Raw genomic sequence first — 144,179 nt, 5'->3', positions numbered from 1 at the left:
GCTCTGAGTCTAATGATCAATACATCCTGATGTGAAAGAAAATATTTATAAAGAAGATGTATAGCCTATGGACAATCAAAATCAGTTGGAAATATAACATTTTGATGTGGTGTCATAATTAAACTTAATGTTGATATGGCACACTGACTATCAAGAAAATTAAAACATGGCACTTCTTGTCAAAAAGGTTGCAAGATATCTGTACAAGAAATAGCGAAAATAGCCGATCTGTGAGCTCACAACACATTGTGAGCTTGTAGATCTGCTTTAAATTATGCTTTGATGAATTTTGACACATTTCGAGAAAACGTCTGTATAGTGGACAGGTCTCAGTGTATTACTGGTATGTATTTTGTCATGTTACTTTGGGTGGCAGTGGCTCAGGAGGTAGGACTTTTTGCCGGTTCGATCCCTGGTTCCCCGGGTTAGTTTCAAGTGTCCTTGAGCCAGAACTTAACCCCCAAGAACCCCCAAAAAATCAAGTATGTCTGTATCTGTCTGCCCGCGGGTTTGTGGAGGACGTACCGAATAGATGTGTGATTAAGGGATGTGTTATTCAGGGAAGCCCTTTGAGAGCAAGCTCTCTTTTTCAAGGACGCCCTGATAACAGCATATAAAACACATACATAATGAAAAACAATAACAAACATTTGAATTACATTACAACGTCACAGATGGAAATAAATAGTGTTACATGAAACAGGTGCAGTCACTATAGTGTGTCCTCAAGAAGCACCCTAAATGTTTCTATCGAGACCAATCGCACTAGTTTCAGAGAGTCCTGAAGTTTGTTCCATTTGTGTGGAGCATAATAAATGAAAGCAGTCTTTCCTTGTTCACTATTCTTACATGGACTGGTATATCTAATGTGTTTGTGAACGTGTTGAATATCCAGTAACTTTGGTTCTAAAAGCGAGGATAGGTACAAAGGAAGCGTACCACACAAGGCCTTATAAATAAATAAAATACAATGTTGCTCTCTACGAACTGCGAGAGATGGCCAACCCACTTTATCATACTGCACTGATACAAGTTATTTTACCGAGCCCGTTTATAAATAACCCATTGACTATATAGTATCTATCATTATTAGTACTGTCATAAGGTAATGGGTACCGACCGCACTGGGTACTCTAACAACTGATACAGCGAGTACGCTGACAACAGGTACAATGGGTATTGCATAACCGTGTTGAGCATAAATGCATTCGCAACTTGCATCGTTCCTGACACATCGTTCCCAACCTGCGTGAACATTAGATCAGAGAGTCTTCCACAGCAGCTTAGCTTACACTGAAGTAGAAATATCAGCAAAGCTTCAATCAACTAATGAATCATTTTAGAACCAGGCCACATGGTACGATTACATCAATCCAGTGGTCAGCATATCGATATAGTCGCATCCCTATGGTTAAAACAGTTTTTCGATTAATCTTGAGTTTATCTTTACACCCCTAATATCAACTGTGATCCAACTTTCACCCTCGACGTGACTTTCAGTTTGACTTTCACTTCACCAGGCATTTCCTGGTTGTGCAGCCAGACTGTTTCTGCAGCATTGTGGTTCTGTTTTATGATGTCATGCACATACTGTAGCAGTGCGAGTTCTGATTGGTCTACTTTTCAGGGCCCATACTGTACTGTATGTACATACTGTACGTACAAACTGTACACGCACACACACACACACACACACACACACACACACACACACACACACACACACACACACACACACACACACACACACACACACACACACACACACACACACACACACACACACACACACACACACACACACACACACACACACACACACACACACACACAGGCTGAGAAGTGCTACATCACTGATGCAGCTATCAAAAAACTGGTGCTCTTTGAATCTAACGATACATCATAAGATCAACAAAAGAGGGGGAGCTTAGACTTGTACCTTGCTTGTACAGTCTTCTGTGAGTTGAAACGTGTGGGCACTAAGCATGCATTTATTAAAGGTGCTGCAAGAGATATAATTGTGCCAATAGCTCTATATACTATATTCCGATAGGGAGACACACCTGTTAGTGAACAGTGAACACTTTATAGCAATGATTACTGTCTCTCCAGTTCTTTAGTGAACAGAAAATACATTTTCAGGTCTGGATACAAATGTCCTCCAATCAGGAAAGAGAACTCATACAGAATACTGGATAATCAAGTGAAAATAGAAGTGATGAGGAAAAGAATAATTAAAAAAGAGCAATTTTTTTTTACTGGAACACTATAAAATGTAAGCTGATAAATGGGTTCTCTTTCATGTTAGGATTAAATTGGTGTCCCACCTGAAATTTTATTTTCTGTGGAGACCCCTGTTATTGAACAAACACTATATAGCAGCGATTATTATCAGAATATAGAGCTTTTTAACAAACAAACAAAAATAATTCAACCAAATAACACACCACCTTTAAAGCCTCTTTATTCTTTGCAAAACCTTGGTAATTTTGGGGGTTATGACTTACTGATCACAAAGCAAAGTACAAGTCTATCCTCTCTTCTCTTTTAACTATTCCAACTAAAATTACACATACATCTATTTTATAAAGATACGTGTAATATGGGACCATACTGCACTTGAATGCATATTAAATTGTTTTTTTTCTTGTTGTGGCCAGAACCTGTTGATTAGTTTTGCTGACTAGCAAAGTTTTAATCATACAGTGACAAGACAAATGAGCACTGGAATAGGTTTCACAATGGATATAATTCAATACTTTTGGAGTAAAACAAAGGTACCAGGCTTGTCAAGGCAATAACCTCACCCTTAAGGTCATGACACACCGTGAGCGTGATGGATAAACAATACCAAAATGCGTCAAACATTCAATACTTGGCGAAAACGGACCTGGGTTGGCTCTGAACTTGGTAAAACTAGTCAATCTACAAGCTCACAATGCTTGTATATCTGCTATTTTTGGCAAATTTTGCCCCCAAAATAGGGATGCTAGGGTTCAAGTATCAATGCTGAAATGAATGCTGGGATGTTTCCATCTGAGCATATGAAGTTTTTTGGCTAATTTGGCTAAAAGATAACTTGCTTTGAAGTCAGTACATGGGCCACAAAATATGATGTTTCACATGTTCATTAGCACGCAAGTTGTTGGAGGTGATGACTAATTATGTTAATAATGAAGACACTTATCCCACATAGTATTTGTGACATTGTATTGAAAGTTTGTATACATGTATCTATATCTGTGTGGTGCCAAATTGACTGACGTCTTAATGACATCTGATTGATTTACAACGCTTTCTACAAAGTACACAGACGAGTGCAGTTATTGAGAAACGTCCTACATGAATGTCTTCTGGGGAGAAAATGTGGATGTTAACAAAAGCGTGTCGTTCACAAAAGCCAACTCTCCACCGGGCCGATATCGGCCGCGGAAGGCATTGGAAAGCGTCTCCTGCCGACAATCTGCCGACAACCAGTTGCAGACAGAGGCGTGCCGTCGGGTCGGGACTTCTAGAATACCGTCGATCAACGACCAAGCACGTTCGGTCGTGTCCCGACCGGTAGAGCCATCGATAGCCGTGGGGTAGTGAAGAGGGGGGAGAGAGAATTGAATTTAAAATTGAATTGATGGAGGGGAAGGGAACTGGTTGGAATAACGTGTTCCTTCCACGCGCTACGTCCTACCAGGGAAACTCCCCCCTGTCAGGTGACAAGAAGGTCAGTTGGCTCTCATGCATTGAAGGAAGCATGAGCTCGGCCCTGGCCTCCCTAGGCTGAAGGGGACTGGTGTAGCGCTGGTGTAGGGCAGGTGTAGCGCCCAGGATCACTTAGGAAATTGGCACCGGGTGAAAAAAATGGGTTACAAAAATCGCGGGATAAAAAAAAAATTGAGAGCGGGGGTAAAGAATCCGGAAACATTGCCTGTCGCACATTTGAACTACTGTAGATACCATATTCTAAATCTCAACTCTCAATTCCTATAGGCCTACCAATCGATCGACTTAAAGCAAAGCTGTTTTTCTATGAAAACAAGCCCAAAAGAAGCTACCAGTTTCACCACTTGAGCCCTTTTACATCAGCTATTTAAAAAAATAATCTTGAAAGCAAGCCCAAATAACTACACTTCAGCTAGCCCAAACAAAAGCAACCCCAAACTATGAATATTTACAAGCAACTTCACAGGAAAAAATGCCCAAAGTCGCTTATAATAAGCAGACCTGGCAACACTGGCAACACTTTTGCCAACAGAGTCTGTTGTAGTCTGTTGTAGACTGAAGTAGTCGGAAGTAGTCTGTTTGGTGGAGAGTCACCTGAAGAAACCTCCATACTTTGAAGCGGCATGAAACCCTAGATTGATTTTGCAATGCAGCTAATAAAATTAATGATGGGTGTATTGGATTTAGTTGTGCCGATGTGCAAGCTTTGACAATACTGTCGAGTACCGTCTATGCATGCACATTGGCACGCCTATGGCTCTGGGCACACCTAAATCTAACACAGCCGTCGTTAATTTTATTAGCTGCAGTTGTGTTGCTTGCTTCACAGTGTACTATAAGGTCAGTGTACTATAAGGTCAACCTGCCATGTTTTTATCCTTCTGTAGTTTTTAACCACTTTCCTATTTTGGGAATTTTTTCAAAATAACGACATGTAGACCTTCTATTTCCTTCTATAGAGAAGGAGACGACCTTTCGAGATGGTGCCCCGTCCATCGAGTTCAATGGACAGGTGGCGCCATCTTGTGAGGTCCGCCACTATTACAACGATACCGTGTGACGTCACATTCTCTTTCTTGATTTGTCATACAACTATTTATAGGGGCTTAAAATTGGCCTGGGTTTTCATGATGTCCCTTAAGATAAAACAAAATCTTCCACCTCTGTTCCGACAATACGCTTGGAAGAGAGACGAGAGACACTTACTGTAAGTTTGTTTGTTACAGTTTCACTTCTGGCTAATGCCTGCTCTTTGTCTCCATAGGGCAGCACTCATTAGGCATAAGCAACTTGCATAATCACTGCTGACTTGTATTGACTGTCCTGTCACACGGCCCATCCCTGTGACTGGCAACGCAGAGAAAAACAACACCGTCACCACAGAGAAAAACTCACACGTACTGCTCACCGGCTGTTCTACGAATCATGTACTTTCTTTTTCTTTCTTTTTTGGCTTTTGTGCCTTCATTGATAGGATAGTATAGTCTGACAGGAAATGGGGAGAGTGATGGGGAGTGACATGCAGCAAAGGCCATCGAGTTCGGGACTCGAACCCGCGACGTGTGGTCAGGCTACTTTGGAGACTAGGTGCCTGGACCGCTACACCAGCGGTCCAGGCCCGAATCATGTACTTTCAATCGTTTTGTACGTTCTTACATTTAAAAATGGATACATTAATACTGAGAATTTGACTAGTTTGAGTAAATTATACATCATTTTGGTATACTAGACCACTCTGGAACAATGTAAATCGGGAATGATGCATGTTGGGAATGCAAGTTTGGGAACCACTGATCTATGACATAAGTATGACGTATGACTCCACTGACACAACCATTTGAACCCTATAGCATCCACATTCTGGGGCAAACATTTGCAGAAGATATGTTCGGCTTAGATATTTGGTGGAGGGACAACATTTTGGGGGCCTTGTATAGACCCCTTGAGGACTCGATGAATGAAGTATAGGGTTTAAGGTGGTTGTTTTTTTGTCTGCTTTCGCTCTGTGTCCCGAATAGGTGTTTCCTATTAAGGAGACAGGTGTTTAACTTTTTTTTTTGTGCCTTCATGCCTGACTTCAAATGTCCATACTAATTAGTTTCCTATGCTTAATGTAAAGCACATTTAATTGCCTTGTTTTTGCAATTTGCTAAACAAATAAATGTGCCTTCCCTAAGAGTCTAAGTTAGCCCACTGGCAGAGTGCATGAGAAATTTGGATCAGTCCAGCGGTTTGGGAGATTAGCTCCAGATCCGCACACGTACACGCGCACACACACGCACACACACAGACTGACCCTCTTATAGGTGGCTAGCCTCCTACAAACCTTAAGGCAGGACAGCTGCTTTGAACGCCTTTTTATGGACATCTGATTGGTCAGAATTAATAATTGACAGGTGTGTGTGGGAATGCTGCGTGTGTGCGTGAGTGCGTGCGTGCGTAGACTGCAGAAGGAGAAGAGGATGGATGGGGATTGGGAAAAGGTACGAAACAGGGGTTGCGTAGTTTATCCCATTAAAACCGGGAAAGCATCTGTGTCATTTTAGATTTTAGCTATACAGGTATACTGTAGCACATTGGTTGGCTATTCAAAAATAGCAGATACACAAGCTCATAGCGCGTCACTTTGTGAGCTTGTAGATATTTGTGAAAATCTTTGAATATATATATATTTGAAAGCACATTTTTTTTACTCAAATCTTTGCTTCTGGGGGCCAAATAATTTTGGGTGTCCTTGACATGAAAAAGTTTGAGCACCACTGATATAGCAACATACGTTTTTCAGAAAACTGTTTTAGAAGACATTAGAATCGGCCTCAGGTCTTAATGGGTTATGATGGGGGGGGGAGGTGTACCCCATTCAAATTCAGTGCACAAAGCATGCAGCGTCACCCAGCAGACAGTAGCGTAGGTTCCATCATGCACCTCATTTGATTGATTGATTGATTGAATATTTTATTAGGCAAAAAATGTAAAACAGCACAGTTACATTTAAAATACTTTGTCTAACAGGTCCGTTCATAAAAGTCCTTGCGGACTTGTTTCCAATGAGGGCCTTGGTATTTAATTCATAGGCATATATAGTGGCACCACAGTTCAAATATCATTACAAAATAAACAGCCAAAAACAATATATAACACTATGTACAACAAAAAAAATAAAAAAGAGGGGAAAAAAATATGTACAAGAACAGGGGGGGGGGGGTCTGCTGTCTAACGGGAAAATGGTACTACCAACACAATTTACCAACACCAAACGTCTCGCTCGGCTCGGCTCTCGGTTCATCTCTCTCTCTCTCTCTCTCTCTCTCTGTCTCTCTGTCTCCTGTCTCTCTCTCTCTCTGTCTCTTTCTCTCATCCTGCCTGTTTTTTTTTTAACTGTACTCTGCTGCTGTTCCAGCTCACGCTTTTCCCTTTTTCCTCTCTCTCTCTCTCTCTCTCTCTCTTACTGTCTCTCTCTGTCATGCCGTTCTTTGAGGAAGGAAGACAAATTCTTCCTCTCTCTCTTTCTCTCTATCTATCTCTCTCTCTCTCTCTCTGTCTCTCTCTTTCATGCCGTTCTCAGAGGAACGAAGACATAATTCTTCCTCTCTCGCTTTCTCTCTCTCTCTCCCTCTCTATAGCAAGCTTATTTCTTTCAGTGCCTCTGTGCTGAACTTCCCCCATAAAACGTTTCCCCCCTCCTTGTTTTTTTTTAACGTTATTGTAGTATCCTGGTTTCCATTTTGCCATCATCCAGCCTGTCTGTCTCATGCGTACGTGCATGATGAACGCACCGTGTCTATGCTCCGCAATGTGCTGCATGCTGGACTCTCCCAAGTCCTCACTCCTGTATTGGTCCACACATACAGGACGACACAGTGTGGAGCAGGGTTCCATTTTTTAAACAAACAAAAAAACTGAAACATTTTCTTCACCACTGGAACACTATATTCTTCATTGTGCAACTAATAGCGTGAATCTACAAGTTCACAACAAGTCACGATGCAATGCATTTTGAGCTTGTAGATCGGCTATTTCAGCTATATAAAAAAATACATCTCACCAATTAACACAGCATTTTCAGATCAGGAACTAAAATACGTAGTTTACTTTAAGTTCCTATTTATCGGTATCACAATGAAAACGATTTTTTTTTAACATTTTTTTTTATATTCACGTTACATAATCAATAAAATCTTATTGCTTTGCCATTTATTTTGGGGCCCACTTGCAATATCCTCAGGGCCCAACAGTGGGCCCCGGCCCCACAGGTTGGGACTCGCTGGTATATGTGAAGGGGGGGCGGGGCAGAAATGTCCCTCTCTATCGCTCCCCAGAGCGTGGGACAGCTGTGCAGGTATAAAAGGTGACCCCTCTCTGGCCCATGATCAATGCCTCAGTCTATTAGGCTAAGTTGCTTTAACGGGCTGGCTTTGATCAGTAATCCTGGGTGTCGCGGCGCACACGCAAAGATCATTGCATTTTAGTGATCCGCTAACGTTGCTGCCCGTGACAATGTGTGGCTGTGTGTGTTATCCCACACAAACAAGCAAACAAACAAACGCATGAACCGACAACGCGGCATTTGAATAATCTTCCATCCATTAGTATGGCAACATACTTAGAAATATACGGCCCCGATCGCTGGCGTAGCAGTCCGGGCAACTAGGCTCCAGAGTGGCCTGACAGCGCGTTGCGGGTTCGAGTCCCGTTCCCGATGACCTTTGCTTACTTTAAGTTTCTATTCATCGGTATCACAATGAAATTTTTTTTTTGGTACATACATTTTTTATATTCACGTTACATAATCAATAAAATCTCTCGCCGCTTCTATCTCCCTATTTTCTGTTCATCTTCACTTCAGATCTATCAATAAAGGCAGAAAAGACCCCCAAAAAATTAAAATGAATGAAGGTCTCAACCACTTAACCACTTAAAACCTGTATATGTTGATGGCTCCCAGAGGGGTCTACTCTTGGCCTTGGCCCCCTCCTTTTCCCCCTCTGCATCAATTCTTTTTTCTCTACACCAAATCTCTTCTCTCTCACCAAATATAAAATAGCCGGCTATTATGACATACCCAGAATAGGGACACTAGGGTTAAAGTGACACTCACAATGTTCAACATCATCTCTATGTATTTGTTGTAGTGTTAAAGTTGCAAACCAAAACGTATTTGACTGAATACAACTTTATTTTAACCAATCTGTATGGTCGAGTATTATAATACAATAAAACTAGTACATCTGCAGCGGGTGGAGGTGGTCTCCCGCCTCTTCCATTGAGAAATGCAGACCCTGTAGTTCTGCCTAAAGGATGTTTACATTTATAATTTGGTATTTTCTTCCTTGCTATGCAGTACTGTAAAAATGTGTGCATCGCAATGACATGGCCTGTCAACAAATCCTGTGCAGACTCTTGCAATCAATCGTCTACAGTACATACAGTAATGTGTAACTTTATACAGTTGAAATTGATATATTATGTAAGTAAAAGTGCAGCCTTATGCAATAAATTTGAATTAAAACCTTACAGTTGGACAATATGACTAAGCATTTTGACTGTCTTGTTGACACAAAACAATGACACAGGGACCATTGCCATTAGGATGGCACTGCCATTTTTCTCATTGACATAAATATTTAGTTTTGAGAGATAAAGTAAGGATTTTTAGCAAGTATTTACAGCCAGCCATAGTGTGGGGCTGCTTGTGCAAATTAGGTAGATTACAATAGATATACAGTATTGTAGATACAGACGATAGATGAATAGAAAGAAGACAGACACACATACAGCACACAGAAATTCAGGTGTCATAGCAGCACCGCAGTAGGCATGAAATATATAGACACAGGTACGAGTAGAGATACCGTAGATATTTTTTTTAAGTAGTACGGTAACAATAATTAACAATAATATATGAATTAATATATTAATAAAATATAAATTAGAAAAAGTTTGGCCTGGCTGTCTGCACTTGGACTGACCGGGTTAGAATAAAGTATGAACCATTAACGGCTGATACCGACAATATGCCCTTCCGACCTACCTATTAACAGATATAAATATATAGGCATAAGTATCATGTAATAGATATCAGCATAGGCATAGGGCGAGTGCACTTACTGTTTTGCAAATAACGGTATTTCGAGAAGTGCACCCAAGCGACCGACAACAACGGTAAACCAGAGGACATATTCCATCATATCCCGTCTCCTCCATCCCTTCATGTGGCACGGATGCCATCACAGCTCTGTCAGGTTCCCTCTTGTGACAGGTGCCTCTTTTAGAGGGGACAGATTATGGGTGAGGACAGGAAGGCGACCGACTGCGTGCACTTAGAGACGAGAGTCCTACGAGTTGTGACACCTCGGAGGCCTCCTGCCAGCAGACGCTTGAGTTTATCCAGCCACGTCACCGTCCGTCCCCACGGGGAGGAGGAGTGGGGACCATGGGTTTGATCTGCTGGCAGGATGGGAGGGGGAAATACGTGCCTCTGCTTTTGATATCACCCCCTCGGGTCATTAAAGGGATAGTTCACCCCCAAAATGACTTTTTTCTATTGAAAAGTCTCCCCATGGAGACTTAAATTCATGGATATTTTTTTTGTTTTTGTCGCATTCCTAAACCAATAATTTTATGTCCGGCAGCGGTTCCTGTAGGAACCGCTGCCTACCGGTCCGCTGGTCATCAAATTATTGGAATGCGACCAAAACAAATAAATATCCATGAATTTAAGTCTCCATGGGGTGACTAATCGATAGAAAAAAGGAACCTTTAATCTTTCTATGGCTGGTGGGGATATATTTTATCTCTGTTTCTGGTCGGACCGAATTAAATATAGGGCAGCAACTATCGATTATTTTGTTTGCAATTATGTTTTTTCTTTCTTTTTTTTATTGAAGGTTTTAGTATTTTCCATTTTTAACAATAAGTATTGTTGTCAGACATTACATGTAGGTAATTGTTTATGTACATCCGTCCCTCCCCAACTTGCCATACCCCCCGTCCAGGGACATCGATCACATGACATTGTAGAATCATATACAAAAATAAACAGATAAATACATAGAAAAATTGAAAAAAGGCAGAAAGAATGGGGGGGGGGGGGTCGAATATAAATATAGTGTAGTTATGGTTATGCACCAAGAGTGCCTCCAAGGTAAAACATATACAAATAAAAAACAGACCACAACTATCACAAATAACCTGACACTTTTTGTCAGTGGGTGGGGTCTCGAATTGGCCCGCAGCCCCTCCCCCTATCTTTCGGCCAGAGCCGTAAGAAGGCGGGGACAGAAGCGCTGCAGGACGATACCAGCCCCCTGCGCCAGCGGTGGGCGAGACAGACCCCCAAATCCGACCCAACCAACCCCAATTTTATATATATATATATATATATATATATATATGTATATATATATATATATATATATATATATATATGACATGCCCAAAATAGGGATCGATTATTAATTGATTATTTATTAAATGACTGATTTGTTTGAGGTTAATGCACAGTTACTTGCTAAAGGATGGTCAGGGCCATATACAGTAATTGCTACTCTGCTACTGCGACACACACTCACACTCACACTCACACACACACAGGCACGCACACACACGGGTGCGCACACCACACACACACACACACACACACACACACACACAGACAAAGGTATTCATAAGTATATTTGTTGTAGCGCTATCAAAGTACAGTGCGACTAAATGGGTTTAGTACATTCTTGTGATTGTGGTGACTGACAGTTGGGACGCTGATCCGTAGTCAGCTGTGGAAGGCAGGCCGTAATCTTAACATCTAAATGATTCTTATAGTCTTTAATCAGGTAACGGGCGAGACGACGACTGTCCCCGTTACCGACTCAACAGCAGTCGCTATCGCCATCATCAAGCACGGTCCTGAGGCGAATTACAATCGACCCCTGGCTCTTTCCATTACGCAGAGAAAGAAACTGTGTACTTTGTGGATTCTTGCATCACAAGCAAGGTTATTATAGCTTAGAATTTTCTTTCATTGTTATTTTGATTTAATTTTGACTTATTTGACTAATTTCAATTAGTTTTAATTAGTTTAAAGTGGGTTTGGTAAGTATAGATTTTATTTTGTGAAAAGGTTTAGTTTTAGTTAGTTTTGACTTTTCATTAGTTTTAGTGTTAGTTTGAGTTAATATGGGGAAATCAGAGGTGAGAGTCAAAACACACAGATGTGTTGTGAGCTTGTACATTGTGCATTTTTTTATGAGAAATATTGGACAAAGACTAAAATTAGGAACATTTTATCTATGATTTTTGTATCATTAGTTTGTTTTGTAAACATACAATACATTTTCGGTTAGTTGGAAAAGCCATTTTTATTTCAGTTGACTATAATGTTATTTCAATTCTAGTTTTAGTGATTTGTTAGTTTTAGTTAGCTATTATAAACCTGGGGATGCGCACTTGTATTTCACATTTCCCAACGCGTCGCATCCATGATGGGTTGTGAGCTTGTAGATCGGCTATTTTCAGCATGCGACACAATCATGTGACGAAATATGAATCGGGTTAACCACTTATACCCTCTGTACTTAGGAAAACAGACCTGAGTTGGGCTCTGCACTTATTGGTCTGCTCTTGTTTCCTTCTTCACCAAATCTCTTCACCAGAAATCTTGTAGAACGGCTATGTCTGGCTAATGTACCACCCAGACTATGGGGTGCTAGGGTTCAAGTGGTTAAGTCGACCCCTCAAATGAGGGCAAAGACGATGATAATAATGCCATAAATGAAGACTTCCTTTTTAATATGAGAGATATTATTTCAATCAAAGCTTGGGGAGTCTGTAATTTCATAATTAAGCACATAATGTGTAGAAGTGTTTTTAATATTCCTATGTAGATTCATACATGCATATCTGAGAGAGCTTTTGCAGATCTAGTCCTATGACATCAAGCATCTGTCTGAAGTTATTGCATTAAGGGGAAAGGTAGGGACAAGAAACCCGTTTTTTTGTGTGTTTCTAAACTTGAAATGCAATCGGCTCCTCTGAGGCGTTGTTAGGGGACTATCCTAAAGTCAGGGGGCCACTACAGCACAAAGGCACAATTAGCTTTTATCTCTGGACCTGACCTGAGGACCCGCGGGACCTCAAGGTTTTTAAGAAAGGATATCACAATCCTGTGTCAGTTATTGAGCTCGTTAAGGAGGTGAAGAGGCGAGCCAGCTTGTTAGCAACATCTGTTAGCCGCATATGAGCACAGATTGCCAATGGTGTTGGATCCATTTAAGCAAGAAATTAAATACTGTAGATCCAAGTTCTACATTAAAAACTTTAAAGGCTGTCCTTTAGGCCTGTCATCACAATTATTACAAAATGGCCTGATCACAATTATCTGAGCTAACTGCAATCATTTCGCATCGTTTCCATCCAGCTGTGTAAAAGAGCTGGACGAGAACATAAATGTCATATTTCGTTCAGTATTTCCACGTCGTTGTCCACGCTCTTTTGATGCCGTCATATTGTTGTGTCCCAGATAAGGTCATGTTATATTCCTCGCCGGAATCTACCCGGCAGCTACAGCAGTGAGGAGCACGATTTCTGTGGCCGTGGATGACAAGGATATGGCCAGTTGTGGTCAGTCGTTTCTTTTACGCAGCCTAATTCATTCTCATTCATTCAGTATCACATTCACCAAACCACCTAATTAATCGAACAATCAACTGTGGGGGCGGGAGGCCTAGAGAATTAACTGTAATACTGCCCTATATTTAAGAAAATAGTGAAAATAGCAGATCAACAAGCCCACAATTGTTTTAATTTGGGGATTTATTGTTTTAATAACTTTTGCCTATAATGACATGGCCAAAATAGGGACACCAGGTTGACAGTGGTTCATCTACCACAGATCCAACACACAAAGACAAACGTCGGTTCACAACATTAATAAACAGACTAATTGATGTGGAACCACTGGCGTACCGATTGTATGTACAGTACATGGCTTCAAACCATGTGGCACATTAGAGGAACTGCCTCCCTGCAATAATTGCTTTCCAACAAAGAGCTTCCTTGTTGCTAATGGTTACCCCACTGCCCTCCAGCAAAGCAAGCAGAGAGAGCCAATCAAAAAAAGAAAAAGGGGGGGGGGAAATAGAGCCAGAATCCAGCATCCATCAATGACATTTTTCACTTCACTTTAGGCAAATCGAAAGCTTTCTGATATTTCAAACGGACATTCCAGCACTGCTAGATGTAAAAAAATAAATAATAATACAATGATATTCATCTCTCAGGCTAAATGTGTGGCTGAGTGACACGGCCATGCGACAAATGTGTAAATTAGGCTTCAGGCCGTCGTTCCGTGATACGTTTGTGCCTCGAAAACTGCATTGGAGCAGAGGGGGGGGGGGACTTTATTAGAGAGAGAGAGAGAGAGAGAGAGAGAGAGAGAGAGAGAGAGAGAGAGAGAGAGAGAGAGAGAGTAACACAGATGCAGGGAAAAACCTCTATATTATCCACTGATTCTGTTTAAGAGGCTTTCTACGCGCTACGTCCAACCAGGGAAACTCCCCCCTGTCAGGTGACAAGAAGGTCAGTTGGCTCTCATGCATTGAAGGAGGCATGAGCTCGGCCCTGGCCTCCCTAGGTTGGCAGAGGGAAGGTAGTGCCCAGGATTACATAGACAATTGGCACTGGGTGTAAAAAATAGGGTTACAAAATCGCGGGATAAAAATTTAGAAAAAAAAAAAAAAAAAAAAAGGCTTTCTATTAAGAACGTAACCCCCCCCCGGAGCCCCTATTTTTTCCCTCTACACCAAATTTCTTCACCGTGAATAGCCGATGTATAAGCTCACAACGCATCGCAACTGAGCTTGTAGATGTGTTCGCCTATCATGACATGCCCAGAAAAGGGACGCTAGGAGTTCATGTGGTTACTGTAATACTGTAAGAGCAGTGGTTCTCAAAGTGCAGTCCCGGGACCCTCAGGGTTCCTTGAGGGGGTTCCAAATGGACCCTTATAGGTCCATTTGGTTCCATTTGTACACTCTAACAGTTATGGGCATCCTTGGAATTAAAAAGTGTGCAAACCGCTGCTGTGAAGAATGGTATTTTATACTGTATATCGTGCGACAAATGTGTCAACCATAGCCTTCAGGCCCGTCCACGATATTATGTTGTGCCTCTAAAACTGCATTGGAGCAGAGGGGAACTTCTTTAGAGAGAGAGAGGGAGAGAGAGAGAGGGGGAGGAAGGAAGAGAGAGGGAGAGAGAGAGAGAGAGAGAGAGAGAGAGAGAGAGAGAGAGAGAGAGAGAGAGAGAGAGAGAGAGAGAGAGAGAGAGAGAGGGAGGGAGGGAGAGTGGGAGAGGGAGAGAGTACAGTGAGAGCCTGCAGGGCTCTCTCTCTCCCTCTCTGTCCGGACGTCCAGCTCATACGGTAGCTCCACATCCCCACTGCTGACTTGGCTGTTCTCCAGGAGGGCTTGCAACGTGCGTTTAGCCCCGCTAATGTATCTACCTATGTAGGTTAAAGACCCCCTTGTGGTCAACAAAATACGCCACGGGACACATCTCAAGGTGAATACGGAGCACGGGCGGCACGTTCCCTCCCCTGTCAAGAGGAGGCAGCAGTGGTAATAAATGGGAGTCGAGCGGCAATGTCACAAATATCCAGCTGTGATTGATATGCTCCGAGAGCATGAGAGCCACGGACACAGAAAAACACGCCGAAAACGCTAATTTACAACCTGACAAATTACCCCGAGACGTGGATTTCTCTGGGGGTTGTTTTTGCATCGGCGGACGAAAGGTCAAAAATAAAATAGCTTGTAAATAGGATGTGAATTAAAAACAACATTGGTATTCAGCAATTAGCGTAGGTATCATTGCTAACCCTAACCCTGTGTAAAGTTGGTCTCTGAAATGGTACAGCGTAAATATACTTTTAATGCAATTATTAAAATTTTTAGATGACCGACGATCCAGGCTGTAACTGTGTTCATAAATGAGGAAAATACAACATTTATTTTGTACTATTCATAATTGTTGCAAGATTATTATTAACCGGCTCCCATGTTGCAAAGGAGTTCTTCATGAACCGTTTTAAGCCCCAATTTACACTTTGTCCATATGAATCTACAAGATCACAACCACGGTCTTGTAGATTGGCTATTTTCGCCGCGCGACACCGCCGCATGACAGAGCTCGAAATCAAACGCTAGAACATTGCGGAGAAAAATCGCAGCGGCCTGAATTACCCCTTGGAAAGCAATTATTGTGTTGTCTATCAACAATTCCGCATGGTGGGAAGCGAAGAAGGATTCTTTGCCGGCTGAAAAGATGGGACTTTGCTCCCCACTTAATCCCCCCAGGTCGTGTCTGCTGTGCTTAGGGCTTTTTGCAGACCCCTCAATTCCGTAAATGGGCTCGCGAATCAATAGCGAAAGGGGATGTGCCCCTTACTCGCACTGATTGTACACATTTATCACTGATCAGTGCCGCAAGATTTGAATTCTGCCCCGTTGAGGCGAACGCTGTACAGTACGGGGTGGGGGGGGGATACGGGGGGGGGGGGGTCAGAAATCCAGTCCAGCTCGATTGTTCATCCTCGGTTAGAGCAACGCTCAGCACTGTGACATCATCGCCATAACGAGCGGGGGCAAATTGCGGTGCGGCTGCTGCTGCTGCTGCTGGCGGATGGACTGAGGAGGCGATGGAACGTGGCGGATAACAGAGAAACGGAGAGAACAGGAAAGAGAGGCAGAGAGAGAGAGAGAGAGGGCTTGAGTTATGCATTATCGCTGAATATACACTTCAGATGGTTGAGTTTGGAAGGGGGCGGGAGGACAGGGGGTGGGGGGGTAGAAGAAGACTAGGTTGAAAACAGCGCAAAAGAACCTCTCACGAGAAAACGCCGTAATCCTACCAATTACTCTGCAGCGTCCACGGAGGCTGAGGGGGGGAGAGACCACCGTTACTAGGAAAGACTTTATGCGTCGCAGAGCCAAAAACCATCACTGTTTCCCGATCCATGCAACCCCCCCCCCCCTCCTCTCTCCCCCTTTCTGCAGCCGAGCGTTTTCCCCAAAAACCGAGTTCTTATGCCAACTGCAGGTATTGCATTATGCTGCGGGTTAATGATGCCGAACGGGGGACCGGTGCACAGCCGCTCTCACTGCACTCGCTCTCGCTCTCTCTCTCTCTCTCTCTCTCTCTCTCTCTCTGATCGCTTATCTGCAAGAGGCGAGGATGAGGGAAATACGTGTGGAGCGCACGAGCCCCGTGCACGAGGATGAATACGTTCATTGTCGTAGTGAGTGATATTCAATCTCAGCAGAGACACTGCAGTCAGCCTGCTTCTTAAAGCGAATAAGAACATCTATTTAAAAAAAAGAGGGGGGGGGGGTTTGAGCACCCGTTGGGGAATGGAGTACCCCCCCCCCCTCACCCATTCTAAATCTCCTTATCTCACTCAAGAGGCAGAGGAAAAGGGGAGACAGAGACAGAAGCAAGCAGAGAAGAGAGACAAAGACAGAGAGAGAGAGAGAGAGAGAGAGAGAGAGAGAGAGAGAGAGAGAGAGAGAGAGACAGACAGAGGCTAAGAGACAGAGATACAGAGAGAGACAGAGACACACAGAGACAGAATCAGCGAGACAGAGACACAGAGAGAGACAGAGAGACGGAGAGAGAGGCTTGACATTACTGTAATCTTTAAAGAACTGTATTTCATATTGAATGATTTCAACGGCATTCAGACAATGTACAGTCTGTACAGACTCTGTACAGACTCTGTACAGACTGCGCGTGTGTGTGTGTGTGTGTGTGTGTGTGTGTGTGTGTGTGTGTGTTTGTGTGTAGGCCAGTGGGGGTTTGATATGCACATCAGGTCCCAGCAACACTTGAACTCCCGACGACGTCGCAATTACTGTATGTGGCGTTAACCCTGACCACCCCATAGCAAACAGGCGATCCACAAGCTGATCTACAAGTTCTCAAAGCACCAAGTTGCCACGTGTTGTGAGCTTGTAGATCTGCAATTTTTTTGCAGAATGTTGAGGGAGTGTTTACTTTTTGGGCAAATGTTCCCCTATGATTTTATGTCCAGAGTAGGGGTGCTAGGACTAATCTAAAAATCAGCACCTAGACCAGTGATTCTAAACCGTTTTCATTACAAGGACCCCCAATGCATTTACACCACGGACCCCCTTTTCCCCCCTCTACCCTGTAAAAATGCTCTGAGTTACAGACCCATAAGGGTCCATTTGGTTCCTAGCTAACAATCATTTAGCTGGGAACCCTCTAGAACCCTGTCAAGGACCCCTGGGGGTCCCCAGAACCCATGATGTGAACCAGTGACCTAGACCGTGTTGCACAATGTTGTTGGCCTTGGAGCTATACCTGGAAGACTATCTTCATTTAAAGGACCATGGTCTGGTATGTTTGGCCCTTTCACTGACTCACTGTATACTCGACATTACTGACGACCATTTTCCATTTTATGTTATGAAAATCAACTTGTGGAGAATAGAAACTTGCTTGAGATAGGTAGTACAACACAGTAAACTTGATCGTGCTCCTATTTTATGCCAAACTGCAGCTGCATTGTAATTAGATGCATAATAAAGATTGGTTTACAAACGCAATTCAAATTTCCATGATTTATTAACCTCTCAGCGATGTTTAGCCAACACTGACTCAAGTATTCAGGTAAGTTCTGTAACCATAATGGCTACGGACAAAATGTAAACAAACGCAAAATCTAAATAGTCAAAATAGTACAAAGTACAAAATAGTACAAAATATGGTCAAAGCTGTGAATGTCACAGCTCCTATGCAAGAGACAAGGAACAATAAAACAAACATACAGACAGACATGAAACATAAGAGATGCAGTTATGTTTGTCGACTGAATGACAATGTATTTAATGATTACAGTTTATTGCTTTGTCTTTTATTCATCATCTGCTTTGATTCTATTCACTTAATAACAGTACCAGTGTCTTTGTCTTTGATGATTATGAGGTGATGAGCTGATTCAGGTTGCTGCCTACAATTATTCCTGCAGAATTATTATCTACCTTTTCTAGTCCTGAAGGCGAACTGCATAGTTGGCACGGGACTAGGGAGACAAGAGAGAGTGTGAGAGAGAGTGTATGTGTGTGTGAGAGAGAGAGAGAGAGAGAGAGAGAGAGAGAGAGAGAGAGAGAGAGCTCCACTCTCGTCTCCTTCAGAGCGTTGGCCATGAAAGACATTGAGCAATGTGGTCTCTCTCGGGGGTCTAGTGGGAAATGAAGCGTGCTAAAGGTCTAGTATATCCAATGGGACCGCACTTCAACCATCAATGCCAAACTGACACCGCAACGGCAGGCCACAAAACCTGCATACATACCGTACACACACACACACACACACACACACACACACACACACACACACACACACACACACACACACACACACACACTCACACTCACACTCACACTCACACACACACACACACAGTGCACACACGAGCACACACATTACACACACACACACACCGACAATGTAGGGCAACAACAGGACAGAGGGGCTTAAGTCACAACCGTTTTTGGCTGGAAAACCTATATTCAGGCTTTCAGAGCGTCAGCATTTATTTGTACTCTGTGAATGTCACTTTTCATTCAAGGAGACATTTTTAGGTTTACAGTAGATCAACTATGTTAGTGTTCTGCACGAAGACCATAAGATAGGGGCATAATATTTGTTTGCTCGTTAGATATGGATGTCATTAATCAACCTTGCACATTGTCAAAGGAATATTGCTGACACATCAGGAATGCCACATCCACAGTGCATGTACACCAGAAATGCTTATATTGCTTGTATGTTTATATATAGCTACTGTATGGGAAAAGATTAAGCTGTAGTGGAGACTACTGAGGTGTTGAAACTATTTTGGGGGCAAGCATTGAGCCTCATTAGAAGAAGCGAACTCAAATCTCTCAGGAGGCCAAAGTCTCTGAAAATAATCAAGTCAAGTGTGTCACTGACAAAATGGTCACTAGTCTAACAATCGCATTGGTCCCCACCCGCCTAGATTTGCTTCTCATTTGCATAAAGTTGAGACTATTTCAACTTTGCGACGCTCCGCCATCTCTGTGATTGGCACGGAGGGAGCGCTTGCTCCGGTTCACGTGATAACCTATTCCGGGTGGGTGCCGGTGCTCGCTCGCCTGGTGGCTTGCTCGGGCGCACCTGACGACCCTCAAGGCCTCACTGCCAACCCAACTGTCTGAAATGTTAAGAAAACTATATATTTTTGTACAGCACTGCACTTATGCAGGACATTGAGTGAAACAAAACTAGCGCCACCCAAGAAAATTGCCTTTGGAATGCAGGATTGACACCTGCTTCTATAGAAAATTAACAATAAGTATATAACAAACCGCTACACCGGACCGCTAACGGAAGAAGAAATATACATATACTGTAGGGGTGTCACGATACACCCAATCTGGGAACCCAAAGCCAAATGAGAATGAAAAACAGCGCCCTCTGCTGTTTGTACTATCTCATCTTGGCTCTGGGCTAATGACAACGTGGCACCCGTGCGCAAAGGAAACCGGGGTTTTGGTCTGCCTTCAGCTTTCACTTCTGGTGGTGCCACTATTTTTTCATTCCCACTAACAATATTTCTACACGGAACACTAACACCACTTCTCCCAGAGAACATGGATCGTTTTGGTTATAAGCCCACTTGTTTCTATGATGAAAGAGTAAGTTAAAATGTGAATATCTTTCCGTGGTTTTGTCTGCTCCGCGGTTTGTTTCGAGGGGGAAAGATCGACGGACACGTGAATCCCGCCCACTACATTTGATTGGGTAAAGCGCGGCCTGCTTCCTGATCTGAAGGCACGCCCACTTGTAGCCCAGTGTGTACACGTTATGACGAACCTTCACGACAGATTCCAACGCAGAGCAGAATCTGTTCTTGAGAGATTACGATACACCTAATCCACGATTCGATTCGACTTTCGATTTTAAGGTCACGATTCGATTCGATTTTCGATACGATATATATTTTCAAAACGTCCTTTTTTCCAGCTTTGAGGGCTATATGATTATTAATTTAGGCTATTGTCTTGATTTGTAAAGAAAAAAAGAAAAACATGTTTCTCAATAAGTCCCTTTTATTTGAATAATATCAAATGAGAATGAGAATAACAAAAAGGGTTTTATGCCCTTACAACAACTGTCATTTTCAGATTCTTCTTTAAGATGAGTTAACAACAACATTCTTGTGAAGCTCTATAACTAAATAAAATCTAAATACAAAGTTGAACATGTAAGAAACAAGACCAGGAGACCTGGTTCTGCCAGACCCAGAATGAAGCTGATGAGCTGATGAGCTTTACTTAATTACATACTTGTGACATAATAATGATGTCATGAATAGTTCGTGACGAAAGGGGACGAAAGGGGGACAGACTTTTTTTTGGCTGGGGCCGGAGGACAAAGTGACAGACTTTTTTTTGGCTGGGGCCGGAGGACAAAGTGACCATGCCCATGTATGGACGAAACAGGTACAAAGCCTCATGTAAGCCCGACCCCTTGGGTCTGGCAAACAGGTACAAAACATGCACTACGTCACGGCTAAGCCGGACTTCACATGACGTGTCAGCCTGTGTATGCCCATGTATGGACGAAAGGGGGACAGACTTTTTTGGCTGGGGCCGGAGGACAAATGGCCCCTGCCCATGTATGGACGAAACATGTATAAAGCCTTATGTAAGCCCGACCCCTTGGGTCTGGCAAAAAGGATCCAAAGACAACTGTTATTTGGCTACATGTTCTTAAACATCTTAAAGTATGTTCACATTGTTTGAACAGATAAGAGCTTTAACAAACAAGAAATGTGAATAATAAGCTAAGCCAGGGGTCTTCAACAGGGTTTTTTTTTTTTTTACCCCATCCCTTTTCTGAGGTGAACTTTAGCCAAAAATAGCAGATCTACAAGCTCACAGTGAGCTTGTAGATCGGCTATTTTTGGGCGAGAGGTATAGGTGTAGAGGGGAAAAGGAGAAGACGGAGCAACTATCAATGTGCGCTGCGAGGCGTTGTGAGCTTGTAGATCGGCTATTTTTGGCCGAGAGGTATAGGTGTAGAGGGGAAAAAGTGAAGACGGAGAAACTATCAATGTGGAGCATAATCGACAAACGGTAGCCGTTTTGTCAACAATGCGTCGGGTGCCCTCATAATTCACTGGGAAGCCAAAATATTGTCAGACTTTTGACTTAATGGAAGCGGGAGGGTTTTCCAATTCTTCCGTTTGTGTATCATCATTACCATCGCTGGCTTCAGCAGTGGCCATGGTGAAATGTAAAGTAGTAGTACAGACGCAACGCTACAGCGGTCTCTCTCTGTGTGTGGGTTTGTCCTGTCGTCTTTTTTTTCTCCCCCGTCGTAAGCACGCATGCGCGATGCACGGAAAAACATAACAGCGACTCGAGCATGGCTTCACCCGGACGTGCAATCGGATGTATCGGATATATATTTTTTATTAACCCTTGAATCGCGATACGGCTTTTGATTTCGATACACTGTATCGAACGTCATTTTCGGTTCGATTTCGATACGTATCGAGTATCGTGACACCCCTAATATACTGCACATCATGAGGAGCAAGATGAGTGTGAAAGGCCGTCCCAGCCTTTCACACACTGCTGCTGAAACACTCATACATGCCGTCATTACATCCCGCCTCAACTACTGCAACAGTCTACTCTATGAGTCTATGGCGTCACCACCAAGGTTCTCAATAAACTACAGTATGTACAAAATTCCACCGCCCGCCTGCTCACTAAAACCCAATCCAGGGACCACATCACTCCTGTCCTCCGTGACTTTCACTGGCTCCCAGTCAAGCACTGAATTGACTTTAAAATACTAATCACTACCTACAAAGCCCTCAACAACCAGGCCCCCCACTACATCTCTGGACTCATCAAACGCCACGCCCCCTCCCGCTCCCTCAGGACGGGTGATGCCAACCTCCTGGACAAATAAACGAACCTGGCGTGACAGGGCCTTCTCGGCGGCTGCCCCCACATTGTGGAACTCACTTCCAGCTCACATCAGAGCTGCCCCCACCCTCACCATGTTTAAAACCACACTCAAAACCCACCTTTTCAGACTCGCATTCCCTACATAAAACCCCAAGCCCTGCCCCTCCCTTTTGTTTTGTTTACCTTTATTTCTTTTATAGTTTTAATCCTTTTTAACTAGTCTGTTCTAATAAAGTTGTTTTTATCTGCTCTGTAAAGCGACTTTGAGTACCTAGAAAAGCGCTATATAAATGGTATGTATTATTATTAATATAATGAGCTATGTCACGGAGTAGACTTTCAAGCCAGACTCTTGCTACAGAGAGTCTGTAACTCCGCCTCACAAAAACGGGTGTCATTTTTGATGGTCTGTTTCTGCTAAACAGCAGGCTATATAGACTTCGACTAATTTGGTTTTCAGTAGAACTTATTCACGCTACTGCTAAGGCAAAACGGAAGTGTGTGTGTGTGTGTGTGTGTGTGTGTGTGGGGGGGGGCATCTGCTTTATTTTCAAAGCATTTTTAGCGCTTTAGACGTGCAGACTGTTAGGCAGAATTTGAGCCAACAGTCTGTCTCAAGAGCTGAGCTGATGCCACTGTTGGCACACAAGCAACATTGGCTGCTATGCCACATTTGTTTGTGTGATGGAGTATAAAATAACGCCTGAGTGGTTAATCGATTTGTTGATTGTTCGATTACTCTAAAAAGTAATCGATAGATGAATCACTAAGAGAATTATCGATATAGTTGCAGCCCTGGAGCCAGGTATGCTTATTGCGGTTCCAATACGCCACAGCCGTTGCATCAGAGCTGGCTGGCTGACATGTGGCTGACCCGACCCAGTGATGCTTCCTGTTGGTGGGTTCGCAGCTACCTCTCCTCCCTGCCGTTGCCTGGCGCCGGCGCTCTGTTGCCATGGGAGATGTTTATGTAAGCCGTGCCTAATCCTGTTAACTGCTACTGCGGGAGGGGTGCCTGAGCTGAGACAGCGTTCGGCATCGAAAGCAAAGAAAGAAGGGGGGAAAAATGGAGAAAAACAACAACAAAGAACCCACTCGGATATGTATCAATATTCTAACATGTTTGTTTTTCTACCTTGATTTGGTTCAGACATGATGAGCGCCGTTTATGCGCCTGCGCCTGGTGTCTCTCCTTTAAATGAGATCCAGGGCTGGTGGTGACCTACTAAGGATGCTCGAACGTGTCAACAACGCAGAGACGCGCGGCAAAATGGCACGCAAAGCGGCGCAACACCCTGCGGCGCTCGCCATTTTAGCTCCGTTGTTGCGCGTTCCTGTTGTTTGAGCACACATCTGCGAACGTTTTGCACGGAAAGTCAATTTTTTGGCTCGGAACAATACTGACGCATCGTAGACCGCGAAGCCGCGAGGCCTCGTTGTCTCGCCTAAGCTCCTCAAACATCATGCACCACCTCCTCATCATCATCATCAAAAAGTAGGTTTTGAATAAGATTTGTGGATGCTCGCCTCCCCTTCATAATAGCCATATTCTTTAGCGCACATACTTCCATTTTCCGTCGGTGAGGGACGGCAAGGGAGACGACTAAACCTAATTATCCTGATTAAAAAGCAGAGAGAGATTCAAAAGACTCATACAAGGGGAGGATTATATACACAGTAAAAATCCTCGGTGTTCTTTTGTCCATTCGTAACTGAGCGTGTACAAAGCGCGTGCATTCGTACACTCTCGGAGAGTTGAATGAACACTGAGGGTTTTACAGTGTAGAGCTATGGATGAAAGAGGGGAGGAGAGAGGGAGAGAATGAAAGAGAAAGAAAGAATATGAGAGAGAGAGAGAGCAAAATGGGAATGTTCAAGTCTGATCTCTTTTTAACCCATTCAGTCCGCTCAAACTTTTCCATGTCAAAGACCCCCCAAAATTATGTATTTGGCCACAGACCCCCATCTCAAAATATTTAGTTCCAGGGAGCCCCAGAAGCAAAGATTTGAGTTACAAATGTTCGCTTTAAAAAAATAGGCTATATATTCATAGATTTACACAAATGTTCACGATTTTTCAAAAAAAATGCAGATCTACAAGCTCATAGCATGGCATTCGGTGCCGCACTATGAGCTTGTATATCTGCTATTTTTTGAATAGTAAGTATAAAAAAGTATGAAATAACGGTACGAGCTCAAATCTAAAATGACACAGATGAGATGCGTTCCCGGATTGAATGGGTTAAAGAATGAGAGATGACGATACTTAAAATACATCAGCACTTAACCACTTAAACCCAATATACTTCGCACCTTCCGAACGTTCATCCATTCTTACCAAAATGCTCACCTATTCCGACGTGCCCAGAATAGAGATGCTATGGGGTTCATACATGTGGTTAATACACACACTAATCCGGGTAGTGTTAATTTAACTCTGTAGCCCCAGATGTGAATGTGTGCGTACTGTCGCTGTGCTGTGTATATGTAGATGGGATTGGACGGTCAACCTATGGCTGCTCGTTTGTCTTCATCTCCTCCCCCCACCGTGTCCTTTACCCCTCCATTCACCTCCATTAGCTTTATTACAGTGTCTTGGCTGAGGCATCGGTCTGTCCTGCACTCACTCGCCCGTGAAGGTCACCAGTGGCCCCCAGAACATGCTTGATACAGATCTACGGTCAGTGTAAAGGGTCTACCCCACACTGGTTGTGAAGGTAAGAATTGTGTGGGGGGGGGGGGCATAGCTAAAAAAGGCCAAGGCTTTGTTCAGACAGCAGGCAAATCCGATTTGTTTCTCAAATCCCATCTTTAGGACTGATTGTCCACATTGCTAGTGATCAGATTTGTGCATCCAGAAATCGTCGACCTATCTGCATTGGTTGCTATAGACTCTATAACAACCAATGCAGATAAGTCGACAATTTCTGAATGCACAAATATGATCAAATCCGGTTTTCAAATTGCGTTTTTCAAATATATTTTTTGACACAGAATCAAATGTTTTATGGTCATGATTCACCAGGAGCCTGGTTGGCTTGGTTACTACCAGGCTTAAATTAATATAAATACTTTCAGAAATCTCTGAAGGAATGGGCTTTCTATCTGTGGAGCGAGAGCCGGTAAACAAAATGGCCGCCACCGCGCCACGGCTATGCTCTATTGCTTTGACATAGGCGTGAGTAATGCTTAACTCATAGTCTGCTGTATGGTGGTGTCGCTCGCCGAAAATAGAAGATCTACAAGCTCACAATGCATCACGGTGCAATGCGCTGTGCGCTTGTAGATCAGCTATTTTCGGCAAGTAATACCATTGTACGACAAAGCATAAATTAGGCTTCAGTGTATATATAGACTGAGACACATCTCTAGAAATCAGATTTGAATTGTATTTCAAACCACCTAGGAATGTGGTTCAAATCTGCTTCCATGTGTTTTCTGCTGTTCAGAGTTCAGACTTGATCGGATCAAAAATCTGATTTGTACTGCCAGTAAATCAGATTTGCATTCGGTGCCACACCTTGGTCAAGTGTAAACGCATATGTCTACACAAGTCACATGCAGGATGTCACTACTTAACTGTCATTCCCAAATGTATGACAGACAGACATCACAATCAACACTTCTCCAGTGGTGGTAAAAGTAGTCATCGATTTCTTTCTAACAATATGGCAATGTGGACATATTCTGTTACATGTAAAAGTCCTGTATTCAATATTTTTTGTAAACGATCAAACATATTAGTACTTTCTTTTGTAAAATAATCTAAATCTGCAAAGTAACTAAAGCAGTCAAATAATTGTAGTGGAGCAAAAGTATAAAACATGTAATACTCAAGTAAAGTAAGAGTACCTCAAATTGTATAGCGCTTGAGTAAATGTACTTCGTTACTTCCCACCACTGCCTGTGTCATGGCTAGGGTGCAAGCTAGCAATGGGCTGGGTTTTAACATTCATTGCTCATACTGTTGCTAGGACCGCATAGGAACAAATGAGAAGCCTGCATGCTAAACCGGTGTGGTAATAATTCACTTTACCAAGACAACGTTTCGATCTGGTGGGATCTTCATCAGGTCAATACGATCGCCGACCGCGCTGCTGCAGCAGCCAGCCTGGAGGTGCATGTCTGTCAGACACACTGCGGTGGAACTGTTTCTTAGATTAGAACCCAGCGTTCAGTTCCAACATGGGAAGACGCTTCCAACACTGTCTGCTGCTCTCTGACATGCATCTCAAATCTGATCATCTGCATACAACCTCCGACCGCCCTCCGTCATAGAATCCGTAATTGTGTTTAGAGAGAGAAACAAGAATGGAGTCAATGGAGCGAGGAAATGGTAGCATCACGTGCGTGTGCGTGTGCGTGTGTGTGCGCATGTGTGTGTGTGTGTGTGTGTGTGTGTGTGCACGTGCGTGTGAGAGAGAAAGAGTATAGCAGGTAGACGTTGTAGTATTTTTCTTTATCTCCATATTCACAAAATGTGTACTTATGCATGCTGATTAAAAAAGGTTATCTATGTCATATTTGTATAAGAGACACATGAATGCCAAGTGTACATGGGCTCTCACACACCTCTGTCCATCCTTATGGAAGTACAGTATGTGCAAGTAGTGCAGAATCCATTCATTTCTCCCCTATTTCACACTCTCTCTGTCTCTCACACACACACACACACACACACACACACACACACACACACACACACACACACACACACACACACACACACACACACACACACACACACACACACACACACACACACACACACACACACACACACACACACACACACACACACACACACACACACACACACACACACACACACACACCTTGGCTCAGCCTGCGGGCTGCAGCCTCCAGCCCATTAAGCAGTGTTTTGTTCTGCTCAGCGTGTCATCATCACACTGATGTTTCTGCTGATCACAGTGCACAGAGCAGCCGTAAAGCACAAGCACTGTACTGATGCGCTGGGACCGTGTGATCACACTGCACTGAGCGACCCTAAACCACTGGTTCTCGCACATTTTTCATGCCAAGGACCCCCAGATGATTCATTACTCAATTGGCTGCAGACCCCCATCTGAAAATATTTTGCGCCAGGGACCCCCATAAGAGAAGACTTTTGTTAAACTTTTTTTTTTTAAATCCAACATTTTCAATTTTTTTTTTTCTTCCAAATAGTCGATCTACAAGCCGACCTACAAGATCTACAAGCTCACAACTTGTGCATGTAGATCAGCTATTTTTTCATAGTCGATTAGCCGGATAATAAAATTGTCTTAAAGTGGTTAAACTGATTTTGATACTATAACTCATTTTGCTGGGGACCCCCTGCAATGGGGTGCTAGGGTGCATGTGGTTAAACCATTTTAAAGCGCATTCTACAGAGCAGAGTTATTTCAAAAGCCGTTGCTGAATATAGTCGCTGGAGAAAACCTTGATTTAGGAACGAATTCATCCATGACTTTACTTATTAACTACGTAATGATGTTTGACCAACATTGACTCAATATTCAGATAACATCGACAACGTTTTAATAACTTTGGAGAAAACGAAATAAAAAAATAAAGCCATTTATGGCATCTGACTGAGGGGCGAAATATTTAGGATATATGGCCATGGTTGTGACTAGACAGTGACATGTACTGATGTCAGTGTGGTCCTATAAAGAATAAAGGCATATAGCACACTGGTAGCTGCTGATGCCAATAGTTTAGTATGGTCCTTTAACCACATAGACAAAACACTAGAATCCCTATTCTGGGGGCGAACATTTGGCAAAACAGTCGATCTACAAGCTCAAATGCATCGTGTTGTGACTCGATGTGAGAGTACAGATTGGCTATTTTCAGCGAAGAGATTCTCTCTAGAGTGAAAAACATTGAGGACCTTGTAGTAGCTCTGGGGGTCAACAAAGTATACACTGTAAGGTTATAAGTTATAAGGTTATAACCTCACAAATGTTACATACTACCAACCTACAAGACCACCAAACTGTTCACACTGACGTCGGGAGAGGGTATTTGACTGCTCAGTCGGGCTGCAACTAGCGATTAATTACTTTGCGATTATTATAGCAATAACTTTTTTGATTGATGGAAGAATCTATTATTTTGCCGCACAATGGTGTCGTGCAAAAATAGTGAAAATAGCAGATCTACAAACTCACAACACTTCGCATTGCGACACATTGTGAGCTTGTAGATCGGCTATTTTCACTATTAAAAATACTTTTTTTTTCACCTATAATGATAAGCCCTAATTATTTCATTAACTTATCGATTATATTTTTTATAATCAATTAAATTGATTAGTTCGATTAACCGTTGCAGCCCTAGCTCATAGTGTGCACAATTCACAGCCTGTGCTATGCCAACCATAAAAAGCAATTCTCAGTTCATATCACATCAAAACGCACCTTCAGCTCGCAGAAAGAAAAAGGAATGCACCCCGATTTGGCAGAGGCAGCATTTTCTTTCTGCGTTTGATGTGCGAATGAAAATAGAGGGGAACATATATAAGCATTTTTTTGTCTTTTTCGATGAAAGCGGTTGTGAAACGGACAGTGGGCTGATCTTACCAGACAAAACGGCAACGTAGCGCGTTGCGCTGACTCAGTTCTGTATAACGTTAGGATCCTGGAGCTGCATGCTGCATGCGCTTGACTCTGACGTGAGAGCTGCAGAGGGCAATAATAATCCACTGTTGTACAGTTGGAGTGTGCAGCAAGGAGAAGGAAGGTAAACAAATGCAAGGTTCTCTCGTTGAAGAAAGGGCTGGCCATAAAAAGAGTTATCAAGGCTTGTCTTATCAGCACAAGTGTACGTGTGCATGTGCGTGTGTGTGTGTGTGTGTGTGTGTGTGTGTGTGTGTGTGTGTGTGTGTGTGTTCATGCGTTTGTATACAAGTGTGCAAGAGACTGTTTTAGTGGGCCTGCATGCATGTCCGACGTGATAGCATTTTCCATTCGTTGCGTTCCCTGTCATCCTCACGAAAGGTCAAAGTACTGTATACTTGGCACGACTTGCTTGGAACATTTGCCCACCGGTCTGTGCCCGTGACTGTCTGAACATTGGCAGAGCATGTAAAGCCTGCCCTGGCACCTCTCTGCCAGGAACCAGGGGCGTTAGACAAGGTCTGGATCGCTCACCCGCACACTGAGAGAAAGAGAAAGTCAACCAGGCCAAGTTGGTGCCAGCTCATCAGTCTTAACGGTGGGGCGGCAAAGTTGAGTTGGACACCTTACCATGATGCGGCCGTAGGGGCTTGGATCACGTTCAACAAACAAAATGCATTCAAACGCACGGGCGAAGCTAAGCCACCAACTTAAACAGAAAACAACAAAGCAACAACGACTCTGTGGTAATGAACTCAGCATGTTGTGTGACATGTTTTGACACTGTATAACAGGGGTCTTCAACCGGGGGTCCGGGACCCCTAGGGGGTCCTCAGAGCTACTATAGGGGGTCCGCCAAATCTTTGTGTGAGAGGACGTTTTTTTTCACACAACCAATTGAACCCTAGCATTCCTATTCTGAGGGGAACATTAGCCGAAAATAGCAGGTCTACAAGCTGCGAGGCGTTGTGACGTCTATTTTTGGCAAAGAGGTATAGAGGTGTAGAGGGGAAAAAGAGAGAAAAAAGTGTAATCTGAAACACAAAAAAATATATAGTGGGGGTCCCTGCTTCATCTCTCTTTCAGCTACAGGGTCCTTCGGCTGAAAACGTTGAAGACCCCTGCTGTATAACTCAGTGATTATTTGAGGGTGTCAGCTGTCCTGCTGGCTCAACCAGGTAATGCATTTAACCACAACATCCTGGGTTTGAAGTTATGTGTTAAAATGGTAAATGGTGCATTTTTGGTGTAGTCTCTCTCTCTCTCTCTCTCTCTCTCTCTCAGACACACACACTTCACGGCATTCATTACCTGCTACAGAAGTTGGCAGCCTCGCAGCATTCTTCATCGTGGGCCCCCGGTGCAGCAGTTTGACATTGCACTTGTCTAGTTGTGGGCGGATGTGATGTTGAGGAGCGACCCGAGGTGTGCGGAGGGTAAATGGAGGGGCTCCCCAGGGGGGTCCTGCGTGTTCTCCCCGGTCCTCTTCAGGAGTTCAGGGGGAGTCCCATGGCACCGGAAGATTAATGAAGCTGCACTGACACCAAATGATCCCTACAGGATGGATGGCACACGCGCACGCACACACACACACACACACACACACACATATACACACACACACACACAGTGGTGTCAGTTTTCAGTACTTTTACTTCTACGCCACTACATCTCAGAGACAAATTGTACTTTTTACTCCACTACAATTATTTGAAAACTTTAGTTACTAGTTTGTAGATTTTGATTATCATTACAAAACAATAACATACATTAACCGCTTCAGCCCTTTATATACATTTTGGGCATTTGAAAATAGCCAATCTACAAGTTTGAGCTTGTGAGCTTGTAGATCTGCTATTTTCAAAATATTTGTATACATTTGAAAACTTGTGAAATGGGACATTCTGCATAATGAGTACTTTCTGCTTTTGGTACTTTAAGTACATTTTGATACTAATACTTTTGTACTTTTACTCAAGTACATTTTGAATACAAGACTTCTTCTTGTAACAGAGAATATCGACATTGCAGTATTGATACTTTTACTTAAGTAAAACATGTGAGTACTTTTTCCCCCACTGCACACACACACACACACACACACACACACTTCATGTTACAGTAGCAGTCATCTGCTGTGCAGATATACAATGCACAGTCAGGTACAGGTGCAAATGTAAACATGCCATGGCATGTTGTCATGTGTCCACACACACACACACACACACACACACACACACACACACACACACACACACACACACACACACACAGCAGTCATGTGCTGTGCAGACATACAATGCACAGGTCAGGTACAGGTGCAAATGTAAACATGCCATGGCATGTAAACTTGTCATGTGTCCTATAGCACATACTGTTCATAGCCTACTTTGTGCAGCAAAGACTAGAGTGGCTTTTAAATAGGGCTGTTCTGCCCAAATATCCTTGGAGATCCCGTCTTAAAAAATAAAAGGGAAGGAGAAAAAAAAACTCTAAAATTGGAGCTTTCAGTTTGAATATTCAGTTGGGGATGCTGTTTAACAAAAGAACCTTATGTAACGTGTTGGATCACAGACTGTGAGGCTCTGCACCAAGTCCAGACCATGCAGCAGCAGGACCAGCCTTCATTCAACACGACAGATGAAAAGAGAGGGGAGTTTTCAGTTTGTCCTTCTTCTTCCACACTGTCCGTCCTGGTAAATGATGCAGGCTCTCTCAGTCAGGCTGCATCGCATCGCAGCCACCAGCTCAGCCAGAGAGTGTGTTAGATGTCGCATTTGGTACACGTGCTGCTATCTCACACACACCTGCAGTCAAAAAGCTGGCTCTGTGACCATACGTGCGACCGCACCTCCACCTTGTGGTCGGAAATGGGTATTACATGCTGTGTGTCCTAGTGGGAAATGTTTTCCCATTTAACTATTAAAGCAGTGGTGTAAAGTACATTTACTCAAGTACCGTACTTAAGTAAAAAAAAAATATATATGTTTTACTTTACTGGAGGATTTCCAATTGTCAGTACTTTTACTTCTACTCCACTACCTATCTCAGAGGCAACTCCACTTTATTTGAAAACGTACTTACTTTGTAGATTTGAATTATTGTGACAAGACACACCAACCACTTCAGACATATATATTTCGGCCATTTGAAAATAGCAGATCTACAAGGTCACAAGATCTACAAGCTACAAACTCACAATGCGTCGCAAGCGATGCCAGGCGTGAGCTTGTAGATCTGCTATTTTCAGATTTTTTAATACATTTTGAACCGTGAAATGGGACATTCTGCACAATGAGTACTTTTACCTGAATTCCGGACTTCTACTTGTAACAGAGTATTTCTACAAGTAAAACACGAGTTCTTCTTCCATCACTGCCTGTGACACAAATGTTAACTCACCCTTCGAGATCTTTGTGCAATGTATTAGTCCGCATTTTTCAATAGATATATGTTTTAATCCCGTCTGTGGCCGAACGCCATCTTTTCCCCCTCGTTAACTTCCTGTTTACGTTTTAGTATAATACCGGTTTTCACCGGATGCGCCCATTACTACCGCCCATTGATGAATGCAGGGAACTTCCGACAGAATCCAACACAGATGGGATTAAAACACATATTTATTGAAAAATACGGACTAAAACATTGCGCAAAGACTCCGGAACGTGAGTTAATATTTGGGGAAACCGGGAAAGCACCGTATGTATATTTTTGTACATATACGGAGAAGTACGGGCTTTACTGGTGAAAGTGCAGGACGCACTGGGGGGTGCTAGCCAAGACTATCCTACATACGAAAGTAAAAGCCAGACTTGATAAAATACATCTACGATAGTCTGACTTGATCCAAGGCTAATACTGAGCTGGGGTGATACTGACAGCAGAGCGAGAGACTGAAGTTAACATGGATGAAGGTAACTTAACTTTAGTTTAGTTTTTAAAGCTATCTTTTTAACATTAACGACGTCAAAGATAATTTAAAAAATGACTATGACAATGTTAGGCTTACCTTGACAACAATTATGAGTTTGTCCGTCGTCTTCAAAACATTTGACGCTGATTGATTGATTGATTGATTGATGTACTTTATTTTTAGTAAGACATGAGAACATCAGTACATGGAACTGGAAGTACAAATTCACAATACAAGGTCTACAAAACTGGAAGACTCAGCTTGAGCACTGAGCTTGTTTAAGATGAGATCCCCATGCACACAAATCATGATGACATATAAGAGACAGACAGATATACACACTACAATACAGAACGTCATACAATCAGCTTACAGGTTACTGGTATGAAGAGTGAAAAAAATCACACCCAGTGTGAAGTGGGCAGTGTGGTCACAGTGGTCATCACAGTGATGGAAGTTCACTTAAAGAAAAGTAATATTGTGGACCAACCATTGTACACCCCTAACTTAAAAAAAACCATAAATGTGTTTTTTTTAAAGTGCATAGTCCTATTTATAGGGCTATGCACATGTGTCATGTTTCACTAGCCAATCACAGTCCTGAATAGACTGTGATTGGCCAATCACGGTGCAGGGTTAGGGGGGTACACTGGTGGCCAATCACAGCGCAGGGTTGGGGGGGTGCAATTTCCAAACCTCACATATAGGGGCGGTTTCACCGCCCAAAAATGTGGGTGATGGGGGGTAGGTTAAGACTTTGACAGGGGCCATTTTCGAATTGCAGCCTCCTGAAGGTGTATCTTTAGGGCAGTTTTGAAAGTGAGTAGGGTTTTACACTCCTTTACTCCTTTTGGTAGGGCATTCCACGTTTTTGATGAATAGCATGAGAACGAGTTCATTCCCTTTGTTGAGCCAAACGCTGAACAGATAACGTTGCGTGTTATTAGATAATGACGCAATTTAAGACATTTACATGAATAGGCCCACGCATTACATAATATTTTGTATCATATATGTGACATATTTGAAATTGGCCGCCATGTCTCTACATTTAGGGTTGCTACTTGCCACCTATCAGAAATGGAAAATTTCCCGGATTTTTTTGGTGGGAGCCAGGCCAGCCCCCCAACCCCTGAAATGCATAGAAATCTATTCAATCAAAACAAAAATAATAATAATCTATTAAATCTATAATACAAAAATGTTGGGAGCCAGCCTCCCAAACCCCTAAAATACATAGAAATCTATGCATTTTTGAACAGTTCTGCATGTACCGAAAATAGCAGCTCTAAGCTCAAAACACATTGCATCAGCAATGCGGTTGTGAGCTTGTAGCTCTACTATTTCTGGCATGCGACACCGTCATACGACTAAATCAGGCTTCAGTGGCCCGGGCCAAGTGAATGAAAGAAACAACTTGAGATTACCCACTGCGCATTTTTCGGGCTATTAGACGTCTAAAATACGTCTAAGGGCTAGGCTAAAAGCGGGTTATAATTGGTCTAACAATGAAAGTTTTTGATTAGCTGTTTTTTAAGTGTCTATTTATAGACCGTCTATATAGCCGTTGAAATGACGTCTAAAATATAGACGTCTATATAAAGACCCTTAAAAATCACACCCAGTGTGAAGTGGGCGGTGTGGTCACAGTGGTCATCACAGTGATGGAAGTTCACTTAAAGAAAAGTAATATTGTGGACCAACCATTGTACACCCCTAACTTAAAAAAAACCATTAATGTGTTTTTTTTAAGTGCATAGTCCTATTTATAGGGCTATGCACATGTGTCATGTTTCACTAGCCAATCACAGTCCTGAATAGACTGTGATTGGCCAATCACGGTGCAGGGTTAGGGGGGTACACTGTAGGGGTGTCGGAAAAAATCGATTCGAATACGAATCGCGATTCTACTGTTGGACGATTCAGAATCGATTCTCATTTTAATTTTTTTTTTTTTTTTTTGGATCTTGGATTTACCTTTGTGTGTTTACATTATTATCAGTTGATAAAACCTTTACAATTATAAAAGCTACATACATACTGTAGTCTCTGTTCTCATGCCAGCAGATTGGAGTAGATCCTGAAATCCTATGTTTTGAATCAAGAATCGTTTTGAATCGAGAATCGTTTTGAATCGAAAATCGTTTGAATCGGAAAAAATCGCTTTTGAATCGAAATTTTTTTGTTTTGAAAAAATCGATAAAAATCGGAATCGTGACCCCAAGAATCGGAATCAAATCGATTCGTGAGATAGCAGACGATTCACAGCCCTAGTACACTGGTGGCCAATCACAGCGCAGGGTTGGGGGGGTGCAATGGGTGGGGGGGGGTACAATGGTGGCCAATCACAGTGCAGCGAATGTCGATGTCCAAACCTCACATATATAGGGGCGGTTTCACCGCCCAAAAAACAACAAATCAACGTCTAGGCTAAGCCTATACGTGACGTTTAAAAAACGTTCACTGTTAGACCAATTATAACCCCGTTTTAGACGGAGGTCTAATAGCCGACTATGGCTCACTGGGTACTTTCTTTTCATAAAATTACAAAAAAAAAGATAAACATACAATAAAAACAAATAGAAAGAAAAGACATGAAAGGACTTAAGCAAGGATAAAAAGAAGTAATTAAAAAAACACTATGAAATGTGTACAGTTTCATAAGTGATTTGATGGAAGAAAGAAATCTGGTACAATAATTGATGATACAAATTAATATTTTAAATGAATTATAATAAAGGATCATGGATTTAATAATGAATGATAATTGGGTAGGTAACAACCTCTTTCACCTGAATGCAGATCACATGTACTCTCATGTAATCCCCCCCCCCCCCTCTCTCTCTCTCTCTCTCTCTCTCTCTCTCTCTCTCTCTCTCTCTCTCTCTCTCTCCCCTAATAATAAGTGGATAACAAGCAATACTGTAAGAAGGAAGACAAGTGAATAACAAACAATGAGAGACAATGATGATAACAGTGCATTTATTAGTTAGTGATTTTGTTTAGCCAGATGTGTTCGGCTATTATCTTTCTTTCTCTCACTCACACACACACACACACACACACACACACACACACACACACACACACACACACACACACACACACACACACACACAATATTGCCGCTGCTCCTAGCACTACAACTATAATGTATCTATCTCATCCATAGAGTTAAAAATAATCAGGTGATTTCCCTGAAATTGTCTCTAGATGAACATACACAATCTGTCCAGCAAAGGCCACTGTAACGCTGCTCACCCCTCAGTGCCAGTAGCAGCTGCTGTTAGGAGCTCAACTGAACCTAAACATCACTGACCACCATTAATATGCATCACTATATCTTAACCTGGTCACTGATCTGTCTCATATGTACTGTAGGTGAATACTGAGTATTATTATGTACTTGAATGACTTATTAAAGTATTAGCAAGACACTTTAGTCTACATCTAAAGTTTCACTTTCATTTAACAACCTGTAGTGACTCAAGTTCACCTAGTAACAGCATTTACTGAATTTCTATTGGTTGTAGCCTGAGTTGGGACCTGCGCACATTAACATTACACACTGTAAAGTGTTGAGCAGCCATTTGATCAGAGCTTTCATCTCAGAAGGTGGTAGATTTATTTTTCTTTAGAGTTTCAGTCAAATCATAAGCACAACTTTTCAACTTATTTTACATTTTCTAATATTTTAATATAAGGATGAAGGCTTTCACTGCGTTGTTGCTCTGTTTTTACACCACATCTGCAGGTAAGAGTTTAACTCAATAACTTATTGTAACAGGTTATTATTACAACAGCTCACATGTAAGCCTTGATATTTTTAGTTTGAGGCCATTGTTGGGACTTTTGTCTGACTGAGATTTGAACTGTGACTGTGTAGGTATGAACTGTGTAGGTATGAATACATGGTTATGTTAGTGTGATTTTGAGATATGCTATCCCCCCTATGCTATATGCACATAACATAAATATGACAGACGGTGACTAAACATATTGTTTCTCACGTGATCCTCGCATTCCTCTGTTTTTATTATCATTTAGGCTATTATTATTTTACTTTTCTAATAGTTGCAATAATACCTAATAATTTACCTCAGGCTAAACACTGTATATAAATTGCCTGGAAATGTACAGAGGTACCAGAGGTTTAAAAGTCTTACAATCATTTTGCCAAAAACTGACTATGCCAGTAGGCCTAAAGGGAAAATGCTGAGCTTTTGTGTTTTGTTTGTTTCTGTTTTTTAAATGGTGACAATTTATTGCATTTCTTGAAAATCACCTGCTGTATCAAGAGGGTTGTTGAGAACTTGAAATAAGAATGTTATTCAGCATAACAGTTACTACAAATTGCAGGGTTTTACCCCCCTTTGGGTGTGCATTTGTAGTCTTGTATAAGTGTAAAACCTAATAATAACCTAAATAATAATAATAATAATAATAATAATAGGACTAATGACTAGATATTTATTCTACCATAATGTTATTAAAAGTATGACTAGACTGCACTGATTTTAAAGATGTGATCATGGATGAATGCAAATAGGCTATTCTAATTAGCATTGAGTAATATGATAACTAAGACAATAGGAGACACAATGTACTGTCAAACAAATCATCATAGGCTAAGAAAATAAATTGTATTTTAAAAACAAATTAAAATAATTTTTGCTCTTTTTCAGCGATTCATTCCTATAAGTCCATTGATACTACCAGTACTGGTTTGAGTGAATTCCCTGAGTTTGTGCTTGTGGAACTCCTGGATGATGAGCTGATGGGATACTTTGACAGCAACATCAACATCTATGTGAACAAACAGAGCTGGATGGAGAAGCTGGGGCAACAGTGGGAGGAGCGACAGATAAATGTACTTAGAGGAAGTGTACAAACCAGCAAAGTCAATCTTGGCATTGCCATGAAGCGTTTCAACCAATCAGACGGTAACACTAACCTGAAGCTTTACTGTATTCATTGCTGCTCTCCCTCTACACACACTGCTCTATGACTAGTGTATGATAATATATTGTACTGTATATAGACTAGTGTATGTTAATATATTGTACTGTATATAGACTAGTGTATGTTAATATATTGTACTGTCTATAGACTAGTGTACAGTCTGTTAATATATTGTACTGTCTTTAGACTAGTCACTAGTGTATGTTAATATATTGTACTGTTTATAGATTAGTAGTGTATAATATACTGTACTGTCTATAGCAGTGGTTCTCAAAGTGGGGTCCGGGGACCCCCAGGGGTCCTTGAGTAGCATCAAAATCAGTTTAACAACTTTAACCCTATATAATTTGAAAATAGACGATCTACAAGCTAACAACGCGCAATGATGCGGCGTGTTGTGAGCTTGTAGCTTTGATATTTAAAAAAAATCGTGAATACATTTGGAAGATTTCTCATATTTTTAAAACATTTTAACAACACAAATCTTGTACATGATATTTTCACATGGGGGTCCGCAGCCAAATACATATTTATTTGAGGGTCCTTGACATCAAAAAGTTTGAGAACCACTGGTCTATTATGTTAATATATAAATATATTGTCTAGAGTAGACCAGTGGTTCTCAACCTGTGGGTCGGGACCCCTAGGACACCTAGGACCCCACATGATTTTGGGGGGGTCCCCAGATGACAGTAAAGTGAAAATGTACGTACTTTTAAGACCTTTATAATACCTTAAAACGGGGAGGGGGGGTAGTAAATAAATGAAATGAAAAAAGACCATTACTGCATCAAACATAATCAACAAACTGGTCAAACATTGGCCAAATTGTCAATAATATAAGAAAAGGGCAAAACGTTTTGAAAATAGCCGATCTACAAGCTCATAACGCCTCGCAATATTTATCTGTGGAACCGAGTCAAACTAAATGTAATGCCTCAACTAGGCAACTATAATTCCAAGTGCTTGTCAGGGTGGGGGGTCCCCAGTTCAAATATGATTATTTTGGGGGGTCCCGGCCTGAAGAGGTTCAGAACCACTGTTCTAGACTAGTGTATATTGTGTGTGTGCTGTGTGTGTGTGTGTGTGTGTGTGTGTGTGTGTGTGTGTGTGTGTGTGTGTGTGTGTGTGTGTGTGTGTGTGTGTGTGTGTGTGTGTGTGTGTGTGTGTGTGTGTGTGTGTGTGTGTGTGTGTGTGTGTGTGTGTGTGTGTGTGTGTTTGTTTGTGAACTGTAGCAGGATGTGGTTTAATTCACTGTCTGTCTGTCTGTCTGTCTGTCTGTCTGTCTGTCTGTTTCTCAGGTGTCCACATTGAGCAGTACATGTATGGTTGTGAGTGGGATGATGAGACTGGAGACATTGATGGTTTTCAACAGTTTGGTCATGATGGAGAAGACTTCCTCTCATATGACCTGAAGACAGAGTCATATGTCGCTGCAAAACCACAGGCCTTCATCACTAAACTGAAATGGGAACAAAACACAGCTTTGATGGCACAGAGGAAGTATGAGCTGACCAGTGACTGCATTGAATGGCTGAAGAAGTATGTGACCTATGGAAACAAGACTGTACAGAGAACAGGTACGACATGATGTGATGGAGTTGTACTTAGATAAATATGTTAAGATGTAGTAACATAACTATGAGAACAACAGTGAAGAGCTACAACAACATGATGTGATGGAGTTGTGAGTTATTATACAGTAGTTAACTGAAATAAATATAAAAATTAGGCTTTACAAGAAAAAAAACTGAAACTGTATTGCGTGTTTACAAAACTAACTAAAACAAACTAAAATCATAGACAAAATGTCCTTAATTTTAGTCTTTAACAATATTTCATACATACGTAAGACAATATTTTGGGTCAGGATACATGGATATGTGGATATGAAATTATATTTTTCAGTATATTTAGCTGTGCCAGTTTTAAGCCCTGTTGTGAAAGATTCTTCAAAACTAGTGAAAATCTGATCTACAACGTCACAACGCATCACGTTGTGAGCTTGTAGATCAGCTATTTTCTCTATTTTTCTGAGCTTGTTGAATCTCACCCATGATTACCCCAAATTAGAACTAAAATTCAAAACGAAAAAACGAAATAAAAACTAATACAAAATGCAAAACTAAAATAGTTGTACAAATATGTCACTATGTAGTATCATTACTACGAGAAGGTTCAAAGGTGTTTTATTTTCATGAAATACAACAGTTCTTAAATCAAATCAAAGTCGACAAATCCTTACCACTAACAAAATATATATTTCTCTCTCTCTCTCTCTCTCTCTCTCTCTCTCTCTCTCTCTCTCTCTCTCTCTCTCTCTCAGAGCTCCCCTCTGTATCTTTCCTCCAGAAGACTCCCTCTTCTCCAGTGAGGTGTCACGCTACAGGTTTCTACCCAGACAGAGTCATCATATTCTGGGCTAAAGATGGAGAGGAGCTCAGTGACAACGTGGACCATGGAGAGCTCCTCCCCAACCACGATGGAACCTTCCAGATCAGTGCTGACCTGAACGTGTCTTCAATCAAACATGAAGACTGGAAGCATTACAACTGCGTGGTTCAGCTCTATGGGGTCGAAGAGGACATCCAGACCAGACTGGACCCAAACCTGATCAGGACCAACCAGAAGAAACCAGCTGATGAAGGTAGAGATAAAACACATGTTGTCACAATTAGACGTTGCCTGTTTTGTCTATGTCTTGTATTTGTATGTCTATGTGTTATGGTTATGTCCTAGTTTTCATAGTTCTATGTTCTTGTCTTCCCCAGCTGTATCTCATTTGTAATCACCTCTCATGTGTACATTAGTCTTGTTCCCCAATCAGTCCTTGTTGGGTCATTGTTTGGTGTCACATCATGTTAGTTTGTTTGTGATGTCTTCTCTGTTAACCTGTATTAAAACTCCCAATCATGGGTTTTGATTGCTACCTGCCTGGCTGTCTTTGGGTTCTCACCACACCTGCATGTGACACATGTACTTGTTCTGTTGTTCTCCTTGTGGGGCTTTGTGGGACATACAGCTTCTGTCCAGTTAGGTTGTGATTTCATGTCATTTTGTGACTCTTCATGGTGAACATATAAACAATAATTATGGACATTATTTACACATGAGAAATGTTTTTTCTTCTTATCCAGTTCATGAAATGAGTCAGAGGTGATGTTAAGGTATGAAATGTTTTTCTGTCTTGATGCAGGAGGATCTTCTAGTGTCATCATCATTGCTGCTGTAGTTGTGGGTCTGATTGTTCTCATTGGTGGTGTTGGACTGCTGCTGAGGAAAAGGTCCAAATCTGGTAAGTTCGCATGATGACACATCAATACTGCAGTTTGAACAGCACAGCTTCAATAGGACACGTAGAGACCATACAGCTATTAGACTTTGCTTTTTGCTTTTATTATATAATAATAACAATAACAACAACAACTACAATAATATACACTGATATTTCCCTTGTATTATTTTACAGTGTTACCTCTAACTCACTCCTAATATCCTTTATCTTTTCTTCTGTTGTCAGGATTCACTCAGACTAACAGTAAGTGAACACAGAATCTAAGGTTGTTCATACTGAACATGAGTCTCTTCTATTGTTCATACATGTATTTGTTATTTGCTGTTGTCTCAGTTTAATGTAAAAATGTCTCTTAGCAGCTGATGAAGACTCTGGTGATGCTAGTGGCATCGCTATGAAGACCTGAAGCTCTGTTCAGCCTCACACAACCTGTAAGTATCAATGTGTACGTTATTGATGTGTCAGAGTGCCGTGTTGTTTTATTTCTTTGTAAACCTCATAATAACTTAGTCTGAGCTTTATTGCAGAGTTACAGAGAGTGACGTTTCGAGCCTGCATGCTTTTCTTCAGTCTGAAGAAGAGCATGCAGCCTCGAACCGTCACTCTCTGTATCTCTGCAATACAATGTTGAAAAAGTGAGCTAATGTGTGTGGCTCTACTTTCTACTTTTTGATCTCAGTTCACTTCGAGGCCAGCACCTGCCTCTAAGATGTTGGATGTGCGCTACTACCCTTTGATTTCAGTCTGATCAGATCGCCATTGATTATCCCCCCCCCCTCCCCCTGTGTGTGTGTGTGTGTGTGTGTGTGTGTGTGTGTGTGTGTGTGTGTGTGTGTGTGTGTGTGTGTGTGTGTGTGTGTGTGTGTGTGTGTGTGTGTGTGTGTGTGTGTGTGTGTGTGTGTGTGTGTGTGTGTGTGTGTGTGTGTGTGTGTGCGTGCGTGTGTGCGCGTGTGTGTGTGGTTTCCTATGTTTCCTTCCTCCATGTGTCAGGAGCAGGGCTTTGGAGAGACAGTGAACAACAACTCATCATCCAACCCCACCTGCAGTGAAACTATGTCTTTGTGTGTGTATGTGTGTGTATGTGTGTGTGTGTGTGTGTGTGTGTGTGTGTGTGTGTGTGTGTGTGTGTGTGTGTGTGTGTGTGTGTGTGTGTGTGTGTGTGTGTGTGTGTGTGTGTGTGTGTGTGTGTGTGTGTGTGTGTGTGTGTGTGATACGATTATATTAAATATCAATGGATAGCTGCGTTTTATACATTTTGCGCTACATTATTTTACTGTTGAACTTCTATGGTTGTACATTCAGTGTTACATCTCTAATACAGTTTGATAAAGAAGTGATCAGTTTCACATATTTGTTTAAGATGAGGCACTTAGAATTCTGTGTCCATGAGAAACACCGTGATACCAGTTGGTAATTTATTGAATACATAATCATTGTGTTTTGGGGGGACTTTGTAATTATTCTCTGTCAAGATTATTGTGTAGCTTGACTCTGTTGTTCTCAAGCCAAGTCCATCTTTTCTGTTTGAAGGAGTTTGAGAAGTTGTTTTCATGAATATTTTTTGTGTTGATTTCAATAAGACTTCATGAGCTAATTTATGCTTTAAGTGACGTTTTTTTTTCAACAGACTGGTGTGAGCTTGTCAGGTTATAATGTGGAATAGATACAGTACCTGCCCCGGTGAGCTTTACACCATAGTCACACTTTAACGCTTGTAAATATTCAGGTGATTTAATAATAAAATGTTTTTTTTTTCTTCCCAAAACCATTACTGCTTCATTATTACTAGCTACATTTGTGTAACAGTCAGTTTTTAAAGACCTATTAAGAAGTTTTAATTCATGATATATTTCTGTTTAGTTTAGTTTCATGTTACATTTCACTATGTCTAAGGGTAATACAATAAAAATAAAACTATTACTAAAAATAAAGCACAATTTGTGCTTTATTTGAAGTGATATGTGTTTTTTGTGCTGCACAAAAACATTTTTACACAATATTTATTCATAATATTTTTGAGGCAAAAACACAACTTTTATTACGGAAGCACCGCTCTGTACACTGTACAAGCACGACTTTCTGTGATCCATGATACCGGTCCGGTCCGTGTCAAATCTCACAAAACTGACAGCAGAGCAGTAGGCTACGAGGTGACGTTAATGTCAACCAACTTGGAAAACGGCCGACTGGAAATCAGTCCCAAGAATCTGATGGGACAAAACACAGGCTGCATGAGTCAAGGGTCAGGGATAAAAATCCAGGCCAAAAAACAAACAAAAATGCCTGGAGGATGGTGCTCCCCTGAGGTTGATGCCCTGTGCTGCAGCACCTAAAGCCCTTCCATTATGCGTTATCTGTTAACCGGTAGCTTTTCGCTGGAGTTCAAGCCGTCAGTCATTCCTATGAAAATGGTAAAAGTGTAGTAGGCTATATAGCAGTGGTGGAAAAAGCTCTCATATTTTTTACTTAAGTAAAAGTAGCACATTCTAGGGCTAAACCCGAGCTGATCTACAAGCCCAAAATCCAACTCTGGCCCAGCAAGAGTGTAATAACCCCTACACTGAATTATATGTTTAAAGAATTACCCCAAAATGTCCACTCCTTTTGACAAAATTATTAGAAAAATGTCAAATGACATGAATATAATGTCAGTATCTAATTACTGACATTATGAACCAATGTTTGTAATGGTTCATTTGTCTGAAGGAAGTCAAACAAAAATACATTTTACTCTTATACAGTAGGCTACCTGTACACAAGATGTAAAGTACAACCTTGAACCTTGAACCTTGTTCAATATTCTCGGTCAGATAAACACAATCACTTAGCATTTTGTAATGTCCATCATGATAGTAGCCTGCATGGTTTTCAGCATTTTCTGTAGGCTATTAAGCTTGTCTTTGTATTTGCACATCTATTTCCGCCATTTGTGAGATTGTGACCACTGACCAGCAGTTTATGTTCATGCCATGATAAATGAAAGCAATAAGAATAGTAAACTGTCAATTTTATGTAATAGGATCGGATGTGATATCAAGAACACCAACAATGTGAAACTTCGAAGGCAGGTTTAACTTTAAATGTAGTGTGTTCTAAATATCTTCATTGGTTGATGCCAATGTTAATATAAAGTAAAATATTGGTTTGGCTCTATTCAAAATATTTATCAGTAGCCTACACAAGTATATTGATCTGAATGTATCTGAATAGTGTATTCAACAAAGCAAAATAAGTACCATGATCATATGGTCTAAAAATGTGCTCAGTTTTTGAAAACGTATCCCCCATGTTTGTGAATTCATCCAAAGAGAAAGTTTCCAAAAGTTTTTATTTATTTTTTATTTTTTAACAAAACACATTTTAAGCACTAGAACATTTTTGAGGAGTGGGCAGTCCCCTTCCAAATGTGGGTTTTTCTTGGGGTTTTAAAGTGAAGCTCTGGTAAAACTCTATCCTGGGCAGACAGGAGTGCGCGTGGTTAACCCATCATACCATGGTCAGGCATCCTTTCTGAATACATTTAATAGTAAAAAGTCCCATGCTCTTGCCTCTTTGCAGGGGACAGCGGTGCTCCCAGAAAGAAAAAGGTTTCGCCCGGTAACAACAGCACGGCAGGAGATAAGAAAGTACCAGAGGAGCACTGAGCCACTGCTGAGGAAGACATCCTTCATACTTTCAAATGTTACACTCTTACTATTTTAAATGCATCACTGCAAACCAAATCCTATTCAGGACATAAACAATTTGAACTTGGTGCATATCTGACATTCCTAATTGTTTCAGGTCAGGGAGGTGTGCCAGCACTCGAACAGCCACCTGAAGAGATGGCATGCAGGTCTATGCTATTTTTTGGGCCTACAGAAAGCAAGACAAATTATACTTGATATGTTTAGCACCTTTCCAATAATTGGTATAACAATTTTACAGTGCCTCATCCGCAGTTCTCTCTCCTCCTCTCCCAGGCAGCTGAGGCCTACTTGGTAATTTTTTGTCTGATGCCAAGCTGTGTGGCATCCATGCCTGACCCTGGCCATGTAAATTGGTGAACAGACTCTAGTCAGACCAAGAGAACAGTGGATTCTGTTTATAAATTTACATTTTGAGGACATAAGGACCACAAAGCAAATGCTGTGATTATCTACTTCCTCCAGGGACAGTAGCCTAGCTCTGGCCTCAGATGATAATGAGTGTGGCTCATTCATCAAACCTCTGCTTTGCTGACTAATGTTCTGCATTTTTATTTGTTAATTGTTGTCCTTTGCAAAGCACAGTATACATTTATTATGGTTGTGTATGATTTGCTTAATAGGAAGACATTTTTTATTAATAAGTGACTGGTGAGAACAAATGTAAGAAACTGGCTCCTAAGTTAACTTAACTTTAGTGTTTTTAAATATATATTTTTAACATTACGTTAACGACGTTAAAGATAATTTAAAACATGACTATGACAACGTTAGGCCTACCTGGACAACAATTATGAGATTGTCCGTCGTTGACCATCGTCAAAACATTTGATGATGATTAATATATTAATAGATAACTTTGCGTTATTAGATAATGACACAATGTAAGGCTTTTACATGAATAGGCCCACGTATTACATATACATAATACACAATATTTTATTGTTTATCATATATGTAACAAATTCGAGCCAGACCCCCAAACCCCTGAAATTAATAGAAATGTATGAAATATAAAAAACAAAAAATGAATCTATGAAATCTATAATAAAATAATTTGGGGAGCCTGCCCCCCAAACCCCTAAAATACATAGAAATATATGCATTTTGGAACAGTTTACAATACAATACAAACACAACAGGTCTTACACTTAATGTACCATACAAGTCCTATTAATACCATAATCATAAGGAAATGCAATGCTTCAGCCATACACCACACATGTATTGTATAAACCTATGTATGTTTTGCAGTTTGAAATTGGTAATTGTTTCCAAAATACGAAAAAGTTTATAAAATAATAAAGCTTTGGAAAATGAATGTAATTTAAAGTATGCATGATTTGAACCTGCTAAATGTACCCTTCAACTTATTGTTCATGCCATAATGACATCCACAAGTTTTATAGTAATAGTTGAAATTTGGCCTTCAATGTCAAATGTTCAAGCATTTTCAAATCATGTATACTTTACCTTATTTCAGACCATTTCCTAAAGCATATAGGCCTACAGGCTTCTCAGGTGCCCACTCTTTTCAAAACAAAATGCTTTGATTTAATTGACATGATTTGTAGTTCAGCTCCTGACTCTAACTCATGCATTGTGCCGAAAATAGCAGCTCTACAAGATCAAAACGCATTGCATCAGCAATGCTGTTGTGAGCTTGTAGCTCTACTATTTTTGGCGCACGTCACCGTCATACAACTAAGTATAAGTCAGGCTTCAGTCAAGCCATGGCCAAGTGAATGAAATAACTGTAGGGGCAGCAACAGAAAACGCCCGGTCACCTTTTGTTTTGAGATGTGTTTGGGGAATTGAGAGGAGTTGACCTACAGACTAGAGGATGACCTAAGTGACCTGGGGCACATGCACACACGCACACGCACGCACGCACGCACGCACGCACGCACGCACGCACGCACGCACGCACGCACGCACGCACGCACGCACGCACGCACACACACACACACACACACACACACACACACACACACACACACACACACACACACACTACTATAATGTCCAGCAGAGGCCGCTGTGACGCTGCTCACCCCTCAGTACCAGTAGCAGCTGCTGTTAGGAGCTCAACTGAACCTAAACATCACACCACCATTAATATGCATCACTATATCTTAACCTGGTCACTGATCTGTCTCATATGTACTGTAGGTGAATACTGAATATAATGATGTACTTGAATGACTTATTAAAGTATTAGTGCCAACAATACACTTTAGTCTACAGCTAAAGTTTCACTTTCATTTAACAACCTGCAGTGACTCAAGTTCACCTAGTAACAGCATTTACTGAATTTCTATTGGTTGTAGCCCGAGTTGCGACCTGCGCACATTAACATTACACACTGTAGTGTTGAGCAGCCATTTGACCAGAGTTTCATCTCAGAAGGTGGTAGATGAAGTTTCAGTCAAATCATAAGAACAACTTTTCAACTTATTTGACATGTTCTAATATGTTAATCTAAAGATGAAGGCTTTCACTGTGTTGTTGCTCTGTTTTTACACCACATCTGCAGGTAAGAGTGTAACTCAATAACGTATTGTAACAGGTTATTATTACAACAGCTCACATGGAAGCCTTGATATTTTTGTTTGAGGCCATTTGATGTGACTTTTGTCTGATTGAGATATGAACTGTGTTTGTGACTGTGTAGGTATGAATACATAGGTATGTTAGTGTGATTTTGAGATATGCTATCCTCCCTAATACTGTATGTGTTATATGTGACATTCTCACACATAACACAAATAGGCCTATATGACAGACGGTGACAAATCATATTGTTTCTGACATGATCCTCACATTCCTCTGTTTTTATTATCATTTAGGCTATTATTATTTTACTTCTCTAATAGTTGCAATAATACCTAATAATTTACCTCAGGCTAAACGCTGTATAAATTGCCTGGAAAAGAACAGATGTACCAGAGGTTTAAAAGTCTTTACAATCATTTTGCCAAAAACTGACTTATGCCAGTAGGTCTAAAGGGAAAAGGCTGAGCTTTTGTGTTTTGTTTGTTTGTACGTTTTAGTTTTTTAAATGCTGATTTATTGCATTTCTTGAAAATCACCTGCTGTATCAAGAGGGTTGCTGAGAACTTGAAATAAGAATGTTATTGAGCATAACAGTTATTACAAATTGCAGGGTTTTTACCCCCCTGGGTGTGCATTTGTAGTCTTGTATAAGTGTAAAACCTAATGATAACCTAAATAATAATAATAATAATAAAAATAATAATAAGGGTAATAATAATAATAATAATAATAATAATAATAATAATAATAATAATAATAATAATAGTAATAATAATAGGACTAATGACTAGATATTTATTCTACCATTATGTTATTAAAAGTTATTAAATGCAAATAGGCTATTCTGATAAGCATTGAGTAATAAGATATATGACTATAGGGGACACAAATGTTCTGTAAAACAAATCATCATAGGCTAAGAAAATAAACTGTGTTTCAGAAATAAATTATAACGTTTTTTCTCTTTTTCAGCGATTCATTCCTATAAGTACATTCATACTAGCAGCACTGGTTTGAGTGAATTCCCTGAGTTTGTGGCTGTGAACCTCCTGGATGATGAGCTGATGGGATACTTTGACAGCAACATCAACGTCTATGTGAGCAAACAGAGCTGGATGGAGAAGCTGGGACAACAGTATGAGAAGGATTCGACAAATGAACTTATAGGAGCTGTACATTCCAACAAATTCAATCTTGGGGAGTTAATGAGGCGGTTCAACCAATCAGACGGTAACACTAACCTGAAGCTTTACTGTATTCATTACTGCTCTCCCTCTACACACACTGCTCTATGACTAGTGAATGTTACTGTACTGTCTATAGCAGTGGTTCTCAAAGTGGGGTCCGGGGACCCCCAGGGGTCCTCCTTGAGTAGCATCAAAATCAGTTTACCAACTTTAACCCTTTATACATTGGCTATTTGAAAATAGCCGATCTACAAGCTCACTACGCATAGTGATGCGGCGCGGCGCGATGAGGCGCGTTGTGAGCTTGTAGCTCTGCTATTTTCAAAACATCTTACATACATATACATATCATTTTTTTTTACTTGTACAAGATATTTTCATATGGGGATCCTCAGACAAAATATATACTTATTTGAGGGTTCCTGACATCAAAAAGTTTGAGAACCACTGATCTATATATCATCATTTTAATATACTGAACTGTCTAGACTAGTGTATGTTAATATGCTGTACTGTCTGTAGACTAGTTTATGTTAATATAGTCAGAGTAGAGAGTGAGTGAGTGAGTGAGTGAGTGCAGGGCCGCTTCTCCCTACACGCACACTACGCAGGCTGCGTAGGGCCCCGCCTTGCGTGGGGCCCCGCCTACCCGCAAAAAATTTTTAAATTTTTTTTTTTTTTTTTTTAAACCCAATCTGCCCAGAACTGCGAAAAAAACGCGCGTGCGCGCGGGGGAAACATGCACGCGCGCTGCGCACGCGTGCATGTGTCCCGTATCATGCTTAGGGCCCCCGTGGAGTCTAAAGCGGCACTGAGTGAGTGAGTGAGTGAGTGAGTGAGTGAGTGAGTGAGTGAGTGAGTGAGTGAGTGAGCGAGCGAGCGAGCGAGCGTGCGTGCGTGCGTGCGTGTGTGTGTGTGTGTGTGTGTGTGTGTGTGTGTGTGTGCGCACATGAACTGTAGCAGGATGTGGTTTAATTCACTGTCTGTCTGTCTGTCTGTCTGTCTGTCTCTCAGGTGTCCACATCTTACAGAAGATATATGGTTGTGAGTGGGATGATGAGACTGGAGACACTGATGGTTTTACACAGTTTGGTCATGATGGAGAAGACTTCCTCTCATATGACCTGAAGACAGAGTCATGGGTCGCTCCAAAACCACAGGCCTTCATCACTAAACTGAAATGGGAACAAAACACAGCTTATATGGCACAGTACAAGTACCTCCTGACCAGTGACTGCATTGAATGGCTGAAGAAATATGTGACCTATGGGAACAAGACTGTACAGAGAACAGGTACAACATGATGTGATGGAGTTGTACTTAGATAAATATATTAAGATGTAGTAACATCACTATGAGAACAACAGAGAAGAGTTACAACAACATGATGTGATGGAGTTGTGGGTTATTGTACAGTAGTTAACTGAAATAAGTATAAAAATTAGGTTTTACAAGAAAAAAGACAATAACTAACTGAAACTGTATTGTGTGTTTACAAAACTAACTAAAACAAACTAAAATCATAGAGAAAATGTCCTTCATTTTAGTCTTTAACAATATTTCGTACATACGTAAGACAATATTTTGGGTCAGGATACATGGATATGTGGATATGAAATCATATTTTTCAGTATATTTAGCTGTGCCAGTTTTAAGCCCTGTTTTCAAAATCTTCAAAACTAGTGAGAATCAGATCTACAAGCTCACAACGCATCACGTTGTGAGCTTCTAGATCTGCTATTTTCTCTATTTTTCTGAGCTTGTTGAATCTCACCCATGATTACCCCATATTAGAACAAAAATTCAAAACAAAAATTCATTAAAAACTAATACAAAATGCAAAACTAAAATAACCTATAGAAAGGTGTACAAATATGTTACTATGTAGTAGTACTATGAGAAGGTTCAAAGGTGTTTTATTCTTGAAACATGAAATACAACAGTTCTTAAATCAAATCACCACTAACAAAATATATATATATATATTTTTTTCTGTCTCTCTCTCTCTCTCTCTCTCTCTCTCTCTCTCTCTCTCTCAGAGCTCCCCTCTGTATCTTTCCTCCAGAAGACTCCCTCTTCTCCAGTGAGGTGTCACGCTACAGGTTTCTACCCAGACAGAGTCATCATATTCTGGGCCAAAGATGGAGAGGAGCTCAGTGACAACGTGGACCATGGAGAGCTCCTCCCCAACCAAGATGGAACCTTCCAGATCAGTGCTGACCTGAACGTGTCTTCAGTCAAACATGAAGACTGGAAGCATTACAACTGTGTGGTTCAGCTCTATGGTGTCAAAGAGGACATCCAGACCAGACTGGACCCAAACCTGATCAGGACCAACCGGAAGAAACCAGCTGATGAAGGTAGAGATAATTTTTAAAAAGTACATGTTTTCACAGTTAAACGTTGCCTGTCTTGTCTATGTCTTATGTGTTATGGTTTTGTCCTAGTTTTCATAGTTCTATGTTCTTGTCTTTCCCAGCTGTATCTCATTTGTAATCACCTCTCATGTGTATATTAGTCTTGTTCCCCAATCAGTCCTTGTTGGGTCATTGTTTGGTATCACATCATGTTAGTTTGTTTGTGATGTCTTCTCTGTTAACCTGTATTAAAACTCCCAATCATGGGTTTTGATCGCTACCTGCCTGGCTGTCCTGTATTTGGATTCTAACCACACCTGCATGTGACACATGCACTTGTTTTTCATGCATTTTGTTTCATTTTGATTCATTCTATCTGTTGTTCTGTGGGGCTTTGTGGGACATAACAGCTTCTGTTATCCAGTTAGGTTTGATTTCATGTCATTTTGTTACTCTTCATGGTGAACATATAAACATTTAATGATGGACATTATTTACACATGAGAAATGTTTTTTCTTCTTGGATTCAGTTCATGAAATGAGTCAGGTCTGATGTTAAGGTATGAAATGTTTTTCTGTCTTGATGCAGGAGGATCTTCTAGTGTCATCATCATTGCTGGTGTAGTTGTGGGTCTGATTGTTCTCATTGGTGTTGTTGGACTGCTGCTGAGGAAAAGGTCCAAACCTGGTAGGTTCGCATGACCACACATCAATACTGCTCTGTATGAACTACACAGCTTCTATAGGACACGTAGAGACCACACAGCTATTAGACTTGAATAATAATAATAACAACAACAACAACAACAACTACAATAATGTACACTGATATTTCCCTTGTATTATTTTACAGTGTTTCCTCTAACTCACTCCTAATATCCTTTATCTTTTCTTCTGTTGTCAGGATTTTCTCCGACTAACAGTAAGTGAACACAGAATCTAAGGTTGTTCATACTGAACATGAGTCTTTTCTATTGTTCATAAATGTATTTGTTATTTGCTTTTGTCTCAGTTTAATATAAAAATGTGTCTTTGCAGCTGATGAAGACTCTGGTGATGCTAGTGGCATCGCTCTGAAGACTGAAGCTCTGTTCAGCCTCACACAACCTGTAAGTATATATGTGTACGTTATTGATGTGTCAGAGTGCTGTGTTGTGTTATTTCTTTGTAAACCTCAGAATAACTTAGTCTGAGCTTTATTAGTGCAGAGTTACAGAGAGTAACGGTTCGAGCCCATGCTCTTCTTCAGATTGAAGAAGAGCATGCAGGCTCGAATCGTCACTCTCTGTAACTCTGCAATAAAATGTTGACAAAGCGAGCTATTGAGTGCGGCTCTACTTTCTACTTTTTGATCTCAGTTAACTTCGAGGCCAGCACCTGCCTCAAAGAGTTTGGATTTGCGCTACTACCCTTTGATTTCAGTCTGATCAGATCGCCATTGATTACCCCCCCCCCCCCTGTGTGTGTGTGTGTGTTTGTGTGTGTGTGTGTGTGTGTGTGTGTGTGTGTCTGTGTGTGTGTTTTCCTATGTTTCCTTCCTCCATGTGTCAGGAGCAGGGCTTTGGAGAGAGACAACTCATCATCCAACCCCACTTGCAGTGAAACCGTGTGTGTGTGTGTGTGTGTGTGTGTGTGTGTGTGTGTGTGTGTGTGTGTGTGTGTGTGTGTGTGTGTGTGTGTGTGTGTGTGTGTGTGTGTGTGTGTGTGTGTGTGTGTGTGTGTGTGTGTGTGTGTGTGCGTGCGTGCGTGCGTGCGTGCGTGCGTGCGTGCGTGCGTGCGTGCGTGCGTGCGTGCGTGCGTGCGTGCGTGCGTGCGTGCGTGCGTGCGTGCGTGCGTGCGTGCGTGCGTGCGTGCGTGCGTGCGTGCGTGCGTGCGTGCGTGCGTGCGTGCGTGCGTGTAATGTGATTATATTAAATATCATTGGATAGCTGCGTTTTATAAATGTTGCGCAACATTATGTTACTGTTGAACTTCTATGGTTGTGCATTCAGCGTGACATCTCTAATACAGTTTGATAAAGGAGTGATCCGTTTCACATATTTGTTTAAGATGAGGCTCTTAGAATTCTGTCTCCATGAGAAACACTGTGATATACCAGTTGGTCATTTATTGAAAACATAATCATTGTGTTTTGGGGGACTTTGTAATTATTCTCTGTCTAGATTATTGTGTAGCTTGACCCTGTTGTTCTCAAATACTTCTTTTCTGTTTGAAGGAGTTGGAGAAGTTGTTTTCATGAATATAATTTTTGTTGATTTCAATAAGACTTCATGAGCTAATTTATGCTTTAAGTGAAGTTTTTTTCAACAGACTGGTGTGAGCTTGTCCGGTTATAATGTGGAATAAATACCTGCCCCAGTTAGCTTCACAGAATAGTCACACTTTAATGATGACGCTTGTAAATATTCAGGTGATTTAATAATAAAATACTTTTTTCAAAACCATTACTGCTTCATTATTACTAGCTACATTTGTGTAAAAGTCCGTTTTTTAAGACCCATTAAGAAGTTTTCATTAATGATATATTTCTGTTTAGTTGTGTACTTACAGTAATTTATGTTAGTGAGCTAATTCTCATTACAATAAACAGCACTGTGATCCCTACGACGAAATATAGATCAAGTATTGGCGTAGTCTGGTATCCTGTTTCCGGGCCTAAGTGCCCTGGTCACATTTATATATGAATAGATAATGTTGTGTTAGTATTAGATAATGACACAATGTAAGACATTATATATGAATAGGCCCATGTATTACATGAATATTTGATCATATGTGACATATTCGAAATTGGCCGCCTGCATGTCTCTACATTAGGGTTGCCACCAAAATATGAAAAAGTTAATAAAATAATAATGCTTTGAATGTAGCCTATACCTGATTTGAACCTGCTAAATTTACCCTTCAACTTATTGTTTATGCCATAATGACATCCACAAGTTTTATAGTAATAGTTGAAATTAGGCCTTAAATGTCAAATGTTCAAGCATGTTCAAATCATACTTTACCTTATTTCAGATTATTTTCTAAAGCATAGGCCTTTTGGCTTCTCAGGTACCCACTCTTTTAAAAAACAAAATGCTTTGATTTAAAAGTAGGGTAAGTGATATTTTTTGGTTAAAACAAAACGTTTTTTGTTAAAAGGTTAAAGCACTATATTTTGATAGTAATCATTGCTATAGAGTGTTTGTTCAGTCACAGGGATCTCCCCATCTCTCCAGCTCTTTAATAAACAGAAAAATACTTTTTCAGGTAGGTGACAAAATCTCAGCCAATCAGGAGAGAGTATCCATTTATTAGCTTAATTTTTAGTGTTCCAGTTCAAATTTTGTCTTCTCATTTCTTAGTGTCATCACTTCCAATTTCACTTGTTTAATCTGTATCCTGACTAAGTTCTCTATCCTGATTGGATAAAATTGGTGTCCCGACCTGAAAATGCCTTTTCTATTTAATGAAGAGGTGGGGGGACATGGAGACTCCTGTTACTGAACAAGCCCTCTATAGCAATGAGTACTATCAGAATATAGAGCTATTTAACCCTTATTTTAACCAAAGAAAATCACTTACCCTACCTTTAATTGACATGATTTGTAGTTCAGCTCCTGACTCTGACTCATGCATGTGCGAAAATAGCATCTCTACAAGCTCAATCAGCAATGCTGTTGTGAGCTTGTAGCTCTACTATTTTTGGCACACGAGTCACGACACTGTCATACGACTAAGTATAAATCAGGCTTCAGTCAAGCCATGGCAAGTGAATGAAATAACTGAAAAAACAAAAAAATGCCCGGTCACCTTTTGTTTTGAGATGTGTTTGGGGAAGTGAGAGGAGTTGACCTATAGACTATATAATAGGGAAAGACAGGGCCACTCAGTCCGCTTCTCCGGAAGTACTGGGGAGGCTCTGGCACGTGGAGGGACTAGGCTCTGTGGGTTGTCTCCTGGCCGGGCTCTTCCTTTGTCTCACCAGGTCCAGGACCTGAGCGCTGCGCCAGATCCGGTGCACCGCCCCGATCCAAACATTTCCTTCTGGCGTGATGGTTCCTTGGGCTGTGGTGGTACTGCAGGCTCCACTTGCGGATTGCTTGAATGGCCCTCCTAAAGGCCTCACCGTGGGTTTGTTGGGCTTCTTCCTCACGGAAGACACAGCCTGGGGCGCTAACCCATACTGCTCCCAGGATGCCGTCTACATTCCGGCTGTCAACAGTCTCTCCTGTGGTCACCAAACTATTCCTGGTTGTCACATAGTCTATTCATATGAGCCACTATAAATAGAATAACTAATAAAGAAAAACATCACATGGATGCAACTGGGATGTATCATCAGTGTTGTAGCCTGGGGTCATCGGGTGTTTCGGGTCTCGCAACATACAACATACACCCTCGCCCAGGTGACCCAGCCAGGGTTGATCAAGCCCAGACTTACGTTCCAGTAGCTACCCACGGTCAGTCCTATAGGGAAAGACAGGGCCACTCAGTCCGCTTCTCCGGAAGTACTCTGCCGGGACTCGGGGAGGCTCTGGCACGTGGAGGGACTAGGCTCTGTGGGTTGTCTCCTGGCCGGGCTCCTCCTTCGTCTCACCAGGACCTGAGCGCTGCGCCAGATCCGGCACGCCACCCCGATCCAAACATTTCCTTCTGGCGTGATGGTTCCTTGGGCCGTGGTGGTACTGCAGGCTCCACTTGCGGATTGCTTGAATTACCCTCCTAAAGGCCTCACCGTGGGTTTGTTGGGCTTCTTCCTCACGGAAGACACAGCCTGGTGTGCTGGGTGCTAACCCATACTGCTCCCGGGATAGATTATAATAAATGATAATAGGTGATCTTGGGCAGGTTATAACAACCTCTTTCACCTGAATGCAGATCACATGCACTCTCATGGACTCTCTCTCTCTCTCTCTCTCTCTCTCTCTCTCTCTCTCTCTCTCTCTCTCTCTCTCTCTCTCTCTCTCTCTCTCTCTCTCTCTCTCCCCCCTCTCTCTCTCCCCCTCTCTCTTTCTCAATTAAAAATTATTTTATTGGCAAGATACAAATGTTTACATTGAAAAAACATATAAAACAACATGAAACAAGACAGAGCATGCATTACGTATACAGAGACAACAAGTGAATATCATACTTAAATAATCATAAATGAATAACATACGTCCTAATAATAACAAGTGAATAACAAGCAATACAGTAATAAGGAAAACAAGTGAATAACAAACAATGAGAGATAATGATAAAAGTGAATGCAGCAGTTGGTTTTGTTTAGCCAGATGAGCTTGGCTATTCTCTCTCTTTCACGCACACGCACGCACACACACACACACACACACGCACACGCACACGCGCACGCGCACACGCACACGCACACACACACACACACACACACACACACACACACACACACACACACACACACACACACACACACACACACACAAAATTACTGCTGCTGGCTCTACAACTAGAATGTGTCTCATCAGGTGATTTCCCTGAAACCGTCTCTAGATGAACATACACAATCTGTCCAGCAGAGGCCGCTGTATCACTGCTCACCCCTCAGTGCCAGTAGCAGCTGCTGTTAGGAGCTCAACTGAACCTAAACATCACTGACCACCATTAATATGCATCACTATATCTTAACCTGCTCACTGATCTGTCTCATTCATATGTACTGCAGGTGAATACTGAATATAATTATGTAGTTGAATGACTTATTAAAGTATTAGCAAGACACTTTAGTCTACATCTAAAGTTTCACTTTCATTTAACAACCTGCAGTGACTCAAGTTCACCTAAGCATTTATTGAATTTCTATTGGTTGTAGCCCGAGTTGCGACCTGCGCACATTAACATTACACACTGTAGTGTTGAGCAGCCATTTGATCAGAGCTTTCTTCTCAGAAGGTAGATGAAGTTTCAGTCAAATCATAAGAACAGCTTTTCAACTTATTTGACATTTTCTACTATTTCAATCTAAAGATGAAGGCTTTCACTGTGTTGTTGCTCTGTTTTTACTCCACATCTGCAGGTAAGAGTTTAACTCAATAACTTATTGTAACAGGTTATTATTACAACAGCTGGAAGCCTTGATATTTTTAGTTTGAGGCCATTTGTTGTGACTTTTGTCTGACTGAGATATGAACTGTGTCTGTGACTGTAGGTATGAATACATAAGTAAGTTAGTGCGATTTTGAAATATGCTATCTATCCTCCCTAATACTGTATGTGTTATGTGTGACATTCTCACACATAACACAAATATGACAGACGGTGACAAATCATATTGTTTCTGACATGATCCTCACATTCCTCTGTTTTTATTATCATTTAGGCTATTATTATTTTACTTCTCTAATAGTTGCAATAATACTGTAATAATTTACCTCAGGCTAAACACTGTATATAAATTGCCTGGAAAAAAACAGATGTACCAGAGGTTTAAAAGTCTTTACAATTATTTTGCCAAAAACTGACTTATGCCAGTAGGCCTAAAGGGAAAATGATGAGATTTAGTGTTTTGTTTGTTTTGTTTTGCTTTTTAAATGGTGACAATGTATTGCATTTCTTGAAAATCATCTGCTGTATCAAGACGGTTGCTGAGAACTTGAAATAAGAATGTCATTCAGCATAACAGTTATTACAAATTGCAGGGTTTTTACCCCCCTTTGTGGATGTGCATTTGTAGTATAACTGTAAAACCTTATAATAACCTAAATAATAATAATAATAATAATAATAATAATAATAATAATAATAATAATAATAATAATAATAATAATAATAATAATAGGATGGAATATATATATATATGTTATTAAAAGTAGACTGCACTGGTTTTAAAGATGTGATCATGGATGAATGCAAATAGGCTATTCTAATTAGCATTGAGTAATATGATAAGTAAGACAATAGGAGACCCAAATGTTCTGTCAAACAAGTCATCATAGGCTAAGAAAATAAACTGTAACTCTTTTTCAGTGATTAATTCCTGGAAGGCCATTGATACTACCAGCACTGGTTTGAGTGAATTCCCTGAGTTTGTGTCTGTGACCCTCCTGGATGATGAGCTGATGGGATACTTTGACAACAACATCAACATCTATGTGAGCAAACAGAGCTGGATGGAGAAGCTGGGACAACAGTATGAGAAGGATGAGACAGAGAGACATAGAGGATATCTACATACCAGCAAATTCAATCTTGGGGAGGCCATGAAGCGGTTCAACCAATCAGACGGTAACACTAACATGAAGCTTTACTGTATTCATTACTGCTCTCCCTCTACACACACTGCTATATGACTAGTGTATGTTAATATACTGTACTGTCTATAGACTAGTGTATGTTAATATACTGTACTGTCTATAGACTAGTGTATGTTAATATATTGTACTGTCTATAGACTAGTGTATGTTAATATATTGTACTGTCTATAGACTAGTGTATGTTAATATATTGTACTGTCTATAGACTAGTGTATGTTAATATATTGTACTGTCTATAGACTAGTGTATGTTAATATATTGTACTGTCTATAGACTAGTGTATGTTAATATATTGTACTGTCTATAGACTAGTGTATGTTAATATATTGTACTGTCTATAGACTAGTGTATGTTAATATATTATACTGTGTATAGACTATTAGTGTATAATGTACTGTCTATAGCAGTGGTTCTCAAAGTGCGGTCCAGGGACCCCTAGGGGTCCTCGAGTAGCATCAAAATCAGTTTAACAACTTTAACCTATTTGAAAGTAGCCAATCTACAAGCTAACTACGCGCAGTGGTGCGGCGAGTTGCGATGCGGCACGTTGTGAGCTTGTATAGCTCTGCTATTTTCAAAAAAATCTTGAACAAATTTGAAAGATTTCTCATATTTTTAAAACATTTTAACAACACAAATCAGATGGGTCCGCAGCCAAATACATGGTTTGAGAACCATTGGTCTATTATGTATTGTACTGTCTAGACCAGTGGTTCTCAACCTGTGGGTCGGGACGTCCCCACATGATTTTTGGGGGGTCCCCAGATGACAGTAAAGTGACAATTTAAAGACTTTTAAGACCTTTTTAATATCTTAAAAGGAGGGGGGGGGGGGGACGAAATGAAAAAAACACCATTACTGCATCAAAAGTAATAAACAAAATATAGCTGCAAGCAGCGATAACACGGGGCCAGTGAAAGAGAGAGAGAGAGACATGGAGACTGAATAGATTGAAGAAAGAGAGAGACAAGGAAACTGGAGATGGAGAGAGAGAGACATGGAAACTAGAGAGAGAGACATGGAAACTGGAGAGAGAGAGAGATGGAAACTGAATAGATTGAAGAGAGAGAGACAGATCATCATGATCGCCTCAACACATTGTCGGGGACAGGGATCGAACCGGTGACCTCTGGACTCATAGGCTGCCTTTCTTCTCATTGAGCTAGAGATATGATAGTCCTGATAGTGTCTGTTGATATATATAAGTCTTTCCGTCCTCATGGACCAGGCCTTTGTTTCGCTAACTACTCTAGATCACTGGTTCCCTAACCATCTACCGATAGAGAAATTGTATGTCTCCTCGGAACAGAAACCAGTGAAAGTAGCCGATCTACATGATGATGAGAGAGAGGCAGAGAGAGAGAGAGAGAGAGAGAGAGAGAGAGAGAGAGAGAGAGAGAGAGAGAGAGAGAGAGAGAGAGAGAGAGAGAAACAGAATAGATTGAAGAGAAAGAGAGAGAGAGAGACATGGAAACGGAATAGATTGGAGAGAGAGAGCGAGAGAGCCATGGAAACGGAATAGATTGAAGAGAGAGAGAGAGAGAGACATGGAAACGGAATAGATTGAAGAGAGAGAGACACGGAAACATAATAGATTGAAGAGCGAGAGATGGAAGCAGAATGGATTGATTGGACATCTCAACCTATTGCCATTAACAGGAATCGAACCATTAACCTTTGAATTGACAGGCTGCAACACTACCTATAGTGCTATAGCTTTGTCCAGGCTGAGGTTGTCTGTTGAAGATAAAAGTGAACCAGTGAAAGCAGCCGATCTACAAGCTCAGAAAGAACGTTGCTATCTGAAAGGTTTTGAGATTGTAGATCGGCTATTTTCAGAATGAAGTATGTCATACATACTTCATACCCTCTCAAATAAGCATTTCAGGTTATCTTTATCAATTGCATATGTATTAAGTGACACAATTACTGGTAGTGTCTGTTGATATTTATAAGTATTTCCGTCCATTATGAACCAAGCCTCTGTGTCCCGAACTACTCTAGATCACTGGTTCACAAACCATTTACCAATAAAGGCATTTTTGTGTCTCCTCGGAACGAAAACTAGTGAAAGTAGCCGATCTACAAGCTCACAAAACGTTGCTATCTGAAAAGTTGTGAGATTGTAGATCGGCTATTTTCACAATGAAGTTTGTCATACATTGCAAAAACATACTCTCTCCAAGAAATATTTCATGTTACTGAAGTATATCTTCCAGCCATAATCATACCTAAAATGAGCCAGAACTCCACTTATTTAATTAGTACACAGAATTAGTTAAAAATATAGAAGTCTGCCAGAGATCCCTTAAAAAGGCAGGACAGGTGAAGGGTGGGGGATACCTGGCCATTTACAGTGGAAAGACAGCCTCTGTGACAAAGACAACACCTCACTTTGGATAACAAAAGAAGCATGTGTTTACACCTGGACTAGAAAGTTTTTGTCTCATTGTATTCACTTCGTTTGAAGCCCGGCACCATGTGGATCTATTTAGCATGTCTGTGAGAGCTATTGTCTCCCCCAGCCCCGTTTTAAGAACAGAGCTACTAGTTCAGTTAGAACCTGGGTTAAAATACAATGTTACTAAGATGTTATTATCTCTTGGTGAAAATATATACTGAAGTTAGAATGAACAAAAGTATTTAACTACGGCCTGTGTAGGTTTAATATATTTAAAAGCCAGGAGAAGTAAAACGTATTCACATGAATGGATGCTGTGTCATTAAAGCTTTTAAAGTTAACTATTGTTTACAGATGAATAAGAATGTAATTCCTGGTATCATTCTAAAGTGTATGTTGTACAAAGTATTAATCTAATAACAAAACTTCATTGTGAAACATGGTTCTGTACTGAAAGTAGATATTGCTAAATTGACTCCCCTGTACTGTGTGATCTAGAATATTATGCGCAGTAGCGGTCCGCCCGGCCACGACGGATCAGCTCCGGATTGGCTGAGAAGAGGCAGAGGAGGAGCCCTGTCTAAGGAGCGTGTCTTTGAAATCTTCTGTATATAAACCTGTTGTTTAGAGAGTAGCAGTGTGCTGCGATTTCTGGACCCTCCTGCAGTAACCATTTTGATGCTCCTTGTCGACAAATAAAGAAAGGAGATGAACCTTATCAACCTTCGGATTTTGCTGTCTCCCTTTGTTCTAACATTCTCACTAAAGGCTTGAGTTCTTACACGGTTTGAATCCACGGTGTTTCCACACAAATTATACATCAAATTGGCGTTGTCGGCAGGATGGTCCAGAAATCGCAGCACACTGCTACTCTCTAAACAACAGGTTTATATACAGAAGATTTCAAAGACACGCTCCTTAGACAGGGCTCCTCCTCTGCCTCTTCTCAGCCAATCCGGAGCTGATCCGTCGTGGCCGGGCGGACCGCTACTGCGCATAATATTCTAGATCACACAGTACAGGGGAGTCAATTTAGGAGCCTGGGTAGAGACCTCAGATGGAAAGGGGTCCAGCCTAGGACTGCGCCCTGAAGAGGGAGGTCTAAAGGACTTAAGTGGTTAAGATAAAAGTTTTTTAGTGTATTGGCCGTTTGGCTGAGTGATACTATATAATACTTTGACATGCTGAGAATACCTTAATTTTATTTGTACTAGTACAGAGGTGTATTGGTTTGAATTCTTTGCTGAGGTGCTGTTCTATGCTATTTGACTGATGTTTTTGGATAAAGGCAGTCGCAGTCTCCTGGCTGCTAGAAGCAGATATAATACTATAAGAATTTTGTGAAGCCTAGAGTGGCTATTTTTAAGACTGACGAATTCGTTCGTACTGGATGTAAATTTATAGGTCACCGTTTTTGAGTGCACGTTTTAAGATGTTTTTTCCTATAAACGTCGGAACGACCGTGTACATAATTGAAGATTTAGTGATTAGTATCTTTTCAAAGAAGTAAGTTGGAATCTGTTAATTTTTTTAACTGTTTGTAAAAAATAATCCCCACTTGAATTATTTTTGTGTACATAGCGTTAGTTATGACGTCTGAACAGGAAGTGTCCATCTCTTTCCCAAGTAGATAGTTTGGGAGTTGTAGTTTTCTGCCACAAAGGTAGAACTCAGAACTACAGAACATTGTGTTCTCATTTTAGTTTGTCAATTGTCGCCCTCTGGTGGTTGAAAGATATATTTAGGTTAGTGTGTGGTGACGTGTCTTCCAGTGGGAATGGTGTGTATTCATGAAACCGCCCCTTCCAGTGATTGACACATCCAAACATTTGACTGACTCCACCTAGTGGTCGAGACGAAGGTTGCATTTTCACTGTATGAATGAGAAGCTATGAATGAGTGCTCGTTAGTGTTTTAACATTTCTGACTTATAGAGTTAACTCTTCTTTTAACAGTCTTTATCTAACAAGTTATTCAGCCTATTGGTATTCTATGGTGTCTAAGTGTGCTTAATTAATGTTGTTTGTCTGTACTGCTTGATTAATGTTGTTTGTCTGTACTGCATGATTTAATGTTGGTTGTCTGTACTGCATGATTATTTTTTCTAATTTAATCCATTCATGTCTAACAATAGCTTTCCGTGGGAGGGGAGCGCCACATTCGAGTTGTTTCCAGTCCTGGCTAATAGAGGACGGTTCATGTCTGGGATTAAAGTAATGTATTGACCAGACTTACAAATTTATACAAATTCAAACATTTGTCTTATATTTGATTTGGAATATTAAGAGACAGTTCAAGTAAGCTTTTGAAGTAATTTAATCTTTAATTATCGTTCATACATACATACACTTATAGTTCTATACTGTTATACTTAGGATATATGAGCAACACTATTGGGTTGACTCACATGTGTGCTGAGTGATAAAGACACGTCACACTTGCATTATAATATTCTCATATCAATACTCCTTCTAAACTGTTCTTAAGGTACTGACAGAGGTCCGTTGTGGACTCAAGACATTTATGATTTGTGTGTGATTTTTAGATAAAGAATAACCATATTGTAAGTAAGATCTGATTCCAGAGGGGAACGCCTACAGAGGTTGAAGTAACGTGACAATAATTGTGATTTAATATCTTTTGGATATTTGATCTACAATTATGGAATCAGAACAGCAGGAACACTCCTTACAACAAAATAATTCTTTCATTGACGTGATCAATATGATTTTGGGACAATGGCAGGATAATTGGCCAAGATGTCCTTTGCCTTGGCCACAAGACAGCATATTCGACCCAGAAATTATTGACACATTAGGAATGCTTGCCAGAGCATATCAGAAAGATTGCTCAGACACAGGGGCAAAGGAGAATACAGTGTTTAAATTGTTTTTCAAAAAGGGTAAAAAATTAAATAAGGCTTATGTGAGATACCAAGCCAGGATGACGATCGCACAGGTGCACCCAGAACCAGCTGAGAAGAGCGCTTCATCTTCTGATCCCACTACGTCACCGGGTGAGAAACCTATCGACCAATTGTCAGCCCTGGACACAGGGCATTGCAGTGACAGTGGACTACGAGACGAGCTGGGAGCTGGAGCAGTGGTTGATTTGGCGAGACCGGACCCGAAGATCAGAGGTACAGCAGGTGTCCAGGAAGCAGGTGACGGACAAGCACACCCAACGCCGTTACGACGACGTCAGAGAGATCCCTTCAGAGGGCCGTGCTACATCTGTCAGAAACAGGGACATTCCTGGCAGCAGTGTAACCAGACACCACCGGCTGTCAACCCCATTGCTCCAAGGCCAGCCCCAGCTCTTCAAGGTACCCCACAGTTTTCACCAGGTTTCAGGCCGTCTGTCTCTGGTCCTAGGCAAAGTGGTGTTCCGACTTCACCCCAGGGAGTCGACCGGGTGGTGCTACAGGTACACACATTCTATGAACGGCTGGTCCCCCATCCAGGTGGCTATCAGTCTGCACCGCAGCAGACTCGCACCCCTTACATGCAATGGAATGATTCAGAGTTGGTGCCACGGGTGCCCCCGGTACCTGCACTGCAAGGTGATTATCAACTAGGACGGATGTCCAGACGTTTGTCTGAAGCTTGGGGCAAGCGGTGTTACAGGTGTTATCAGATGGGTCACTTTGCACGACATTGTCCACTACCTGGACGAATCACTCCAGTTATTGCTCCCTGCCGCATGGATGACAAGACGATACATGGCTAGAGACATTTGAAAAGAAACGTACAGAGACATTACTTTAGACTGTGATGGAGGCTGGACATATTGGAACAGGTGACGTAGGGCAATGATGGAATACATAAACCGTTGTTGACAAGAAAAGAAAACCCTGAGTCACCGTTGAACTTGACATGATCAGACTACGGCTTGATGGAAAAAAAAAAAAAAAAAAAGCAGCAACTTTCATTTTCTACCTATTTTGAAACATAATACTGATCACTGTCCATATTCTAATTGGAGATTTAGCATAGAGTCTAATATGCTTTCAGGTGGTTGACTAAATTTGTACAAATTCTGACCCTAGTATAGGATGGATTGTTAGGAGGAGCTGGAGATGCTGTTGGTTTTTTTGACACTTGTATTTCTTTCCTGCTATAGGAAAGTGTCACAGGAATTTCGTGTAAAACTATTGTAAAAATTAGGACTAAATTGTTTAACCATTTCCACAGTAAAGTGTGGATTGGGATAGATCCAGTAAACTGGTTCGGTGAGCATACACAAATGATAAATTGTTGTCAGTAATGAGAAACCGTGAAGAAATGTAACATATACAACATCCGTATGATATTCTTTTCAGGAGAACTTCAGTTCTTTATTGGTCTTTTGGGGTTTGATGAGACATAATGTCCATTAGTACTGCCTTATGTCTCAAGAGGGGAGGTATAAAGGGACACATTTAAAAATTGGGGTTTTTGGACAAATTGACCAGTTCATAGGCCAGATTAATATTTAATTTTGAGTTTTTCGTGACCTATACTAATATCTTTGCATGAACTAAATTGAGTGAATGAGTAACACCTCTTGTGTGTGTGTATTGAGGTGGGTAGGTGCATGTTGTACTTTCTAGGAAAGAGTAGGGACGTTTTTTCCCCAAATGTTCTCGTGCTAATAGATGGAGAGCTGCTGAGGAGATGAACGGCTGTCAGAGGACTCAGGCTGCAGAACCAGGTGTCGATGAGAGGTCGAACGAATCATGTTGGTGGAGATGACAGCGGCTATGAGACAACCTCTACCCAACACTGTTTCTGCTGCCAAAGTGAGACAGCTACACACCAGGAAGGGATTCTACCTCCCCCAATCAGCTCTACAGGAGCCCAGGGTGTGACCTCACAGAAGCAGTGTAAACCTTCAAATCTACAGATCGAGGATAACGGGTGTCCAGGTCAAGGGGATTCCATGCACGTGTCAGAAAGCTGTTGTGTCTCTTGAAGAATGACACATCACGCCCATACCCTATGCCCTTTGACGCAGATAACAAAGATCTTCATCAATTCCACCCCCCTTTTTCTTTTTCTTGCCCCAAGCTGTGAACAGTTTTTGCTTCAAGGACTGAACATTCCCTAAATACAGGAAGAAGAAGAATTGCGTTTGTTAGTTTAAGCGAAAAAACAGAAAATTGTCCTTCTGTAAGCGCGCAGTCCCTTATGTAAACCACATGTCATAATGTATTCATGATGTCTTTTTGCAGGTTGAACTGAGGTACAGATTCTGAATGATAATAATTGGTTTATTCAATGAATTGTTTTTGTTTTATTTTGTGGCTTTGTATAGGTACCATTCTACAATCAAGAGGGGTATAAACTAATCGTTTTTGCAGGTTGTTTTCCAGTCAGAGGTTTGGATTATGATTTTGTGCTGAAAGATATCTTCTTTCGCCCGAGCTCTGAATTACGGAAGACGTTATAAGTCTTCCGAGAGGGGTTTATGAAGTATATCTTCCAGCCATAATCATACCTAAAATGAGCCAGAACTCCACTTATTTAATTAGTACACAGAATTAGTTAAAAATATAGAAGTCTGCCAGAGATCCCTTAAAAAGGCAGGACAGGTGAAGGGTGGGGGATACCTGGCCATTTACAGTGGAAAGACAGCCTCTGTGACAAAGACAACACCTCACTTTGGATAACAAAAGAAGCATGTGTTTACACCTGGACTAGAAAGTTTTTGTCTCATTGTATTCACTTCGTTTGAAGCCCGGCACCATGTGGATCTATTTAGCATGTCTGTGAGAGCTATTGTCTCCCCCAGCCCCGTTTTAAGAACAGAGCTACTAGTTCAGTTAGAACCTGGGTTAAAATACAATGTTACTAAGATGTTATTATCTCTTGGTGCAAATATATACTGAAGTTAGAATGAACAAAAGTATTTAACTACGGCCTGTGTAGGTTTAATATAGGTAAAAGCCAGGAGAAGTAAAACGTATTCACATGAATGGATGCTGTGTCATTAAAGCTTTTAAAGTTAACTATTGTTTACAGATGAATAAGAATGTAATTCCTGGTATCATTCTAAAGTGTATGTTGTACAAAGTATTAATCTAATAACAAAACTTCATTGTGAAACATGGTTCTGTACTGAAAGTAGATATTGCTAAATTGACTCCCCTGTACTGTGTGATCTAGAATATTATGCGCAGTAGCGGTCCGCCCGGCCACGACGGATCAGCTCCGGATTGGCTGAGAAGAGGCAGAGGAGGAGCCCTGTCTAAGGAGCGTGTCTTTGAAATCTTCTGTATATAAACCTGTTGTTTAGAGAGTAGCAGTGTGCTGCGATTTCTGGACCCTCCTGCAGTAACCATTTTGATGCTCCTTGTCGACAAATAAAGAAAGGAGATGAACCTTATCAACCTTCGGATTTTGCTGTCTCCCTTTGTTCTAACATTCTCACTAAAGGCTTGAGTTCTTACACGGTTTGAATCCACGGTGTTTCCACACAAATTATACATCATTACCTTTAACAGTTGCACATGCATTAATTGAGAGAGAGAGACATGGAAACAATAGATTGAAGAGAGAGAAAGATGGAAGCAGAATGGATTGATTGGACGTGTCAACCTATTGCCATTAACAGGAATCGAACCCTCAACCTTTGGATTGACAGGCTGCAACACTACCTATAGTGCTATAGCTTTGACCAGGCTGAGGTTGTCTGTTGAAGATAAAACTGAACCAGTGAAAGCAGCCGATCTACAAGCTCAGAAACACGTTGCTATCTGAAAAGTTTTGAGATTGTAGATCGGCTATTTTCAGAATGAAGCATGTCATACATTGCAAAAACAGACCTTCTCAGATAAGCATGTCATGTTATCTTTATCAATTGCATATGTATTCATTAATACAGTCTTGTTGTTTGCAATGCACTTTAAATGAAGTCTCCACCAAGTGAGCCTTGAACCGGCAACCTTGGTGTTGTGAAACATTCACTTAAGCGGGAAGCCATTGGACCAACAGACCTGTTCCAGTGAAAACGGAGGTCAGACAGATGATACCATTTCACGCAAATAACTGAAAAATTCTGGGTTTAAGTGTTTTTCAAACTGCTCAAAATTGCAGACACTCTAAGGGCGGAGAGAGAGACATGGAAACGGAATAGATTGAAGAGAGAGAGACATGGAAACAATAGATTGAAGCAGAATGGATTGATTGGACGTGTCAACCTATTGCCACTAACAGGAATCGAACCCTCAACCTTCGGATTGACGGGCTGCAACACTACCTATAGTGCTATAGCCTTGTCCAGGCTGAGGTTGTCTGTTGAAGATAAAAGTGAACCAGTGAAAGCAGTCGATCTACAAGCTCAGAAACACGTTGCTATCTGAAAAGTATTGAGATTGTAGATAGGCTATTTTCAGAATGAAGTATGTCATACATTGCAAAAACATACCCTCTCAAATAAGTATTTCAGGTTATGTTTAACAATTGCACATGTATTAATTGACACAATCATGTTGTGTGCAATGCAACTTTAATGAAGTCCGTATCAAGTGAGGCTTGAACTGGCAACCTTCAGGTTGTGAAGCACACGTTTAAGGGAGAAGCCATTGGACCAACAGACAAGAACCTGTGAAAAAGGAGATCACTCAGATGATACAATTTCACGCAAATAGCTGAAAAATCCTGGGTTTAAGTGTTTTTCAAACTGCTCAAAATTGCACACAATCTAAGGGCGGAGCTTACTGGTCAACGTGATACATGTGTTCCTCATGAGTCAAGGCACATGTGTAAGCAGGTTTAATGGCTGTCGGCCAAACGAGGCATGACTTTTGCCTGTTTAAAGTTTGCATTTAAAAAAAAATGCTATAGCACCCCCCTTTGACCAATTGGAGTAAGATTGGTTTCAGTGATATTTGGAATGACCCTCAACATTACCGCAAAGTTTCAAAGAAATGTGAGTCTGCATGTATATGTTAGGGGCAGATGAATAATTGTCATAAAACTGCAATATTCATTGGCTCATTAAAGCTTAATTTTTTCACTTATGGAAAATCTTTTGCACATGTTTGTCGGCATAGGTCCAAAGTTCATGTGTAAAACGTTTCGTGCAGATTACTCAAAAATCCCAGGAGGAGATAGGTTTGAACCGTTTTTCATATAATTCAAAATGTTGGGAGATCTAAAGGTCAGAGGTCAAAAGTCAGAGTGTGAAAGTTGTTGATCATGAGTAGACGCATATGTATATTGAAGTTTCATGGCTGTAGGTCAAACAGGGCATGAGTTGTACCTGTTCAAAGTTGGCATTTTGCTATAGCGCCACCTTTTGACGAAAGATTGTGAGAATGATAGTTTTTCATGACCATCTACCATATGGCCAAGTTTCGTAAAAAGCGTATGCACGGTTCAGCCAGAACTGCCAAAAGTGGCAGAAGAAAAAAGAGGGGAACATTAAAACAGGTCCAGAGCTGAGCTCTGACCCCGTAACTACTAGATACTACTAGATAGATAGATAGATAGATAGATAGATAGATAGATAGATAGATAGATAGATAGATAGATAGATAGATAGAAACTTTTATTTCTGTGTGACTCAAAGTGCCCAACCCTCATGGGTTCATAAGACACCATTTTACGCTTACATCATGTTTTACAAGATATTCACATCATACATTCAAATATATCTCAAAATTATACAGAGTGTTCTGTCTTCTCTCCCAAGCTTGACAAACAAAATCTGCCACAACAAAAGCTCCTTTAACAAAACATATCTCAAGCTTTTCATAATCATCATTCACAAAACAAACAGTATCTCTCTTCCTCTGGAGTGGCATTAAACCTGCCAGTCTCTAGAGCTAATGGTAATGTTCTGACCGTATTTGTGCACAGAGAGATCGTTGTCTTTGGCTTAAATTATACTTCACATAAGGTTCTACAGTGTACCTGTCCTTTATGAGACAATAAATTCGCAACTTAGGTTTATACCATATATCATTACACCATTTTTCTTTATACCTGGAAAACATTGTTCTTCTAATTTCATGAACATCACATAGTAGCTTATTTTGGAAAATAAAAAACAAATCATTAGAATAGAATAAAGATCTGAATTCCTTTGTTCTACTACTATAAAAAACTTTAATTCACTGTCTGTCTGTCTGTCTGTCTGTCTGTCTGTCTGTCTGTCTGTCTGTCTCTCAGGTGTCCACATCTTACAGTACATGTATGGTTGTGAGTGGGATGATGAGACTGGAGACACTGATGTTTTTGAACAGTATGGTTATGATGGAGAAGACTTCATCTCATATGACCTGAAGACAGAGTCATGGGTCGCTCCAAAACCACAGGCCTTCATCACTAAACTGAAATGGGAACAAAACACAGCTTTGATGGCGTACCATAAGCATTACCTGACCATTATCTGCATTGAAGAGCTGAAGAAGGATGTGACCTATGGGAACAAGACTATACAGAGAACAGGTACAACATGATGTGATGGAGTTGTACTTAGATAAATATATTAAAGGTTCTATGACATTCATTTTCACTTTTTTATGTTTTTTGGGGGGTTTTATGACCTCAATTACACCCAAAAAATCTGAACTTTGAACATTCAGTGGATTTTCTGTGGTCTGGGGTTTTCTGAATAATTAGGCTGAAAAGTAATCTGAGCTTGGCCCTTCGGCAGTGAGGTCACAGTCGATTAATCCCGCCCACTCTCCTCTTCGCCCCTCCCCTCCCCTATCCTTTCCTTTGGGGGGGGGCGGAGCAGAGGCGATGATTGACAGGCAAAATCCCTCACCAGCGACACCCGCAGGCAAAGATTTATTTTTTCATTGCAGTTGAAAAGGCTTTAGAAATGTGAGAGAAAAACACCTGCCATGGATCAATGGAGTGGACATTTTTGTTAAAACTTTCTATACACGTTTGAAGGACCATGGCAAATACTTTTAATTTGTGGTAAAACTGAACGTCATGAAACCTTTAAGATGTAGTAACATCACTATGAGAACAACAGTGAAGAGCTACAACAACGTGATGTGATGGAGTTGTCAGGGTTATTATACATTATTATACATTATATATAACTAATGAAATGACAAAAACAAACTGAAATAAAAACAAAACAAGGCTTTACAAGAAAAAAACTATGACTAACTGAAACTGTATTGTATTTACAAAACTAACTAAAACAAACTAAAATCATAGAGAAAATGTCCTTATTTTAGTCTTTAACAATATTTCATACATAAGATTAATATTTTGGGTCAGGATACATGGATACGTGGATATGAAATCTTATTTTTCAGTATATTTAGCTGTGCCAGTTTTAAGCCCTGTTGTGAAAGATTTAAAAAATCTTCAAAACTAGTGAAAATATCAGATCTACAAGGTCACAACACATCACGTTGTGAGCTTGTAGATCTGCTATTTTCTCAAATTTTCTGAGCTTGTTGAATCTCACCCATGATTACCCCATATTAGAACTAAAATTCAAAACAAAAATTCAACACAAAATAAAAACTAATACAAAATGCGAAACTAAAATAACCTATAGAAAGTTGTACAGATATGTTACTATGTAGTATCATTACTATGAGAAGGTTCAAAGGTGTTCTTAAATCAAATCAAAGTCGACAAATCCTGACCACTAACAAAATCTCTCTCTCTCTCTCTCTCTCTCTCTCTCTCTCTCTCTCTCTCTCTCTCTCTCTCTCTCTCTCTCTCTCTCTCTCTCTCTCTCTCTCTCTCTCTCTCTCTCTCTCAGAGCTCCCCTCTGTATCTTTCCTCCAGAAGACTCCCTCTTCTCCAGTGAGGTGTCACGCTACAGGTTTCTACCCAGACAGAGTCATCATATTCTGGGCTAAAGATGGAGAGGAGCTCAGTGACAACGTGGACCATGGAGAGCTCCTCCCCAACAATGATGGAACCTTCCAGATCAGTGCTGACCTGAACGTGTCTTCAGTCAAACATGAAGACTGGAAGCATTACAACTGTGTGGTTCAGCTCTATGGGGTCGAAGAGGACATCCAGACCAGACTGGACCCAAACCTGATCAGGACCAACCAGAAAAAACCAGCTGATGAAGGTAGAGATAAAACACATGTTGTCACAGTTAGACGTTGCCTGTCTTGTCTATGTATCTTATTTCTATGTGTTATGGTTATGTCCTAGTTTTTATAGTTCTATGTTCTTGTCTTCCCCAGCTGTATCTCATTTGTAATCACCTCTCATGTGTATATTAGTCGTGTTCCCCAATCAGTCCTTGTTGGGTCATTGTTTGGTGTTATATTAGTTTGTTTGTGATGTCACACATGTACTTGTTTTTCATGCATTTTGTTTCATTTAGATTCATCTGTTGTTCTCCTTGTGGGGCTTTGTGGGACATACACCTTCTGTTATCCAGTTAGGTTGTGATGTCATGTCATTTTGTGTCCATCGTTTCATGGTGAACAAATAAACATTTAATGATAGACATTATTTACACATGAGAATTTTTTTCTTCTGGATTCAGTTCATGAAATGAGTCAGAGGTGATGTTAAATGTGTGAAATGTTGTTTTTCTGTCTTGATGCAGGAGGATCTTCTAGTGTCATCATCATTGCTGTTGTAGTTGTGGGTCTGATGTTTCTCATTGTGGTTGGTGTTGTTGTTGGACTGCGGCTGGGGAAAAGGTCCAAACCTGGTAAGTTTGCATGACGACACATCAATACTGCTCTGTTTGAACAGCACAGCTTCTATAGGACACATAGAGACCACACAGCTATTATAATTGAATAATAATAATAATAATAATAATAACATCAATAACAACAACAACAACTACAATAATATACACTGATATTTCCCTTGTATTATTTCACAGTGTTTCCTCTAACTCACCCCTAATATCCTTTATCCTTTCTTCTGTTGTCAGGATTTTCTCCGACTAACAGTAAGTGAACACAGAATCTAAGGTTGTTCATACTGAACATGAGTCTCTTCTATTGTTCATACATGTATTTGTTATATGCTTTTGTCTCAGTTTAATGTAAAAATGTGTCTTTGCAGCTGATGAAGACTCTGGTGCTGCTAGTGGCATCGCTATGAAGACATGAAGCTCTGTTCAGCCTCACATAACCTGTAAGTATCAATTTGTACGTTATTGATGTGTCAGAGTGCTGTGTTGTGTTATTTCTTTGAAACCCTCAGAATAACTTAGTCTGAGCTTTATTGCAGAGTTACAGAGAGTGACGGTTCGAGCCCATGCTCTTCTTCAGACTGAAGAAGATCATGCAGGCTCGAACCGTCACTCTCTGTAACTCTGCAATAAAATGTTGACAAAACGAGCTTTCTACTTTTTTATCTCAGTTCACTTCGAGGCCAGAACCTGCATCTAAGAGGTTGGATGTGTGCTACTACCCTTTGATCCTGACTCTATGTGTGACAAGATTTCAGTCCGATCAGATCGCCATTGATTAGTTACTGTGTGTGTGTGTGTGTGTGTGTGTGTGTGTGTGTGTGTGTGTGTGTGTGTGTGTGTGTGTGTGTGTGTGTGTGTGTGTGTGTGTGTGGTTTCCTATGCTTCCTTCCTCCATGTGTCAGGAGCAGGGCTTTGGAGAGACAGTGAACAACAACTCATCATCCAACTCAATCTGCAGTGAAACGCTGTGTGTGTGTGTGTGTGTGTGTGTGTGTGTGTGTGTGTGTGTGTGTGTGTGTGTGTGTGTGTGTGTGTGTGTGTGTGTGTGTGTGTGTGTGTGTGTGTGTGTGTGTGTGTGTGTGTGTGTGTGTGTAGCTGCGTTTTATACATTTTGCGCTACATTATTTTACTGTTGAACTTCTAGGGTTGTACATTCAGTGTGACATCTCTAATACAGTTTGATAAAGAAGTGATCCGTTTCACATATTTTGTTTAAGATGAGGCACTTAGAATTCTGTCTCCATGAGAAACATTATTGGTAATTTATTGAATACATAATCATTGTGTTTTGGGGGGACTTTGTAATTATTCTCTGTCTAGATTATTGTGTAGCTTGACTCTGTTGTTCTCAAGCCAACTCCATCTTTTCTGTTTGAAGGAGTTTGAAGGAGACTTCATGAGCTAATTTATGCTTTAAATTAAGTTTTTTTCAACAGACTGGTGTAAGCTTGTCTGGTTATAATGTGGAATAGATACCTGCCCCAGTGAGTTTTACACCATAGTCACACTTTAATGATTGTAAATATTCAGGTGATTTAATAATAAAATGTTTTTTTCCCCAAAACCATTACTGCTTCATTATTACTAGCTACATTTGTGTAACAGTCAGTTTCTATTTAGTTGTGTACTTACAGTAATTTATATTAGTGAGATAATTCTCATTACAATAAACAGCACTGTGATCCCTACGATCAAATATAGATCAAGTATTGATTATTTTAATCATTCATAGCATGCAGCTGATGACAGTCACTGAGAACAACAGAATAACTTAATAATAATACTTTACAGATCCTCTCCAGGCATGTTTTAATGTTATGTTATGAAGCAGAGAACATCTTAAAGCATAATAGGCTATAATGATACATACATTTTCATTTTCAGCCATGTTACATTTCACTATGACTAAGGGTAATACAATACAAAGAAAACAATTACTAAAAATAAAGCACAATTTGTGCTTTATTTCAAGTGATACATGTTTTTGTGCTGCACAAAAACATTTTTACACAATATTTATTCATAATATTTTTTAGGCAAAAACAACTTTTATTACGGAAGCACCGCTCCGTACACTGTACACGACTACACGCACGTCTTTCTGTGATCCATGATACCTGTCCGGTCCATGTCAAATCTCACAAAACTGACAGCAGATCAGTAGGCTACGATGTGAGGGTAATGTCAACCAACTTGGAAAACGGCCGCCACAATCAGTCCCAATAATCTGATGGGACAAAACACAGGCTGCATGAGTCAAGGGTCAGGGCTAATAATCCAGGCCAAAAAAACAAACAAAAATGCCTGGAGGATGGTGCTCCCCTGAGGTTGGTGCCCTGTGCTGCAGCACCTAAAGCCCTTCCATTATGCGTTATCTGATAGCTTTTCGCTGGAGTTCAAGCCGTCAGTCATTCCTATATGAAAATGGTAAAAGTGTCGGCTATATACTGTAGCAGTGGTGTAAAAAAAAATCATACTTTTTACTTAAAGGGATATTTCACTTTCAAAAAAACTTTTGGTCATTTTATCGTCTACTCAGGCTTTTGTGAGTCCCCCAGACCGTTTTTAAGTTGCTTGATTCAGTATTTAGATATTTGATATTCATTTTATCAGACATTCATTTTTTCGATAACTTTTTTCATTTATTTTTAATATTTTTTTTGGAAAATGAAAACAATTAAAAAAAAAAAAAAAAAAAAAGGAAAAAAGAAATCGAAAAAACACGGCCCCCTCACGTATTAGGAGGGCAGGGTGAGTCAGAACCAAGGACGGGTGTTTTTGATGAATCTAACAGGTTACAAATTTAGTTTGAAGTTATAATGGGTTTGTATAGGAAGGGGGCGTGTCTGATAAAGCGTGTCTGGGGGACTCACAAAAGCCTGAGTAGACGATAAAATAACCCAAAGTTTTTTTGAAAGTGAAATATCCCTTTAAGTTAAAGTAGCAATACCACAATGTAGAAATAAAACATAAAATAAAAGTCTGGAATTCTAAATTTACTTGGGTAAAAGTACAAAAGTATTGGTATCAAATATACTTACAAAGGTAAAAGTAGTCATTATACCATATATCTCATTTCACAAGTTTTCAAATGCATAAAAATCTTTTGAAAATAGCAGATCTACAAGCTCACAATGCGTCATATCGCGACGCATTGTGAGCTTGTAGATCGTCTGTTTTCAAATGTCCGAAATGTATAAAGGGCTGAAGTGGTTATGTTTTGTAATAATAATCAAAATCTACAAAGTAACTAGTAACTACATTTGCTTCAGTAAAAGTATAATATTTGCCTCCGAGATGTAGTAGAAGTAAAAGTAGGCTACTGAAAATTGGAACTACTACAGTAAAGTAAAAATACCTCAAAATTGTACTTAAGTACAGTATTTGAGTAAATATACATAGTTACTTTACACCGCTGCTCACAGGCAGGCAGCATACATTAAAATGTATGTAATATCACATTCTAGGGCTAAACCCGAGCTGATCTACAAGCCCAGAACACATTGCACTTGGGTAGAACCCAAATCTGGCCCAGCAAGAGTGTAATAACCTCTATACACTGAATTATATGTTTAAAGAATATTTACCCCAACATGTCCACTCCTTGTGACAACATTATTAGAAAAATGAATATAATGTCAGTATCTAATTACTGACATTATAAACCAATGTTCATAATGGTTCATTTGTCTGAAGGAAACAAACAAAAATAAGTTTTACTTTTATAGGCTACCTGTACACAAGATGTAACAATAAAGTACAACCGTGAACGTTGAAGGTCAGATAAACAAAATCACTTAGCATTTTGCAATGTCCATCATGATAGTAGCCTGCATGGTTTTCAGCATTTTCTGTAGGCTATTAAGCTTGTTGGTTAGGCTATGCACATCTATTTCCCCCATTGTGAGATTGTGACCACTGACCAGCAGATTAAATTCATGCCATGATAAATTAAAGCAATAAGAATTGTAAACTGTCAATTTATATTCCATGTAATAGGATGTGATATCAAGAACACCAATAATGTGAAACTTTAAAGGCAGGTTCAACTTTAAGGGTAGTGTATTCTTGATATCTTCATTGGCTGATGCCAATGTTCATAAAAAGTAAAATATTGGTTTGGCTCTATTCAAAAATATTTATCAGTAGCCTGCACAAGTATATTGATCTGAATTTATCTGAATAGTGTATTCAACAAAGCAGAAGAAGTATAATGGTCTAAAAATCATGTTTCCCTGTGTGCTCAGTTTTTGAAAACGTATCCCCCATGTTTTTGTGAATTCATCCAAAGAGAAAGTTTCCAAAAAGTTTGTATTCATTTTTATTTTTTAACAAAACACATTTTAAGCACTCAAACATTTTTGAGGAGTGGGCACTCCCCTTCCAAATGAGGGGTTTTCTTGGGTTTTAAAGTGAAGCTCTGGTAAAACTCTATCCTGGGCAGACAGGAGTGTGCGTGGTTAACCCACCATACCACTGTCAGGCATCCTTTCTGAATACATTTAGAAAAAAGTCCCATGCTCTTGCCTCTTTGCAGGGGATAGCGGTGACCCCAGAAGGAGAAGGTTTTGCCCGTGAACAACGGCACGGCAGGAGATAAGAAAGTACCAGAGGAGTACGGAGCCACTGCTGAGGAAGACATCCTTTCATACGCTTGGAAACATGTTACACTTTGTTTTAATGCATCACTGGAAACCAAATCCTATTCGGGACATTAACCCGTTCAATCCGGGGACGTCTTTGGGCTATTCAAAAATAGCAGATCTACAAGCTCATAGCGCAGCACCGAGTGGCGCGCTATGAGCTTGTATATATGCCATTTAATTTATTTATTTTTACAAATCGTGAAAATGTGTGCAAATCATTGAATATATATATTTTTTAAAGCGAACATTTTTGCTTCTGGGGGGTCCCTGGAACAACATATTTTGAGATAGGGTCCGCGGCCAAATACATATAATTTTGGGGGTCCTTGACAAAAAGAACCACTGATTATAGCAACATAAGTAAAAAAAAAAAAAACTGTTAGGATCTAGAAGACATTTGTAGAATCCCCCAGAAGCAAAGATTTGAGTTACAAATGTTCGGCTTTAAAACAATATTCAATGATTTGCAGTCATTTTCACGATTTTTCAAAAATGAATAAAAATAATAGCTAAAAAACAAATCTAAAAATGACAAAGATGCATCCCAGGACAGTTCCTCATCCACAGTTCTTCTTCGTTTTGAGTCGTGAGACACTCACTATGGGAAACAGCGCCATCTGGCGATGAGTACAGAGCTACACAATACGCTCCCGGGGCCCATTCATTGGGCTAGAGGGTATGTCACGTGACCGGCCATGCCCTCCCCTCCACCAGAGGGCATAAGAGGCGCCGGCCGTGACGTCAACTTCCTCTTTCAGTTCCTCTGTTCGCAGATGATAACACGGCTACACGCTTGTTAAAAAAACTGAATTCAACTATCACCGATTAATCTACTCTTCAAGGACCCAAAGTGAGAAACCAGCTTTAGCCCTAAAAGCGGAGGCTAGGATCAGTCACCCACGGGTTTTCTCGTTCGACCAAAACCAAGGAAACTAACTTTATTCTACCTTGTGGTGAGCCGGCGTTAGCCTTTCGCTGTTTCATTAGCTTAGCCGCTAGCTGCACTAGCTTAGCTGTTGTTGCTACCTCCACAGCGCTACCGCCTTTTGTTTTGCTTTGCTAACCCCCCGAATAGAGCTGTTAGCCTAGCCTTTCTGTGAGCCGGTGTTAGCCCTTAGCTGTTCCTTAGCCTAGCCGCTAGTTGTACTAGCTTAGCTGTTTGGCTACTTCCACAGCGCTAACCCCCCTTTCCCGCTTAGCTAACTCCCCGCATAGAGCTGTTAGCCTAGCTTTGTCGCTCCCTTTTGTCCCACGATGTCAGCTCCATTGAAAGCCCCCAGAGGCCCGTACACCCTGGGCCCTCTGCCGGCTAGACAGTGCGGCCTACCCGACTGCTCTGCCGATATCGACGGAGACGACACACACGAAATATGTGTGGGATGTCTCGGTGTCGCGCACGCCTTTTACGCGCTCTCCGACCCCGAGTTCTTCTGCGAAGCTTGCGCCCGGTACTCGGTGAGGCTGCTTAGCGGAGGAGCCCCAGGCCCCCTCCTCCACTCCAGCACCCTTCCCAGGCATGGCTGCCCAGGAGCCTCGCCGCCCCCGCTTTAGGAAACTACCAGTGGCCAGCGGCTTCAGAGAGGCACTACAGTCGTCCTGGGAGAGCCACAGCAATCCCTCGAAGCTGCCCTTCGACATCAGCATGGCAGGAGCAGAAGGACTGGGCCTCGAGGTTCCCCCCATGGATCCGGTCCTAGCCACCAGCCTGGCGAACGTGAGCACGGACCGGGTCTCCCTCGCACCCAAGCCCACCTTCGCCCAGAAGAGAGACAAGGATGCGTCCTCGGCCACGGGGAAGGTCTACTTTGCTTCCTGCCAGGTAGCCAAGTCTCTCAATGCCAGCACCTTCCTGCAGGGCTCTCTCAGCACGCTGCTCAAGGGCATGCTGCCAGCGCTGGGTGAGCAGGCCGAGGAGGTAGAGCTGTTGATGCAGCTGATCATTCAGCTGAACCAGTTCGCCACCAACTGGACCGGACGGTCCCTGGACTTCGCCGCTCTACAGGAGCGAACCAGATGGCTGGACCTCGTCCATTTCCCAGGTGAGCAGGGCCAGGAGGCCAGAAAACAACTGCTGGCCCTCGCCCTGGTCCCTGAGAATCTCTTCAAGGACGGGGCCAAGTATCTCAAGTCCTTCACGGATGAGAGGAGAGCGACTCAGGAGGCTGCATCTGACGTCTTCCAGCCGCTCGCCTCCACCTCCACCAGTACCAGATGCCGAGGAGGGAGACCGGCTAGCAGGGGAGGGCGCTCCGCCTCTCGCCAGTCCAGACCGAGGCGTGCTCTTGAGGCAACCCCATCAAGCAGCTCCAGAGAGAGGGCTCACGACACGGACGGTCCTCGGCCCCGTCCCTCTCGCCCTGCTTCCACTACCCGGGCTCCTCGTCGCGGTCCCTCCCGCCCTCGTCGCGGGAAGGAGTTTTGACATTTTGCCCTTTGTTCCTCAACTTCCTCCCGATGCGAGGCAGACACAGGAGGACATGCAGCTTTGCCAGCCGCTCCACCCAGAGCTGCTCGGTCAGCCTGGACAATCGCGGACCCCCCCTTTTCGGTTGGGGAAGAGACAGGGACCCTGTTTATTTCTAGAGGACAGAGTCATGGACCACTCCTCCACAGCCAAACTGAGCAAAATGTCGCACATTTCTGTCAGGTCTGTAAAGAAATAACCTGTAAATATGGCAATAAATGCAATGAAAAGTACAAAACCGTGTCTTATTCCAACTCTGCCTATGTACCAGGGAGAACGAGGACCGCCTACATGGCGGCCCCCCGTTCTCGACGGTCCCCCTATGAGTCCACAGCATTTGGCAAACCCGTTTTTCGGTTTTCCGAATGCGTGTGGGACAAAGATACTGAATGTATTAAATCTTCTGAAGGTAATAAAATCAGGTGTAAAACCAGTGCCATCCCTGTCCGCCAGAGGGCGCCTTTGCCCCTCGGCACAGGGGCCACGCTCGTTTTACGATTCTCCCGGCCAGGAGAGGGCGCCAAAACGCTTCTGCTTTACAGGGCCCTCTCAAGATGGCCACTCGGGCCCCTCTCAAGATGGCCGAACGGAAGGTAAGCTTGCTAACCACTTCCGTTTCTGACCGGACGCGGAGAGGGGGCGTTTCCAATCGGATATCGACACCGGGGAGGCACCGCGTGCAGGGTCACGTGACTTCCTCGAATCGTTTTGTCAGTCAGGTAACGTCCGTGCTGCCTCTAGCGAGCGTCACACGTATGGCACCGCCAGAGCATGTGAGCACGACACTAGTTTCCATGGAAACGCTCAGACAGTCAGTGCAGCAAGCAACTTTAGTAGCTCGCCCCAACCCCCTAGCTCACTGTCTAACGCAATGGAAAGCTTGCCACCCGTCTCCTTGGGTACTACGCACCATACAGAAGGGTTACAAGTTGCAATTTCACCGTGAATTTTCAGAAGAGCGTGCTGGTCCCATGCCAACAAACCTCTTTCATAGGGATTGCTTTGGACTCGGACAAGATGGTGGCACGCCTATCCGGGGACAGGATAGACAGTTTTCTAGCCTGTGTGAGGTCTTTTCAAGTAGGAAAGAAAGTCACGTACAGGCTGTGTTTGCAGGCGGCGGGTCTCATGGCCTCAGCCATACACCTGATCCGCCTGGGCAGACTGTTCATGAGACCTTTTCAGCGGTGGGTGCGGGATCTCCACATTCCACCTACCAGGGGGTCTCGGCGAGTTCTAGTGTCTCCGCGGTGTATGGAGGCACTCGAACCCTGGTCACGAGCACCCTTTCTGTCAGAAGGTGTCAGACTAGGTGTGGTGCTCTCAAGGAGGGTAGTCACGACGGACGACAGCATGACGGGCTGGGGCGCCGTTTACGAGGGTCGTGCGGCCAGGGGAGTGTGGGGCCCCGATCTACGAGTGGCCCACATAAACTACCTGGAGCTGATGGCGTTTTTTCTCGCACTGAAGCAGTTCGAGGCGCACATCAGCGGTTGTCATGTCCTGGTAAGGACGGAAAACACCACGACCATGTGCTACATCAACAAACAGGGAGGCTTAGGCTCCCATGTGTTGGACGACCTGGCCCGAGAGTTGACGATGTGGTGCGATTCACGTCTACTGCCGGTTCTGGCAGTCCACGTTCCGGGCCTCCAGAACGGCGGAGCGGATCTACTGTCCAGTGGCAGGCTTTGGTATTCGAATTGGTCACTCAATCCGAAAACAGTGCGCGAGATCTGGTCCAGGTTCGGTCGACCCCAGGTCGACTTGTTTGCTTCAGCAGAGAACGCGAAGTGCTCTCGCTTTTTCTCGATGAAGGCAACGGATCTCTCGTTGGGGCTGGATGCGATGGCTCACAGGTGGCCGAGGGAACTGCTTTATGCATTCCCGCCGCTGGAGCTGATCCGCCCAACGTTGGAGAGGGTCAGGCTCCAGGGCCTGACTGTGCTGCTGGTTGCTCCAGGATGGGGCGTGTGGAGATCAGAGATAACTCCTCTGCTCTACGCCGAGCCCTGGTCCCTTCCTCCGATAACGGACCTGCTGACGCAGGTGGGGACCGAGATCAACCACCCCAGCCCCCGGGACCTAGACCTGTGGGTCTGGCCCGTGAGAGGGCAAATCTAGATGCTTACGGCCTGCCCCCTGATGTGGTAGCTACTATTCAGGGGGCCAGGGCTGGATCCACTAGGGCTGCCTATGACATAAAATGGAATATTTTTGTGTCATGGTGCCAGGAACAGTCACCACCGGTGGTGGCTTTTCGGGCGCCGGTACGCAATATTCAGATTTTCCTGCAGAGCAGGTTGAATCAGGGCTTGACCTTCTCGACGGTCAAGGTGTACTTGGGACCCATCTCCGCCTGTCACGAAGGTTTCGAGGTCGGGACGGTTGGCAAGCATCACATGGTACGGCGGTTCATGGGCGGGGCCAGACGGGCCAGGCCGACTAACAGGCCTCTGTTTCCGACCTGGGATCTAGCGGTGGTGCTGAATGCACTCTGCCTTCCCCCCTTTGAACCCCTCGAGACTGTGAGCCTCGAGGTGTTGAGTTTGAAGACTATCCTCTTGGTGGCCCTGGCTACGGCCAAGAGGGTCGATGACCTGCAGGCACTCTCGGTGAGTTCGGAGTGCTTGAGGTTCTCTGGGGATGGCAGACGGGTTCTGCTGAAACCAAACTTGGCGTTCGTTACCAAGACCGGAGTGGTTGCACCGGCTCCGGTCGAATTGGTTGCTTTTCATCCTCCTCCTTTCGCTAAGGCGGAGGATGAGCGGTTGCACTGTCTCTGTCCAGTAAGGGCGTTGAAGCTTTACTGTCAGAGGACGGCGTCCAGTAGGTCGTCAACACAGTTGTTTGTCTCCTACGGACGGGGTAACCAGCGGAAGGCGGTTGCCAAGCCAACGCTTTCCAGATGGATTGTTGAAGCCATAAAGCTCGCCTATACTAGTAGTGGGGCCCCAGTACCTGTTGGACTGAAGGCGCACTCGACTAGGGGAGTGGCTACCTCCTGGGCCCTCTCTAGAGGGGCTTCGGTCCAGGAGATTTGCACGGCTGCTAATTGGTCGTCTCTTTCGACTTTTGCAGCTTTCTACAGCCTGGACGTGGCGGCCTCCTCAGTGGCGCACGCAGTCCTGGGCGTGGCAGCCTCATCTACTTGAGGTGCTTTTCTCCTCCTGATGTGATCCTGTGGGGCTAACGATCTGTTGGGTCTCTGGGAGCAGGGGGGCCCTGTTCCCTTATTAGATGGTTGGTAGGTGACGGACCTTGTCTTCTATTAGCTGAATAAGGCAGACTTCGGTCTGTCAGTGTCTCTTTTATCTCATCCCTTGTGCCGTGTCCAGGCCCGGTGGGCCTGGGCGTCCCTAAGGCAGGGGCCCGCCGTGTGCGGGTCCCTGAGCCAGTAGGGGCACGTACGGTTTTTCTAGGGGTACGATGTTTTTAACGCTTCCAGGGGGTTTATAGATCCCATAGTGAGTGTCTCACGACTCAAAACGAAGAAGAACTAGAGGTTACGTAGGTAACCCCGGTTCTTTTAGTTTAGGAGTGAGACACTCACCAAACACCCCTTTGTTTCGCCACTGCGAACAGAGGACCTGTGTGAAAGAGGAAGTTGACGTCACGGCCGGCGCCTCTTATGCCCTCTGGTGGAGGGGAGGGCATGGCCGGTCACGTGACATACCCTCTAGCCCAATGAATGGTCCCCGGGAGCGTATTGTGTTGCTCTGTACTCATCGCCAGATGGCGCTGTTTCCCATAGTGAGTGTCTCACTCCTAAACTAAAAGAACCGGGGTTACCTACGTAATCTCTAGTTCTCCAGTTCTCTCTCCTCCTCTCCCAGGCAGCTGAGGCCTACTTGGTAATTTTTTGTCTGATGCCAAGCTGTGTGGCCCTGGCCATGTGAATTGGTGAACAGACTCTAGTCAGACCAAGAGAAGAGTGGATTCTGTTTATAAATTTACATTTTGAGGACACAAGGACCACAAAGCAAATGCTGTGATCATCTACTTCCTCCAGGGACCGTAGCCTAGCTCTGGCCTCAGATGATAATGAGTGTGGCTCATTCATCAAACCTCTGCTTTGCTGACTAATGTTCTGCATTTTTATTTGTTCATTGTCGTCCTTTGAAAAGCACAGTATACATTTATTATGGTTGTGTATGATTTTCTGAATAGGAAGACATTTTTTTATTAATAAGTGACTGGTGAGAACTTAGGCGGTGCAATTATGGTTTGACCCCAAAAAAATTGGAACAAAAGGTTTCTCAATGGTTTATTGTAGTATCAGGTGTACTTAATAACATATCAAAAGTCTACCAAAATCGGACCACTAGAAATGTAACATTTTCAAGATGGCCGCCGCCAGTTCCTTAAAAGACCATTACTCCTCCATTATTCATCCTAGACAAGTACTTTTGGTGTCTAACCCTATGTTTTGGTGATCTAGGAATCCAATTAGCTTATATAAATTACAGTGAAGTGATTATACGTACAATTATATATTAAAGCAATTGGTTATAAGCATGTGTAACAATGTAATTGGACAATTCTCCCTTTTCTACATGCCATAAAGCCCAGGATTGGTGAATGCATCACCTATACATGTAATTCACATTCTGTTGAAGCTTTCAAGATTTATTTTGATACCAATAAGGAATACATTAATTATTACTGGGTGGTACTGGGACATTTGTAAAAACATGGCTGCCAAGTGATATACTGGGAATATTACACAAATCTTGGAAGAAATTCCTTACAGAGAAATGTCTTCACGAATTTGTTTGTAAAGGTGTCTGGTTCCCAAACTGGGGGTCCCCCAAATGATTTTGGGGGGTCCCCAGATGGTTAGCTTAATGTGCAACATTGTTTTCTCACTCAACAGTAAACAAACCAACATACAGTATAAGTGTATACAGGGTATCTGCACATTTCTAAAGTTACTATTTAATCACTCTTACGACTCAATATTATCTCAAATATTAGGTAAGAAAGAGGCAAATATTGTGAAAATAGACGATGTACAAGCTCACAACGCTACACTCAGTAGGAAAAAAATTAACACGTGTCTGGTCTATGGGGAAGATGGACTCCTCAGCGGGGATACAGTGGAGAGAAATGGCCCCTCATGGGCCTAGAGAGGGTGTACAAGTCAGTACAGAGCTATCACAACATGTATCCAGTGTCTTCTACTGGGTGTCTAGGCAGGGGTGGTGGAGGAGTGTGGCGTGGATAACGTGCAGATGTGCTTGTCACAAACATCTCTTTATTCCTGAGACTTGTAGTTGTGTGAGGTTTTAGTGCAAAATTAATTTCACATGTCTTTATATTGTGATTGGTACTGCTGGCAATAAGCTTGAACCTTTTTTTCTGGATAATTTTAACAGCAAGAAGGTACGTATAGGGGACAGCCCATGACGCCCTGGGCTCCAGTCTCCCCATAGACCTCCACGCCCGACCTCCACGCCCATAAGGGGCTGTGTCCCTGCTGGGAATATTAATGCTCAGCCACCACCGACTCTCCTGTGAGCCAGTCCGATATACACCCTTGTCTGCCTGACACACAGTCATGCACCACCACGTGGAGGTCTTACAACCACCACTATGGAGGGGGCCGACCCTCCTCACTACCTATGCCCACTCACAAGCACCTATCACATACATAGGGACACGACTGTCTACCTGACACAGTCTTGCAACATGTGGAGGTCTTACAACCACCACCACTGGGGACTGTCCTCACTACCGAAGCTAACTCAAGAGAGGCTATCTCGGGAGCCACTTGGGACCAGTGGGACTATCCAGTGAGCCAGGCGACATAGGGACACTCCTCTCAGCCTCACGCATTAGCTAAATTCCAATACCTTAATTTCTGCCTCTTCCTCACTCCGTCCTCCAGCGTGCCGTGACTTAGAAATCGTTTGCATCCCAAATGCTAATTTGCTTTTGGAGGAGCTGAGAACGAGGACAGCGAAGGCTCCCTTTGCCACTTGGAGTGAGATCTGGCAAAGATACAAGTTTATCTATCATGTATCGTTTGCAGAACTGTCTTCGTTGAAATGGCGTATAATTTCTGTTGGAGGTTTTGCACGTCGGACATGGGGGAGAGAAGAAGCTCAGGGTCTCCTTGGCTCCTAACTTTGCTCTTCTGCGCTCCAAGTGCCCAGGGAGCAATCCAGTGACCCCCATACTCCCCTCTACCCATCTGAGGGGAACCCTAGGCCCACTAAACTCTAGACCGGCCCACCCCCCACTATTTAATGTTTTTCAAAATCTTGTGCCTACAAGATGACACTGCGCTTGTCCACGAGAAAAATAAATGTTCTTGTGTATATAGGGGAGGAGTTATGAAGTTCCTGTGGGGTGGGTAAGGGGAGGGGTGCAGAGAGATTGGTTCATAATGCAATAATGTTTTGGGGAGTGGGGTGTATAGTCAAAGACAAATTTAGTTTGGGCTAAATTTGATCCACAGAGCTATCCAAAACTTTTCGATATTGAAAACAATACTATCTATCAACTGATAATATTCTCTGCCACCACCTTCTGAATTAGCCTACTGCAAATTATGACTATTAGTTTTGTTATGTTTTGAGGATATCCTGTTCCAGTAAAAAAAAAAAAAAATTGTTGGACATTTATTATATAATTAGTTAAGTTAACTTGAAACGGGTGACCATTTCAGAGGGTTTTAATAGGGTCACAAACAAAATATTGGATTTCACAATTATCTAATTGTATCTCTGCAATTTGGACAAGTCCAATGGATTCCTAGGCCCCCAAAACATAGGTTTAGACACAAAAAGTACTTGTCTAGGATAAATAATGAAGGAGTTAGGCTGTTTTAATGATTTTTTGGGCATCTTGGACGCCATCTTAAAAATAACACATTTCCAGTGATCAAACTTTGGTAGACTTTTAGTATGTTATTCAGGACATCACATACTACAGAAAACAGTTGAGAAACCTTTTGTTCCAATTTTTTGGGGGTAAGGTGCTTTTTTTTTCATATATGCACCCGCCTAACTGGTGAGTTTCTGGTAAGAAACTGGCTCCTAATGATCTTCATTTTTGTTTTTTTGCCTGCCCTCTTGTGGTGCCTTTGTGGAGCCCATTTACCACAGCAAGTGAAACAATAAAAGCACATGCTTTTTCCAATACATACATTGTCCAGGTGAAAGCCAATATCTCTTATTGTTAACTGTTCCACATTCCATCCAGCCACGTATGAGAAAATGTGGAGAATACAAGCCAAAGTAGTTTTCAAACTGTGAGAGGTAATGTGGATTATGACATTGCTATACTGTGCATACTGAGTGTGCGTACGCACAAACAGAACAAGACAAAGACACACTTTGCCCACATGACATATTTCTCTAATTAGCAATTACTTGAAAGTACAGCAAATGAAATGTATTTCAATTAAATAAAATCCCATCACATTTCACAGCTATAGGGGCCTACACAGTAAGCAAAGAAAAGAGCCTACTCTCTGTCCATGGTTGGAACTACACCACAGGGTAGTTCTGAGACCCCCCTCCTCCTCCTCCTCCTCCAATTGGAAGCTCCAGAGAGCATGTTCTAGCAGCTGCTTTGGGACAACAGTCCAGAGAGCGTGTATGTATGTTGAACCGGAAGAGTTTAATTCCCAAATGGGATATCCGCCATTCAAAAATAAATGTAAATGTGACACCCAATCTTATGAGATTGTTCATACTGACTCTCATAAGAATAAACTAAGCATATGATAGCGTTCTTTCAAAATGATAGTAACACAAGTCCCTTTGTTGACAAAATCAATATACCATCATGATTTGTGTGCATGGGTATCTCATTTGAAACAAGCTTAATGCTTTATGAGCCTTCCAGTTTAGTAACTTTAGTAGACCTGGTATTGTGAATTTGTACTTCCATGTACTGTTGTTCTCATGTCTTACTAAATAAAGTACATCAATCAATCAATCAATCAATCAATCAATCAATCAATCAATCAATCAATCAATCAATCAATCAATCAATCAATCAATCAATCAATCAATCAATCAATACTGTCACATCAGGTGATTTCCCTGAAACTGTCTCTAGATGAACGTACACAATCTGTCCAGCAGAGGCCGCTGTAACGCTGCTCACCCCTCAGTGCCAGTAGCAGCTGCTGTTAGGAGCTCAACTGAACCTAAACATCACTGACCACCATTAATATGCATCACTATATCTTAACCTGGTTACTGATCTGTCTCATATGTACTGTAGGTGAATACTGAATATAATTATGTACTTGAATGACTTATTAAAGTATTAGCAAGACACTTTAGTCTACATCTAAAGTTTCACTTTCATTTAACAACCTGTAGTGACTCAAGTTCACCTAGCAACAGCATTTACTGAATTTCTATTGGTTGTAGCCTAAGTTGCGACCTGCGCACATTAACATTACACACTGTAAAGTTTTGAGCAGCCATTTGATCAGAGCTTTCATCTCAGACGGTGGTAGATGAAGTTTCAGTCAAATCATAAGAACAACAACTTCTCAAACTTTTACATTTTCTAATATTCTAATCTAAAGATGAAGGCTTTCACTGTGTTGTTGCTCTGTTTTTACACCACATCTGCAGGTAAGAGTTTTAACTCAATAACTTATTGTAACAGGTTATTATTACAACAGCTCACATGGAAGCCTTGATATTTTTGGCCATTTGTTTTGACTTTTGTATGAGTGAGATTTGAACTTGATTGATTGATTGATTGATTGAAATTTTTATTAGGCAAAAGAATGTAAAACAACACAGTTACATTTATAATGCTTTTGACTAAAAGGTCCGGCCAAAAAAGTCCTTGCGGACTTGTTTCCGTTGGGGTCCTTGAACTGTGTCTGTGACTGTAGGTATGAATACGTAGGTAGCCTATGTTAGTGTGATTTTGAGATATGCTATCCCCCCCTTTGCTATATGCTGTATGTGTTACTGTATGTGTGACATTCTCACACATAACACTATATGACAGACGGTAACAAATCATATTGTTTCTGATGGGATCCTCGCATTCCTCAGGTTTTATTATTATATAGGTGTGGTATTATATTTATTATTTTACGGTGCAATAATACCTTAATAATTTACCTGAGGGTAAATAATAATAGGACAAATGTTCTGTCAAACAAATCATCTTAGGCTAAGTAAATACACTATATATTAAAAACAAATGAAAAAATGTTTGCTCTTTTTCAGCGATTCATTCCTATAAGTACATTGTTACTACCAGCACTGGTTTGAGTGAATTCCCTGAGTTTGTGTCTGTGAAACTCCTTGATGATGAGGTGATGGGATACTTTGACAGCAACATCAACATCTATGTGAACAAACAGAGCTGGATGGAGAAGCTGGGACAACAGTATGTGGAGGATTCGACAAATCAACTTAGAGGAGTTGTACATGTCAGCAAATTCAATCTTGGGGAGGCCATGAAGCGGTTCAACCAATCAGACGGTAACACTAACCTGAAGCTTTACTGTATTCATTACTGCTCTCCCTCTACACACACTGCTCTATGACTAGTGTATGTTAATATATTGTAATGTCTATAGACTAGTATTGTACAATATACTGCTGTCTATAGACTATAGTGCATGTTAATATATTGAACTGTATATGTAGACTATAGTGTATAATATACTGTACTGTCTATAGCAGTGGTTCTCAAAGTGGGGTCCGGGGACCCCCAGGGGTCCTTGAGTAGCATCAAAATCAGTTTAACAACTTTAACCCTATACTGGCTATTTGAAAATAGACGATCTGCAAGCTAACAACGCGCAATGAGCTTGTAGCTTTGATATTAAAAAAAAATCTTGAATACATTTGGAATATTGCTCATATTCAAAACATTTTAACAACACAAATCTTGTGCAAGATATTTTCACATGGGGGTCCAATTATTTGAGGGTCCTTGACATCAAAAAGTTTGAGAACCACTGGTCTATTATGTTAATATGTTAATATATTGTCTAGAGTAGACCAGTGGTTCTGAACCAGTGGGTCGGGACCCCTAGGACCCCTAGGACCCCACATGATTTTGGGGGGGTCCCCAGATGACAGTAAAGTGAAAATTTAAGTACTTTTAAGACCTTTATAATACCTTAAAACGGGGAGGGGGTAGTAAATAAATGAAATGAAAAAAGATTACTGCATCAAAACTTTAAAGTAATCAACAAACTGGTCAAACATTGGCCAAATTGTCAAATAATATAAGAAAAGGGCAAAACGTTTTGAAAATAGCCGATCTACAAGCTCACAACGCCTCGCAATATTTATCTGTGGAACCGAGTCAAACTAAATGTAATGCCTCAACTAGGCAACTATAATTCCAAGTGCTTGTCAGGGTGGGGGGGTCCCCAGTTCAAATATGATTAGTTTGGGGGGTCCCGGCCTGAAGAGGTTGAGAACCACTGTTCTAGACTAGTGTATATATATATATATATATAGTGTGTGTGTGTGTGTGTGTGTGTGTGTGTGTGTGTGTGTGTGTGTGTGTGTGTGTGTGTGTGTGTGTGTGTGTGTGTGTGTGTGTGTGTGTGTGTGTGTGTGTTTGTTTGTGAACTGTAGCAGGATGTGGTTTAATTCACTGTCTGTCTGTCTGTCTGTCTGTCTGTCTGTCTGTCTGTCTGTCTGTCTGTCTGTCTGTCTGTCTGTCTGTCTGTCTGTCTGTCTGTCTCTCAGGTGTCCACATCGCACAGTTCATGTATGGGTGTGAGTGGAATGATGAGACTGGAGACACTGATGGTGTTCTACAGCATGGTCATGATGGAGAAGACTTCCTCTCATATGACCTGAAGACAGAGTCATGGGTCGCTCCAAAACCACAGGCCTTCATCACTAAACTGAAATGGGAACAAAACACAGCTTTGATGGCACAGGTGAAGTACCTCCTGACCAGTAACTGCATTGAATGGCTGAAGAAGTATGTGACCTATGGAAACAAGACTGTACAGAGAACAGGTACATCATGATGTGATGGAGTTGTACTTAAATAAATATGTTAAGATGTAGTAACATCACTATGAGAACAACAGTGAAGAGCTACAACAACATGATGTGATGGAGTTGTGGGTTATTATACAGTAGTTAACTGAAATAAATATAAAAATTAGGCTTTACAAGAAAAAAACTATAACTAACTGAAACTGTATTGTGTGTTTACAAAACTAACTAAAACAAACTAAAATCATAGAGAAAATGTCCTTAATTTTAGTCTTTGACAATATTTCGTACATACTTAAGACAATATTTTGGGTCAGGATACATGGATATGTGGATATGAAATCATATTTTTCAGTATATTTAGCTGTGCCAGTTTTAAGCCCTGTTGTGAAAGATTTTCAAAATCTTCAAAACTAGTGAAAATCAGATCTACAAGGTCACAACGCATCACGTTGTGAGCTTGTAGATCTGCTATTTTCAAAATTTTTCTGAGCTGATTGAATCTCACCCATGATTACCCCATATTAGAACTACAATTCAAAACAAAAATTCAAAACGAAATAAAAACTAATACAAAATGCTAACCTAAAATAACCTATAGAAAGTTTTACAAATATGCTACTATGTAGTATCATTACTATGAGAAGGTTCAAAGGTGTTTTATTTTCATGAAATACAACAGTTGTCAAATCAAATCAAAGTCGACAAATCCTGACCACTAACAAAATATATTTTTCTCTCTCTCTCTCTCTCTCTCTCTCTCTCTCTCTCTCTCTCTCAGAGCTCCCCTCTGTATCTTTCCTCCAGAAGACTCCCTCTTCTCCAGTGAGGTGTCACGCTACAGGTTTCTACCCAGACAGAGTCATCATATTCTGGGCTAAAGCTGGAGAGGAGCTCAGTGACAACGTGGACCCTGGAGAGCTCCTCCCCAACAATGATGGAACCTTCCAGATCAGTGCTGACCTGAACGTGTCTTCAATCAAACGTGAAGACTGGAAGCATTACAACTGTGTGGTTCAGCTCGGTCTGGATGTCAAAAACGACATCCAGACCAGACTGGACCCAAACCTGATCAGGACCAACCAGAAGAAAGGTAGAGATAAAACACATGTTGTCACAGTTAGATGTTGCCTGTCTTCTATGTCTTGTATTTCTATGTGTCATGGTTATGTCCTAGTTTTCATAGTTCTATGTTCTTGTCTTCCCCAGCTGTATCTCATTTGTAAGCACCTCTCATGTGTATATTAGTCTTGTTCCCTAGTCAGTCCTTGTTGGGTCATTGTTTGGTGTCACATCATCATAATTTTTTTTGTGATGTCTTATCTGTTAACCTGTATTAAAACCTACCAGGCTGTCCTGTATTTGGGTTCTCACCACACCTGCATGTGACACATGTACTTGTTCTTCATGAATTTTGTTTCATTTTTATTTATTCTATCTGTTGTTCTGAGGTTTTGTGGGACATACAGCTTCTGTTATCCAGTTACTGTAGGTTGTGATTTCATGTTATTTTGTGACTCTTCATGGTGAACATATAAACATTTAATGAGGATTATTTACGCATGAGAAATTTTTTTTTCTTCTTGGATTCAGTTCATGAAATGAGTCAGATGTGATGTTAAGGTATGAAATATTTTTCTGTCTTGATGCAGGAGGATCTTCTAGTGTCATCATCAATGCTGTAGTTGTGGGTCTGATTGTTCTAATTGTTGTTGGTGTTGGTGTTGTTGTTGGACGGCTGCTGAGGAAAAGGTGCAAACCTGGTAAGTTTGCATGACGACACATCAATACTGCTCTGTTTGAACAGCACAGCTTCTACAGGACACGTAGAGACCACACAGCTATTATACTTGAATAATAATAATAACAACAACTACAATAATATACACTGATATTTCCCTTGTATTATTTTACAGTGTTACCTCTAACTCACTCCTAATATCCTTTATCTTTTCTTCTGTTGTCAGGATTTACTCAGGCTAAGAGTAAGTGAACACAGAATGTAAGGTTGTTCATACTGAACATGAGTCTCTTCTATTGTTCATACATGTATTTGTTATTTGCTGTTTTCTCAGTTTAATGTAAAATGTCTCTTTGCAGCTGATGAAGACTCTGGTGAGACATGAAGCTCTGTTCAGCCTCACACAACCTGTAAGTGTCTATGTGTACGTTATTGATGTGTATTTCTTTGTAAACCTCAGAATAACTTAGTCTGAGCTTTATTGCAGAGTTACAGAGAGTGACGGTTCAAGCACATGCTCTTCTTCAGACTGAAGAAGAGCATGCAGGCTTGAACCGTCACTCTCTGTAACTCTGCAATGAAATGTTGACAAAGCGAGCTATTGTGTGTGGCTCTACTTTCTACTTTTTGAACTCAGTTCACTTCAAGGCCAGCACCTGCTTCTAAGAGGTTGGATGTGCGCTACTACCTTTTGATCCTGACTCCATGTATGACAAGATTTCAGTCCAATCAATGTGTGTGTGTGTGTGTGTGTGTGTGTGTGCGTGTGTGTGCGTGTGTGTGTGTGTGTGTGTGTGTGTGTGTGTGTGTGTGTGTGTGTGTGTGTGTGTGTGTGTGTGTGTGTGTGTGTGTGTGTGTGTGTGTGTGTGTGTGTGTGTGTGTGTGTGTGTGTGTGTGTGTAATATGATAGTATTAAATATATATATATATATATATTTTGCGCTACATGATTTTACTGTTGAACTTCTATGGTTGTAAATTCAGTTACATCTGTAATACAGTTTGATAAAGAAGTGATCCGTTTTACATATTTGTTTAAGATGAGGCACTTAGAATTCTGTCTCCATGAGAAACAATACCAGTTGGTCATTTATTGAATACATAATCATTGTGTTTTGGGGGGACATTGTAATTATTCTCTGTCAAGATTATTGTGTAGCTTGACTCTGTTGTTCTCAAGTCCATCTTTTCTGTTTGAAGGAGTTGGAGAAGTTGTTTTCATGAATATCATTTGTGTTGATTTCAATAAGACTTCATGAGCTAATTTATGCTTTATGTGAAGTTTTTTTCAACAGACTGCAGGTGTAAGCTTTTCTTTTTATAATGTGGAATATAGATACCTGCCCCAGTGAGCTTTACACCATAGTCAGACTTGATGACTAATGGTGACGCTTGTAAATATTCATGAGATTTTATAATATACTTTTTATTTAATTTTTTTACTTTTTAGCATTACTGCTTCATTATTAGCCTACTAGCTAGATTTGTGTAACAGTCCGTTTTTTAAGACCCATTAAGAAGTTTTCATTCATGATATTTTTCTTTTTAGTTGTGTACTTAGAGTAATTTATATTAGTGAGCTAATCCTCATTACAATAAACAGCACTGTGATCCCTACGACTAAATTGATTGATTTATTGATTTTAACGATCATGTCAGTTTTGTGAGATTTGATATGGACCGGACCGGTATCATGGATCACAGACCCCCAGCAGAGACCTCAAACCCAGCGAGAACCACTGCTGTAAATACAGAGGAGGCTCCCACATATTAGATATTTTATTAACCTATACATTTCATTTTAGTAAATTGTCTATGGCCTTGCGACCCACTTCCCCCCAAAGGCCCCCTGAGAGTCAAGGGTCAGGGCTAATCCACGCCAAAAATAAATACAATTCCTGGATGACGGTGCTCCCCTGAGGTTGGTGCCCTGTGCTGCAGCACCTAAAGCCCTTCCATTATGCGTTATCTGTTAACCGGTAGCTTTTCGCTGGAGTTCAAGCCGTCAGTCATTCCTATTTGAAAATGGTAAAAGTGTGTAGGCTTTATAGTGGTGGGAAAAGTAGGTTAATCATATGTTTTACTTAAGTAAAAGTAGCAGTACCACAATGTCGAAATACTCTGTTACAAGAAAAAGTCTGGGATTCTAAATTTACTTGAGTAAAAGTACAAAAGTAATTGGTATCAAATATACTTAAAGTACAAAAGTAAAAGTACTCATTATACCGTACTTCCCATTTCACAAGTTTTCGAATGTATAAAAATCTTTTGAAAATAGCAGATCTACAAGCTCACAATGTGTCGCATCGCGATGCATTGTAAGCTTGTAGATCGTCTATTTTCAAATGTCCGAAATGTATGTAGAGCTTAAGTGGTTAATGTGTGTTTTGTAATAATAATCAAAATCTACAAAGTAACAAACTAAAGTTTTCAAATAATTGTTGCAGAGTAAAAGTATAATATTTGCCTCTGAGATGTAGTGGAGTAGAAGTAAAAGTAGTCTACTGAAATTTTTAAATACTCCAGTAAAGAAAAAATGCCTCAAAATTGTACTTAAGTACAGTATTTGAGTAAATGTACTACTTTACACCACTGCTCACAGGCAGGCAGCATACATTAAAATGTATGTAATATCTCATTCTAGAGCTAAACCCGATCTGATATAGCTCGGGATCTAGCCCGAGCTGATCAAGCCCAGAACACATTGCACCTGCCTGGGTAGAACCCAAATCTGGCCCAGCAAGAGTGTAATAACCCTGACACTGAATTATATGTTTAAAGAATTACCCCAAAATGTCCACTCCTTTTGTTGTCCTCAGTATCTAATTACTAACATTATGAACCAATGTTTATAATGGTTCATTTGTCTGAAGGAAGTCAAACAAAAATAAGTTTTACTCTTATAGTCTACCTGTAAACAAGATGTAACTATAAAGTACATTGAACCTTGTTCAATATTCTCGGTCAGATAAACACAATCACTTAGCATTTTTTAATGACCATCATGATATAGCCTGCATGGTTTTCAGCATTTTCTCTGTTGAATATGTAGGCTATTAAGCTTGTTGTAGCTTGTAGGCTATGTGCACATCTATTTACCCCATTTGTGAGATTGTGACCACTGACCAGCAGTTGATGTTCATTCATGCTGGTGATAAATGAAAGCAATAAGAATAGTAAACTGTCAATTTATATTCCATGTAATAGGATGTGATATCAAGAACAGTGAACACCAATAATGTGAAACCTCAAAAGTAGGTTCAACTTTAAGAGTAGTGTGTTCTTAATATCTTCATTGGCTGATGCTAATGTACATAAAAAGTAAAATATTGGTTTGGCTCCATTCAAAATATTTATCAGTAGCCTACACAAGTATATTGATCTGAATTTATCTGAATAGTGTATTCAACAAAGCAGAAGTACCATGATATTATGGTACTTCCCTGTTTCCCATGTTTCCCTGTGTACTCAGTTTTTGAAAACCTATCCCCCATGTTTTTGTGAATCCATCCAAAGGGCGCGCTCCCACCAAGAGTTGGCTGGCCGCTGTTAAACGCAGGTTGTGCGCGGCCACAGTTTTTTGCAGCCAGAGGATTCTAAAAAACGGGAGTGTCGCGCCTGTCACTCACTTTCAGGAGCCTCCCCGTAGACCGCACCGCCTGTGCCTGCTGCCTTGAGCACCATGTTGCTTCCTGAGTCTTGAGACGGTCCGCCTTCGACTCACCCGATTGGACAGAGGGAGAAAATCAGCGCCTGCCTCCAGCAGTTTTATGCTTAGTCGCGGAGAGCAGATAAACGCAAGGTCTGCGCGACTAGCGGAAAAATCTGCTCTTGCGTGAATCAACGCATTTGCATTGACAATGCATTGGCAGATTCTGCAAACAGCGGCCAGCCAACTCTTGGTGGGAGCGCGCCCAAAGAGAACGTTTCCAAAAGTTTATTTTTATTTTTTAACAAAACACATTTTAAGCACTAGAACATTTTTGAGGAGTGGACAATCCCCTTCCAAATGAGGGGTTTTCTTGTGTTTTAAAGTGAAGCTCTAAAACTCTATCCTGGGCAGACAGGAGTGCACGTGGTTAACCCATCATACCACTGTCAGGCATCCTTTCTGAATACATTTAGAAAAAAAGTCCCATGCTCTTGCCTCTTTGCAGGGGATAGCGGTGACCCCAGAAGGAGAAGGTTTCGTACGGGAACAACGGCCCGGCAGGAGATAAGAAAGTACCAGAAGAGCACTGAGCCACTGCTGAGGAAGACATCCTTCATACGCTTGGAAAAATTTTAAACTTCTTTTTAATGCATCACTGCAAACCAAATCCTATTCGGGACATTAACCTGTTCAATCCGGGGACGTCTTTGGGCTATTCAAAAATAGCAGATCTATTGTCGTGGCACTATGAGCTTGTATATCTGCTATCTTTTTCTTTTTTTTGACAAATCGTGTAAATGTGTGCAAATCATTGAATATATACATATTTTAAAGCGAATGCTTCTGGGGGGGTCCCTGGAACAACATATTTTGAGATGGGGTCCGCGGCCAAATACATATAATTTTGGGGGTCCTTGACATGAAAAAAAAACAAAACACTGATTATATATGTTTTATCAAAAAACTGTTAGGATCTAGAAGACATTTGTAGAATCCCCCAGAAGCAAAGATTTGAGTTACAAATGTTCAGCTTTAAAACAATATTCAATGATTTGCACACATTTAAAACGATTAAAAAAATTATTAAAAAATATATATGTATAAATAAAATATAAATATATATCTGACATTCCTTATCGTTTCAGGTTAGGGAGGTGTGCCAGCACTTGACCAGCCACCTGAAGAGATGGCATGCAGGTCTATGCTTTTTGGGGCCTACAGGAAGCAAGACAAATTATACTTGATATGTTTTGCACCTTTCCAACAATTGGTATAACAAATTGACAGTGCCTCATCCACAGTTCTCTCTCCTCCTCTCCCAGGCAGCTGAGGCCTACTTGGTAATTCTTTGTCTGATGCCAAGCTGTGTGGCATCCATGCCTGGCCCTGGCCATGTAAACAGACTCTATCAGACCAAGAGAAGAGTGGATTCTGTTTATAAACCTACATTTTGAGGACACAAGGACCACAAAGCAAATGCTGTGATGATCTACTTCCTCCAGGGACCGTAGCATTTTTATTTGTTCATTGTCGTCCTTTGCAAAGCACAGTATACATTTATTACGGTTGTGTATGATTTTCTTAATAATAGGAAGACTTTTTTTTATTAATAAGTGACTGGTGAGAACAAATGTAAGAAACTCGCTCCTAATGATTTTCATTTTTCATTTTTTTGCCTGCCCCCTTGTGGTGCCTTTGTGGAGCCCATTTACCACAGCAAGTGAAACAATAAAAGCACATGCTTTTTTCCAATACATACATTGTCCAGGTGAAAGCCAAGATCTCTTATTGTTAACTGTTACATTCCATCCAGCCACGTACGAGAAAATGTGGAGAATACAAGCCAAAGTAGTTTTCAAACTGTGAGAGGTACAGTGTGGATTATGACATTGCTATTCTGTGTATACTGAGTGTGCGTACGCACAAACAGAACAAGACAAAGACACACTTTGCCCACATGACATATTTCTCTAATTAGCAATTACTTAAAGTACAGCAAATGAAATTTATTTCAATAAAATAAAATCCCATCACATTTCACAGCTATAGGGGCCTACACAGTAAGCAAAGAAAAGAGCCTACTCTCTGTCCATGGTTGGAACTACACCACAGGGTAGTTCTGAGACCCCCCTCCTCCTCCTCCTCCTCCAATTGGAAGCTCCAGAGAGCATGTTCTAGCAGCTGCTTTGGGACAACCATAGATATATGTCTATGGGGACAACAGCCCAGAGAGCGTGTCCGTATGTTGAACCGGAAGAGTTTCATTCCCAAATGGGATATCCGCCATTCGAAAATAAATACATACGATTCATGTGACACCCAATCTTGTGAGATTATTCATACTGACTGTCATAAGAATAAACTAAGCATATGATAGCGTTCTTTCAAAATGATAGTAACACAAGTCCCTTTGTTGACAAAATCAATACCATCATGATTTGTGTGAGTGGGTATCTCATTTTAAACAAGCTTAGTGCTTTATGAGCTTTCCAGTTTAGTAGACCTTGTATTGTGAATTTGCACTTCCATGTACTGTTGTTCTCATGCCTTACTAAATAAAGTACATCAATCAATCAATCAATCAATCAATCAATCAATCAATCAATCAATCAATCAATCAATCAATCAATCAATCAATCAATCAATCAATCAATCAATCAATCAATCAATCAATCAATCAATCAATCAATCAATCAATCAATCAATCAATCAATACTGTCTCATCAGGTGGTTTCCCTGAAACCGTCTCTAGATGAACATACACAATCTATCCAGCAGAGGCCACTGTAATGCAGCTGCAGCTGCTGTTAGGAGCTCAACGGAACCTAAACATCACTGACCACCACTAATATTCATCACTATATCTTAACCTGGTCACTGATCTGTGTCATATGTACTGTAGGTGAATACTGAATATAATGATGTACTTGAATGACTTATTAAAGTATTAGCAAGACACTTTAGTCTACATCTAAAGTTTCACTTTCATTTAACAACCTCAGTGACTCAAGTTCACCTAGTAACAGTATTTACTGAATTTCTATTGGTTGTAGCCCCAGTTGCGACCTGCGCACATTAACATTACTGTGTTGTGTTGAGCAGCCATTTGATCAGAGCTTTCACCTCAGAAGGTGGTAGATGAAGTTTCAGTCAAATCATAAGAACAACTTTTCAACTTATTTTACATTTTCGAATATTTTAATCTGAAGATGAAGGCTTTCACTGTGTTGTTGCTCTGTTTTTACACCACATCTGCAGGTAAGAGTTTAACTCAATAACTTATTGTAACAGGATATTATTACAACAGCTCATATGGAAGCCTTGATATTTTTAGTTTGAGGCCATTTGTTGGGACTTTTGTCTGTGAACTGTGTCTGTGACTGTGTAGGTATGAATACATAGGTATGTTAGTGCGATTTTGAAAAACACTATATTGCCTGGAAGAGGTTTAAAAGTCTTTACAATTATTTTGCCAAAAACTGACTATGCCAGTAGGCCTTTAAAGGGGAAATGCTGAGCTTTAGTGTTTTGTTTGTTTGTTTGTTTTAGTTTTTTAAATGGTGACAATTTATTGCATTTCTTGAAAATCACCTGCTGTATCAAGAGGGTTAATGAGAACTTGAAATAAGAATGTTATTGAGCATAACAGTAATTACAAATTGCAGGGTTTTACCCCCCTTTGGGTGTGCATTTGTAGTCTTGTATAACTGTAAAACCTAATAATAACCTTAATAATAATAACCTTAATAATAATAATAATAATAATAATAATAATAATAATAATAATAATAATAATAATAATAGGACTAATGACTAGATATTTGTTATTAAAGGTATGACTAGACTGCACTGATTTTAAAGATGTGATCATGGATGAATGCAATTAGGCTATTCTAATTAGCATTGAGTAATATGATAAGTAAGACAATTTGGGACACAGATGTCCTGTAAAACAAATTATCATAGGCTAAGAAAGAAAACTGTATTTTAAAAACAAATTAAGAAAATGTTTGCTCTTTTTCAGCGATTCATTCTTCTAAGTACATTCAAACTACCAGCACTGGTTTGAGTGACTTCCCTGAGTATGTGGTTGTGACCCTCCTGGATGATGAGCTGATGGGATACTTTGACAGCAACATCAACATCTATGTGAACAAACAGAGCTGGATGGAGAAGCTGGGACAACAGCATGAGAAGGATCAGACAGATATATATAGAGGAAATGTACATGTCAGCAAACACAATCTTGGGGAGATCATGAAGCGGTTCAACCAATCAGACGGTAACACTAGCCTGAAGATTTACTGTATTCATTACTGCTCTCCCTCTACACACGCTGCTCTATGACTAGTGTATGTTAATATATTATACTGTCTATAGACTAGTGTATGTTAATATACTGTACTGTCTATAGACTAGTATATGTTGATATATTGTACTGTCTATAGACTAGTGTATGTTAATATACTGTACTGTCTATTAAGCGTGCCAACGTGTCGTCACCACGGGGGGCGAGGCATTGGGCGTGGCATTTGGCAATGTTAAGTCAACCTGGTTTTTACCCCTCAAAGATGTCCGCAGCTACCAAAAGACACTTGTTGACGCCCCTTTCAGGATTTTTGGCACGCTCTATAGACTAGTGTATGTTAATATACTGTACTGTATATAGACTAGTGTATGTTAATATACTGTACTGTATATAGACTAGTGTATGTTAATATACTGTACTGTATATAGACTAGTGTATGTTAATATATTATACTGTGTATAGACTGGTAGTGTATAATATACTGTACTGTCTATAGCAGTGGTTCTCAAAGTGGGGTCCGGGGACCCCTAGGGGTCCTTGAGTAGCATCAAAATCAGTTTAACAACTTTAACCTATTTGAAAATAGCCAAATCTACAAGCTAACAACGCGCAGTGGTGCGGCGAGTCGCGGTGTGGCACGTTGTGAGCTTGTAGCTCTGCTATTTTCAAAAAAATCTTGAACAAATTTGAAAGATGGGGGTATTTTCACATGGGGGTCCGCAGCCAAATACATTTTTATTTGAGGGTCCTTGACATCAAAAAGTTTGAGAACCACTGGTCTATTACTGTCTAGACCAGTGGTTCTCAAACTGTGGGTCGGGCCGTCCCCACATGATTTTGGGGGGGTCCCCAGATGACAGTAAAGTGACAATTTAAAGACTTTTAAGACCTTTTTAATACCTTAAAAGGGGGGGGGGGGGGGCGAAATGAAAAAAGACCATTACTGCATCAAAAGTAATCAACAAACTACTAGATAGATAGATAGATAGTTTTATTTCTGTGTCCTGTGCCCAACCCTCATGGGTTTATAAGACACCATTTTACGCTTACAGTACATCATGTTTTACAATATATTCACATCATACATTCAATTATATCTCAGAATTATACAGAGTGTTCTGTCTTCTCTCCCAAGCTTGACAAATAAAACCTGCCACAACAAAATCTCCTGTAACAAAACATATCTCAAGCTTTTCATAATCATCTAACTCAAGGAAATCACAACAAATAGAAGACATCTTACTAACAAATACCTCTCTTAAGGTCCTTGCACACTGGTGCGTCTTTTCGTTGCGTTTTATTTTTTTTCATTGTTTTTTCAATTTTTTTCATTGTTGTAAAAAAAACGCAACGAAAAGACGCACCAGTGTGCAAGGACCTTTATATCATCATATTTAGAGCAGTAAAACAAAAAATGAACCTCATTTTCAATTTCACAAAACAAACAGTATCTCTCTTCCTCTGGAGTGGCATTAAACCTGCCAGTCTCTAAAACTAATGGTAATGTTCCCGAGCGTATTTGTGCACAGAGAGATCGTTGTCTTTGGCTTAAATTATACTTCACATAAGGTTCTACAATGTACCTGTCCTTTATGAGACAATAAGTTTGCAACTTAGGTTTATACCATATATCACTACACCATTTTTCTTTATACCTGGAAAACATTGTTCTTCTAATTTCATGAACATCACATAGTAGCTTATTTTGGAAAATAAAAAACAAATCATTGGAATAGAATAAAGATCTCAATTCCTTTGTTCTACTACTGTAAAAACTTTGATTCACTGTCTGTCTGTCTGTCTGTCTGTCTGTCTGTCTGTCTGTCTGTCTGTCTGTCTGTCTGTCTGTCTGTCTGTCTGTCTGTCTGTCTGTCTGTCTGTCTGTCTGTCTGTCTGTCTGTCTGTCTGTCTGTCTGTCTGTCTGTCTGTCTGTCTGTCTGTCTGTCTGTCTGTCTGTCTGTCTGTCTTTCTGTCTGTCTGTCTGTCTGTCTGTCTGTCTGTCTGTCTCTCAGGTGTCCACATCTATCAGAAGATGTCTGGTTGTGAGTGGGATGATGAGACTGGAGACACTGATGGTGTTCTACAGTATGGTCATGATGGAGAAGACTTCCTCTCATATGACCTGAAGACAGAGTCATGGGTCGCTCCAAAACCACAGGCCTTCATCACTAAACTGAAATGGGAACAAAACACAGCTTTGATGGCATACTTTAAGCACTACCTGACCATTATCTGCATTGAAGAGCTGAAGAAGGATGTGACCTATGGGAACAAGACTGTACAGAGAACAGGTACAACATGATGTGATGGAGTTGTACTTAGATAAATATGTTAAGATGTAGTAACATCACTATGAGAACAACAGTGAAGAGTTACAACAACATGATGTGATGGAGTTGTCAGGGTTACTATACAGTAAATAACTACAACTAATGAAATGACAAAACTAACTGAAATAAATATAAAAACGAGGCTTTACAAAAAAAACAATAACTAACTGAAACTGTATTGTGTGTTTACAAAACTAACTAAAACAAACTCAAATCATGGAGAAAATGTCCTCAGTTTTAGTCTTTAACAATATTTCATACATAAGACTAATATTTTGGGTCAGGATACTTGAATCCGTGAATATATTTTTAGCTGTGCCAGTTTTAAGCCCTGTTGTGAACGATTTTCAAAAATCTTCAAAACTAGTGAAAATATCAGATCAACAAGCTCAAAACGCGTCACACTGTGAGCTTGTAGATCTGCTATTTTCATAATTTTTCTGAGCTTGTTGAATCTTGCCCATGATTACCTCATATTATAATCAAAACTAAAGCTAACACTGAAACTAATAAAAAAAACTAAACTAAAATTCAAAACGAAATAAAAACTAATACAAATTGCTAAACTAAACTAAAACTATAGGAAGTTGTACAAATATGTAACTATGTAGTATCATTACTATGAGAAGAAAAAAAGGACGGGTACAACATGATGTGATGGACTTAGATAAAATGTATCTAAGTACAAGTACTATTTAATTTTAATAGTAACATTACTATGAGAAGGTTCAAATGTGTTTTATTGTGATGAAATACAACTGTTCTTAAATCAAATCAAAGTCGACAAATCCAGAACACTAACACAAGATTTCTCTCTCTCTCTCTCTCTCTCTCTCTCTCTCTCTCTCTCTCTCTCTCTCTCTCTCTCTCTCTCTCTCTCTCTCTCTCTCTTTCAGAGCTCCCCTCTGTATCTTTCCTCCAGAAGTCTCCCTCTTCTCCAGTGAGGTGTCACGCTACAGGTTTCTACCCAGACAGAGTCATCATATTCTGGGCTAAAGATGGAGAGGAGCTCAGTGACAACGTGGACCATGGAGAGCTCCTCCCCAACAATGATGGAACCTTCCAGATCAGTGCTGACCTGAATGTGTCTTCAATCAAACATGAAGACTGGAAGCATTACAACTGTGTGGTTCAGATCTATGGGGTCAAAGAGGACATCCAGACCAGACTGGACCCAAACCTGATCAGGACCAACCAGAAGAAACCAGCTGATGAAGGTAGAGATGGAAAAAAAATACATGTTGTCACAGTTAGACATTGTCTGTCTTGTCTATGTCTTGTATTTCTATGTGTTATGGTTATGTTCTAGTTTTCATAGTTCTATGTTCTTCTCTTCCCCAGCTGTATCTAATTTGTAATCACCTCTCATTTGTATATTAGTCTTGTTCCCCAATCAGTCCTTGTTGGGTCATTGTTTGGTGTCACATCATGTTAGTTTGTTTGTGATGTCTTCTCTGTTCACCTGTATTAAAACTCCCAATCATGGGTTTTGATCGCTACCTGCCTGGCTGTCCTGTATTTGGGTTCTCACCACACCTGCATGTGACACATGTACTTGTTCTTCATGCATTTTATTTCATTTTTATTTATTCTATCTGTTGTTCTCCTTGTGGGGCTTTGTGGGACATACAGCTTCTGATATCCAGTTAGGTTGTGATTTCATGTCATTTTGTGACTCTTCATGGTGAACATATATAATATTTAATGATGGACATTATTTACGCTTGAGGAATGTTTTTTTCTTCTTGGATTCAGTTCATGAAATGAGTCAGAGGTGATGTTAAGATATGAAATGTTGTTTTTCTGTCTTGGTGCAGGAGGATCTTTGAGCGTTGTCATCATTGCTGGTGTAGTTGTGGGTTTGATTGTTCTCATTGGTGGTGTTGTTGGACTGCTGCTGTGGAAAAGGTCCAAACCTGGTAAGCATGACGACACATCGATACTGCAGTTTGAACAGCACAACTTCTATAGGACACGTAGAGACCACACAGCTATTATACTTGAATAATAATAATAATAACAATAACAACAACTACAATAATATACACTGATATTTCCCTTGTATTATTTTACAGTGTGACCTCTAACTCACTCCTAATATCCTTTATCTTTTCTTCTGTTGTCAGGATTTAGTCAGACTAACAGTAAGTGAACACAGAATCTAAGGTTGTTTATACTGAACATGAGTCTCTTTTATTATTCATACATGTATTTGTTATTTGCTGTTGTCTCAGTTTAATGTAAAAATGTGTCTTTGCAGCTGATGAAGACTCTGGTGATGCTAGTGGCATCGCTCTGAAGACATGAAGCTCTGTTCAGCCTCACACAACCTGTAAGTATCAATGTGTACGTTATTGATGTGTCAGAGTGCCGTGTTGTGTTATTTCTTTGTAAATTTCAGAATAACTTAGTCTGAGCTTTATTGTACAGTTACAGAGCGTGACTGTTCGAGCCCATGCTCTTCTTCAGAATGAAGAAGAGTATGCAGGCTCGAACTGTCACTCTCTGTGACTCTGCAATAAAATGTTGTCAAAGCGAGCTATTGTGTGTGGCTCTACTTTCTACTTTTTTGGGCTTTGGAGAGACAGTGAACAACAACTCATCATCCAATCCCACCTGCAGTGAAACTGTGTGTGTGTGTGTGTGTGCGTGCGCTCGCGTGCACGTGTGTGTGTGCGTAATATGAAATATCATTGGATAGCTGTGTTTTATACATTTTGAGCTACATTATTTTACTGTTGAACTTCTATGGTTGTAAATTCAGTGTGATAAAGAAGTGATCCGTTTCACATGTTTGATGAGGCACTTAGAATTCTGTCTCCATGAGAAACACCGTGATACCAGTTGGTCATAGATTGACAACATAATCATTGTGTTTTGGGGGGACTTTGTAATTATTCTCTGTCAAGAATAGACTGCATGTTGTTCTCAAGTCCATCTTTTCTGTTTGAAGGAGTTGGAGAAGTTGTTTTCATGAATATCATTTGTGTTGATTTCAATAAGACTTTATGAGCTAATTTATGCTTTAAGTGAAGTTTTTTTTCAACAGACTGCAGGTGTAAGCTTTTCTGGTTATAATGTGGAATAGATACCTGCCCCAGTGATCTTTACACCATAGTCAGACGAATGATGACGCTTGTAAATATTCAGGAGATTTCATAATAATATATTTTTTTGCCTATTTCTTTTACTTTTTACTATTACTGCTTCATTATTACGAGCTAGATTTGTGTAACAGTAATTCTTTAAGACATTAAGAAGTTTTCATTTGTGATATTTTTCTAATTAGTTGTGTACTTACAGTCATTTATGTTAGTGAGCTAATTCTCATTACAATAAACAGCACTGTGATCCCTACGACCAAATTGATTGATTTATTGATTTTAATGATCATGTCAGTTTTGTGAGATTTGACACGGACCGGACCGGTATCATGGATCACAGACCCCCAGCACAGACCCCCTTCCTGGGGGGGCCCTGAAGGTCCCCAGGAGCCCTTGTCAAGGCCTCAAACCCAGCGAGAACCACTGCTGTAAATACAGAGGAGGGGCCCACATATTTGATATTTTCTTAACCTATACATGTCATTTTAGTAAATTGTCTATGGCCTCGCGACCCTGCTCCCCCCAAAGGCCCCCTGAGAGTCAAGGGTCAGGGCTAATCCAGGCCAAAACATAAATACAATTCCTGGATGACCAGTGCCCCCCTGAGGTTGGTGCCCTGTGCTGCAGCTGGAGTTCAAGCCGTCAGTCATTCCTATTAGTGCAGCGGCTAAAAGCAATATTTTGGGAGAATCGTTCACTTGGTGATACAAGCGTGAAACTTGGTACAGATCATCTTTAGAGGTCATTTATCGATTTTTTTAATCGAGCCACTTGAAAATCAAAGATGGCGGCCATTTTTCAAGATGGCCGACATCTTAGTGGGCAGTTAAGTGATATGATGGTTTATTTGGTGATACAAGCATGAAAATTGGCATGAGCAGTCTCTGTGGGTCACTTGACAATAGGCCACCCACAGCTACTTGAAATTTCAAGATGGCGGCCATTTTTCAAGATGGCCAACACTTTAGTGGAGCAATTAAGTTATATAATGGTTTATTTGGTGATACAAGCATTAAATTTGGCATGAGCAGTCTCTAAGGGTTGCTTGACAAGAAAACACTCCCAGCCACTTTACATTTCTATTTTCAAGATGGCCACCCCCTGGATCCTCAAAAGATACATTTTCTCATAGAAATGTATGTTTTTTTTTCATTAAGGACGATTATTATTATTATGCTAAAGAACAACTTTTAACACATCACAATATAGTTGTGTTGATTTGTTGATCATAGATAGATTAGATAAGAGTGAATATCTGCACTACCAGGGCACACTGGTGATATATCACTGGGGTTCAATGTCAGCTAATTGAAAGTTGGTATCCCAAATGCTGTCTAATTTACCCCAAAACAGTTAGATAGCCGCACCTGAATTGACAGGTTGTGCCAGCACGGGAGAGCCGAGCCAAGGTTAATGGGGTTTTAGTTAACCGGATGGTGTACAGATCGCTCAGGATTTAAATGGCATTGGATGAACGATCGAACTAAGTGTAGGGTTAAGGCACGAACTTAGTTGTATCCCATACATCAAAGTGCTTGGTAAAAGGTGGTAAAAGGATAAACCCTCGGCCTCTGCCTATGCTGCAGACATGGCAGAAGCCATCATAACAGTTGTGAAAACTAACTGGGACAGATGTTTAATTTGTCAGCAGGTCACCAAGGAAAAACTCATTCAGCCGAGTTTATTCAACAGAGAGCACGATCGTACTGGTTATGATACCATTGCAAGAAATGTTCCATTATTTCATAAGATCAATGCTCTGCCTATCTTACTTAGTCCAACCCGACTAGATGAAGGTGATGGCATAGAAAGCACATCGACAAGAAACAGAGCAAAATATAATTCAAGCTGTAAACTTAGGTTCAACAACACAGAGCTGGAAAGGACCCAAAAGAGAGCATCTACATCTGCTGAAGACACTGAAGATACCAAAGATATCCATGTCAAGAGGCCAAGAAGATCTAATGTATGACCGGTCCAGCGATGTCACAACTGTGAACGAGGCCAGGCTTGATCTCTTTGCCAGAAAGCAAAGACAATATGACTTGATCCCACCAACTCAAGCAGCACTCAAAGAGCATGCCAAACATGCTTCTTATGAGGCTGGATACGTGTGGGGACAGGCATTGAAGCGACATCCACAAATGCCGAGCCCATCTGACTGGGGATGGGTGGAACAGGACGAGAAGTGGAAAGTCTTCTGGACTCCACTTCCACCTATTGCGGAGAGTTGTTGGGAGTTGACCAAATGTGGGTGCTCCAAGGCATGTACTGGAAGGTGTAACTGCTTCAGATATGGACTCAGTTTCACATGCCTATGTAGTTGCCCCTGCTAGAACCTATTTGCATGTTTATTTTGCCAGAGTTATTCCCTGTTGTCCTCTGTGTTTTCAAGTGGAGGCCTATGGCTCGGCTTCCCCTCGTCACATCGAAGCATCATGTTTTACTTTTTATCTAGTCTATTACTGTGTAATTTTCAGTTGTTACTTTGTAACATTGCTTCCACTGCCTTCCACTGCCATATCTAACAGTGAAGCACATTTTCAGTTTAGTTCCTTAGTATCGTTTGTCATGGTTCCGTGGCTATTGCCATTCAGTATTAGCCATTACTCATAATTTTGGAGCACTGTCCGTTCAGCACCACAACTGTGCTTATCAGCACCACAACTGTGCTAATTTATTCATCTTATTTTTTGTTTCCCCACCCCTTAGTATTTATTTGACACATGTAATGGCTGTTAGTTTAAAAAAAACAATATATATATATATACATATATATATATATATATATATATCCTCCCTTGTGACTGTTACCTTGTCGTGGTAAGGGAGCTTGTTTAGGCCTACCTCAGTGAACCCTGAGAGCTATGCCGGTGGGAGGCAACTCCTGACAGGTCTTACCAAACTGGACAGGTCGTGGGCGAGGAGTCAGACAAAACACAGTCAAACAACCTCTCTTGACAGAGCTTTTTGAGGAACCCAATACATTTCTATGAGAAAAGGTATCATTTAAAGATTGACATTTCAAGTGGCTGTGGGCGGTTTCTTGTCAAATGACCTTTTGAGACGGCTCATGGCAATTTTCATGCTTGTATCACCAACTAAATGATTTCTTAAGCTTAACTAGTCCACTAAGGTGGTGGCCATCTTGAAAAATGGCCGCCATCTTGACATTTCAAGTAGCTGTGGGTGGCTTATTGTCAAGTGACCCACAGAGACTGCTCATGCCAATTTTCATGCTTGTATCACCAAATGAACCATTATATAACTTAAATGCTCCACTAAAGTGTTGGCCATCTTGAAAAATGGCCGCCATCTTGAAATTTCAAGTAGCTGTGGGTGGCCTATTGTCAAGTGACCCACAGAGACTGCTCATGCCAATTTTCATGCTTGTATCACCAAATAAACCATCATATCACTTAACTGCCCACTAAGGTATCGGCCATCTTGAAAAATGGCCGCCATCTTGGATTTTTGAGTGGCTCGATTAAAAAAGTCAAAGAGTTGACCTAAAGGAATGTTCATGCCAATTTTCACGCTTGTATCACAAAGTGAACGATTGTTCCTACTATCCGCTCTACTATATATGAAAATGGTAAAAGTGTAGGCTCATATTTAAAAAAAAATAAAAGTAGCAATACCACAATGTAGAAATACTCTGTTACAAGTAAAAGTCTGGGATTCTAAATTTACTTGAGTAAAAGTACAAAAGTATACTTAAAGTATACAAAAGTAAAAGTACTAATTATGCCGTATGTCCCATTTCACAAGTTTTCAAATGTATAAAAATCTGTTGAAAATAGCAGATCTACAAGCTCACAATGTGTCGCATCTGTGAGCTTATAGATAGTCTATTTTCAAATGTCCGAAATGTATATAGAGCTTAAGTGGTTAATGTATGTTTTGTAATAATAATCAATATCTACAAATAATTGTTGCAGAGTAAAGTATAATATTTGCCTCTGAGGTGTAGTGGGGTAGAAGCAAAAGTAGGCTACTGTAAATTGGAAATACTCCAGTAAAGTAAAAAATACCTCAACATTGTACTTAAGTACAGTATTTGAGTAAATGTACTTAGTTACTTTACACCACTGCTCACAGGCAGGCCTCATACATTAAAATGTATGTAATAATATCACATTCTACAATCCCAGAACACATTGCACTTGGGTAGAACCCAACTCTGGCCCAGTAAGAGTGTAATAACCCTTAAATTGAATTATATGTTTAAAGAATTTCCCCAAAATGTCCACTCCTTTTGTTGTCCTCAGTATCTAATTACTGTCATTATGATCCAATGTTCATAATGGTTCATTTGTCTGAAGGAAGTCTAACAAAAATAAGTTTTAAAATAACATAAGATAAGATAAACACAATCACTTAGCATTTTGTAATGTCCATCATGATAGTAGCCTGCATGGTTTTCAGCATTTTCTCTGTTGAATATGTAGGTTATTAAGCTTGTTGTAGGCTATTTGCACATCTATTTCCCCCAGTTGTGAGATTGTGACCACTGACCAGCAGTTTACGTTCATGCCATGATAAATGAAAGCAATAAGAATTGAAAACTCTCAATTTATATTCCATGTAGGATGTGATATCAAGAACACCAACAATGTGAAACTTCAAAGGCAGGTTCAACTTTAAGGGTAGTGTGTTCTTAATATCTTCATTGGCTGATGCCAATGTCCAATAAAAAATATGTATCAGTATAGCCTACACAAGTATATTGATCTGAATTTATCTGTATTCAACAAAGCAGAAGAAGTATAATGGTCTAAAAATCATGTTTCCCTGTGTGCTCAGTTTTTGAAAACGTATCCCCCACGTTTTTGTGAATCCATCCAAAGAGAAAGTTTCCAAAAGTTTTTATTCATTTTTTATTTTTTAACAAAACACATTTTAAGCACTAGAACATTTTTGAGGAGTGGGCAGTCCCCTTCCAAATGTGAGTTTTTCTTGGGTTTTAAAGTGAAGCTCTGGTAAAACTCTATCCTGGGCAGACAGGAGTGCACGTGGTTAACCCATCATACCACTGTCAGGCATCCTTTCTGAATACATTTAGAAAAAAGTCCCATGCTCTTGCCTCTTTGCAGGGGATAGCGGTTCCCCCAGAAGGAGAAGGTTTCGCCCGTGAACAACGGCACGGCAGGAGATAAGAAAGTACATGAAGAGCACTGAGCCACTGCTGAGGAAGACATCCTTCATACGCTTGGAAACATGTTACTCTTTTACTTTTTTAAATGCATCACTGCAAACCAAATCCTATTCGGGTTCAATCAATCCGGGGACGTATCTCTGTCATTTTTAGATGTCTTTGGGCTATTCAAAAATAGCAGATCTACAAGCTTTTATCCTTTTTTTTGACAAATCGTGAAAATGTGTGCAAATCATTGAATATATATATTTTTTAAAGCAAATGCTTCTGGGGGGTCCCTGGAACAACATATTTTGAGATGGGGTCCGCGGCCAAATACATATAATTTTGGGGGTCCTTGACATGAAAAAAAAAAAGAACCACTGATTATAGCAACATACGTTTTTTCAAAAAACTGTTAGGATCTAGAAGACATTTGTAGAATCCCCCTGAAGCAAAGATTTGAGTTACAAATGTTCAGCTTTAAAACAATATTCAATGATTTGCACACATTTTCACGATTTAAAAAATAAATAAAACATAAATAGCAGATCTACAAGCTCATAGCGCGGTGCCGTGCTATGAGCTTGTATATCTGCTATTTTTGAATAGCTCAAAGAAATCTAAAAATGACAGGGGTGTGTCCCCGGATTGAATGGGTTAACAATTTGAACTTGGTGCATATCATAACTTATACTTTGGGTTTAAAATATATGACATTCCTTATTGTTTCAGGTTAGGGAGGTGTGCCAGCACTTGGTCATCTGAAGAGGTGGCATGCAGGTCTATGCTTTTTTGGGTCTACAGGAAGCAAGACAAATTATACTTGATATGTTTAGCACCTTTCCAATAATTGGTATAACAATTTGACAGTTCTCTGTCCTCCTCTCCCAGGCAGCTGAGGCCTACTTTGGTAATTCTTTGTCTGATGCCAAGCTGTGTGGCATCCATGCCTGGCCCTGGCCATGTAAATTGGTGAACAGACTCTAGTCAGACCAAGAGAAAAGTGGATTCTGTTTATAAACTTACATTTTGAGGACACAAGGACCACAAAGCAAATGCTGTGATCATCTACTTCCTCCAGGGACCGTAGCCTAGCTCTGGCCTCAGATGATAATGAGTGTGGCTCATTCATCAAACCTCTGCTTTGCTGACTAATGTTCTGCATTTTTATTTATTCATTGTCGTCCTTTGCAAAGCACAGTATACATTTATTATGGTTGTGTATGATTTTCTTAATAGGAAGACATGTTTTATTAATAAGTGACTGGTGAGAACAAATGTAAGAAACTGGCTCCTAATGATTTTCATTTTTCTTTTTTTGCCTGCCCCCTTGTGGTGCCTTTGTGGAGCCCATTTACCACAGCAAGTGAAACAATAAAAGCACATGCTTTTTTTCCAATACATACATTGTCCAGGTGAAAGCCAAGATCTCTTATTGTTAACTGTTACATTCCATCCAGCCACGTATGAGAAAATGTGGAGAATACAAGCCAAAGTAGTTTTCAAACTGTGAGAGGTACAGTGTGGATTATGACATTGCTATTCTGTGTATACTGAGTGTGCGTACGCACAAACAGAACAAGACAAAACACACTTTGCCCACATGACATATGTCTCTAATTATCAATTATTTAAAGTACAGCAAATGAAATTTATTTCAATTCAATGAAATCCCATCACATTTCACAGCTATAGGGGCCTACACAGTAAGCAAAGAAAAGAGCCTACTCTCTGTCCATGGTTGGAACTACACCACAGGGTAGTTCTGAGACCCTCCTCCTCCTCCTCCTCCAATTGGAAGCTCCAGAGAGCATGTTCTAGCAGCTGCTTTGAGACAACAGTCCAGAGAGCGTGTCTGTATGTTGAACCGGAAGAGTTTCATTCCCGAATGGGATATCCGCCATTCAAAAATAAATACATGTGACACCCAATCAATTCTGTGACACCCAATCCCAATCCATATGAGATTGTTCATACTGACTGTCATAAGAATAAACTAAGCAAATGATAGCGTTCTTTCAAAATGATAGTAACACAAGTCCCTTTGTTGACAAAATCAATACTTTTACATACCGAGTCTTTGACATTTTTTTAAGAGCTTTTCAAGGGATAGTGTCTTGGAATAAAACTTGTTTTGAACGGCTGGTCTTCAATTGACCCTTTACTTTTTTTCTTTTGAAACACCCCGCATTTCAGGGACTGTGTGCGCCCGAGTGTGACGTCACATCCTGGCACACAGGGCTTCATGTGCATCCCCGCTCCGCTGTCTGTCCGCGTTCAGATGGACATCCAGACGTAGGATGGCAGCGGTGGATTCAAGACAGCACGGCATGGGACGTCCTGATGCCCACCAGGTTGTCTGCACTGAGGGACCTCCTCATCGCTGATTTACCTAGGTCCTTGTACTTGTCCTCACAGAGCCTGGAGATGGCCTGAAAAACATCACAAATGCAAGAATGTTACTATAGTGGAATTCGTGGAAGGAGGAAAAGTGGAGGGGGCCGTAATGTATGGTCAGTGGTGGAAGAAGTACTGACATTTTTTACTTAAGTAAAAGTATCAATATCACAATGTAGAAATACTCAATTGGCAATTGACCAAAAGTAAAAGTACTCATTATGCAGAATGTCCCATTTCACAAGTTCAATATGTATAAAAAATATTTTGAAAATAGCAGATCTTCAAGCTCACAACGCGTTGTGAACTTGTATATCGGCCATTTTCAAATAGCCAAAGTACAGTAACATATAGGTTTGAAGTGATTAATGTAAGTTTTGTAATAATATAAACAATCTTCAAAGTAACTAGAAACTAAAGTACTCAAGTAAATACTCAAGTAAAGTAAAGAATACCTCAATATTTTACTTAAGTACAGTATTTGAGTAAATGTACTTAGTTACTTTACACCACTGGCCACCAAGGCAGCTGACCAAGTTTTGTTCATGAACTTGAGGAGACAATTGGCGAGTATGATATTTCAATGGTTCCCCGCTCTCTGTGTGCTGTTGATCGAACCCTGTACTGTAAAGGCTGTACATCCCCACAGACAAAGCCAATCTGATGCAAGCAGTTGAAGATGCCATGGCAGAGTCCCTTGAAGTTGTCCCGCATATCAGATGTAGGAAGATCCTCCAGGTGTCCTAGTTCTAATAGTTGACATTTAACAAACTAATTAAAACGATGATGGCTAGCTATGATGAGGGTTGAGTCATCTTTAATCGACATGGATCGAGTTGATATGTATATGTTAAGTTTTGACTCGACAGAAGAGTGATTACATTCTGTAGAATATGAAATCCATCCAGAGATGAATCTCATCGAGGAATTCCTATCTGCATCATCGAAAAAGAAGAAGCCGACAGGTGTGTTATAGCCTGGTAAACCCTCCCTCCGGAAATCTCATTTCTATTTGATTCCTGGAGTGAGTCTGGCATGAACCGCCTCTCTGCAATATTGGCTGTGTATGCCAAACGGCCGCGCCTATCAGCGTCGTCGCTCATTGTTCTGTGATTGACAGCTTACGTTGGCCAATCAGGTGGCGAGTTCGAGTGAGCCCAAAACACGAACGGCAGCCATCTTTTTCTTGTGCTGCCAATTCTCCGCTATTTTTTTACTTCAAAAAGCTCTCTAACTTCTATTTTGAGGCACGGAATTTACTTATAAGATATCGTTTGGATAGAATTTAGTTGTTTAACTTCATATATGTGGTCAATTAATCATGACAAAGCCTATTTAAAAAAAAAAAATTAGAGAACCGGTAGGGGCGGGCAGTGACACCATTGTACCCGAAAAAGGCAACCCATTTTGGGTATGGCTGTCTCAAAAGTCCCGTCGCGTCACATTAAGACTGGTGAACTGCTGATTGGCTGAAGGGGAAAAATTATCATTGGCTGAAGGGGTTGTCAGTCAACGGTATTACTCCCGCCCAACTCCAGCACAGCCAATATTGCAGACAGGCGGATCAGGCCAGACTCACTCCTGAAATGAAATGGAATTGAGATTTCCGGAGGGAGGGTTTACCAGGCTAGGTGTGTTAGGCCAGGGACCGCTTGCGTATTTCTCTATGGACAGCTCTACTGGTTGTCGTGTGATACAGTACCTTCATCAAGGGACACACACTGTGAGGAACTTAAGGGGGGGATGAGGATCACATGAACTTAACTGGGGACAAATTACAGAACAATGCCACTTGACTGAGAGTTACGCCAACTCCGTTCACTTCTTCGCGCCAGGTCTTCTACATACACATACATTGGCGAATAGTGACAAATCCCTAAACCGGAAGTTCATGGAATGCATTGAAGTCGACGGCTCCTTGTCACTAATTCCAGCTAGATGAACCACGTGACCGACGCTGTTTCTGACCCCTCATTGGCGCAACTCTCTAATAGAAGGCTCTGGAGCAGAGCAAGGAAGGGACAGAGGCACACTCAGTGGCAACCAGTCACATCAGGGACAAAACAGGGGCGTACTGTACACAGACAGAGGCCATGATCATGACACACACACACACGCGCACGCGCACGCGCACACGCACATACACACACACACACACACACACACACACACACACACACAGACAACAATCGTCTCCGTTGCACTCCTCTCTGCAAATGCTATGGTGGAGACTGTGCAAACATTACAAGGGAGGACGTTTAAGATGACAGTGATGAATAGATCACCCAATGTATTTCTAAAATGACTTTATCAACACCTGTGAACCAGAACTTTCTTTAACAAAAAATGCTATAAATAAACTGAGAATACTAAGAAACCTTCAAAATGACACTTTTTGAATTGGACCATTACTGGCATACATAGTAGCTATAGTACAATGTATAGTTAAGCACATGGCATCCAATGGTGAGGAGAGACTGTAACTGGTTCACTGAAATCGGTAAAAGAAAGCTTTGAAAGTACAATAATCTAGAAAAGGTATCTGCCAGAATGGGTTGCCTACCCAGGGCCCACAAACTTTGGAAAGCATGCATAGCCTATTACAAAAACTGTGGTTTTGAAGAAAATTGTGAAAATCTGGCCCAAATTGACAGGGCTTACGTATATGGGGAGTAGTGCTATGATCCAAGGAATCTAGGGGAAAAAGATTTTGATTGTACAACGGTTCAAGAGTTATAGCACCACCATGAGGCTGATGCGAAAAATCTGGGGTAGAGGCTCTTCTTTGGCCTTCTGGGAGTGTGCCTGCAAAGTTTCTGACAGTGCCAGAGATGAACTGCTCACAGACTGACACACGGACAGATACACTGATGGATAGACCGACCATAGGACAGGGGCGAAAAAAGTCAAACCATCGCTATAGAGTGTTTGTTCAGTAACAGGAGTCTCCCCATCTCTCCAGCTCTTCAATAAACAGAAAATATATTTCCAGGTGGGTTGCAAAATTGCTGCCAAATCACGTTCAACACAGATTTGGCTCAATCAAGTGGTTCAATTCGTTCTACTGCTATGCCACCAAAATGTGGAATGCCCTACCAACAGTCATAATAAGTGTGAATCCTTACTCTTGCCATAGTGCTTTCTTGGGTTTAATCCTTTTAGCATCCTTTTGTATAGAACTGTACATTCTGTGCTTTTTTTGCAAACTGTTAATAAAGTATTCAATCAATCAATCAATCAATCAATCAATCAATCAATCAATCAATCAATCAATCAATCAATCAATCAATCAATCAATCAAAAGACGTGGCTATATTCAACTGACTGATACCAGCCAACTGGTACTCCTTTCTACTGCTTCTCCCACTCCCGCTGGAGTAATAGTGTAATTTTATTCCAAGGTTGAAAACAGTGTCAACACTGTCTTCAACCTTGTTTCTATTTAAAGATCATATTCCCACAAAATATGAATTATTAATCCTTTGTAATCGTTGGTACTGTAAGTGGCCATGGTATAAATGAGAAGAATCATCGACTCCAAGCCGTATATTTATCGAAACATAATGCGTTGGGTAAGTCGCCTCTGCGTTATTGTTTGTTAACCGTGCGACTTGTCTGTGAGTATCCCACATGCTATGATGCATTTTTTTTTTTTATCAGTTATTTTGGGGGGCTTTTTTGGGCTTTATTTATAGTTTTACAGTAGAGACAGACAAGAAACAGGGAGAGAGAGATGGGGAGAGACATGTAACAAAGATCGTCTGGAACGGGACTCGAACCCGCGATGCGCTGCCTAGGTGCCCGGACCGCTAGGTTAGCGGTCCAGGCCAGATATTGATGAACAATCAACTGTATATTCCACATGAACCCTAACGTCCCTATTCTGGGCATGTCATAATAGGTAAACATTCAGCCGAAATAATGTATCGACAAGCTCACAATACGTCACGTGAGCTTGTACATTGGTTATTTTCGGCAAAAGAGAAAAAAGGAGGAGCCCAAGCATTAGACCCCTGGGGAGATCGGTCAACAAAGTACATCAGATTTAAGTGGTTAACAACAAAAATATAGCGTATTATATCAGCCATAGAAATACTACTGAAACTAGTCAATGACACAAAGTTGTACTCGCCTCCAGTTTCTGGGCCCGCTTGTTGCTGAGTGGCTCCAAGGGGAAGTTGAGGTTGTTGTCATCTGCCAGCGAGCGCAGGTCAAAGTAGTACTTGGCGTAGACGCTCGCCGGAACGTTGATGTTGAACTGGAGCAGCTCCAGGAAGTGACGTTCCATCTCATTCCTGAGGAAGCGGGGGCAGAGATCGAAGGCAGTCACTGTCACATCCAGGGTGACGTAGAATGAGTGTGCAGGCTGGAGCTTAACGCATTTGCATGGAAGTATTTAGCATTCCTATCCAGAGTAGTGTTGATTTTGACAGGAAATTGTGATTTAGTTTTGGTTATAGTTTTTTGAATACAATTCTGTTTAGTTTTAGTCATATTTTAGTCATCTGAAATGTTTTACTTTTAGACTAGTTTTACTTGACTAAATATCATAAGATTTTAGTCGACTAAATCTACAGTTGATTTAGTCGACTAAAATATTTTTTGGCGGGCCGTGATGCCATCGAAAAGGCAGATTTTCACTTAGCTGGATGCCAAAAACAGCTGATCTACAAGCTCATGTCACGTTGTGAGCTTGTAGATCAGCTATGTGTCTGTGACACATGCACGCAACCATGATGACTTGTTTCATGGATCTCTTCTCCACTAGTCCCTCTCTAAATATTTGTTTAGTTTTTGTTTGTTGACGAAATTTTCAGTATATTTAGTCATAGTTTTAGCCATCATAGCTTAGTTTTTATTTTTAAAGGTAGTCGACAAACATTTTTCGTCATAGTTTTAGTCGACGAAATCAACACTGATCCAGAGCGATAAACACCGGTTTGAACTGTCGCTCTAATCACTCGTCTACGAGGTTGCACCTATTTGCTCTGGTCTCTCTCTTCAGGGCTCAATGATTCAACAACTTCAATCTCAGGGCTCAAAAGGAGCCATCATCACACGGTGGCCAAGGGCAGGGTTATCTGCTAGATGGGATGGGGGAGGAAATCCATGCCTCTGCTTTTGATATGCCCTCTCTGGTCCTTCCTTTCTATGGAAAGGGATAGGTTTTATCCCTGCTTTTGGTCAGACTGAATTAAATACATGCACTTTGGGAAATGTAGTCTGATATGTTTGATCATTATGTTTGATAATAATCACAATTTATCAATTTAATTGAAGATATATGTTAACCACATTAACCCTGGCAGCTGTATTTTGTCCTTTTTTTAAATTAAATAATAGCGAAAATAGAGATCTCTCTGCTGTAAGTCCGTAGCTTGGCTTATTTTCACTATTTGTCGTACAATATTCTTTTTTTACAAATCAAACCCTGGACGAGGGATACTCACATGTCCTCCACAGTAATGTCCTTAAGGATCTGGCAGTAGTCAACGTTCCAGACCGCCTGGTCATCCCAGACCTTGGAGGCCAGCAGGATGGCCCCGAGAACGATGCGCTTCCAGTTACAGGGACAGATGTCCAACTCTGCATAGGTCAACAGCCTCTCCAAGTACACCTACACACACACATGCATGCAACAAACACACATGTGAATCAATGTACACAAGATCCTGGTGGGCCTACACTTGCCCTAATGATAAAACAGACACGCAGATTCTCTTGATTCTTTCATGGAATTATGCAACCTTGATAAATATTTTAAAAAGGCAACTTATATTATATGAAGGGAGAAGTGTCATAAACCAGTCCGCATACAAAATAACATGGCAATCTTGAAACAAAGAGAAACTTCAGATGGCAAAATACAGCAGATATAATTAAATCGAGTTATTGTATTAACGACTAACGTTTCAACGCATGGTGCATCTTCATTAGAGACAAACAGAAGTATGGAGACATTCATTCTCTTATATATTCTCCTAGCCTAATTAAGGAGCTAAAACAGCACAGGTTGAAAGGATGGGGAGGCGTCACTGGGCTGCATGTAGGCAGGGATATCATTGAATCAATAATAGGAAGGGAATATTCCCCTTATCAGACCATGTCACACTGACATCACGCATTCATGCACAGGCAGGCAGGTTGCAAATGATCCCCACTGCTCATATAAGACGCAAGAGAAAAGGTGCCACGGCAGTGACGGCACTCATGCAAACGCATTCCATCAAACCTTTAGCTGCAGTTTACCTCCCAGTGAGGAGGAAGAAGGGCTAGAATGTGCACTGTGACGTCTCCTTCATTAAATATACAGTGTACTCCTTGGTTTATTTTGTGTGTTAGCAATTCCCAAACCAGCATTCCTCCAAACCCCACCCCTGATCGCTGTGACTGACTGAGACGCGCGACTGAGGCCATTGGCTGTTTCGGCGCAGGCACTCGCTCGCCTAGTCTGCTCAGGCACGTCTCACGAGCCTAATACCTCATATACCGAGGCTCCTCAAAATAACTGGGTTGGTACACAACCTGTGTGAGGAGCACGACATAGAGAGAGCGCACGCAGTCGCAATGTTTGTATACAAATAATTGGTCTATAAATCAAAAAGCATTCATGACACTGTATCATTGACCACAATATATTATACCCACATAACATTACAGTGTTAGTGCAGCACCCATCCAGTGAAGCCAGTCTATGACGTCAGTCATATCCACAGCGATTCCTGGAATTTATTGTAGATAAAATATGGATACATTGATTGTGTTATATGTGTGTGCTAGTGTACTTCGGACTAAACCTCTGAAGTTTTTCCTTGTGCCAACTTATATTATGCTCCTTTCCTCAAATACAGTAGGACGATTGCACGGTTCTGGTCCTAGTCGTGTTTTATGTACTTGGTGACCCTACCAGAGTGACGATGGCACACTCAGCAGTGAGCTGGGCGGAGGTGAAGAGGGTCCGAACAAAGCGGTAGATGAGCTTGTGTTCTGGGTCAATGACGTTGTAGTCATCTGGAACCTTGTCACGCTGCGGAGTTATCAGAGGGATCCGTTACAACACAAACGTCTTGTAGGACTTGAATCACAATAACCTGTGACTTGGACTCCACTATGTGTGACTTTGGACTGGAATCAGACTCAGAGGGGTTTTGACTTGAACTTTCTAAAAGTCAGAGTGCACATTATATAAATTAATGAGTAATGAAAAGTTAGCCATTCTGTAATAGCAGTATTCTGTATGATACTTCTATAATTCATTTACAGTAGGGGTGGGCAACCTTTTCGAGCAAATTATCACTTTCCAAGGCTGGTGTGATCACCCAGTGCCAGACAATGAAAACCACCATTGCCCTTTTACTTCTTATTATAGTCTGCTAATTAGAATAATACAAGCATAGAATAAGTCAATAATTTGATATTGAAACCTTGATAACTCACCGTTAATGGATGTATCTTCTCATCAAATATATCCAGAGAACGGTTTGAATCTCTGATTTAAGTAAAATAATTGAGACATGGATTAAAATACAGGATACAGAAAGCAGTCATTAGAAGAAAAATAAGTGAAATCCTGATTTTACAGAGTCAACCTGCTCAGTAAAGCCTAGGCCCTAGGATATCAGACAGTCCAGTCCCAGACATCTTTAATAGTTAGCTAAGCTTATGGCAAAGCAAGAGACAATGATACAAATATCTTATGCAAAACATCTTCTCCATACACATACCGTACCTGTTCTTTATTTGGTAATATATGGCCAGTGTGACACTGAAAGACAGAGACACACACACACACACACACACACACACACACACACACACACACACACACACACACACACACACACACACACACACACACACACACACACACACACACACACACACACACACACACATACACACATAAATAATGGGCTACAATTCAAACAACGTACATTTGAAGCTGTAATGGAGTCATGATTAGAAGATATTTACCATTTGACTGTGCTCTTCAGGTTGGGTTGACTGACTGTGCTATCATCAAGGAATATGGTGGAACAGGAGCTGTACTTTTTGGTCAGGAGTCCGGGTGACATCTAGTAGGAGGATGAAGGAGAGATGATGATGCCACCAATCCAGACAAACAATAACTTGCCTGGTTGTGTCCAATCAGATCGCATTAATTACAAGTTACTTACATGATTCAGATAATTGCTTTTCCTCTTCTCACGTACTGCATGGGGAACAAAGAGAAATAAGTGTGTGGATTGTATTAGAGTATCATGGAAATACCAAGACAGAATAAAAACGTCATTAACTGAGATAAATTCATTTTTATTTTTACTTCGGAAAAGAGTCCAAATGAATAATTGATTTTGATTTATTTTTATTTTTTTGAAAAACGTAATGAATTGTTTTCCATATTGACAAACTCTGATGTCTCAAATGAACCTGCCTTTCTCTTGTCTAAATGGTGAAGAACGCCATCTTGACAGAAAGATTTCCACCATCTGAATTCAATCTACTGAATATACCTTGTTAGGTGCTGGATGTTTTGCAAGCTGATTTCTATACTATAACAGTATGTATGTATACACTACTTTATTAGTTTTGCACATGCCTTGTACCTTGTGATGCTGTTTTTTGCACACGAATAAGGTTATTTTTGAGTTTGCGCCATGGAACCGCAGAAGAACAAATTTGCATTGTGTATGAACAATATCTTACCCAATACTTGATACAAAAAATGTCAATACCTGAAATGTATTATTTAAACGTTCTAGGCCTTTGAGACATTTGTCATGCTTCACATTTCAGTTTATGCACACACAAAAGTGTGACTTTTGATCAAAACGTTGAGAGCAATAAAAAATAGCTGAGCTTTTTTTCGACCCGTGTGCAGACTTTGTTTGTCCTGCACCTGGGCATTCAAGGTGGACGTGCGTGCACTATCTTTTCACACATTTCACACATTTCTCACATTTCAGCCTTCCCAGACCTGGGTAATCCCTGCATAAAGGAACCAAAATCAATCCCCCCCCGTGAAATACTCTACCGTCTGTCTGGGACTTGTTCAGGAAAAGGGTGCTGGCTCTGGGGTGGTCAGATGGATTGGACTCCTGTGCCAGTTCTGATGGAGACAAAGATAAGTGAGCTTGCCCTGCAGGATCTTTTTGGCCAGTCCTAAGGTTCTGTATTGGCTCTTTTCGACTGCGAAGGGTAACCCAGAACCTTCCATAACCTCAAACTTTCCAGAACCTGTGACGTTCTGTGATTGTTTGCGTTTCCATTATTATAACCACAACCACCACTGAAGGGTGTGAGGTAGCCTATACGACGTAGACTAAATCCAGAGATTCTGGATTTGTTTCCATAATACCACGGTAGGCCCTACAGTATACGTCATTAAAAAAAAACGAATAAAAAGTGGATGTACGAGCTATCCGGCGCGTTGTGAGCTTACAGATCCGCTATTTTAGCTATTCTAAGTTCATGGTTCCCAGAACTCAGTCAGGGTTAGTACTACCTCCTGAGCCGGACCCAAATTAGGTTCTGAGAACCTTATCTGAATCCGAGCCGTGGCATACGGAAGCAGATCCAGAACCTGTGTTAGACTCGACACAGCACAGAATGGCTCACTTTGTGGCTGTAGTGGAAAAGAGCTACAGACCAGCGTTCCCACCACCATGCTCTTCCCTGATGGTTATTGGAGGATTATTTATGACTGGACAGTGCATTATATGGAATTTAAGCCATCACATGCAGTGCTAGCACACACATTAGGATTATTATAGACACAGCATACATAGTCAGATTTCAAATAACAAAAAGGTTGACAATTTACAGCCATACATGAGATAGCTGTAAGCTTAACTGAAAAGGAAGGCACATGAAGATAAGTGCTCATTGAACGGGGAGGTTTTTGGTTATTTATATGGTTTCCTTCTAGATATATACCACGATACAAGATATAGAGTAAAATCATCAGTAGACTATTAATTTAACTCTGTAAAAAATGTATGACATTTTAAGTTTTCATATATCCATTTGTAACTGCAGTGTAGGCTACAAATGTATCCATAAGGACCCATATGGGTTCATTTGGTAGGTTATTCATTTTACTCTGTAAAATATATATCATATATAACACATACAGTGTTAATGTATCCCTTTGTAACTCAGAGAGTGCACAAATGTAGCCAAAAAAATGTTTTTCCTGTGAGGGGGGCCCTGTAACAAAAGGGGGGAGTAAAACATCACCCCAAAGAAGGAACCGTTAGCATTGCTTATTACAGATGGGGTCGTTGGGTTTATATTAAATAATGTTAGGTTATTATAGGATCATCACCCACCATCAGGCAGCTCTCTGTCGCTGATGTGCTGCAGGTAGGTACCAGTATCCTCACTCACGTCCTCCGCGGTGGTGGTGATGGGGCATTCCTCCAGCTCCACCTCTTTCCTCCTCCCGTGGATCCGAGGAGAAGAAGGACTCTCCCGGGGCGAGATGCAGCATGTCACCGTCCCTCCCATCGCGCATAGACAGGCTATACAAAACCCCCAACTATAGAACCCACACTCTCACACCACACACTAGGCTATGCTGCCGTCCGATCGCGAAAAACAACAACGCATCATCGACATCATAGCAGCAGAGATAATGGAACCGTGGCGTGCCACCACCACCACTGACGGACAGTGCACTGTAGCGATCTGCGGCATGCAGGGCTGCACCGCTGGCATGTTCAGCAGCAGATCTGAGGTCATTTCAGCACCATGGGCAGCGAACGTATAAAAAGGAGCTATAATATAGAAATGTATAGTGATCAGCTCATAGTGATGCGTTGTTGTTGCAGCAGCAGCAGTCAGTGCAAAGTCATAAACGCCATCACTTCACCACCATGCCAGCCAGATGATGATTTAATCTATGCTGTATACTAAAAAAAAACAAAAAAACACCGCAAACCACCAACTCCTCCTTAGCTTCCTTTGACCAGTGTTGCCAGATTTTGCGAGAGAAATAAGCAACCAGGTCTAGGAAAACAAGCCCCAAAAGAAGCAACTTTAATGGGCCACATGAGCACCGTAAACCTATATGCATCGGCTATTGCATGGCTATTGACGATCTACAAGCTCACAACGCGTGAGCTTGTAGAGCTTGTAGATCGGCTATTTTCAAAAACTCTTGCAAAAAATGTGGGATATTTGGAATATTTTTCAAACATTCAAATGCTCCCTGGTACAAAACATTTTCATGAAAATATTTTTTAAATAATATACATATATCTTTTTGGAAGTAAACAACTACACCAAAAGAACGCAACCCGTAACTACCAATTGTTTGCAGCTTTACAGAAAAATAAGCCCAAAGTCGCTTATAATAAGCCGACATGGCAACACTGCCTTTGACTGACACTCCTCCACCAGGATGGATGTGGATCATCAATGGAAATATAGGATGATCTCTCCCTCCCCCCCAAAAATCTAAAATTTTCATGAATTAAAAATGAATTGAGCCATTTTTCAAAATAATTTCATAAATAAATGCCAATAATCAAATAAATTCCATAAACTCGAAAACAAATGTTAAATAAGTAGTCAAAATAACATATCCCTGACACATTAAAGTCCGGCCTTTTCATTTGATAAAATAACTATCATGCAAGGCTACAATATTTTGGAATATACTACTATAATAGCATATATACGGCCCACTGTCTAACTAAATGCAGTTGTTCTTGTAACATCGCATTATGCAGAGACGCTCCTAGCAGCACTAATCTGCCAACAGATTCCGCAAGCAAGCTAAATGGAGCAGTGTGTGTGTGTGTGTGTGTGTGTGTGTGTGTGTGTGTGTGTGTGTGTGTGTGTGTGTGTGTGTGTGTGTGTGTGCGCGAGCGCGAGTGCGTGCGTGCGGCCGTGCGTGTAGCGTGTGTGTGCGTGTGTGTGTGTCTGTCCATTGTACCAAGACATCAGAGACACATACTTCCCACAGATTACAACCACACACGGAGATTTTGAAAACATGACCAATGACAAAAAACTCCCATACCTGCTGGGCGAAGTACAACAATGTGCAAACACAGCAGCAAGATTCGTGAGTTGCTGTGATAGGAAAAGGATATCAAACGGAACACAACCACCCTAAAGACTAATCATTGTGTATATTCCGGCACTATACCTGCACCCAGTGATCTTGGTACATAGAAATTGACCTATCGAAGATTCTGACTTTCAAATGTACATATTTTTTGTTTTGATTGTATTGCTGTATTGTTGTATTATGCTTTCTGCTTTGGCAATGTAAACGTATGTTTTCTCATGCCAATAAAGCCCTTTGAATTGAAATTGAAATTGTGTGTGTGTGTGTGTGTGTGTGTGTGTGTGTGTGTGTGTGTGATTGTGTGTGTGTGTGTGTGTGTGTGTGTGTGTGCGCGCGCGCGCGCGCAGTGTGTGTATTTGTGGAGCTCTTAGGTTTTATTATTTATTTATTTAAAAAAAAGTTATTTGAGGAAACTATGGAAGTCCATGGGTCCAAACATTCTAAAATAAATACCACAATGAAATAAATACAAATCCACAATGAAAAAACAAAACAAAAAAACACAATGATGTAAATAAAACATACAACAAATAAAAATATAATTAAAAAAAAATACAATTAAATAAATAAATATATTTATTTATTGCATTATGGGAAACTGTAGGCCTATTTGTTTTGAAAAGTATTACTTTTATTTAAGGAATAAAATGTAGGCTATACCGTTAACATAACAAAGCACACAAAGCACAGAAGCAGACAGTTTGACACATAGATATATATAAAGGCTAGATGGCTCAAGGGGACGGCGCAAGCGTAGCTCAACCGCGGCCATCTTGAAACAGTCATTCATAACATTATGTCTATGGTGCATATACTTTGAAATAACCATAGCGTGCTCAATTTTCATCCGATTTTCAAACGGTTTGGTGTTTTGTAAACACCAAAGATGTAGTTATGACACTGCATACTTATAATTATAATCATGTTTTTTTTTTTTTATATATAATTTTATAATTTTATAGTTTTATTACATCTTTGGTGTTTACAACACACCAAACCGTTTGAAAATCGGATGAAAATTGAGCACGCTATGGTTATTTTAAAGTATATGCACCATAGACATAACGTTATGAATGACTGTTTCAAGATGGCCGCCATGTGGCAACGTCGTACTCCATAGGCCAGCAGCGCGGGTGAGTCATCTAGCCTGTATATATATCTATGGTTTGACATGGCATGCAAACCTGAATCTGCATATTTTATACAGTGTTACCCATCAACGCATCAACGTGATGTCTCGTTTGAATATAAAGTGAAATAGGAGCGTCAAAATCAGGCTATTAAATAGAATTTAAAATATATATAATAATAACCCGTGTGTTTCTGTGCTTTTATTTTTTAAATCAAACTACATTACCCAGGAGCCTGCGCGAGTCTAGCAAGCAAACGAGACCTTGCCATTGGTGGTACGTCACATATCACATACGTCACAAAATGGATACGCTGGTCTTATATGACACAGCGAGAGCACAGAGGGTAGCGTTGCCATGTCCGCTTACTACAAGCGAATTTGGGCTTATTTTTATGTGAAGTTGCTGGTAAAATATTGGTCGTTTTTTTGCTTGTTTTTAAGTGTAGTTGCGTATTTGGGCTTGCTTCACTCAATTATTTTAACCAGTGGTTCTCAAATAGTTTCATGTCAACTGGACCCCCAAATTAATATGTATTTGTCCCTAACCCCCATTTGAAAATGTGCCAGGGACTCCAGGGAGCCCCGCATACAAGATTCGTGTTGTTAGAGAATGTTTCAAGAAAATCTTCCAAATATTCCACATTTTATTTGATAGCAGATCTACAAGCTCACAACGCGTCGCTCACTCGAAGTGCTTCTTTTGTCCGGGCTTGTTTTCATAGACATGGTTGCTTATTTCTCTCGCAGAAACTGGCAACGATTAGCACATTTTGAAACCCATGTCTGTGTGTAGTAATTGTCAACAAGCTGAGTATATGAATTGAAATCACAGTGCATTGTGTTGTGTCACTCAGTGTTTATAGTTTACAGTATGGCTCTGGTTCCATACGTTGAACATGCCATCCCTCTGCTGTCTAAACTCCACAGTTCCTCTGCGCAGTTTAATTTTGTCAACCAGAACATCAGACTCGCCCAGGACTGGAACAAGCACGGGGTGGCAGCAGTGGTCTGGGATGCGGTGAGTCATCATCAGTTTCAGTTTCAGTTTATTGTGGGATCGCTAAAGCGATCACACTACTGTTATCTTCAACGTTTTGGTACGTTTTTGGTACAGTTTTTTGGCCCCTAACTAGTCCTTCATACTTTTAGCTACAAACTCCGTTCCAACTCTACAACGTTCGGCCTACTTAGGACATATCGGCTACCATTTGAATTTTTGAAATCATTTGTACTTTTAGAGATATTTCACTTTTTACTTCTAAAAAACTCCCATTCATTTCAATGGAGAAATTCATACTTTTAGCTAGAAACTCCGTTCCAACTCTATAACGTTCAGCCTACTTAGGACATATTGGCTACCATTAGAATTTTTGAAATCATTTGTACTTTTAGAGATATTTCACTTTTTAAATGGTAAAAATACTTAAAAGTTGATAAAAAGAGTAAAAATACTTAAAAGTTGTAAAAATTAGTAAAAGCTACTTTAAAGTAAATAAAGTGACTAAAAATACTTTAAAGTAAATACCATGAGTAAAAATACTTAAGAGTACTTATATTGAGTAAAAATACTTAAAAGTACTCAAAATGAGTAAAAATACTTAAAAGTTGAAAAAAATAGTAAAAATACTTAAAAGTTGATAAAAAGAGTAAAAATACTTAAAAGTTGATAAAAAGAGTAAAAATACTTAAAAGTTGTAAAAATTTGTAAAAAATACTTTAAAGTAAATAAAGTGACTAAAAATAATTTTAAAGTAAATACATTGAGTAACAATACTTAAGAGTACTTAAATTGAGTAAACATACCCAATTTAACCCAAAATAACAATACAAATACTTTAACACCTTTCAAACCTTTCACACCTTTCAAACTTTTAGAACCTTTCAAACCTTTAGAACCTTTCAAACCTTTAGAACCTTTCAAACCTTTCAAACCTTTCAAACCTTTCAAACCTTTCAAACCTTTCAAACCTTTAGAACCTTTCAAACCTTTAGAACCTTTCAAACCTTTAGAACCTCTTAAACCTTTCAAACCTTTAGAACCTCTTAAACCTTTCAAACCTTTAGAACCTCTTAAACCTTTCAAACCTTTGAAACCTTTCAAACCTTTCAAACCTTTAGAACCATTCAAAGCTTTAGAACCTTTAGAACCTTTCAAACCTTTAGAACCTCTTAAACCTTTCAAACCTTTCAAACCTCTTAAACCTTTCAAACCTTTCAAACCTTTAGAACCTTTCAAAACTTTAGAACCTTTAAAACCTTTAAAACCTTTAAAACCTTTAAACCTTTCAAACCTTTAACTCTAACACTATCAATACTCAATACCATCAACATTCTTAGCGATCCCACACTGTTTCTTCAGGAACAGTACCTTCTAGTTTTTATTTATAGTGCAACATCACCCCAAGGGGTCTCTGTGCACTTCACAACACAAAATACATAGTAGTAAAAAAAAAACAAGGAAACAAAAAAAAGAAAGAGAATACAATATACAATATATGAACAATATTAAAAAACCACAGTGCAAGACTATGGGGAACCATAATGCAGGGAAAACAGATATGTTTTTAGCCTGGATTTAAAAATGCCTATAGAGTCGGCATCTCTAACAGCTTGAGGGAGAGTATTCCAGAGATAGGGGGCACGATGTGTGAATGCTCTGCCCCCAACTGTTACTTTTTTATATGTTGTGACTGTGAGGAGACCAGCATCCTGGGAGCGTAGTGGACGTCCAGGGATGTACGGTTCTATTAAGCTGGACATGTAGGATGGTGCAAGTCCGTTTAGGGCTTTATAGGTCAGGAGTAGTACCTTGAAATCGGCTCTGGCCTGTATCGGCAGCCAGTGTAGTGCTATGAGTGTTGGTGTGATGTGATCATATTTCTTTTTTCTGGTTAGTAGTCTAGCTGCTGCATTTTGAACTAATCTAATGCCATGTGTTGCTGTTGATGGTAGACCGGAGAAAAGGGCATTACAGTAGTCTATTCGTGAAGTGATGAAAGCATGAACCAGGGTTTCGGCATCGGGAAGTGAGAGTATTGGGCGAATTTTGGCTATGTTGCGCAGATGGAAGAAGGCAGATCTTGTGGTGCTTTTTATATGGTGTGTGAAAGATAGTGATGGGTCGAAAACTACTCCTAAACTTCTGACTGTTGGTTTGTGGGTTATTGAGCAGCCATCCAGGTTTAAAGTTGTGTTAGTGAACAGATGGGTGTGTTTCGCTGGGCCTACTAACAGCATTTCTGATTTAGCAGAGTTCAGGAGCAGGAAGCTTCTGGTCATCCACGTCTTAACCTCGTTTAGACAGGTTTCGAGGGTTTGGAGGTTGGATGGGTCATTTGTAGTGATGGGGATGTAAATTTGAGTGTCGTCGGCATAGCAGTGGTAGTTTATGCCAGACTTTCTAAAGATGTCCCCTAGTGGAAGCATATACAGACAAAATAAGAGTGGTCCAAGGACTGAGCCTTGTGGGACACCATATTTGACAGTTGAATGATCTGACATTGCGTTATTGAAATAAACACGCTGTGTTCTATGTGAGAGGTAGGAGCGGAACCAGTCAAGTGCAGTACCTTTGATGCCAACCAGATGCTCTAGCCGGTGAAGGAGAATGGAGTGATCAACCGTATCAAATGCGGCACTGAGGTCTAAGAGCAGCAGGAGGGAGGTTCTGTCATTATCCATCTCCATTAATAGGTTGTTCGTTATTTTGACCAGTGCTGTTTCTGTGGAGTGTTGGGATCTGAAGCCAGACTGAAAACTGTCATAGAGGTTGTTGTCTTTGAGGTAGGCTGTGAGCTGGCTGGAGATAACTCTTTCTAATAGTTTGGACATGAATGGAAGATTTGATATTGGTCTATAGTTTGCTAGAGTATGTGGGTCAAGGTTCGTTTTTTTAAGTAGGGGTTTAATTATGGCGGTTTTGAAAATTGATGGAACAATGCCACTAATTAGGGACTCATTTATAATATGGAGAAGTGGGGGACCTAGTGTGCTAAGCAGCTCTTTAAACAGATTGGTGGGAATTGGATCTAATAGACAAGTGGTAGATTTTGAGGTAGAGACCAGTTTACTGAGAGTATCCCAGGATATTGTGTTAAACTGTGATAGGGTGATGCTAAGATGAGGGGTGGAGGATGTGTAAGTTGGAGGTTGAGAGCTAGTTGTGGGTGGAGCTCTGGCCTGTTGTCTGATCAACTCTACTTTATTATCAAAAAATTGGATAAAGTCGAGAGGACTGATGGAATGGGGAGGAGCTGGGGGGGCGGTTTTGGTAAGGTTGGTGATTGTGTTGAATAAGAATTTGGGGTTATGCTTGTTATTGGCTATTAATGTGGAGTAATATGAATTTTTTGCTTGTTTAAGAGCATTTTTGTATTTATGTAGTGACTCATCCCATGCTATTCGAAAGACCTCGAGCTTGGTTTTACGCCATTTTTGCTCAAGGTTTCGGCATGTTTGCTTGAGAGTCCTGGTGTTGTCATTGAACCATGGTGTGATGTTATTGGATGTGCGCTTTCTGGTTTTAAAGGGTGCAATGGAGTCTATTACATCAAGTAGAGTATTGTTAAATCCGTTGGTGAAGGTGCTCATAGCTCTGGTCTGGTCCATAGCGTCAGAAGGAGTTCTCCTTAACGCTATGTTATTAACCACTATTCTGTGGTTGTCTATTGATATATTAAATAGGCAATCCCAGTATTGTAATGGATTGGCACCTAGTTGTTCTCAACCATATAGGTTCTCAACCTTTTCTCATTTCAAGGACCCCCAGTTTGATATGCATTATATTAGCATTGGTTCTCAAAGTGGGGTCTGGCTGTCCGGGGACCCCCAGGGCAGGGGTCCTTGGGGGGGTCCCAGGGGATATAGCTTCACATTCACTTTGTCTTTATCCATTTACAGTATATGTTGGCTATTCAAAAATACCAGATGCAAGCTCACAACAATTTTGAATGTATTTAACACAAATCTTCTCTTCTGGGGGTCCCTGGAACAAAACCTTTTCAGGTCCTTGACTTGAAAAAGTTTTGGACCCCCTGCATTATAGGACACAGACCCCCATTTGATAACATTTCTCTGGGACCCCAATCTGCACTGTAAACAAAACTGTGTTATTTGAACTCTCTTGAGTTACAGACCCATACTGTAGGTCCATCTGGTTCCTAACTTCCTATAGCTATCCATCACTTAGCTGGGGACCCCCTGGGGGTCCCTGGACCCTACATTGAGAACCTGTGGTATAGACAACAAAACAGGTGCCCCGCCTCTATTGGTACATTTAAGAATTAAGCATTAACTATGCATTTATAGTACTACTAACGTTATTGAAGACTGAAATGAAAGCTGCTCCTGCTCTTGTTTGTTACAACGACCTGATTTCATGCATTAATTGTGCTTCATGTTTTCCCTTCACCAGGCAGTTGTTATGTGTATGTACCTTGAGCTGGGGCAGATCCAGATCAAGGGTAAGACGGCCATTGAACTTGGAGCTGGCACTGGACTGGTGGGCATTGTGGCAGCTCTGCTGGGTAAATAAATATACATCACTTTCCTTTAAATAGATCTGTCTTTATTTGATCCTGTGAGGGGAATTCAGGTGTCATCACAGCCTGCAGTAAGCAAGAAAAACAGAGCAGGTACTGGTAAGGTATAGAGGGATACCTTACCCCAAGATGTGAGGGATACTAGGTTAATACAAAATTAAAGTTGAGATATGTAATGAATAATACAAATGAGTAGATTTAATGTCTGATCAAGCCTTCTGCACTTGGACTAAGTTAGTATAATGAACAAACTATTAATACATATAATATAACATAGGCCAGTGTTAATTTTGACACCACATTTTTATTTAGGGTCATTTAAATAAAATTCCATTTAGTTTCAGTCATATTTTAGTCATCTGAAATGTTATAGTTTTAGTTGACTAAATCTACAGTTGATTTAGTCTACTAAAATGTAGGACACCTTGGTAGTGTCGTAATGCCTGATTTGTAGACCAGCTACCGGAAATAGCCGATCTACAAGCTCACAGTGCGCCTGCGACGCGTTGTGAGCTTGTAGATCTAATGGAACTCTTCTCTACTACCTCTACTACCTAACATTTTAGGCTAGTTTTTATTTGTTGACTAAATTGTCAGTATGTTTAGTCATCATAGCTTAGTTTTTATTTCATTTTCGTCAATGAAAAAAGGTGGTCGACGAACATTTGTCCTCATAGTTTTACCTGTTTACCAGTTTTATAGTTTTATCACTGATATAGGCCCATGTATGATGTACAAACTATTACCAGAAATATGAACATGCATGTGTGTATATGTGTTGTGTACGATGCATACGTCCCCTCCAGGTGCCAACGTGACCATCACTGATCGGGAACCTGCCCTGGAGCTCCTCGGCGCCAACGTGAAGGCAAACGTGCCCCCGGATCACCAGGGATCAGTGGCGGTGTCCGAACTGACGTGGGGCCAGGATCTGGCACGGTACCCGGCGGGGGGATTCGATCTGGTGCTGGGGGCGGACATCGTCTACCTGGAGGACACCTTCACGGCATTGCTGCGCACGATGCAGCACCTGTGCTCGGACACCTCCGTGGTGCTGCTGGCGTGCAAGATCCGCTACGAGCGGGACACCAAGTTCCTGGACATGCTAAAGCGGCGCTTCAGAGTCGAGGAGGTCTACTATGAGAGCCAGAGGGACATTCACATCTATAAAGCCGGGAAGCTGCCCTCCAGGAGGGATCTTTAACCCTTTAAGACCGGGAACGCATCGGTGTCATTTTAAGATTTATTTGGCTATTCAAAAATAGCAGATGTACAAGCTCATGTGCCGCGCTATGAGCTTGTAGATCTGCTATTTTTTTTAAATCGTGACACTTTGTGCAAATCTTTGAATATATATATTTTTCAAGCGAACATTTTTAACTCATGTTACAACTTCTGGGGGTCCCTGGAACAAAATCTTTTGAGATGGGGGTCCACGGCCAAATACATATAATTTTGGGGGTCTTTGACATGTAAAGGTTTGAGAACCACTGATATTATAGCAACAGACATTTTGTCAAAAAAAAGTTTTTAGAACAGGATTTAGAAGACATTTGTAGAATCCCCAGAGGCAAAGATTTGAGTTAAAAATGTTCGCTTTAAAAAAAAATATATATGTAAGATTTTCACAAAATTTCCAAGATCTTTCCCCCAAAAAATAGCAGATATACAAGCACATAGCGCTTGTATATCTGCTATTTTTGAATAGCCAAAGAAATCTAAAATGACAGAGATGCGTTCCCGGCTTGAATGGGTTGAGTTCTGTTTGAGATGCCTTTGAAAACTGACTGATTTTTACATTATGCCCATTTGATCCATGATTATGGCAGAAGACTGCAATTCATTTCAATTTGTATTATTTTCTAACCGACTCTATGGCAAGGGTGGCCAGCATTTCTTTCCAGAAGGGCCCTACTGACTTCATTAAAGTAAGCGAAGGACCACACGTTGGACAATTGAATTGAAACGTGAAACATCTAGTTCTGAGTTATGCTAAAACGTAATGAATTTGGTAGACATAACAGATTGCTTTACAATAGGCTAATTTGCCAGACCAGAGGACCTGGGTCCTTGTTTCATACACAATAATTGTTTGTATAACAACATGTTGACTTTTTCTTCTTTTTTTACAGCTCTGAGGTTACATTGAAGATGAGTTACATTAAACAATCCACTTCAATGCAGTATCAATTTGAAATCAACCAATTAATTTATATCTTGCCAGTTGTTTGATATGCACCAATATGAACCACATTGCATTATGTTAAAAAAGATGGACTCATGGATTATTATAAACATTCAATATTTACCATTTGAGTACATACCTGCATCAATGGAATGAACGTATGTATTCAAATGGTTAATATTAATTACCTATAATTGGAATGGAGTTAAATTGATTTGCCTCAAACCCATCCCATACCTCTATGCTGGCAAAGAAAAAAGCATAGGAGGCCTGCAGCGTTCCTAAAGTCTGTGTAAGATAAATGCAGTGTTGGAATGTGTTCTTTGGTTAGAAAATGGGGAGCCTTCAAAGTCAGATCAGTTGAAAAAAACACATCTTCCTATTTCTTTTTTAGAAGCTTTAATTATAAATATAGAAATGCCCTGAAGAAGGCCATAAAGGCCGAAACATGTTTTTATGCTTTTTATTGTTCAAATATGAACTAGCCTATATAAGTAGAGCTTTTTAAACTTTGAATGCTGCCTTTTATAATTTGGATTATTTTTTGGTGGTGTGGGTGGTTGTTTTCTTTGAGGGTGGCCCAGCCCTCTGGCCTTATGATGCCCATGTGTGCTCTATGACAGTAGTTCTCAAACGTTTTCAGGTCAAGGACCCCCAAATTGATATTGATTGACCCCACTTTGAGAATGATTGCTCTATGGGGTTGGTGCTGAGGTCAAACTTATGACTTTCATTAATCACAGGGTGATTTCTAACCACAAGTTTTAACTGAATGCTCAGCTCTTTGGTGTCTCATGCTGAGTAGGCTGGGCGATATGGATACTTTTGTTTTTAACCAAATACCTCTATCAATATTGGTGCTTTCACCAAATATTAACATGATACATTTTTGATTAACATCAGTCATGTCTGTACAAATAAGTGGGTAAAGGCATATTACAACAGCTAGAACAGTCAGGTACGTTCAGAAAATTATATTTTACTGAAATGCAGCCTTTAAAACCAGGAAATGACAACACAAGCCATATCATGATATAACAATATCCAAAATTCCAGACGATATCTAGTCTCATCACAATATATATAATGCAGAGGCAATACCTCAGTGCTATCAAAAATATTCTGGCAAAGATTACCAGAATCACATTTATTAACAGCTGCCAAAAAATGTAATATTTGAAGAGATAGCTCTAATATGATTTTCTCTTGTCATACAAGGTGGTGCTGACGTTTAGAAATACAATGAATACAAAACAAATGAAAATAGCAACTTAATGTTTTTTTGTTTTCTTTTTTGTTTTAAAAAAAAAGGCTACTATGACAGATTACTATGTAATAAAAAAGAATACAATATGGCATTCTGTAATTAAGTCGAGAACAAAACTACATGTATATCCATCTTCTTAACTGCTGTCAGTCAGGTGGACATTCAAACCATTAAACTACTGGCAGCACTTTATTCTATGGAGCTACTTCCAGAGTATTTTATAGATGTAACAAAGCAGTATTGGCAAGTTTTCATAATTCTTGCAATTCTGAACTTTTAACAGCTTTATCAAATGCATAGTGATGGCATAGGAAATTAACAGATATTGCATAATTCCCAATTCCCCAAATGTCATACAAGACTTAAAAGTCTTAAAGTGTCAAATCGTACTTTCAACCTGTGCTGTGGGGTCCGACTACAGCCGAATTGCGCATACAAGGAGACTACCCCCCCCCCCCCCCCCAACCAACCTTTGCTGATTCTAGCCAACCGTCTATTTGGTGGATTTCGAGCTTTAAAGACTATACTCATGGGTGCATGAGATGAAGCTGACAAATCAGGTGAAATGAAGTAGGATTGTATATGCCATGAAAGTGCATGTGTCACTTTGCATAAATGTAAGTCAGAATTAGGATAGTAATCTTTCCAGGCATCCACAGCATTCCAGTACTGACTTTGCAGCGTTCAAGCTTCAGAATACAATCACAACAGTTATGTTCTGTGTTACTCCTGCCTTTCACCAAAGGCAGCATAATATGCAATGCACATTTTCAGCGATTGTCCCCAAAATTTGATTAGAACTATGTGGCTGATCGATTTACTTTCATTGTGTACAAAGACTAAAGGATGAATGGGAATATGCATCTGAGAACCCAACCCTGGATGTCACATAGTCCCAAAGCATAACTCAAGATACCCCATTGCCTCCAGTCAAATTTATACAATTAAAAACAAACAGAAAATTGTGCAAGCCAGAGCCCAACATTTCAAATGGGTGAGTCCCATAGTGGATCATATCCACAATTGTGTTAGCTCTAAACACCTGCCATTAAACAAGTTTAAAGCTACATTTAACAAGGAAAAACATTTTCCACCCCAACATAATAGTTAGCTTTTTTTGTTCTCATCTTATCAAGGCTGGTAAATATAAAAAAACAAACATAAAAGAGCTGAATGGCATTATGCAAGCAGAAAGCGCATTACAAACCAAACATGGCTCAGAAGGGTAAAACATCCGAGACACAGCTGATCTACAGTTCAAAGTGTTAGTAGGTAACAGGCGTTAATGCAATGGCGCAGTTACGATTACAAGTGTCGCACTCCAAAGTGACCTCACAAAAATTATCTAGAGTCTTGGGGAGGCCAAACTTAAAAAGTTAACTTTCCATAGGCTGTGAGCGATGGGGGCGAGAAAGAAGGTTCGCCATTGCTGGTGATGTTGCCAAATGTTCCCAGGCACCAGTGACTGGATGCGTCCTAGCAGTGGAGTGAATACAATTCAACTCCTACTTCAGGCCCCATCACCTCCTCACAAGAACCATGTTTTAGGTGAAGAATTCCCTTACTCCTTGATGGTTCTTCACACCGCTGTGCCATTGATGATCAATAGAGGGTTTCAAATTATTCACATGGGGCAATCGGTCTTTTTCTCTATTCCTGGTTATTTTTATAGACTTGTTAGTCTTGTTTATTTAAAAAGAAACAAAAACAAAAAACCAGTAGAAAAAGGGAGAGTTGCGTCCTTATGCTCTGTTCTGAGTCTCTGTACACGGGGTCAGGCAGACGGTGGGTGGCCTTTCTATTCTGATTTGTGGCAGTACAAGTCTTTGAGGGCTTTTAGTTCTTCGATGAGTGTTTTGTTCTGGTTCTCCAGCACGGCCACACGGTTCTCAAGACACTTGACGTACTCCTTCTTCTTCCTGCGGCACTCGCGGGCAGCTTCCCTGTGTGACAAAAAAAGATAATTAGACAAACTTTCTTCTGGACAGATGATGAGAAACCGTGCCACTTTGATTGTGAGTTTCAAAGGGAAACTTAACCCATTTTCAGCCTCAATCCCATTGTTCTAATGTAAGGAGATCAATATTAGTGTTGCAAAAAATACCCTGTCTTCTGTGTATTTCTCCGTTGACATTATGAAATGACTCATATGCATCATTTCAATTCATCGAGCATACAGAAAGTATAACCGTGATATGTAATGACATTTTTTTTGCCAGACTGTCTATGTTAGTGATCTCCTCACATCAGACCAATGGGATTTGGGTTAATAATCTGTCTTATGTTTTCCTTCCACAGTGCAAATACCAACGTTGCTTCAAGTGTGTCAACCGCGGCTCTGGTTTTATTGCCTACACACCTGTTTTTCATGAGGCGCACCTCCCTTTTTCGCGTCACCTCCACGGTGCCACCTCCTGTGGGCAGTGCCGGGGACTGAGCCATGACAGATGTCATGGTGTTTGAGGGAGCTGCACGGATCTGGTAAGCCTGGACATCTCCAGAAGCCGCTGGTGGAAGGAAACAAACAACAGGTCAGTTGAAGCCCCCCTCCAGCAAATTTCGCTATCCATCTTTCCCCCTCATTTTCTAGGTCAATTATCACAAAGTTGATGTAAAAGGATAGTGAAAGCGACCTCTCACAAGGATTGTTGACTCTCCGCTACCATAATAATGGCCTAAATTTGACAGGCAGTCACAGTGCGAGCATCACTCCAGACAATGGGACTGGGATATTCACTTTTAGCCTGAAATAAGAACATTTTCTCTAAAGTTTTCTCAAGTCTCTGTCTCCGTGCAAATGTTTTACAACCCCTTTTAGGTCACAACTTGAGAAACACCAACTAAGTTAATGAAACGCTATGGAAAATGTGTAAATAATCTGTTTTAAGCTGCTTCAGATATCTTGACAGAAACCCCCACCTTGTACAACAACTTGGTTGCTGGGTACCAGTATTTGCTGCCCGTCACTGGTCTGAGCGTACTGCAGGATAGTGGTGCCAGGCTGGGCCCCAGCAGCATTGGTCATGGTCAACGCCTGAAGTCCGTCTGTACCGTTATTGGACAGTTGGATGGCTCCGCCCTGGGTTATGGCAACTGCAACGGGACGAAAGGAAAGTGATAGTATTTAAAGGTTTTGTTCAAAATGAGATATCTGTCATTTAAAAGCAGTGAAAGAAATGCGAACACAAAACTATACACTTAAATAACAGTAGATAACATGAGCCCCATTTGAAAAAGGGACACTTAAATAGTAGATACTTTGCATTCCTATATACAATATATTCTATTTGCGAAGCCACTGCGACCACCGGCCAAAAGTCACATTTTTGTTGTGCCCCCTGAAACTGAGGAACCAGTCTGACAGAGTGGAGTTTGGCTGGGTGACTTACTGTACTGGCCACTGCTGGTCTGGTAGATGGGCGTAGGCATGGTGACTGTAGTGATGGCAGGGGCCGAATCGTCCTCAGACTTCTCCTCCTCGATACGAGGGACTGCCGGGGCGTCGGATGACAGGTCGTTCAGGATCTTCCTGTAATGGGGAAAGTCGCACAAAACCAACAGCAACCAAATCACATAGGAGAAATAGCATCCTTGTTTATTATCTTGCGTGAAGCTAACTTTGTGTCATTTTGGACATTGAAATTAAGATGGAAAAATGTACCTGTATGAGGGGCGTCGGGACAGGATCTCCCTCCTTTTCTGACAGTCAGTCACACTGTCCACAGACTCCTGGGAGTCCTCACTCTCACCAACAGTCGAAATCTGCACAAGGTCAATGAAAACCACAACATAATGTCATGTCTAGCTTGGAGACATAATAGGTTTTAATGCTGAACATACGGCCAACAAGAGCATGTCCAGGTTTTCGAAAGTCAATTTCAAGTACATTTCCTGCACCGTCAAGATGTGCCACTAGTTTTCGGAGCTAGTTTCAGAACCCTCACCTTTCACTACGTTTTCTAACAGCCTGTCACAATGAGTAGAACAATTATCTACAACAATTAAACTCAAATATTGTGCTGACTTTTAATCCCTTTCCAGCACCTGTAGGTACTTAGGCCTGTCACAATTATTAAATGATCGTCTAATCGCAATTATTTGAGATAATCGCACTTATTTTGCATAATCGTTTCTATGTTGAAAAATGTTCACACATTTTCAAATATAAAAAAAGCAGAAATAGCAGATCTACAAGCTTACAAGTAAGCTTGTAGATTAGCTATTTCTGCTATTCTTTTGTATACAATTATTAAATAAGTCAATAATTGTCATATCTGCCCAGTGCAATGTTTTATTACAAAGCCTAAAAGGCAAACAGAAATAAAAATTGTATTCATATGTTCCAATATTCAATGCCAAACACAATTAAATCGTTAAATCGCAATTATTTGAGTGACAATTAATTGTCAACTTAAATTTGTAATCGTGACAGCCCTAGGTAACCTGAATGTTTGTTTTTTTTGTTCTCCCGCACCTGCACAGTCTGGACTTGTGGGGACTGGATGACCGATGGCTGTGCGGCCTGGATCACTCCATGCACCTGGACGGTCTGACCGTTGGGCAGCTGCACCAGGGTGACTGTCTGAGGACTAGAGGACATCTGGGCTGCTGCCATAGACACCTACGACCAAACACAATGAATTACACACTCAAAGCCATGAACACAACGTATGTAGTAAATGTTAATTTACTTAAATGGAATTTTCATTTTGAAGAACATATATGCATTTAGGAAAGGCGGTGGATTTTCAACCCTCTCACGGCACCAGCAAAGGAAACGCTTTTAAGCCGCCAGGCGCTCTGGCACACGGCCCAGATTTGTTACTGCAACCTCAAGAAACCCATGCCTAAAAGTAACCAAGGATTTAAGTACGATCTTTCCTTTATTCCACATTTGGTGCTCCTTGTTGCAATTTGTTGTATGTTTCGTTCTTTACACTTGTTTAGGTTAAATAAATATGTAATGCAACAAGTGTGTGTACCTGTGCAATCTGTGTGGCAATCTGCTGGGCATCAGACTCAGAGACCACCGCTTCACTACTTTGCTGTGCTTCGGCACCCGCCTCCATGGTCATTTAAATATCTAGAAAGAGTAGGACACTTTGTAATAAGTGTGTGTGCCTATAGAATTGTGAACACTTGTAAACCCATTAACTCAGTGGTTCTCAAAGTGGGGAACCCCCCAGGGACCTGCGAGGGGTTCCAGTGTGGTTCCCCGGCAAAATGAGCAAAAACAGCATCAAAATCTGTTCAGGCACTTTAACCATATATACACCAGCTATTTGAAAATAGCCGATCTACAAGCTCACGATGCGACACGCTGTTAGCTTGTAGGTCTGTTTAAAAAAACAAAAAACATTTGAAACATTTTTAACAACACCAATCTTGTAGGGGTCCCTGGCACAAAGTATTTGCAGATGGAGGTCCACGGCCAAACAAACATTCATTTGGGGGTTCTTGACATGGTAAGGTTTGAGAACCATTGCATTAAACCAGCATGAACGTGTATTAATGGTTAACCCATTAAAACCAGGAAAGCATCTGTGATATTTAATATTTGAGCTAAAAAGCATTATTTTATATTTCAGCTATTCAAAAATGGCAGATCTACAAGCTCATAGGGGGGTCACTTCGCATTTTTTGTAAATCTTTGAATATATTCTTTTAAAGCAAAAATGTTTTACTCAAATCTCTGGCACAAATTATTTTCAGATGGGGGTCAGCGGCCAAACACATAGTTTTGGGGGTCCTTGACATGAAAAAGTTCACTGACATAGAAACAGTGGAAATGTTTTTCCTAAAACTGTTCTCTGAAAACTGATTTAGAATCGGCCTCAGGTAATAATGGTTAAAGCACCAAGTCCCCTGTCTACGAAATATAACAGGAGGGTGTGGCTTTGCTCAACAAGCTAACAACAATAGCCCATTTATTAAGTATTGTAGCTCATTAATCAAACCATTTCTGAGGGAAGAGCTAAAATGATACTTTAACAATAGCCAAATCACGCAAAGGGTCAAGAAAAAAATGCCTCGCAAAGAGCTTTATAAAGACTTAAAATGCAGCTTTGGAAAACTTTGCTGCTCGATTAGAGCTAGGCTATAATAGGAACTTATTCTGGGTACAGCACAGACAGTAGTAGCAAGCTAATGCTAACTATGACAGGATAATATAACTAGAGGGCGGATTGCCCCACCCCCAGCTATCATTTCAATGAATGTGATCAGTGGCGTTTTGAAGCACCCGGAAGTAAGAGTAGGAAACATATGGAAACAATATGAACCAATGGAATGGTCGTGACGCGTCGTGAGCATGCGCACAAAACGGGAGACGCACGCGCAGTAGCATTAAAGTGCATTCTCAGATTTGACCACCAGGCTTGGCCGCTTCACTGTTCTACCGTAGTTCTGGGGGCTTGCTCCATGCCCGTACAGTAGGAAGCAGCATGCATGCCAGTGTTGCCAGGTATTGCGAGAGAAACAAGCAACCAGGTCTATGAAAACAAGCCCAAAAAGAAGCGAGCCCTTCGCCCTTTAAACATAATAGGCTATTTTCAATTAGCGGATCTATAAGCGATTGTAATATGAGCTTGTAGATAAGCTATTTTCAACAACAAGAAATCTTGTAAAAAAAAAAAAAAAAAAAAAGTGTGGAATATTTTAAAAACATTTTAACAACACTAATCTTGTATGGGGTCCCTGGCATAAAGTATTAACAGATGGGGGTCCGCAGACAAATACATATTAATTTGGGGGTCCTTGACTTGAAAACTGTTTCAGAAACACTGGTTTAAACGTTTAGGAAGGAAGCCCAAATAAACATCACTTTAAACGAGCCCCCCAAAAAACGCCCAAAGCCCCAAATCACTTATAATAAGCGGACATGGCAACACTGATGCATGCTATCGCTAAGTACATGCTAACTAGTTAAATCCGTACAGAAGGCCTACAGCGCAAGCTAATGCTAACTATGACAAGCTAACTCCATGCCCGTACAGTAGGAAGCGATGCGTGCTATTGCTAACTGCATGCTAACTAGTTAAATCCGTACAGCTGTAGCACAGCATGCTAACAACGGCTAGCTAAATCCACACAGTACAGTCGGAAGCAGCAAGCTAATGCTAACTAAAGCCATACATTACAGTAGCTCACTGAGGCTAGTTAGATAGCATGGGGGGCGGGGGTACATTATGCATAGAAATACGTTTCAAATATAACTTGGGACAAAATATCCAAACACTTATTCATGGTAAATGTATTGATGTTAAGGCGGTGTGTGTGTGTGTGTGTGTGGGTTAAGACTTGTATAAATGACAACCATGACGTATTTTCAAATGGAAAAAAAAATGACGTAATACTTTTAACTGGAAGAGGAGGTAGAACAAAATATTTAATACAACAAAATGAGCTTTAGTTGCAACTGAAACAAAGAGTCGACGACATTTCATTCGGGTGAAAAGGCGTCACTTTTTCTCTCACAATTTTAGTTTATATGGTTTTGTCAATTGCCCTAAAAATTACTAGATAGAACTGTCTTTTTTTAGGGGCGAGCGACACGGTCGCACCATGAAGTATAAACGTATGGGGGGAAACGTCTGATGTCTGTTATGCTTCGTCGTATGACGGCACGGCGCGGCGAAAATAGCAGATCTGTAAGCTCACAGCGCGTGGCGGATGCGACGCGTTGTGAGCTTGTAGATCTGCTATTTTCCCCGTAAACGCACATATGGGAGAGTAGACCCACTTTCACTGCTTGGAAGCAGGTTGGCGCTTGAATATCTTTTCAATAGGGCGCAAAAAAAAAAGTTTACAAGAGTTATACTCTAACTAAAACAAGTAAATAATGTCTTTCAATTTACGATTTTATAAATTTTTAATTAAGGGGATAAAGGAATAAGTTTCAACCCCCACTCCCGGGTCCCATATTATTTATTATTATTCCTTTTTTTAGTCTCAGTCTCGTTGCAGAGAGACGGACTCATTTCTGTGTGTTGTGTCTGCAACAACCGGGGCCGCCATGATTCCACCTCTTTTGTTAGCTTCTTTGTGCAGTCTTTCTAACAAACTCATAGCGATCACAGCCTTCCTGTTTCCCTTTTAGCACAAAACATGGGGATGATGGCGTGTATCCTCTTACCGACACGGACTCGCTTCGTCACTCTCCCGGGTCTCCTCCGGAGCTCTAGCTTTATTCAGGCCGACACGTAAGAGACCGCGTCAGGCTACACCTCCGTCGCGTCACCGAGATACACAACAACACGGAGAGGAGGACGAGGGATAGACAGCGTCGACGACACAAAGTTATCATCGGCCCCTGATCTGGGGCTGGCTGGCTGGCCCCGATAGGGCCCGAGTGCCGGCGGAGATACACGACCGGAGCCGAGCCGTCGCGGAGAAAATACGACGAGACCCGAGCGCTCTAAGCTCTGGTCCATGTCTCCATGATAGCGTCAGGAGGAGTAGTAGTAGTGAAATTCCATCGACCAGAGATCTATAGGGGGCGCAGTGGACTAAGTAAATCATTTTTCCATCCGGTGAAATATTGTATTTTCTGGCCAAAAAGTGTATTTTAGACGTGAGGTGGTGGGGGGCTCCGAGTGTTCCCACTAAGGAAAGTAGC

The 144,179-nt window shown here is 40.9% G+C and overlaps 7 protein-coding genes across 13 annotated transcripts; 5 read left to right on the top strand and 2 right to left on the bottom strand.

Annotated features, from left to right (window-relative positions):
- Window positions 1-36,872: 36,872 nt before the first annotated feature.
- On the top strand, window positions 36,873-53,765 carry LOC308080342 (major histocompatibility complex class I-related gene protein-like). 5 transcript variants are annotated; one of them, XR_013932697.1, is made up of 9 exons: window positions 36,873-37,032; window positions 37,964-38,221; window positions 39,542-39,820; window positions 40,567-40,887; window positions 41,437-41,535; window positions 41,761-41,778; window positions 41,892-41,966; window positions 42,215-43,067; window positions 53,549-53,765. XR_013932697.1 is itself a non-coding variant. In XM_080422162.1 (8 exons), the coding sequence occupies exons 1-7, from the start codon at window positions 36,984-36,986 to the stop codon at window positions 41,939-41,941; spliced, it is 1,071 nt and encodes a 356-aa protein (XP_080278288.1). In that variant the 5' UTR covers window positions 36,873-36,983; the 3' UTR covers window positions 41,942-41,966; window positions 42,526-42,755. The 5 variants fall into 5 exon arrangements, 4 of the variants coding, with proteins under 4 accessions (XP_080278288.1, XP_080278286.1, XP_080278289.1 ...); XM_080422162.1 differs by lacking the exon at window positions 53,549-53,765 and having other exon boundaries at window positions 41,895-41,966; window positions 42,526-42,755; XM_080422160.1 differs by lacking the exon at window positions 53,549-53,765 and having other exon boundaries at window positions 42,526-42,755.
- On the top strand, window positions 47,612-53,056 carry LOC308080340 (major histocompatibility complex class I-related gene protein-like). Of its 2 annotated transcripts, none has more exons than XM_080422158.1 (8): window positions 47,612-47,757; window positions 48,750-49,007; window positions 49,979-50,257; window positions 51,004-51,324; window positions 51,911-52,009; window positions 52,226-52,243; window positions 52,360-52,430; window positions 52,879-53,056. In XM_080422158.1, the coding sequence occupies exons 1-8, from the start codon at window positions 47,709-47,711 to the stop codon at window positions 52,921-52,923; spliced, it is 1,140 nt and encodes a 379-aa protein (XP_080278284.1). In that variant the 5' UTR covers window positions 47,612-47,708; the 3' UTR covers window positions 52,924-53,056. The 2 variants fall into 2 exon arrangements, with proteins under 2 accessions (XP_080278284.1, XP_080278283.1); XM_080422157.1 differs by having other exon boundaries at window positions 52,873-53,056.
- Window positions 53,766-57,221: 3,456 nt separating the features above from the next.
- Window positions 57,222-73,643, top strand: LOC308080341 (major histocompatibility complex class I-related gene protein-like). The gene is made up of 8 exons (XM_080422159.1): window positions 57,222-57,340; window positions 58,291-58,548; window positions 70,134-70,412; window positions 71,701-72,021; window positions 72,511-72,618; window positions 72,850-72,867; window positions 72,984-73,055; window positions 73,518-73,643. The coding sequence occupies exons 1-7, from the start codon at window positions 57,292-57,294 to the stop codon at window positions 73,028-73,030; spliced, it is 1,080 nt and encodes a 359-aa protein (XP_080278285.1). The 5' UTR covers window positions 57,222-57,291; the 3' UTR covers window positions 73,031-73,055; window positions 73,518-73,643.
- Window positions 73,644-87,905: 14,262 nt separating this feature from the next.
- Window positions 87,906-106,075, top strand: LOC308080571 (uncharacterized protein). The gene is made up of 13 exons (XM_080422465.1): window positions 87,906-88,328; window positions 88,941-89,198; window positions 90,426-90,704; window positions 91,468-91,779; window positions 92,339-92,449; window positions 92,654-92,671; window positions 92,787-92,801; window positions 100,104-100,361; window positions 102,401-102,679; window positions 103,615-103,935; window positions 104,536-104,637; window positions 104,845-104,862; window positions 104,979-106,075. Exons 1-13 carry the CDS (start codon window positions 88,280-88,282, stop codon window positions 105,023-105,025), a joined length of 2,067 nt encoding a protein of 688 aa, XP_080278591.1. The 5' UTR covers window positions 87,906-88,279; the 3' UTR covers window positions 105,026-106,075.
- A 7,202-nt stretch (window positions 106,076-113,277) lies between these two features.
- Window positions 113,278-123,868, bottom strand: LOC308080822 (cyclin-Y-like protein 1; the record flags this gene model as incomplete). Its single annotated transcript, XM_080422840.1, has 10 exons — window positions 113,278-113,394; window positions 117,492-117,654; window positions 118,810-118,976; window positions 120,267-120,386; window positions 120,797-120,848; window positions 121,089-121,124; window positions 121,334-121,434; window positions 121,537-121,571; window positions 122,394-122,468; window positions 123,691-123,868. 10 exons carry the CDS (start codon window positions 123,866-123,868, stop codon window positions 113,278-113,280), a joined length of 1,044 nt encoding a protein of 347 aa, XP_080278966.1.
- A 3,486-nt stretch (window positions 123,869-127,354) lies between these two features.
- mettl21a (methyltransferase 21A, HSPA lysine) lies at window positions 127,355-133,349 on the top strand. Its single transcript, XM_080422726.1, has 3 exons — window positions 127,355-127,588; window positions 131,984-132,095; window positions 132,917-133,349. The coding sequence occupies exons 1-3, from the start codon at window positions 127,442-127,444 to the stop codon at window positions 133,312-133,314; spliced, it is 657 nt and encodes a 218-aa protein (XP_080278852.1). The 5' UTR covers window positions 127,355-127,441; the 3' UTR covers window positions 133,315-133,349.
- Window positions 133,350-133,834: 485 nt separating this feature from the next.
- Window positions 133,835-143,924, bottom strand: LOC308080146 (cyclic AMP-responsive element-binding protein 1-like). Of its 2 annotated transcripts, XM_080421922.1 has the most exons (8): window positions 143,697-143,924; window positions 140,545-140,645; window positions 140,037-140,183; window positions 139,224-139,324; window positions 138,952-139,091; window positions 138,482-138,655; window positions 137,922-138,069; window positions 133,835-137,505 (listed from the first exon to the last, which is right to left on the bottom strand). In XM_080421922.1, the coding sequence occupies exons 2-8, from the start codon at window positions 140,635-140,637 to the stop codon at window positions 137,361-137,363; spliced, it is 948 nt and encodes a 315-aa protein (XP_080278048.1). In that variant the 5' UTR covers window positions 140,638-140,645; window positions 143,697-143,924; the 3' UTR covers window positions 133,835-137,360. The 2 variants fall into 2 exon arrangements, with proteins under 2 accessions (XP_080278048.1, XP_080278049.1); XM_080421923.1 differs by lacking the exon at window positions 140,545-140,645 and having other exon boundaries at window positions 133,837-137,505; window positions 143,697-143,921.
- Window positions 143,925-144,179: the final 255 nt, after the last annotated feature.

The sequence above is a fragment of the Gymnoscopelus braueri genome (genome assembly GCF_963280865.1).
Source record: "Gymnoscopelus braueri genome assembly, chromosome: 24".
NCBI classification, from domain to species: Eukaryota; Metazoa; Chordata; class Actinopteri; order Myctophiformes; family Myctophidae; genus Gymnoscopelus; species Gymnoscopelus braueri.
The sequence above is the reverse complement of the archived record's forward strand: the minus strand, read 5'-3'. Positions and strand labels throughout refer to the sequence as shown.

Excerpts from the sequence above, each read along its gene's own strand:
- LOC308080342 (XM_080422160.1), top strand. The coding sequence starts at position 36,984 with ATGAAGGCTTTCACTGCGTTGTTGCTCTGTTTTTACACCACATCTGCA. Across the intron at positions 38,222-39,541 it reads GCGTTTCAACCAATCAGACG|GTGTCCACATTGAGCAGTAC; the intron begins GTAACACTAACC and ends TCTGTTTCTCAG. Across the intron at positions 40,888-41,436 it reads GAAGAAACCAGCTGATGAAG|GAGGATCTTCTAGTGTCATC; the intron begins GTAGAGATAAAA and ends GTCTTGATGCAG.
- LOC308080340 (XM_080422157.1), top strand. The coding sequence starts at position 47,709 with ATGAAGGCTTTCACTGTGTTGTTGCTCTGTTTTTACACCACATCTGCA. Across the intron at positions 50,258-51,003 it reads CAAGACTGTACAGAGAACAG|AGCTCCCCTCTGTATCTTTC; the intron begins GTACAACATGAT and ends TCTCTCTCTCAG. Across the intron at positions 51,325-51,910 it reads GAAGAAACCAGCTGATGAAG|GAGGATCTTCTAGTGTCATC; the intron begins GTAGAGATAATT and ends GTCTTGATGCAG.
- LOC308080341 (XM_080422159.1), top strand. The coding sequence starts at position 57,292 with ATGAAGGCTTTCACTGTGTTGTTGCTCTGTTTTTACTCCACATCTGCA. Across the intron at positions 70,413-71,700 it reads CAAGACTATACAGAGAACAG|AGCTCCCCTCTGTATCTTTC; the intron begins GTACAACATGAT and ends TCTCTCTCTCAG. Across the intron at positions 72,022-72,510 it reads GAAAAAACCAGCTGATGAAG|GAGGATCTTCTAGTGTCATC; the intron begins GTAGAGATAAAA and ends GTCTTGATGCAG.
- LOC308080571 (XM_080422465.1), top strand. The coding sequence starts at position 88,280 with ATGAAGGCTTTCACTGTGTTGTTGCTCTGTTTTTACACCACATCTGCA. Across the intron at positions 91,780-92,338 it reads CAGGACCAACCAGAAGAAAG|GAGGATCTTCTAGTGTCATC; the intron begins GTAGAGATAAAA and ends GTCTTGATGCAG. Across the intron at positions 100,362-102,400 it reads GCGGTTCAACCAATCAGACG|GTGTCCACATCTATCAGAAG; the intron begins GTAACACTAGCC and ends TCTGTCTCTCAG.
- mettl21a (XM_080422726.1), top strand. The coding sequence starts at position 127,442 with ATGGCTCTGGTTCCATACGTTGAACATGCCATCCCTCTGCTGTCTAAA. Across the intron at positions 127,589-131,983 it reads CAGCAGTGGTCTGGGATGCG|GCAGTTGTTATGTGTATGTA; the intron begins GTGAGTCATCAT and ends TCCCTTCACCAG. Across the intron at positions 132,096-132,916 it reads CATTGTGGCAGCTCTGCTGG|GTGCCAACGTGACCATCACT; the intron begins GTAAATAAATAT and ends CGTCCCCTCCAG.
- LOC308080146 (XM_080421922.1), bottom strand. The coding sequence starts at position 140,637 with ATGACCATGGAGGCGGGTGCCGAAGCACAGCAAAGTAGTGAAGCGGTG. Across the intron at positions 139,092-139,223 it reads TCCCGACGCCCCTCATACAG|GAAGATCCTGAACGACCTGT; the intron begins GTACATTTTTCC and ends TCCCCATTACAG. Across the intron at positions 138,070-138,481 it reads CAACCAAGTTGTTGTACAAG|CGGCTTCTGGAGATGTCCAG; the intron begins GTGGGGGTTTCT and ends TCCTTCCACCAG.